The 121,896-nt window shown below is 39.1% G+C and overlaps 9 protein-coding genes across 15 annotated transcripts; 7 read left to right on the top strand and 2 right to left on the bottom strand.

Moving 5' to 3' along the window:
* Positions 1 to 21,477: 21,477 nt before the first annotated feature.
* On the top strand, positions 21,478 to 28,436 carry cabp5b (calcium binding protein 5b). Its single transcript, XM_033644434.2, has 6 exons — positions 21,478 to 21,642; positions 22,826 to 22,856; positions 22,964 to 23,107; positions 24,639 to 24,748; positions 24,915 to 25,062; positions 26,283 to 28,436. Exons 1-6 carry the CDS (start codon positions 21,592 to 21,594, stop codon positions 26,309 to 26,311), a joined length of 513 nt encoding a protein of 170 aa, XP_033500325.1. The 5' UTR covers positions 21,478 to 21,591; the 3' UTR covers positions 26,312 to 28,436.
* A 2,527-nt stretch (positions 28,437 to 30,963) lies between these two features.
* Positions 30,964 to 37,859, bottom strand: asphd1 (aspartate beta-hydroxylase domain containing 1). 2 transcript variants are annotated; one of them, XM_033644432.2, is made up of 6 exons: positions 37,733 to 37,859; positions 34,772 to 35,250; positions 34,352 to 34,558; positions 32,793 to 33,000; positions 32,366 to 32,479; positions 30,964 to 32,127 (listed from the first exon to the last, which is right to left on the bottom strand). In XM_033644432.2, the coding sequence occupies exons 2-6, from the start codon at positions 35,222 to 35,224 to the stop codon at positions 32,018 to 32,020; spliced, it is 1,092 nt and encodes a 363-aa protein (XP_033500323.1). In that variant the 5' UTR covers positions 35,225 to 35,250; positions 37,733 to 37,859; the 3' UTR covers positions 30,964 to 32,017. The 2 variants fall into 2 exon arrangements, with proteins under 2 accessions (XP_033500323.1, XP_033500324.1); XM_033644433.2 differs by having other exon boundaries at positions 37,695 to 37,821.
* Positions 37,860 to 37,869: 10 nt separating this feature from the next.
* Positions 37,870 to 61,050, top strand: sez6l2 (seizure related 6 homolog (mouse)-like 2). The gene is made up of 19 exons (XM_033644431.2): positions 37,870 to 38,040; positions 38,783 to 38,863; positions 39,061 to 39,189; positions 39,302 to 39,517; positions 47,503 to 47,639; positions 48,030 to 48,222; positions 49,740 to 49,925; positions 50,021 to 50,204; positions 50,739 to 50,902; positions 52,131 to 52,325; positions 54,107 to 54,245; positions 55,845 to 56,041; positions 57,250 to 57,444; positions 57,622 to 57,816; positions 57,928 to 58,119; positions 58,384 to 58,422; positions 59,240 to 59,357; positions 59,505 to 59,616; positions 59,731 to 61,050. The coding sequence occupies exons 2-19, from the start codon at positions 38,806 to 38,808 to the stop codon at positions 59,758 to 59,760; spliced, it is 2,679 nt and encodes an 892-aa protein (XP_033500322.1). The 5' UTR covers positions 37,870 to 38,040; positions 38,783 to 38,805; the 3' UTR covers positions 59,761 to 61,050.
* A 1,670-nt stretch (positions 61,051 to 62,720) lies between these two features.
* kctd13 (potassium channel tetramerization domain containing 13) lies at positions 62,721 to 71,002 on the top strand. 2 transcript variants are annotated; one of them, XM_033643749.2, is made up of 7 exons: positions 62,721 to 63,111; positions 64,907 to 65,167; positions 65,900 to 66,069; positions 67,358 to 67,447; positions 67,720 to 67,772; positions 67,887 to 68,082; positions 69,556 to 71,002. In XM_033643749.2, the coding sequence occupies exons 2-7, from the start codon at positions 64,930 to 64,932 to the stop codon at positions 69,793 to 69,795; spliced, it is 987 nt and encodes a 328-aa protein (XP_033499640.1). In that variant the 5' UTR covers positions 62,721 to 63,111; positions 64,907 to 64,929; the 3' UTR covers positions 69,796 to 71,002. The 2 variants fall into 2 exon arrangements, with proteins under 2 accessions (XP_033499640.1, XP_078017609.1); XM_078161483.1 differs by having other exon boundaries at positions 62,980 to 63,111; positions 64,911 to 65,167.
* A 1,558-nt stretch (positions 71,003 to 72,560) lies between these two features.
* On the top strand, positions 72,561 to 79,340 carry hirip3 (HIRA interacting protein 3). The gene is made up of 8 exons (XM_033645822.2): positions 72,561 to 72,691; positions 74,362 to 74,482; positions 74,596 to 74,746; positions 75,646 to 76,041; positions 76,145 to 76,302; positions 77,528 to 77,675; positions 78,318 to 78,416; positions 78,936 to 79,340. Exons 1-8 carry the CDS (start codon positions 72,618 to 72,620, stop codon positions 79,121 to 79,123), a joined length of 1,335 nt encoding a protein of 444 aa, XP_033501713.2. The 5' UTR covers positions 72,561 to 72,617; the 3' UTR covers positions 79,124 to 79,340.
* A 911-nt stretch (positions 79,341 to 80,251) lies between these two features.
* On the top strand, positions 80,252 to 83,877 carry antkmt (adenine nucleotide translocase lysine methyltransferase). 2 transcript variants are annotated; one of them, XM_033645823.2, is made up of 6 exons: positions 80,252 to 80,328; positions 81,060 to 81,223; positions 81,313 to 81,417; positions 81,502 to 81,642; positions 81,980 to 82,030; positions 82,826 to 83,877. In XM_033645823.2, exons 2-6 carry the CDS (start codon positions 81,062 to 81,064, stop codon positions 83,060 to 83,062), a joined length of 696 nt encoding a protein of 231 aa, XP_033501714.2. In that variant the 5' UTR covers positions 80,252 to 80,328; positions 81,060 to 81,061; the 3' UTR covers positions 83,063 to 83,877. The 2 variants fall into 2 exon arrangements, with proteins under 2 accessions (XP_033501714.2, XP_078017526.1); XM_078161400.1 differs by lacking the exon at positions 80,252 to 80,328 and adding an exon at positions 80,371 to 80,567.
* Positions 83,878 to 85,254: 1,377 nt separating this feature from the next.
* On the top strand, positions 85,255 to 102,565 carry xpo6 (exportin 6). The gene is made up of 24 exons (XM_033643766.2): positions 85,255 to 86,041; positions 87,447 to 87,537; positions 87,848 to 87,960; positions 88,377 to 88,574; positions 89,653 to 89,812; positions 90,527 to 90,604; positions 90,728 to 91,259; positions 92,238 to 92,364; positions 92,469 to 92,578; positions 92,703 to 92,811; positions 93,023 to 93,115; positions 94,846 to 94,915; positions 95,011 to 95,170; positions 95,466 to 95,558; positions 97,104 to 97,248; positions 97,882 to 98,031; positions 98,208 to 98,397; positions 98,500 to 98,655; positions 99,208 to 99,322; positions 99,508 to 99,679; positions 99,910 to 100,071; positions 100,250 to 100,348; positions 101,165 to 101,395; positions 101,923 to 102,565. The coding sequence occupies exons 1-24, from the start codon at positions 86,039 to 86,041 to the stop codon at positions 102,022 to 102,024; spliced, it is 3,459 nt and encodes a 1,152-aa protein (XP_033499657.1). The 5' UTR covers positions 85,255 to 86,038; the 3' UTR covers positions 102,025 to 102,565.
* A 1,523-nt stretch (positions 102,566 to 104,088) lies between these two features.
* Positions 104,089 to 109,820, top strand: nme4 (NME/NM23 nucleoside diphosphate kinase 4). 2 transcript variants are annotated; one of them, XM_078161733.1, is made up of 6 exons: positions 104,145 to 104,284; positions 106,036 to 106,184; positions 106,283 to 106,413; positions 106,496 to 106,597; positions 106,816 to 106,928; positions 107,021 to 109,820. In XM_078161733.1, the coding sequence occupies exons 3-6, from the start codon at positions 106,405 to 106,407 to the stop codon at positions 107,139 to 107,141; spliced, it is 345 nt and encodes a 114-aa protein (XP_078017859.1). In that variant the 5' UTR covers positions 104,145 to 104,284; positions 106,036 to 106,184; positions 106,283 to 106,404; the 3' UTR covers positions 107,142 to 109,820. The 2 variants fall into 2 exon arrangements, with proteins under 2 accessions (XP_033499660.1, XP_078017859.1); XM_033643769.2 differs by lacking the exon at positions 106,036 to 106,184 and having other exon boundaries at positions 104,089 to 104,284.
* Positions 109,555 to 121,546, bottom strand: eps8l1a (EPS8 signaling adaptor L1a). Of its 3 annotated transcripts, none has more exons than XM_033643768.2 (14): positions 121,457 to 121,546; positions 119,754 to 119,871; positions 119,549 to 119,607; positions 118,013 to 118,148; positions 116,185 to 116,273; positions 116,020 to 116,094; positions 115,796 to 115,944; positions 115,497 to 115,706; positions 114,383 to 114,491; positions 114,142 to 114,282; positions 113,839 to 113,980; positions 112,528 to 112,690; positions 111,910 to 112,042; positions 109,555 to 111,104 (listed from the first exon to the last, which is right to left on the bottom strand). In XM_033643768.2, the coding sequence occupies exons 2-14, from the start codon at positions 119,869 to 119,871 to the stop codon at positions 111,018 to 111,020; spliced, it is 1,611 nt and encodes a 536-aa protein (XP_033499659.2). In that variant the 5' UTR covers positions 121,457 to 121,546; the 3' UTR covers positions 109,555 to 111,017. The 3 variants fall into 3 exon arrangements, 2 of the variants coding, with proteins under 2 accessions (XP_033499659.2, XP_033499658.2); XM_033643767.2 differs by having other exon boundaries at positions 113,839 to 113,983; XR_013488077.1 differs by lacking the exon at positions 109,555 to 111,104 and having other exon boundaries at positions 111,928 to 112,042; positions 112,164 to 112,690; positions 113,839 to 113,983.
* Positions 121,547 to 121,896: the final 350 nt, after the last annotated feature.

Below are 121,896 nucleotides of genomic sequence, written 5' to 3' on the forward strand. Positions count from 1 at the left end.
TGAACCTGTTTCATATTTCAGCAACTTGAATCTTCTCTCATCATCAATTATACTGCCCTCTCCCTGTTTCAGTTATATCTCACCATACATCCACATGACTGGAGTAATCTTGCACACTGACTTCTCCGTCAAACACCATGCCTATCTCATCACCAAAACTGCATTTCTCAAGTTCTAAAACAAAATTTATCTTCACACATCTCTGTCTTTCTGCTGCTGAATCGCCTGATCGATGACTTCATCACATCCAGACTTGACTGCTGTAATAGAAGTCTTTATTGTACACCCTACAAACTCCTGAGACTCTTGTACATCCAGAACAAAGCTACTCACTCAGTCCTGCAACCACATCACTCTTGTCCTACAGACACAATTTAAGTTCTCCTCTACACTGAACAAGTTCTCCATGACCAGACACCCTCCTTACCTCACCAGCATCACCAACCTCCTCCACTCCCACACTCTTTCCCACAACTGACTGATTCTAATAATAATTGTGTTTTGTTTTATTGTTTGTTTTCCAGTATTGATGTTCTGGAAGTGAAACTGACTTAATAAAGATTTTCTTTTTTTAGATGATGAACCTTTAAATCATTTTTTTTAATACGTAAATTTTTAAAATAAAATATGTGAAAGCACAATTATTATATAAATGTGGGATACAATACATAAATGTAATACTTCTCTCTGTACTGTAACAGTGAGCTGGTGTTGCAATCATTAGTGGTCTGAGGGCTCCTCCTCTGGTGGCTTCATGTTACAAGTGTTTAGGCACTGAGGGGTTTTTCTTCAGGTCTACTGATGCTTTGTGTCACTGTGGCTCTCTGGCACAGTAATACACAGCAGTGTCTTCAGGCTGCACATTCTGTCCGTTTAGAGTTGCTGTGTTGCTGGAAGAGTCTAAGCTGATACTGAACTTGTTCTTGAGTGAATCTATTATGAACTGGGTGCATCCAACACAGTCAAATCCAATCCACTCCAGTCCTTTCCCTGCAGGCTGTCTGATCCAAGCTGTGGGATAGCTGCTCACAGAATAAGAGACCTGACAGGTGATGGTCAGACGTTGGCCTGGCTGCACAGTCACAGAGGCTTGCTGTGTCAACTGATCACACTTCACACCTGTGGAGGAAAACATGTTGAATATTGAATGAGTGTAATAAGAGTGAACAGTCAGTGTGCTGTGATCATACCGTCAGTGTCTCTGCCTCAGTGAGACTCACAGGATCCAGCAGCCAGCAGCAGCAGCAGCAGAGCTACAGAGAACATGGTTGGTATTGAAGGTGATCTGATGGGAGCTTCTCTTCTTCTGCTGCAGCTGACAGCATGATATCAAGTCTTTATAGCAGACTGTGAGGAAGTTCACTTTGCATAGACAAGGACACTGAAAGAGTATTAGAAAAAAGGACTGTCCTGTCACATGTAGTCAGAACTTGGAATCGTCTTATGTAAAATGTATTTTGATACACATGAAAGAAAACATATTCATGATTTAAAACAATAACTATGAATTGTTTTCCCTTTTTTTCCACAAAGCTGCTTTGTCAGATTAGTCAAATTAAAGTATTTAGATTTATACACAGATCAACAGACTATTTAATGTCTGCAATAATAACATATATGGGAGAGCTTCAATTACACTTGTCTGAATTAAGCACTTGGATATTTATGCATGCGTGTTAATGATGCTGGGCTAAATTTATTTCTGTGAATCTGAAATGCAGGGTTGTGACTTGTTTTACATGCTGTGTTTTTGTACAGTGTTGCTGCTTCATGTGTCACTGTGGCTCTCGAGCACAATAATAAACAGCAGAATCTTCAGTCTTCAGACTGTTCATCTGCAGATACACCTGCTGTCTGCTGTTGTCTCTGAAGATGGTAAACCGGCCTTGAACTGACTGAGAGTAGTATTGGCTGCTACCACCAGCATCAGCTGCAACCCACTCCAGTCCTTTTCCAGGAGCCTGTCTGATCCAGGCCATCCAGTAGCTACTAGATGAAAATCCAGACATTGCACAGGTCAGTCTGTGAGATTCTCCAGGCCTTTTAATCACTGGTTCAGATTCTGTAAGATTCTGACCATCAACATCTGTCAAGACATTTTCAAAAGAGTCACATGAATTTAGCTGGTGCACTGTTAAGAACTATGTCAGCTCAAGATCAGGTAAAATCTTCACCTGCCCAGCACATAGTTAAAAGCAGCAGTCCTGTCCTATAGTCCATCATGTTAAACTGTGTGTCCACTGTTCTCTGTCCTCCTCTCTGCAGTCAGATAAGTAGAGGTGGAAGATATCTGAGTTTTGCATTGACTCCTCCTCACAGGGAGGAAACAACTAGATTCGGATTGTCATTCAGTTTTTGTTTGATGAAAATGACAAAGAGCTCTATTATTGGGCTCCAGAACCCCCACTACCCTCAAGAATAAGAATGGCTGAGGGATAGTATGAATGTTAACTATAAATCATTCTAAGCTGGTACATTTAAGGCTTCTATGACATTTTTCCAATTTAATGTTTCTAAGTTATCTGAAATTTTTAGGACCTCAGCAACGTTTTTTTCAGAACAGCAGAAATCATGCTTGCAGTCTCATCACTCCTTTTTAATATTTCAACACCTTGAGTCTTCTCTAAAGTCATACCTTATGATACATCCACATGTTTGGAGTAATCTTACACACTGACTTCTCCTCCAAACACCATGCCTGTCTCATCACCGAAACTGAAATTTTCCAGTTGTAAAACATAACTTATCTCCACTCATCTCTCTCTTTCTGCTGCTGAATCACCTGATCGATGCCTTCTTCACATCCAGCCTTGACTACTGCACTAGTAGTCTTTATGATACACCCTCCAAAGTCCTTGAACCCCAGTACATCATGACCCCATGCTGTTCACTTACTTCTGCACCACATCACTCTTGTCCAACAGGTGAAGTTAAAATTCCCTCTCTATACTCACAAAGTCCTCCACGACCAGACCCCCTCTTACCTCACCAACCTCACCAAACTCCTCCACCTCAACACTGATTCTGATAATAGCTGTGTTTTATTTTATTTTTTGTTTTTCCCAGGAATGATGTTCTGGAAGTGAAACTGACAAAAAAGGTTCAATTCTCGTTAGACAATGAGCATTGAAGCAACTGGTTGTTTTTGTTTTTTTTTAAATAATATGTACCAATTTAAGAAAGCACAGTTTCTTTAATGAATGTATGAAAAAAAATACATTAATGTATCTGCAATTATAACAATCAAATTTTAAACTGAGAACCATGTTTAAAAGTCTCTGTTTCTCTATAAAGGTTTCTTTCTGTACTGTAACAGTGAGCTGGTGTTGAAATCATTAGTGGTCTGAGGGCTCCTCCTCTGGTGGCTTCATGTTACAAGTGTTCAGGCACTGAGGGGTTTTTGTTCAGGTCTACTGATGCTTTGTGTCACTGTGGCTCTCTGGCACAGTAATACACAGCAGTGTCTTCAGGCTGCACATTCTGTCTGTTTAGAGTTGCTGTCTTGCTGGAAGAGTCGAAGCTGATACTGAACTTGTTCTTCAGTGAGTCTTTGTAGTATGTGCTCCAACCTTCACCTGCTCTTCCAATCCACTCTAGTCCCTTCCCTGCAGGCTGTCTGATCCAAGCTGTGGGATAACTGCTGAGACTATAAGACACTTGACAGATGATGGTCAGACGTTGACCTGGCTGCACAGTCACAGAGGCTGGCTGTGTCAACTGTTCACACTTCACACCTGTGGAGGAAAACATGTTGAATATTGAATGAGTGTAATAAGAGTGAACAGTCAGTGTGCTGTGATCATACTGTCAGTGTCTCTGCCTCAGTGAGACTCACAGGATCCAGCAGCCAGCAGCAGCAGCAGCAGAGCTACAGAGAACATGGTTGGTATTGAAGGTGATCTGATGGGAGCTTCTCTTCTTCTGCTGCAGCTGACAGCATGATATCAAGTCTTTATAGCAGACAGTGAGGAAGTTCACTTTGCATAGACAAGGACACTGACAGGCTATAAAATCACAGGACTGTCCTTTGACAAAGCTTGGAATTATATAGGTTGTTTTTTTACTCATTTCTCTTTTTTTTTGAAACATTAATTCAAAGCCTCTATGACAAAATCACAGAGCTGGCAGGTAACATTTGGAGTCTGAACTTGATGGACTGTCAGAGATGTTTGTTAGCTCAGCTCATTATATTTCACACGTGTAATAAGAAAACATGTCAATGTATGAACCCACCTGGTAGTGAAATTATTCTTGCATCAGCTGTTCCTGTAACAGCTATTTGTTCAGATTATACTGATCAGGGATGAAATGGACTTGGCCTCTCTAAATAACACCTGCCCTAAAAGCACACATTGAGTCTGTACACAGGTACAGTTTGTTTTCTCCCTGCTGGATAAGGCCTAATGCTTATGTCTTAGTTTTGTCCTTAACACCTTTTTCATTCATTATCTGTTCGATTGGGGTAATTTTGATCATTATATAACTATTATTATTATTTCTTTCTTCAATGGATGAAATATAACAGAAAATGCCTCACACCTGCCTTACAAAATAACAGATGGGAATATTATTAAGCAGCACATTGTTAAAGAAAAGCACATGTTGGTAGAAACCATAAAAAAAGAGGAAGTCACAAACCACAGCCTCTGCTGCTGCTTTCACAGTGTTTTATTTATTTATTTTTATTTGTTTTTTGCTGTATGTGGAGGTATGATGTTGGCTTGTCATATTTTAAATAATCGCTTGCTGCCCCCTGCTGTTGATTGTAAACATCAGACGTTTTAAGTTTTTGTAAAGCCTCTCTGCTTACATTTATCAGTGTGTGTCTGGCACAGTAATACGCAGCAGAGTCCTCAGGCTTTAGGCTGGACAGTCTCAGATACACCATGCTGTTGCTATTATCTTTGGTGATTTCTATACGTCCTTGCACACTGCTTGCATAAATTGTTTTACTTGCATCATGCCAAATAACCCCCATCCATTCCAGTGCTTTCCCTGCAGGTTGTCTGATCCAGTGCATTCCATACTGACTGAAAGTAAATCCAGTTCCCCTGCAGGAGAGACTGAGGGCTTCTCCAGGTTTTTTCAACACTGAAGTGGAGGGAATGGACTCCAGAGCCTGGCCATTCAAACCTGCCAAAGAAACAGATGTGAAAAACGACAAGTGAAAATGAGAGAGCACAGAACATTAAATGTTTGCAATAGTTTTCTTGGTATTGTAGCATAAAGTAACTTACAGGGCAGACAGAGCGCTGTCAGCAGAACAGACAGTTTGTCCATCATCTTGAGACTGAAGATGTGAACTGCTACACACTAACCAAGAAGCCAGTGGGAGGACAGAAGTATACCTTCTGAAAACTCTGGATTTGCATTGGGATTTCTAAAAGGAGGAGCTAATATATTTGGCTCAGATATTGTTCAAATACAAGAGAAGAGGATGTTACATGGGTGTTTTTACAGCACTGTTTTCACTGACAAATGGATTCACTTGCTACAATACTTTGTGCTTTTGATTCATTAAAACAACTATATTATTGAAGCAAAGTTTGACAAAAACAGCCCTTGTTGCAATTATTATCATTTATTGAATTAGTAACCATGTCAACTGGGTTGTTCCTGTTTCAATGAGCTCATCAGGAGTGTCTGAAAAAGGATTTGTATCAGGAAGGAGACAGGTGGTGGACAAAAACTACAGGAACACTGAATGAACCTGTTTCATATTTCAGCAACTTGAATCTTCTCTCATCATCACCTGTACTGCCCTCTCCCTGTTACAGTCATATCTCACCATACATCCACAATGCTTGGAGTAATCTTACACTGACTTACACAACATGCCTATCTCATCACCAGAACTGCATTTTTCAAGTTGTAAAACAAAACTTATCTCCACTCATCTCTGTCTTTCTGCTGCTGAATCACCTGATCGATGACTTCAACACATCCAGACTTGACTGCTGTAATAGCAGTCTTTATTGTACACCCTCCAAAGTCCTGAGACTCCAGTACATTCAGAACAAAGCTACTCACTCACTCCTGCAACCACATCACTCTTGTCCTACAGACACACTTTAAATTCTCCCTCTACATTGAACAAGTCCTCCATGACCAGGCCCCTCCTTACATCACCACCCTCCTCCACCTCACAACTGACTGATTCTAATAATAACTGTGTTTTGTTTTATTGTTTGTTTCCCAGAAATGATGTCCTGGAAGTTAAACAGACTTAATAAAGATTCAGTTATTTTAAGTTGATAACCTTTTAAAGCTTTTTTTATTACTTGACTTTTTTACATACTATGTTGAAATATGTGAAAGCACAGTTATTTTATGAATGTGGGATACAATACATTAATGTTATATTTCTCTCTGTACTGTAACAGTGAGCTGGTGTTGAAATCATTAGTGGTCTGAGGGCTCCTCCTCTGGTGGCTTCATGTTACAAGTGTTCAGGCACTGAGGGGTTTTTGTTCAGGTCTACTGATGCTTTGTGTCACTGTGGGCGTCTTTGGCACAGTAATACACAGCAGTGTCTTCAGGCTGCACATTCTGTCCATTTAGAGTCACTGTGTTGCTGGAAGAGTCTAAGCTGATACTGAACTTGTTCTTGAGTGAATCTATTATGAACTGGGTGCATCCAACACAGTCAAATCCAATCCACTCCAGTCCTTTCCCTGCAGGCTGTCTGATCCAAGCTGTGGGATAGCTGCTGAGACTATAAGACACTTGACAGATGATGGTCAGACGTTGACCTGGCTGCACAGTCACAGAGGCTGGCTGTGTCAACTGTTGACACTTCACACCTGTGGAGGAAAACATGTTGAATATTGAATGAGTGTAATAAGAGTGAACAGTCAGTGTGCTGTGATCATACTGTCAGTGTCTCTGCCTCAGTGAGACTCACAGGATCCAGCAGCCAGCAGCAGCAGCAGCAGAGCTACAGAGAACATGGCTGGTATTGAAGGTGATCTGATGGGAGCTTCTCTTCTTCTGCTGCAGCTGACAGCATGATATCAAGTCTATATAGCAGACTGTGAGGAAGTTCACTTTGCATAGAGAAGGACACTGACAGGCTATAAAATTACAGGATGGTTCTTTGTCAAAGCTTGTAATTATGTAGGTTGTTCTTTTACTCAATTTTCCTTTTTTTGAAACATTAATTCAAAGCCTCTATGACAAAATCACAGAGCTGGCAGGTAACATTTGGAGTCTGAACTTGATGGACTGTCAGAGATGTTTGTTAGCTCAGCTCATTATATTTCACACCTGTAATAAGAAACCAAGTATATGTAGAAATCCACCTGTTAAAGAAATTATTCTTGCATCAGCCATAACAGCTATTGGTTAAGTTGAAATGGATCAGGGATGAAATGGACTTGGCCTCTCTAAATAACACCTGCCCTGAAAGCACACATTGAGTCTGTACACAGGTAGAGTTTGTTTTCTCCCTGCTGGATAAGGCCTAATGCTTATGTCTTAGTTTTGTCCTTAACACCTTTTTCATTCATTATGTGTTTAATTTGGGTATTTTTGATCATTATATAACTATTATGATTTCTTTCTTCAATAGATGAAATATAACAGAAAATGCTTCACACCTGCCTTACAAAATAACAGATGGGAATATTATTAACCAGTACATTGTTATAGAAAAGCACATGTTGGTGAAAAACATAAAAAAGAGGAAGTCACAAACCACAGTCTCTGCTGGTGCTTTCAAATTGTATCTTTTCTTCTGTATGTGTAGGTATGATGTTGGTTTGACATAATATTTTAGATAATCTCTTGCTGCCCCCTGCTGGTAATTGTAAACATCAGACGTTTTAGGTTTTTGTAAAGCCTCTCTGCTTACATTCATCAGTGTGTGTATCGGGCACAGTAATACACAGCAGAGTCCTCAGGCTTTAGGCTGGACAGTCTCAGATACACCATGCTGTTGCTATTATCTCTGGTGATTTCTATACGTCCTTGCACACTGCTTGCATAAACTGTTTTACTTGCATCATGCCAAATAACCCCCAACCATTCCAGTGCTTTCCCTGCAGGTTGTCTGATCCAGTGCATTCCATGCTGACTAAAAGTAAATCCAGTTCCCCTGCAGGAGAGACTGAGGGCTTCTCCAGGTTTTTTCAACACTGAAGTGGAGGGAATGGACTCCAGAGCCTGGCCATTCAAACCTGCCAAAGAAACAGATGTGAAAAACGACAAGTGAAAATGAGAGAGCACAGAACATTAAATGTTTGCAATAGTTTTCTTGGTATTGCAGCATAAAGTAACTTACAGGGCAGACAGAGCGCTGTCAGCAGAACAGACAGTTTGTCCATCATCTTGAGACTGAAGATGTGAACTGCTACACACTAACCAAGAAGCCAGTGGGAGGACAGAAGTATACCTTCTGAAAACTCTGGATTTGCATTGGGATTTCTAAAAGGAGGAGCTAATATATTTGGCTCAGATATTGTTCAAATACAAGAGAAGAGGATGTTACATGGGTGTTTTTACAGCACTGTTTTCACTGACAAATGGATTCACTTGCTACAATACTTTGTGCTTTTGATTCATTAAAACAACTATATTATTGAAGCAAAGTTTGACAAAAACAGCCCTTGTTGCAATTATTATCATTTATTGAATTAGTAACCATGTCAACTGGGTTGTTCCTGTTTCAATGAGCTCATCAGGAGTGTCTGAAAAAGGATTTGTATCAGGAAGGAGACAGGTGGTGGACAAAAACTACAGGAACACTGAATGAACCTGTTTCATATTTCAGCAACTTGAATCTTCTCTCATCATCACCTGTACTGCCCTCTCCCTGCTTCAGTTATATCTCACCATACATCCACAATGCTTGGAGTAATCTTACACTGACTTACACAACATGCCTATCTCGTCACCAGAACTGCATTTTTCAAGTTGTAAAACAAAACTTACCTCCACTCATCTCTGTCTTTCTGCTGCTGAATCACCCGATCGATGACTTCAACACATCCAGACTTGACTGCTGTAATAGCAGTCTTTATTGTACACCCTCCAAAGTCCTGAGACTCCAGTACATTCAGAACAAAGCTACTCACTCACTCCTGCAACCACATCACTCTTGTCCAACAGACACACTTTAAATTCTCCCTCTACATTGAACAAGTCCTCCATGACCAGGCCCCTCCTTACATCACCAACCTCCTCCACACCACAACTGACTGATTCTAATAATAATAATTGTGTTTTGTTTTATTGTTTGTTTCCCAGAAATGATGTCCTGGAAGTTAAACAGACTTAATAAAGATTCAGTTATTTTAAGTTGATAACCTTTTAAAGCTTTTTTTTTTTTATTACTTGACTTTTTTACATACTATGTTGAAATATGTGAAAGCACAGTTATTTTATGAATGTGGGATACAATACATTAATGTTATATTTCTCTCTGTACTGTAACAGTGAGCTAGTGTTGAAATCATTAGTGGTCTGAGGGCTCCTCCTCTGGTGGCTTCATGTTACAAGTGTTCAGGCACTGAGGGGTTTTTCTTCAGGTCTACTGATGCTTTGTGTCACTGTGGGCGTCTTTGGCACAGTAATACACAGCAGTGTCTTCAGGCTGCACATTCTGTCCATTTAGAGTCACTGTGTTGCTGGAAGAGTCTAAGCTGATACTGAACTTGTTCTTCAGTGAATCCTTTATGAACTGGGTGCATCCAACACAGTCAAATCCAATCCACTCCAGTCCTTTCCCTGCAGGCTGTCTGATCCAAGCTGTGGGATAGCTGCTGAGACTATAAGACACTTGACAGATGATGGTCAGACGTTGACCTGGCTGCACAGCCACAGAGGCTGGCTGTGTCAACTGTTGACACTTCACACCTGTGGAGGAAAACATGTTGAATATTGAATGAGTGTAATAAGAGTGAACAGTCAGTGTGCTGTGATCATACTGTCAGTGTCTCTGCCTCAGTGAGACTCACAGGATCCAGCAGCCAGCAGCAGCAGCAGCAGAGCTACAGAGAACATGGTCGGTATTGAAGGTGATCTGATGGGAGCTTCTCTTCTTCTGCTGCAGCTGACAGCATGATATCAAGTCTTTATAGCAGACTGTGAGGAAGTTCACTTTGCATAGAGAAGGACACTGACAGGCTATAAAAGAAGGATGAACTGTCCTGTCACATGTAGTCAGAGCTTGGAATTGTGTTATGAAAATATATTTTGATACATGTGAAAGAAAATGTATTTATGGTTTAAAACAACAACTTATTATTTTTCTTTGTTTTTCACAAAACTACCATGTCAGATGAGTCAGATTAAAACATTTACACCCAGATCAACAGACTATTTAATGTCTGCAAAAAGAACATATTGTGGCGTTTTAATAAAACTTATCTGCATGAAGCACTTCCATGCTTATGTATGTGTGTTAATGATCATAATAAACAGCAGAATCTTCAGTCTTCAGACTGTTCATCTGCAGATACACCTGCTGTCCGCTGTTGTCTCTGGAGATGGTAAACTGGCCTTGAACTGATTGAGAGTAGTATTGGCTGCTACCACCAGCATCAGCTGCAACCCACTCCAGTCCTTTTCCAGGAGCCTGTCTGATCCAGGCCATCCAGTAGCTACTAAGTGAAAATCCAGACATTGCACAGGTCAGTCTGTGAGATTCTCCAGGCCTTTTAATCACTGGTCCAGATTCTGTAAGATTCTGAACATCAACACCTGTCAAGACATTTTCAAAAAAGTCACATGAATTTAGCTGGTGCACAATTAAGAACGATGTCAAGTCAAGATCAGGTAAAATCTTCACCTGCCCAGCACATAGTTAAAAGCAGCAGTCCTGTCCTATAGTCCATCATGTTAAACTGTGTGTCCACTGTTCTCTGTCCTCCTCTCTGCAGTCAGATAAGTAGAGGTGGAAGATATCTGAGTTTTGCATTGACTCCTCCTCACAGGAAGGAAATACCTAGATTCGGATTGTCATTCAGTTTTTGTTTGATGAAAATGACAAAGAGCTCTATTATTGGGCTCCAGAACCCCCACTACCCTCAAGAATAAGAATGGCTGAGGGATAGTATGAATGTTAACTTTATATCATTCTAAGTTGGCACATTTAAGGCTTCTATGACATTTTTCCAATTTAATGTTTCTAAGTTATCTGAAATTTTTAGGACCTCAGCAACATTTTTTTCAGAGATGCAGAAATCATGCTTGCAGTCTCATCACTCCTTAATATTTCAACACCTTGAGTCTTCTCTAAAGTCATACCTTACATCCACATGTTTGGAGTAATCTTACACACTGACTTCTCCTCCAAACACCATGCCTGTCTCATCACCAAAACTGAATTTTTCCAGTTGTAAAACATAACTTATCTCCACTCATCTCTCTCTTTCTGCTGCTGAATCACCTGATTGATGCCTTCTTCACATTCAGCCTTGACTACTGCACTAGTAGTCTTTATGATACACCCTCCAAAGTCCTTGAACCCCAGTACATCATGACCCCATGCTGTTCACTTACTTCTGCACCACATCACTCTTGTCCAACAGGTGAAGTTCAAATTCCCTCTCTATACTCACAAAGTCCTCCACGACCAGACCCCCTCTTACCTCACCAACCTCACCAAACTCCTCCACCCCAACACTGATTCTGATAATAGCTGTGTTTTATTTTATTGTTTGTTTTTCCCAGGAATGATGTTCTGGAAGTGAAACTGACAAAAAAGGTTCAATTCTCGTTAGACAATGAGCATTGAAGCAACTGATTGTTTTTTTCATTGCTTCAATTTTTTTAATTAATATGTACCAATTTAAGAAAGCACAGGTCCTTTAATAAATGTAGGATAACGTACATTAATGTATCTGCGATTATAATGATCAAATTTTAAACTGAGAACCATGTTTAAAAGTCTCTCTGTTTCTCTATAAAGGTTTCTTTCTGTATTGTAACAGTGAGCTAGTGTTGAAATCATTAGTGGTCTGAGGGCTCCTCCTCTGGTGGCTTCATGTTACAAGTGTTCAGGCACTGAGGGGTTTTTGTTCAGGTCTACTGATGCTTTGTGTCACTGTGAGTCTCTCCTGGCACAGTAATACACAGCAGTGTCTTCAGGCTGCATATTCTGTCCGTTTAGAGTTGCTGTCTTGCTGGAAGAGTCTATGCTGATACTGAACTTGTTCTTCAGTGAATCTTTTAATAATTGGGTACATCCAACACAGTTTTCTCCAATCCACTCCAGTCCTTTCCCTGCAGGCTGTCTGATCCAATCTGCACCATAGCTGCTAAGAGAAAAAGACACTTGACAGGTGATGGTCAGACGTTGACCTGGCTGCACAGTCACAGAGGCTGGCTGTGTCAACTGATCACACTTCACACCTGTGGAGGAAAACATGTTGAATATTGAATGAGTGTAATAAGAATGAACAGTCAGTGTGCTGTGATCATACTGTCAGTGTCTCTGCCTCAGTGAGACTCACAGGATCCAACAGCCAGCAGCAGCAGCAGAGCTACAGAGAACATGGTTGGTATTGAAGGTGATCTGATGGGAGCTTCTCTTCTTCTGCTGCAGCTGACAGCATGATATCAAGTCTTTATAGCAGACTGTGAGGAAGTTCACTTTGCATAGAGAAGGACACTGACAGGCTATAAAATCACAGGACTGTCCTTTGACAAAGCTTGGAATTATATAGGTTGTTTTTTTACTCATTTCTCTTTTTTTTGAAACATTAATTCAAAGCCTCTATGACAAAATCACAGAGCTGGCAGGTAACATTTGGAGTCTGAACTTGATGGACTGTCAGAGATGTTTGTTAGCTCAGCTCATTATATTTCACACGTGTAATAAGAAAACATGTCAATGTATGAACCCACCTGGTAGTGAAATTATTCTTGCATCAGCTGTTCCTGTAACAGCTATTTGTTCAGATTATACTGATTAGGGATGAAATGGACTTGGCCTCTCTAAATAACACCTGCCCTGAAAGCACACATTGAGTCTGTACACAGGTAGAGTTTGTTTTCTCCCTGCTGGATAAGGCCTAATGCTTATGTCTTAGTTTTGTCCTTAACACCCTTTTCATTCATTATTTGTTCAATTTGGGTATTTTTGATCATTATATAACTATTATGATTTCTTTCTTCAATAGATGAAATATAACAGAAAATGCTTCACACCTGCCTTACAAAATAACAGATGGGAATATTATTAACCAGTACATTGTTATAGAAAAGCACATGTTGGTGAAAAACATAAAAAAAGAAGAAGTCACAAACCACAGCCTCTGCTGGTGCTTTCACAGTTTTTTTATTTATGTATTTTTATTTTTTTCTGTATGTGTAGGTATGATGTTGGCTTGACGTAATATTTTAGATAATCTCTTGCTGCCCCCTGCTGGTGATTGTAAACATCAGCTGTTTTAGGTTTTTGTAAAGCCTCTCTGCTTACATGTATCAGTGTGTGTGTCTGGTACAGTAATACACAGCAGAGTCCTCAGGCTTTAGGTTGGACAGTCTCAGATACGCCATGCTGTTGCTATTATCTCTGGTGATTTCTATACGTCCTTGCACACTGCTTGCATAAACAGTTTTACTTGCATCATACCAAATAACCCCCATCCATTCCAGTGCTTTCCCTGCAGGTTGTCTAATCCAGTGCATTCCATACTGACTGAAAGTAAATCCAGTTCCCCTGCAGGAGAGACTGAGGGCTTCTCCAGGTTTTTTTTACCACTGATGTGGAGGGAATGGACTCCAGAGCCTGGCCATTCAAACCTGCCAAAGAAACAGATGTAAAAAAACGACAAGTGAGAATGAGAGAGCACAGAACATTAAATGTTTGCAATAGTTTTCTTGGTATTGCAGCATAAAGTAACTTACAGGGCAGACAGAGCGCTGTCAGCAGAACAGACAGTTTGTCCATCATCTTGAGACTGAAGATGTGAACTGCTACACACTAACCAAGAAGCCAGTGGGAGGACAGAAGTATACCTTCTGAAAACTCTGGATTTGCACTGGGATTTCTAAAAGGAGGAGCTAATATATTTGGCTCAGATATTGTTCAAATACAAGAGAAGAGGATGTTACATGGGTGCTTTTACAGCACTGATTTCACTGACAAATAGACTCACTTGCTACAGTACTTTGTGCTTTTGATTCATTAAAACAACTATATTATTGAATCAAAGTTCAACAAAGTCAGCCCTCCTTGCAATTATTATTATTTATTCATTTATTCACAATGTTGCCTCAATTGTTCCTGTTTCAATGAGCTCATCAGGAGTGTCTGAAAAAGGATTTGTATCAGGAAGGAGACAGGTGGTGGACAAAAACTACAGGAACACTGAATGAACCTGTTTCATATTTCAGCAACTTGAATCTTCTCTCATCATCACCTGTACTGCCCTCTCCCAGCTTCAGTCATATCTCACCATACATCCACATGCTTGGAGTAATCTTACACACTGACTTCTCTGTCAAACAACATGCCTATGTCCACCAAAACTGCATTTTTCCAGTTGTAAAACAACTTATCCCTGGTCATCTCTCTCTTTCTGCTGCTGAATCACCTAATTGATGACTTCATCACATCTCGACTTTACTACTGCACTAGTAGTGTTAATGGCTCACCCTCCAAAGTCCATAGACTCCAGTTCATCATGATCCAAACTGCTCGCCTACTCCTGCATCCACATAAGTCTTGCCCAACAGATACAATTCAAATTCCCTCTCTATACTCACAAAGTCCTCTATGACCAGGCCCCCTCTTACCTCACCAACCTACTCCACCCCAACACTCCTTCCCACAACTTATTGATTCTGATAATAGCTGTGTTTTATTTTATTGTTTGTTTTTCCCAGGAATGATGATCTGGAAGTGAAACTGACAAAAAAAAGGTTCATTTCAGGTTCGACAATGAGCATTTAAGCAACTCATTTTTTTTTTCATTGCTTCAATTTTTTAAAATAATATGTACCAATTTAAGAAAGCACAGTTCCTTTAATAAATGTATGAAAAAAAACTACATTAATGTATCTGCAATTATAACGATCAAATTTTAAACTGAGAACCATGTTTAAAAGTCTCGCTGTTTCTCTATAAAGGTTCCTCTCTGTACTGTAACAGTGAGCTGGTGTTGAAATCATTAGTGGTCTGAGGGCTCCTCCTCTGGTGGCTTCATGTTACAAGTGTTCAGGCACTGAGGGGTTTTTGTTCAGGTCTACTGATGCTTTGTGTCACTGTGGCTCTCTGGCACAGTAATACACAGCAGTGTCTTCAGGCTGCACATTCTGTCCGTTTAGAGTCACTGTGTTTCTGGAAGAGTCTAAGCTGATACTGAACTTGTTCTTCAGTGAATCCTTTATGAATTGGGTGCATCCAACACAGTTTTCTCCAATCCACTCCAGTCCTTTCCCTGCAGGCTGTCTGATCCAATCTGCACCATAGCTGCCCACAGAATAAGAGACCTGACAGGTGATGGTCAGACGTTGACCTGGCTGCACAGTCACAGAGGCTGGCTGTGTCAACTGTTGACACTTCACACCTGTGGAGGAAAACATGTTGAATATTGAATGAGTGTAATAAGAGTGAACAGTCAGTGTGCTGTGATCATACTGTCAGTGTCTCTGCCTCAGTGAGACTCACAGGATCCAGCAGCCAGCAGCAGCAGCAGCAGAGCTACAGAGAACATGGTTGGTATTGAAGGTGATCTGATGGGAGCTTCTCTTCTTCTGCTGCAGCTGACAGCATGATATCAAGTCTTTATAGCAGACTGTGAGAAAGTTCACTTTGCATAGTAAAGGACACTGACAGAGTATTAAAAAAATGACTGTCCTGTCACATGTAGTCAGAGCTTGGAATCGTCTTATGTAAAATATATTTTGATACACATGAAAGAAAACATATTCATGATATAAAACAATAACTATGAATTGTTTGCCCTTTTTTTCCACAAAGCTGCTTCGTCAGATGAGTCAAATTAAAACATTTACATTTACACCCAGATCAACAGACTATTTAATGTCTGCAATAATAACATATGGGAGAGCTTCAATTACACTTGTCTGAATTAAGCATTTGGATATTTATGTGTGTGTGTTAATGATGCTGGGCTAAATTTATTTCTGTGAATCTGAAATGCAGGGTTGTGACTTGTTTTACATGCTGAGTTTTTGTACAGTGTTGCCGCTTCATGTGTCACTGTGGCTCTCGAGCACAATAATAAACAGCAGAATCTTCAGTCTTCAGACTGTTCATCTGCAGATACACCTGCTGTCTGCTGTTGTCTCTGGAGATGGTAAACCGGCCTTGAACTGATTGAGAGTAGTATTTGGTGCTACCACCAGCATCAGCTGCAACCCACTCCAGTCCTTTTCCAGGAGCCTGTCTGATCCAGGCCATCCAGTAGCTACTAAGTGAAAATCCAGACATTGTACATGTCAAGGTCAAAGTCACATCAACTTAGGTGGTGCACAAGTAAGAACTATGTAAACTCAAGATTAGTGAATCATCTTCACCTGCCCAGCAGATAGTTAAAAGCAGCAGTCCTGTCCTATAGTCCATCATGTTAAACTGTGTGTCCACTGTTCTCTGTCCTCCTCTCTGCAGTCAGATAAGTAGCGGCGGAAGATATCTGAGTTTTGCATTGACTCCTCCTCACAGCGAGGATACAACTAGATTAGGATTGTTATTCAGTTTTTGTTTGATGAAAATGTAATGTCAGTGAGTTCTGTGATTGACCTCCTCAAGAATAAGACTGGCTGGTGGATGGAATTATTGTTAACTTTGTATTATTATAAGTTGTTACTTTCAAGGCTTCTATGACAAGTTTTAACTCAGTGTTTCAAGAGGCCTTACATTATTAAGATCTCAGCCATAATTCTTTCAGAGAAGCCAAAATTATGTTTGAGATCAGTTCACTTCTTGTTAATATTTCAGCAACTTGAATCTTCTCTCATCATCACCTGTACTGCCCTCTCCCTGCTTCAGTCATATCTCACCATACATCCACAATGCTTGGAGTTATCTTATACTCCGTTCTCCTTCAAACACCATACCTGTCTCATCACCAAAACTGCATTTTTCAAGTTGTAAAACATAACTTATCTCTGCTCATCTTTCTCTTCTGCTGCTGAATCACCTGATCAATGCCTTCACCACATCCAGGCCTCACTACAATATTAGGCTTCATGCTACACCCTCCAAAGTGCTTAGACTTCAGAGCATCCAGAACTCATCTGCCTACCTACACACTCATTCCTTATCTTACAACCACATCACTCATGTTCAACAGATACAGTTTGAATTTCTTCACACTTACAAAGTCCTCCAAGACCAGACCCTCTTCTGCCTCACCAACCTAACCAATCTCCTCCACCCACAAATGACTGATTCTGGTAATAATTGTGCCTTTTTTTTTTTGGTCTTTCCAGTGATGGAAGTGACACCTACTTTATAAAGAATAATAAGTGTTAAATGATGATCATTTAAAGCAACAGATTTTTTTTTCATTACTTCAAATCTTTGGCCAATATGTAATAAATCTGAAATTGCAGTTCCTTTGATAAATGTAGGATACAAATTTCAAACTGTGAACCATTTCTACAATCTGAAGTCTTTTTCTCTCTTTACTGTAACAGTGTTGAAATCATTAGTGGTCTGAGGGCTCCTCCTCTGGTGGCTTCATGTTACAAGTGTTCATGCACTGAGGGGTTTTTGTTCAGGTCTACTGATGCTTTGTGTCACTGTGGCTCTCTGGCACAGTAATACACAGCAGTGTCTTCAGGCTGCACATTCTGTCCGGTTAGAGTCGCTGTGTTGCTGGAAGAGTCAAAGCTGATACTGAACTTGTTCTTCAATGAGTCTTTGTAGTATGTGCTGTATCCAACACCTCCTCTTACAATCCACTCCAGTCCTTTCCCTGCAGGCTGTCTGATCCAAGCTGTTGGATAGCTGCCCACAGAATAAGAGACCTGACAGGTGATGGTCAGACGTTGACCTGGCTGCACAGTCACAGAGGCTGGCTGTGTCAACTGTTGACACTTCACACCTGTGGAGGAAAACATGTTGAATATTGAATGAGTGTAATAAGAGTGAACAGTCAGTGTGCTGTGATCATACTGTCAGTGTCTCTGCCTCAGTGAGACTCACAGGATCCAGCAGCCAGCAGCAGCAGCAGCAGAGCTACAGAGAACATGGTTGGTATTGAAGGTGATCTGATGGGAGCTTCTCTTCTTCTGCTGCAGCTGACAGCATGATATCAAGTCTTTATAGCAGACTGTGAGGAAGTTCACTTTGCATAGTGAAGGACACTGACAGGCTATAAAATCACAGGACTGTCCTTTGTCAAAGCTTGAAATTATATAGGTTGTTTTTTTACTCATGTCTCTTTTTTTGAAACATTAACTCAAAGCCTCTATAATAAAAACACAGAGCTGACAGGTAACATTTGGAGTCTGAACTTGATGGACTGTCAGAGATGTTTGGTGACGCAGCTCATTATATTTCACACCTGTAACAAGAAAACAAGTATGTATGAACCCACCTGGTAGTGAAATTATTCTTGCATCAGCCATTCCTCTAACAGCTATTTGTTCAGATTAAACTGATCAGGGATGAAATGGACTTGGCCTCTCTAAATAACACCTGCCCTAAAAGCACACATTGAGTCTGTACACAGGTAGAGTTTGTTTTCTCCCTGCTGGATAAGGCCTAATGCTTATGTCTTAGTTTTGTCCTTAACACCTTTTTCATTCATTATTTGTTCAATTTGGGTATTTTTGATCATTATATAACTATTATGATTTCTTTCTTCAATAGATGAATTATAACAGAAAATGCCTCACACCTGCCTTACAAAATAACAGATGGGAATATTATTAACCAGTACATTGTTATAGAAAAGGACATGTTGGTGAAAAACATAAAAAAGAGGAAGTCACAAACCACAGCCTCTGCTGGTGCTTTCACAGTGTTTTATTTATTTATTTTCATTTGTTTTTTCTGTATGTGTAGGTATGATGTTGGTTTGACATGATATTTTAGATAATCTCTTGCTGCCCCCTGCTGGTGATTGAAAACATCAGCGGATTTAGGTTTTTGTAAAGCCTCTCTGCTTACATTTGATTTATCACATAGACTGTATTTATGTAGACTGGGCACAGTAATACACAGCAGAGTCCTCAGGCTTTAGGTTGGACAGTCTCAGATACACCATGCTGTTGCTATTATCTCTGGTGATTGTACGTCCTTGCACACTGCTTGCATAAATTGTTTTACTTGCATCATTCCAAATAACCTCCATCCATTCCAGTGCTTTCCCTGCAGGTTGTCTGATCCAGTTCATTCCATACTGACTGAAAGTAAATCCAGTTCCCCTGCAGGAGAGACTGAGGGCTTCTCCAGGTTTTTTTACCACTGATGTGGAGGGAATGGACTCCAGAGCCTGGCCATTCAAACCTGCCAAAGAAACAGATGTAAAAAAACGACAAGTGAGAATGAGAGAGCACAGAACATTAAATGTTTGCAATAGTTTTCTTGGTATTGCAGCATAAAGTAACTTACAGGGCAGACAGAGCGCTGTCAGCAGAACAGACAGTTTGTCCATCATCTTGAGACTGAAGATGTGAACTGCTACACACTAACCAAGAAGCCAGTGGGAGGACAGAAGTATACCTTCTGAAAACTCTGGATTTGCACTGGGACTTTCAAAGGGAGGGGCTAATATATTTAGCTAGCATGTTGTTCAAATAGAGTGGGGGAAGAGAGAGGGGATGACATGCAGCACAAAAGGCATGCACAATCCATTTGACACCTACAGGAGACACCTGGGACCCCAGGAACGCTGCTCACTGGCCAAAAAAAAAAAAATTTCCTTGTAGCCCAAAAAGCATTTTTTCTCAAAAGGCCACTATTATAAAAGAAATGTCTGTAAAACAATTGACAGAACACCTCAAACTGCAAAGTGCAAGGGTGGCATGGTGGTGCAGTGGTTAGCATCATCTCCTCACAGCAGGAGGGCTCCTGGTTCCAACCTGGGGTGGGGGAGGCCTTCTGAGCGGAGTTTGCATGTTTTTCCCGTGTCAGCGTGGGTTTTCTCCGAGTACTCCAGCTTCCTCCCACCTTCCACAGACGTGCAGGTTAGGTTAATTAGTCACTTTAAATTTGCCATAGGTGTGAATGGTTGTCTGTCTCTATATGTCACCCCTGCGAAAGTCTGGAGATCTGTCCAGGGTGTACCTCGCCTTTCGCCCAGTGTCAGCTGGAATAGGCTCCAGCCCCCTCCTACAACCCTCAACAAGATAAGCAGTTACAGAAAATTAATTAAATGAATCATGCTACCGTGTCACACATGAGATTCTTTGCATGGACAAAGCCTATCCTGCACTTCAGTCTCTGAATATATACCAAGCATAATGATGATATAACCGAGCGAAATGCCACTTTCATTAACAAATCTATTACCAAAGCGGTCTATAGGTCTATAAAACAGGATCAATGCAGTTATGTAAAAAGATATGATAAGTAGTTTCATAGTATTATCTGGCACCCTGCTCATGATGTCATATAATACTGATCCTATTTCTATAGAGTGCATACAGATAAATAAGTTGTGTGATTAAATTGCTCATGTGCTCATTTATTTCATTCATGGGCCTCTCATGCAACCCATCAAACAATGCAGCTCCAGATGTGATCGTTGCGTGTAGATTGAGAATATCTTCTTAAATTGCACAGAACCTTTAATTTTACCAGTACATATTGTGGTTATGTAACAGGCTGATGATACCTGTTTTAAAATGCAAAGATAGTGTACAAGTACTCTAAGCACTGCATTCATTTATTTATAATAAGATAATTTGTATGCTGAGATTTATAAGCACTGCAAAAATCAATTGCATCTATATCAACATAAAATCTACTTAATTCAATTTCATGACAACTTCTGGGTACAACGGTTTTATTTTTTTTTTCTCAGACAATTAAAGAAATTACAAATGCATATTTGTAGTGGCATATGATTCACAATCCTTTTGATACTAGATTTGCTCCCTCCTCACTTTCCCATCTGTTGTATCCTGTTTTATGTCATTTCGTGATAACGGATAGAAAGCTTCAGACAATCATTTGCTCAACTAGCACCACATGAAAGCATGGAAGGAGTCAACAAACTGCGAACAATAAGCAAATACAGATATGTCTTATCCATGTTTTTTCTCCAAACAAATAAGGATTTAAATCCAAAGATGGGGTGACATAGATTTTTTTTTTTATCATTAGCAAACAGTGTCAAATACAAAAAAATCTTGTTTATGACATTTAGATTGCATTTAATTCTTTCTTTTTTAAAAAAAAAAAAGCTTTTAAAAACAACCGTAGTGTCTGACTTAGTGTATGAAATTGTGTATATGCACAGCATTAAGCCTATCTTTCTTTTCTAGACCAAAGCTGCAGAGATAATCCATATGAGACATCATCCCTCTTCTCCCGCATACGCAGCTCACTGCTGATCACAGTTTACACGCAGACACATGCTCACACAGAAGAGAGACACTGAATGATACAGGCCAGCAACATATATATTTTTAACAGGAATTCACAAATACAAGGCTGTCATCATGAGTATTAAACAAGCTTGCATCTTTCTCAGGGGAGGAACAAGGAGACCTGTAAGTCAAAATGGTTTCTTGGTTTTATTGTACTGTTTATGACTGAGTGGTAGTTTCATGCTATTACTATATACCTATCTTTTACTAAAGAGTTTTCTAAATCTCAAAGAAATTAAGTGTATATGATTGTCTTTTTCATTGGTCAACCAAGGATGTAAGTCTTACTATCATATGTTGATTATTTATCAAATAACTATGGTATTGCTATTGCTATGATGGTTATTCATATATGGCGTTATTTTAGGTCAATGGTAAAAGCTGCTTAAAGGAATTTAAGTGTGGAGGAGACATAGGTGGGCAAACTTTTTAGCTGGTGCATTAAGCGGATGCATTGGCACGCAGTTTCTGTGCTTTGTCCCTAATTGTCATAACATACATTTATACAAAACCGTAATATTTTATGTAAAAAACTGAATCATAGCTACACAGGTTGCATTCTGCACTCCTCACATACATTCATGTTTTTTTCTTTTTACCAGTCATTGAACTTTATAGGCAACCTGTGCTGATGTTGTGATCCCAAAATTAATATACTCTACATATGATCTGGGATCAATCAAACAAGATCCTGTTAGATTATTATTACCAAGAAATAATGTTCCCCAGTCCAAATGCATTTGAAATACAAGTTCAAATTAATTTATTTCAGAACAGAATAAAAGTATAGAAGTGTTATATACTTCAATGAAATACTGTTAACTTCATATGGACAACTATATTGAAGCCTTATGCAAAATAATAAATGACATATTATACAATTAAAATGATGAATGTTCATCAGAGAACATAATGTGGATGGCGCTGGTGCATATCATGATGTCATTAAGAGCACTTTTATGTGACATATTAAACAAAGGTACGACATACATGAATGTGTACTTTAAATGTGTGATCTAATGGTAAAAACATAGTCCCCACATATAATGAGTGACAGTTACTCACACCTTTCTTAAATTAATGTTTTGTCCTAAAAATAGTCTAGAACGCTCATATTTTGGATAAATAAATGGGTATTTCAAATGTATGTGGACACATCAACAATTTCAAGTGTTTCATAGATATAAAATAAGGGTTACTGTGGATACATCAGTAGTGATACATTTTGTGGAAAAGTGTATAAAAGGGTGTATAAAACATACTAACAGAATTTCCTATTTTTATCTGTGCCTTTATTCTTTCGCAGACGAGAGCTCTTACAAATGATGAGATTGACGGTAACTGCTGCTTTGTGTGTTCAAATATACTGTTACATAATGATTTTTTATCTTTAAGTTTCTGTCAAGGTATGCCATCTCAATTTATTTGTCTGTATGCTCTCTAGAGTTGCGTGAAGCTTTTGTTGAGTTTGATAAAGACAAAGATGGTTTCATAACCTGTAAGGACCTGGGGAACCTGATGAGGACCATGGGTTACATGCCCACTGAAATGGAGCTCATAGAACTGAGTCAGAACATCAACATGAACTGTGAGTAATGTTCTCTAATTTATGAGGTAAAAGCAAAAATAAATGTCAAATGTCAAACTCCATTAATGTTTTATTACTGCCAATCGGCTGATGAAAATATAATCTGTTAATTTATTTTGGATATCTTACGGAGACCCTAAAGTCCCAAAAGGTGATATTATTGGTCTGGTTAGTTAACTTGTGGAAACAAGTGAGCCTCTCATTTTGTGTACACAATATAATAACTTAATCCCACACTAATAATACCTTGCTCCCACAAGGTAAGAACATGTTCCCACAATATAATTACTTGTTCCCATGAGATGATAATTTGTTCCCACAATATAATAACTTAATCTCACAGGACAGGAACTTGCTCCCACTGGATAAGAACATGTTACCACAAGATAATTACTTGTTCCCACGATATAATAACTTAATCCTACACTGATAATACCTTGCTCCCACAAGATAATAACTTGTTCCCATGAGATAAAAATTTGTTCCCACAAGATAATTACAGTAACTTGTGCACACATGATAAGAACTTGGTCCCACAATATAAGAAGAAAGATGTTCCTATGAGATAACTTGTTTCTATAAGATAACTTGTTCCCACAATATAATAACTTGTTCCCATGACATAATAACTTTTTCCCACAATATAATAACTTAATTCCACACTGATAATATCTTGCTCCCACAAGATAAGAACTTGTTCCCATGAGATGATTTGTTCCCACAATATGATAACTTAATCCCGCAAGATAATTTACTTATGCACACAAGATAAGAACTTGTTCTCACAGATGTTCCTATGAAATAACTTGTTTCTATAAGATAACTTGTTCCCACAATATAATAACTTAATCCCATGAGATAATAACTTGTTCCCACAGTTTTATCTCTCTTGTTGGTTTTCAAATGTGTGCTTTTTTAAAAATTTTTGCTGAACGTGTTTAAAAAACTAATGCAAAACATACTAAAAATATTTTCAGGAAATGTGTCTTTCACGCTCTCCTTCACAATGGTCTCTTGAGACACAGAGCACATTTGCATTTTTCTATTTCTAAAGAAGCCAGCAAAGTGTTGGTGGGAACAATTAAATATATCGTCTGCTGGTTTATCATATGTCAGTGGCTCACATAAATGGTATGGAAGAGCACAGATATTATCTTAGATATACTACCATATATTTTTACAATCCATCGGACAGTTGAATGCAAACCATCCTCTTCACATTTATAAAGTGTTTACCTCCACTGAGATTTTGAGTTAAGTCAATAATTTAAAACCAGGAAGATAAACGACCAGAGGAAGTGGCATAAGTGCTTGTCTCGAAATTGTTTTCCACAATGACAAGCACAGCAGAGTGAAATGTAATGTATGAAATAGAGCAACACTAATTGCCAAAGATAAATCTCTCCAACAGCAGGCTAAAAGCTAGACAAGTACTTTTTTCACAATGGTGTTAGAGGACTCAAACATAGCTTAAGCTGTGTTCTCTGTGTACTGCCTCCTAACTTTAGTTACATCATTTGTCTCATCACAGTGGGGGGACGGGTGGACTTTGACGATTTCGTGGAACTAATGACCCCCAAGCTTTTGGCTGAAACTGCAGGGATGATTGGGCTGAAGGAACTTAAAGATGCATTTCGAGAGGTGAGCCCAACATACCTACTTTGTCTTTTTGGTCTTTGGCACCCCGTGGTGGATATTAAATGAACATACTGTAAAAACAGATATCTGGCATGTCGTGATTGCAATATGAGTCAGAAATGCCCTAGAGTTTTGCAATGTTTTGCTTTCCTCTTCCACTTTAATACAGTTTGATATTGATGGAGATGGCTCTATTACATCTGATGAGCTGAGACATGCCATGATAAAGTTACTAGGAGAACAGACCAGCAGAAATGAAATCGAAGCAGTGGTCAGAGAAGCTGACAACAATGGAGATGGGACAGTTGACTTTGAGGGTGAGATACATGTACACACATGCACACACAAATATTAAGTCTTTTTCTGTAGCCTTATATTAACCTCCGCTGTCTAGATGTTGAGCTGGTTGAGTTGTTCTGTGAAACACAGCAGATGAAGTAACTCAAATTGAATCAACAATCTTTGATTCAAATAGATAGCCTCAATTTTAAAAGTGTTGTTAATGGTTCTGTTATGGCAATAACATAGCAGCAAACCACTATTTGTTCTGTACATATATGGTGGAGTGATGGCATCTTGAGCAGAGAGTCATGCTCCCTCTGTGTATTGCAGTCTTAGCTTCTCTGTGGTTTGTTGTGGTAGCACTAGAGGCGGGGCCCCTTTCACTCCTATTAAGGTTGCTCAGTGGCGCAGGAAGCCAAAAAAGTTTAACTGCCTCATTTAAAAAAAATCTGGATGATCAGCACTGCTTCCACACCATGTGACCCATAGAGCAGGTGCACTAGAGTCTTCCATTGGCTGAGGAAGCTACTTCCAGTTCTCTAACTTGAGAATAAAATGATACGAATGTGTGGCTTTTCTTGACTTTCCAAATGTTTTTGGACCAAATGGATCAAATCCCAATAGTGAAATATATCGTTTTGCAGAGGTGGTGATGGTCAAAAACATTTATCCGCTGATTTACAAGCGTCTCCTTGGCCATGTAAGTCAATACCAAAAAGTCTTTTGGGCCACAGGGCATCATGTGACGGTGTAAATACACTGTTTGGCCACCACAAAAATTGGCTTCAAAGTCTGGCACACTTCTCGGGGGCCTGTGCTAGGCACCAATTCAGCCACCTTCATGTTGAGAAACATGTCCAAACAATTCAGAGGCTCTGAATTTTGCATAAAGCCCTTTTAAATAACTACATCAGAAAACATCTGAAAAAGTATTAGAGCTCTGGTATTATTTTGGTCACTGGCACACTCACAGGTGTATGAGCCAAGATTCATGTTATCAGTTTCATTTATCAGCTTTTGCTGCCATGACAACTCACAATGTAACAATGTCTGCAAAAAAATTTACTGTTAAAATAATTTGTTAAATCAAATTTCATTTAAATGTTGGTCACACATAAAGTAATCTCATTCTGTGTCTTTTTATGTGTCAGCTAGTTACTTTAGTTATCATTTACACTCAGTGCCAAAGCAAAAAGTTTTCGATAAATCTACCAAAGAATTTGGCTAACCAATACTTTGTCTATTCTCTTTACAGAGTTTGTGAAAATGATGTCGCAGAAATGAAGACAACAGAATGAATGGATGACTGTGAAAGGAGAGGATGCATTTTTTATTAAATTTTATGTTGATGATAGCCTAATTCTTACGAGTAATTGTATTCTATTTTTTAGATGATAAAACTTTAGGGCCAGTGTCCACACAGCGTTTTTCTTTGGCAGAAAAGCGGTGGCATGGGGGGAGACTTCATCACAGCATTTCATGAAAAAAGGGCTTCCAGTGTCTTCAGTGTCCACATTCAGTGGATCTGCTCCAACAAATGAGCTTTTCTGTCTCTATTATGATGTCATATGGCTCGGATAAAGTCCTACCCTATATGATTGGTTGCCTGAAAGAGGCAATGGCGCTTCTCAAAAAGTTCAGAGCTGTAAAAAATACAGCTTTTCTGGAGGCAACACACACTCTCTCCTCAGTGGGAACAACTCAGAAAGAAAAAAAAACGCCATGTGGACACACAGCCCGAGATAGCCACACCCTATAGTTTAGGGATATGTTAGCTCAGCAATTTGAAAAGTTCGTTGTCACCTAGTTTGCCCTGAATCCTGCAGAGCTGTCAAACAGAGCAGCAGGTGCGAACATCATTATCAGCTGTTTAAAAATGGAAGAACCAATACATATGTGAAATTAGAGGTGTCTGCCATGTCCAGCTAAACAAGTCAGCAGAGGCAAAAGTACAGTGAGCAAGTTTCTGTGTTGGGGAGATGCTGTGGGTGAGCTGTGCCGTGGGCTGGTCTTGGGAACTAAACTAAAATCAAATGGTGAAATAATATATTTTACAGTTTTTGTTACTCAAAGGCAGCTTTCGTGAAATTAGTTGGCATTGCTGTGTCTCAGCTACAGTTACAACTCCGTTGTTGACATCTACACTGTCTACAAGTTGTAAACTCATAAATACAATAATTGCAGTGTTACATGAATGCAGCATTAGCCCACAGGAGTCAGTAAAATAACAAGACTCTGCAAGGACAAAACTCTCATGAACAGTCTGCTTCTGTCACCCCCACCTTTTCTCTATAGGTTACATTTGGGCAAACCCCACCCACTCTTATTCACATTAAAAGGGGTATAATATGGAGGATGAGCCCATAGCATTTTATGATACCTAGTAGATAATGGTGTGTGGGTGGCATGGAAGGGGATGAGCTATGTGCATGCTTCTTCCCAATGACTCCTAAGGCTTTATTAGTTGTGGACAATGACAACAGCTCTTTAATGCAGCTCCTTGCCTGCTGTAGGGAGTGTCTGCAGTGAATTTAATCTGATCCAGAGGACATTATCAGTCAGCTGAGAGTGTTCAGCACTGACCTCCTAAAAGTAATGATTGACTCTGCCTTTAATGTGGCTGCAGCCTCGACCCGGGCATAAAACCATCTGTCCCTCCGGTGACACCTGGAGAACATGATCTCAGCAGGACCAACTGTCCTCTACTGCCACTTCTTCACCTCCCATGCTTCTGCCTCACCAGGGCATAAAGGCAGCCCACCATCTGTCTGAAGTTTCTTTTATAAGGGTATCAGTGATGGAATGTAGAAAAGTACACTTACTCAAGTACTGTACATAAGTATAATTTTGAGGTACTTATACTTTACTTAAGTATTTGCATTTTTATGCTACTTGATTCCTTGACTCCACAACATTCTGAAAGCCCACATAGAACTTTTACTCCACTACATTTGTTAGACAATACTAGTTACTTGTTACCCTGTAGATTCAGATTATTCACACAGAAAATAAATTAACATACAAATGCCAGAGTGTTAAATTAAGCCCAGCAGTTTGTTAAGTTAAGCCCAGCAGTCTGGTCAGTTGGAAATGATCCCCACATTTACTAGTGGCAACATTAGTGCTGCTTACACATCAGTGCATTACTAATTGTAATCCAGTTATCCATAATATATATAATTATCTAAAATTGGCTGCATGGAGTGCTATTTGCCAATACTAAAATATTTATTGCTACTTTTACTTAAGTAAAAGATCTGAGTAGTACTTCCATCACTGAATGGTATTCACAAATGTGTTTTGTTAAAGTGTACCTCTGAGTGCGACTTTTTGCATACAAGTATACCTTTATCTTAAAGACAAATTGGACATTTTGTGAAAATTAAATAAAAATGCAAGGCATTTCTCAGATGTTTGTGATTTGTCCTTTTTTTCTTTGCAAATTTCCCCTGTTGCAGCAGGGCTGACACACAGGTCTGATGAGAAAGTGTTCCATTGTGAGACATAGTGATCAGCAGCCCAGTCGCCAGAAGGCAATGTTGGCTTTGTGCGGTTAGGCAGATATGTTACATTTGCATGTTGCATGTATATCATAATAACATTTCTAAAGTGACATAGTATATGAGCTGCTTTGTCATAGGGAGGTGGAAATGATGGTGGATGGCATGTCACCCACCTGCCAAGCTGTTGCAGACGTTTGCTCGAGACCAATAAATAACAAAACCAGTTGTATTTTAGTGAGTCTTTGCTGTATTTCCAGTGGCTTTTTAGGCACAAAACATGGGTGTTTTGTAGCAACCTGTCACTGTGTTTCCAGCTGGGACAGTGGCACGAAAAGCAGTTGTTTTTTACAGCGACAATGCTGCGTTTCCAATGGGGATTATGCGCCCAAAACCAGGTCATTTAAACCAAAATGTGATCTTTTCCAAAATCTAAACCACATGTTAACCACAGCAATGTTGAAACATAAAGTGTTAACAAATCTGCCACACAATAACATGCAAATGTAACGTATCCCTGGTTTTCAGAAATGAACATTGCCAACATTTGTTATGGCAATTGGGTTTTCAAGTGTATCACTAGTTTTCAGTTACAAACATTTTTACATTTTTGTTATTGAACTACAGTATGTAAATGTTAGGTAATTTATCAGAATGTTAGATTACAAATGTGATTAACTAATGCTGACTAGTACCAACATACTGTATATTCCCAAATGCCTGTCTTTTACAGACACCGTGGAGTTCCCTGATCTCATGTCAAAGAATGTGTGTTTATGATAAATATATTCTCAGTAATAAGGCTTTGACAAATAGAAAATATGCTTTTGAAAATTGCATGCTGAGTCATTTCAGTCATCTGTCAGTCTCTTTATCTATCCAACGCTTCGTTTCAGAGTAAAATACTGGACACCTTTCCAGATTGGAAGGCTTTTCAGTTTGTTTTGATTATCCCTAATGATCATATCTAGCACCTCGGTCAAGCCAAAATTTGATCAACAGTTTGGTCAAGTCTGCTGTGTGGGCTTCAATGGCACGATCACACTGACTAAGAGCGTGTGTCTGTAAAGAACGTTCCAAATAAAACTTCATAATCAATGTGTGTCTGGAGACTTAATGTGAGTAATGTTAGTACGATTGTGGAGTACTGATCTGCTCTTTCATGGAATGTATCATACAATATTCAATGCCGTACAATACAAGCAAGCAGATTCATGCACATTTCAACAAGTGAGACTGAAAGTATTTCTAAATGGCAGGTTGCCAAAGATAATAATAATAATAACAATAATAATAATAATAATAACAGATTTATTTTCTGACCACTTTGTTCATTTTGCTTCTTTCACTGAAAATAATCCCTCTAAAGTTGCTAATGCTGTTGCATAACAAAAGGCCAGCATGAACATTGTTGAGTGTGACAACAGTTATTTTTGTCTGTTAAATAAATGTCCTGGTCATAATCTTTTAAGGCTGTGACCTTATGTCAAGATTGTCAGTGAAGAACACTGATGTGTGTTATAGAATCACAATTGCTGGTAAAGAAATGGCAGACACCTCTGGTTGCTTTATGGACCTACGTGGTGCATGATAATGCAGATTTAAAGAAATTTAAAACATGGTGTTACAGATTTGCATATGCCAATGCTGGCATGAAAACATCGCAGTGAGCCTCACCTTGTAATGATCTGGTGGATGGCTTAGCAAAATTATGATGAGAGTTTGATTATAAGACCGTCATCCCTTCATACTGACCTTTGACAGCAAGACTCAATATTTGAGTCGTTATATTATTTGCTTGTGAATTTGACAATGATGTTTAGCTTTCTATCAAATCTCTCACAGCTCATAGAATAAATGCCCATTGTTGGGTGAGTCACACACCATAAAAACAACATACATACCACTACATATAAACAATCTCAGAATAATCTGTCTCTCTGGGCTGGATTAGTTCAGCCTCTGTAATCCTCATCATGGTACCCTCAGATGAACAGATGGCAGATAAGACAAAATCACCTCTAATTCTCATCTGCTGACTGAAAAAAGTAACCAAAAAAAAGATATAGGAGCTTAATGAATCAAGAGTGTTTTAAAAAATACTATTCTAATGTGTTTGAATTAAAAGACATATTCACTAGACTCAATGTATTTCCCCAAACAGTAATACTGGCCATTTTGGAGTTTCTTAGATAATAAATACATCTGCAATATTATTTAGAAACACAAAAGTTACTCAGTGGATATTTTTTCTTTAATAAATGTAATATATTTTTATACTAATTATTAGATTAAGATCTGTTCTCCTGCACAAGTATATGGTATAGTTTCAAAGACCAAACAAAACAATTAGCTCTGATCCATGCATACTGTATCAACAAAAGTGTGCATTCACATGTACTCAGTTAAACTATGCACTCAATATAACACAGTCAATACTGATTCATTGGTTATTTATTTGTTATTTGGATTCAAAGAAAAATACATTTGACCAAGAACCTGATATATGCATGTCACACAATATGTAAACCACTAACATACCATCAACTATATTAATAAACAAAGAAAAATATATTAATATATTTATACATAGAAACATACAAGCATCTGTAGAGGTAATACGGAGAGAAATAATAACCACAGTATGCAAAGTAGGATTTAGGAGCATCTATTTGCAGACATGGTGTATAATATCATATATTATACTATATTAGTTTATCATCAACTGAAAAAAAGCAGATCCTCTGCAGTGGCCCAGAATGGCCATGTCAAAAACTAGCTTAAGATAAGGCCATTTGCATTTTCACATTTTCATGTTGGCCAGCATACTGTAGTCCCCCCCCCCCCCCACACACACACAGGAGAAGTTTCAGTTCTGCAACCTCACCACTAGATGCCACTAAATCCTACACACTAGACCTTTAATATATGTTTGGCAATAATTTTGTAGAACAAAAATAAATTGTAATTTACATTTATACGATTATCAGGTTTTCACAGTTTTTTGGTTGAGCCATAGGTAATCTACCTACATTTCAAAATGAAGCATCCCAGGCTGACTCATGCACTCGTGCATATGCATGAGCAGCTGAAAAGCGAGGTCCAGTAAACAGGACAAATAGGTTTTGCATGCAAATAGCATTCACGAGCATAGTATATGATGTCAAGATTAGATTTACAATAGTTAACACCTGATCTGCTCTTCTTAGGTTAGATTTCATTCTGCTTTCAAGTGATGTCTGCTTGTATTCAAATTGACTAACATTTAGCATTTTCTGACATCATCCATAATAATGCACTCCTGTGGCACTTCCTGGTGTAGACCATACATCAGACATCACTTGAAAGCGTGGCTAATGGCTTGTGTAATTCTTAGGGCAGATTCACACAGTGATTCATCGACTGGAATGAGATGTATGACCCACAACAAACACGGCTAAGGTAAGGCACCCCTGCATGTTGTGTATTGGTAATATTGGCAGGTGCAAAGTCAGAGGTCAGGGCTGAACATGAAGTCCAAAGCTTGTCTCTCTGCTGCAGCCACATTTGGATGCCAGAGGTCCACACTCAAAATGACTCTGGGTCCAGCATCTGGAGGCCCTTTAGAAATAGACACAGATGCAAGATGAAGTAAAAATGTTGCAGAAATTTAGGGCTAAACTCATTAAATGGAGCAAAGAAACCCCAAAACTTGCTGCTTGTTTTGTACATAGAGCTTGTGTATTGCATTCCATTTTTATTTTTGTTCATGCACTAAATAATGAAAATACAATCAAGAGTAAAAATTAGAGTAAAATGAATGTCACATGTTCTTTGAAATTGTACTTGATTCACTGACCCTTGTGGGAGACAGTGTGGAGGAACGAGTCATCAACCAGGAGGCAGTGTCCTTCTGACCAGCACTGAGGCTCCCCTCCCACCACCAGCTCACATAGGGGTGGAGTCTGCAGACCTACAAAAGTGATGTCTGTTTTTAAAGTTTGAAAACGAAATATGGTTTCCCTCAGCTAAGAAGGCCATGCACTCCAGCCCTGGCTGTGTTTAAAACTGAGAGGATTATAGCCAGACGGATAACAGTACAAAATAGGCTAAGGAGGAAATGAACCCCGACCCACAAAGTACAACATAATGCAATGGTTTAGTATTTTATCAGGTCATTTATCTTTCTCTCCTTTTTTTAGTGTTGTCAGTGAAAGATTTTTCAGATTTGTCGAAGATGCAGATAAATGCAGATAAACCATGATGAGTGCATTTCTTTCACTCACCAAGATGACAACGTAGGCGTGTATTCGTGGGTCCGTATGAGCTCCCCAGTGTAGCTCCGGGCACCAACAGCCAAAATCCAGCAGATCCCAATGAGTTGCTGCTTATGAACGTACGTAGAGAGAGAAGTGTCCGATAGGTGCGGGGACAGGAGCGACAGTTTCCTGCCACAGAGACACCTGCACTGTACAAAGGAAACACTGCCTGGCCCTGAAAGAGACAATGACCTGCAATAAACACATGACCCCAGTGAGACACATACACTCACCAACCACTTTATTAGGTACACCTTGCTAGTACCAGGTTGGACCCCTTTTGCCGTCAGAACTGCCTTAATTCTTGGTGTCATAGATTCAACAAGGTGCTGGAAACATCCCTCAGAGATTTTGGCCCATATTGACATGATGACATCACACAGTTGCTGCAGATTTGTTGGCTGCACATCCATGATGAGAATTCCAAAGGTGCTTTATTGGATTGAAATCTGGTGACTATGGAGACCATTGGAGTACAGTGACATCATTGTCATGCATTATCCTGCTGGAAGTACCCAGTACACTTTAGTCGTAAAGGGATGGACAGGGTCAGCAACAATACTCAGGCAGGCTGTGGCACTGAAACGAAGCCCATCTGCTTCAAGGTTCGACGTGTTGTTCATTCAGAGATGATCTTCTGCATACCTTGATTGTAATGAGTGATTATTTGAGTTACTGTTGCCTTTCTGTCATCTTGAACCAATCTGGCTATTCTCCTGTGACCTCCGGCATCAACAAGGTATTTTCGCCCTGAGAACTGCCACTTACTTGATATTTGACCCTTCTCTGAAAACCCTAGAGACAGTTGTGTGTGAAAATCCCACTAGATCAGCAGTTTCTGAAATACTCAGACCAGCCTGTCTAACACCAACAACCTTGCCTCGTCGTCTTGACCATGTCCACATGCCTAAATGCATTGAGTTGGTGCCACGTGATTGACTGATTAGCTATTTGCGTTAACAAGCAGTTGAACAGGTGTACCTAATAAAGTGGCCAGTGAGTGTTCATCAGAATTAAACAGGATAAATCAATTCATATTACTCTTACATATGGTTCAGGTCAAATTTGGCTCAGTGACCCAAAATGCACAAAAATAGAAATTTATGAATGAAAATTATTTGACCCGTATCTAATTAAATGGAGTCTGTATGGGTTACATCTAAAAAAAATAGAGGTTTTAGGGAATCTTGAAACTGTATATGTCTGTGTAATTTCTTTTTATGGGACAGTAGTGACAGAGTTCAAAGGGGACGCAGACATTGCCACGAGAACTGCATGTGTTCCCACCACATTTGCCCATATTTTCCACATTTGGAAATCTCGAAAAAGTGAAAGATTAAAACAGCAAAGGCATTATGATAGTGCACATAATGAACAGAGGTCATAGGGTGACTTAACACTGTTGCAAGATCTACACCTGCAAGCACAAGCACCTGTAACATTACAAGATAACCTGGGGTTGGAGGGGTTCGTAAGACTATAAAGGTATCTGAACAAGACATTTCAGCAACTAAAGGACTGCATACCTTTGGTCCCAGACAGGTCCAGCCTAGTTTGGAGTCGATACCCCTCTGGTATACAGTCTTGAACTCAGCCAAAATTACAGAGTAGTTGGCTTCCAACACTTCAATGTCATGTCGATGAGCATCTCGTGGGAAGAAAGGAACACTTGGGACATCTGGTAAGAAGAATAGATGAGGCTTCTGTATAGCAGAGTGATCATTCAGTCTGACCTAAAGTGAGAACAATGAGAAATCAATTACTCATTCTTGATGATGTTTCTTTCCTCTGCTGTTTACCCTTGACGTGTATGGATTATTCTTTTACACATGATTATGTACATGCTATGAAAACAAACCTCTGGATCCACAATCCGCAATGGATTTTGGAGTGATAAATGTGATAAACAAGTACTAGCTTATGGCCTGCATGGAATAGACTTGTACCTGCTCACGGAGGCCTTTATGAATGCGGCCCATGCCCACCCAACTGTAGCGCTTGGCATACTCTTGCAGTGCTGCGTAGAGTTTCTTGGCTTCTGCAGATGCCTGGGCTGGGAACAAGGCATGACTCAGCACTGGGGTGAGGTAGCCCTGTCCCTGTTCCTCATCCTCCTCTGTTTCCATGGAAATAAAGGGAGTAATTTGATCACTTCTCGACAGCTTGGACCGTGCATTACACTTTGTTCCAGCACAGCTACCACCACGGGACATCATGGACCGCCTTGAGCCTGACTTGAGCTTTCCAGCGTGTGCGTGGCCTGGGATTGGCAGGTCGGAGCCCATCCGATAACAGTGCCACAGAAAGAGTAGCAGAAGAGTCCACAGAAGGCCACTCAGTGAGTGGACACCCAGCTCAACATATGGAGGCAAGGGCAGTGTGTTCATTGACCAGTGCATCCTTTGATTTGTGAGACACTAAGATACTGAAATAGAAGCAGATTGAGAGATTATGGCAAAGCATATATATGTGTAATATGACAAGTACGAGAAGTACTATAAAATTAAAAAAAATGAAAATAAAGATGTTTTTATTGGCCTAGAACTTATTCCTTAAGTAACCCCAGACTTTCTACACCCCGAACTATGAGTCTTTATGGTGATGCTTTTATTTCTTTTTTAATCTACATAATAAAAACAACAATAATACGATGTTTTCCTACAATCCAAAGATGTTATTTTTGCTTGTCAAAGTCTTACGGATCATCGTATAAAGGGATGAGAGGCCCTGTTTGCCAACAAGCACAGCCTAAAGGGAATGATGGATTGTCCTGGATTCAAACAGCCCTCTCATTCATTTATTTTCTTAATCCCCTTCAGGGTCACAGGGAGCTGAGGCCTATCCCAGCATGCATTTGGAAGAAATTAGTGAAACAGGTTGCCGGTCCATCGTGAAGCCACTGACCCTTTGGTTAAGTTGCCTCTGACACTGACTTCATGGGGTTATGTAAGCCCTGATCTTGGACCTCTCTGAGCAAACTCACTGTGGATGTAGCTTAAGATTTCACTGCAGGCAATATTCTCAAGTCATACCAGGGCTTTCATCCACAGTCATAAAACTAGGCTGTCTTTGCAGTAGAAAGACATAAATTCATTTGAACTTGGTACTACGTGATCAGAGAAAACAGAGGAAAAGGATTTGCTTTTGCTCAAGAGGTAGAAAGCCTACAACAGTGATGTTTTTCTGTGGGCCAACAAGGAAATTAGCATCGCCCTGGTTCCCTCGTCAAAAAACTTATAGGAGTTTTCCATTGGATTTTGGATTATTGTAAAAAAAAATCTGTGTCAAACTTTTATGATACTAACATATTTTGTCTAGCAAGATCATCTCTACAAATGTACAACTTTTCTGATTTTTGAGTTGTAAATGCAATCACCAAGAGTAAAAAGCTGACGTTGGGCTATGAACAAACTACATCACGGTTGCATGACCCATGTCCCTACCACAACAAGGCTGTGAATTCATGTTCAGTGTGATGACGTTCTGTAGTCTCATTTAGCCACTTGTTAGCAAGTGCCTTTTTTAAGACACATAAAACCCTAAAATTAGCAAGAGGGGTATTCACTGATGTATTTTATGTTGTAGAACAAACTTGAAAGCCTCCTAAGCATGTGCTAACCATAGACCTTATTTCAGGCATCTAACCAAAAACTCATTGACTTTGAGATGAGGGAGAGTCATTACTGGAGCACTCTACACTCTTTGTGTCCATGGTGGTGGGAATATGAAAATCAAGTAGTTTACTTGACAAAAATGCAGAAGCACAATCTGTTCTTTGCCCAACAGCCCTACAGGTAGCTAAAATTTGGGCTGAGAGATAAGCAGAGAGATCTGGGCACTACCCACTTTGTTATAATACAAAGCTGGTTAAAAATCAGCAAAGTATCCTTTTTATTCAAATTAAATTGGGTTTTCCTTTGCAACAGTCGGGTCTATAAAGTAAACAGACAACAGTTAACTTATGACAAGTCAGTCCTGTTGCCACTTTAACTTTCCAACAGTATTTTCCATCAGCCTCAACTTTTATCTAATAACATTTCATGCATTATAAACAAAGGAGTGGTTATAAACTGTACAGCGCTCTCTTTCCTATTAGTTGCAAAATATGTCTCCCTTCATTTGCTTACAGGTGTTGTTGCTGACATAAATAACGTTGGAACTCACAATAGTGACATTTGGGGGGATTTGTGTAATTTAAGATGAAGGTATTGTTAAAATTCATTTATATAACAAATATTGACATTACATCGGTAGTGAGCGTTGCTATTGTGTATCTATCCAAATGTAAAATGTACTCAAAAATTGCAGAGCACCCATGACATGGACACTTATTTGACCTTGACACCAGTGCAAAGCAGACCAGATGTTGCAGTCGGGCTGTGTGTAAGTCATATTTTCAGAGCATCAGACAGACTTAAGAGTTAGATTTCTTTCCTCTTTTTTTTTTACTGTGAACAAGAAAACATGAGTGCATGCACAATTGTGCGTGCATGCGTGCGCGCGTGTGTTTTAGGTGGGTGGGCTCTTTCCTAATAGGCTTATTCCAACGGATTCGTTCTGTAGTTGCATCAATTACATGCTATGTGATGATACTGCCCACTGGAAACACCTATAGGCTACAGCACGGTTAGCATCATGGAGGTGTTCCATGAATTGTGGACTTGGGTCTCTCTTTTTTGCAGTCGCTTCAGCATTCATTTTGTTTTTGCTCTGCACCAGCCCCCACAGCTCAGCTGGCTCATGTTTAATGTCCGCATTCCATGTTAGCGCAAACATCCACCCATTACAGAAAACCACGGCACAAAATGTTCGCCATGCATACCGTATGGCACATGCAGGCCTTTACATGAGCAAACAAACACGATTTACCCACTGCGTGCCGCATCTCACATCTCATGTCTGATTACCTTGATATACCGTGCAGCAGCGCTGTGTCGGACACACTTCAGCACCGTGCTGGTGGACAGCTCCTCCAGCGCTCACAGACAAAATGTGGGTATCTTCCCGCGCGCCGCTGCAGTTACCGAGTGCGACCGCTAGGGCGCACCTGGAGCTTCAACACAAATGCCCTCACATCATAGCCGAATGCGTCAACCACACGGTAACCAGCTAGGGGCATCTCACCAGCACAAACCCCGCCGTGTTCTCGGGGCCTAAAGCAACAGGATACTGTCCAAGTAGAAGAACACAGGAGGACGCAGCCTGGAAGACAAAGGTAAGCGGCAGGCACCTTTCAATGTTGCTGAGATGGTTGTCGGTCTCACAGTGGTGATGACTGATGCCAAAAATCGTCCTCCGCACAAAGAGGGCCGGGGGAGGTGTGAGTGATGCTGCCTCGTTTAGCCCCATCATTTTGTCACACACCAGGCTGGCATTTTCACCGAGGAAACGCCTCGAATTACAGCGGAGGTGCTTTTAGACACATTACCATTAACAGGTTGATAATAGAATAAGGCTTAGAGGCTACCTGCGGCGAGGGTAGGCTCCGTTGGTGAAATTTGGAATAGCGCATTTTCGGGCATGTTATTGCAGATTTGGGTGAGAAAATGCAGGGGGAAGCCTGAATACTTAACCTACCGTGTGCGGTGTGTACCTGGCCTTTTTCCTTAGACCTGCAGAATTACTTTTATTACATTGTCTTTTACGCTTCTGTATCGTATGAACTGATATATTCCAAATTGATGGTGCTGAGCTTTTACAACGGTCTAATCCGAGTCATTGTGGCCTGTGTGATGTAAACATATGCGCTGTACCTGGATTGGGAGAGTGTTTTAGATAATGTGACTAATAATGTGATATTCATTAGCACTCCAGTGAACATGGATTATTTCTATGCCTCCTGCAGTAACTGTAAGCCTCTAATAGGCAATTACATTACAGTACAAGATACAGTAATTGTTCTATTTATATTATGTCATTATAGTTTGCTAATCAATTGCTCACTTTAACCTTCCCAGGTCATTCAGTTTCATTCAAAGCCATGGGGTTCACACGCCTTGCTGTGATGCTTTCTGTCACCATGATCCACCTAGTTTCAGGTAACTAACTGTATGTGTGTATGTGTTCTCTGAGCATGCACCCTTGTTGTTCCACCACAAACATGTACTAATGCATACTTTGCTTGTCTCAAATGTAGGGGAAAAAATATTCTTCTATGCATTTGCTTTCCATGTCCCGCCATTTAGATTTATGCTTTTGCAAATACCAAAGCAATAATAAGTTATGGCTATTTCAGGTATGAGCTTTATGACTCCTGAGCCTGATACACCACCAACATCAACCCCAGATTCTTACCCTCTGGGTGACCTGATCCATGCTGCCCTGCAGAGTAAGGAATACTTAGGAGAGGCTTCTGCAAGCACAGGTACATTAACACAGGTCTTTATGGCTTTTTAAGCATAATGAAGCTGAAGCACAATATGGGTGAATGATCATTGGAAATGACACATATTAAGTTGAACCTTTGGACTCTGCAGGTACTACCACTAACCCGACACAGGCTGTGCCTGGACTTGGGCAGACCGAGTCAACAGCGACAGTCATATCACCAGGGCTGCTCACCACAGCTTTAAGCTCCTCTTCTGCTGCTGGCCAGACAGGGTCAAGGAATACCATGTCCTCGCTGCCCATAGAGGAGGAGACAACCACCACTCTGATCACCACAACCACCATAACCACGATGCACATGCCAGGTACCTGCATGCCAACACTTTGTGTCCTCTGAGTCTGTGTTTATTGATGCCAGTTGATATGATTCTGCAAAAGCAATGTGAAAGAAATGTTTGAGCAAATGATTCAGCTCTCCTAGAGCTGCTCAGATTTCGGTGGCCCCGGCAGTGACGACAAATTCCAACTGAAACACTATGGTGCCCATCGTGACTTTAGTCATTTCTCTTCTCTGCCTCTCTTTGAAGAAAGAGTAACAAGAGGATCTTGACAGACAAGGTAACATGAAACACTCATAAAATATTAATGACTAAACATCAACAGGTTACCTTACAATTTCAGTTATGGGTAAAGGAAAAGTTGTACATGTACTTTACATATATTTTTTAGAAAATTGTAAAACAGCTACATAACCAGTCTTTAGTAATTTAATGCTCATTTTTAAGATAGCTATGGAGTCAACATAGCTATCTGCTAATAATATGAAGTGACATGTCGTAGCATACTCAGTTTTCAGTATTGATTTTAGATTCTTCCCTCACTAAAGACTAACTAACTTTGGAGCATTTATGTTCGGTAAAAGTAAGTTGAGAACATATAAAGTACAGACATGTTTGTCGATGTTTCTGGTCTTACTACTGCAGGATAATGTGATTCTTGTTCTTTCAGGATCCATGCTTTAAATGTTCAGAGGAACACAAAGAAATGAGAGTGTACACTAAATGCTGATGAAGATGAAGTCAGGGAACCCACTTCTTCTTCCCCATTGCTCCTCCATAACCTAAAGCCAGAAAGCAGATTGGTTTACCAGCTTGAACTGCTGTGAGATGACCGCAGCCAGATGTGCAGTATCAGTTATATGTCTTTCATAGACATGTGCATCTTTGACTTAGTTGATGGTGGGGATAGCTGGCACGGAAAATAGTTGCACATATGGCGTGTCCAGAAAATACAGCACAGGCCAGTGGAGGTGTCTGGGTTAGGTAAACAGGATGATCATCCTTTTCCTGTTAAATCTGGAGAGAGCAGGGTCTGTATATGGTAGCTTGAGTGACTAACTTTGCTACCTACAATGTGCACTTTTCCCCATAATGCTTTCTGTGAAGTGATTTTAATCCAAGTCACAGACTACAAGATATATAGAGATAAAGAAAAGCACATGACTTACAAAAAGATTTTGATGCTTTGAAACCAGTGAGATATGAAGCGTAAAAGGGGAACTTGTATCTTTATATCTTGGGATTGGTCTATCGTCACAAGACTCATTCGTTATTAGTGTCCTCTTAGTCGACACTGTCACATGAAAAGTTCTGTATCAATAAGAATCTTAACAATAAAGTCTAAAAATCCTCTTTGTCTGTTAGTTATTATTACAACAAACAACAAATTAAATGTAATCAGTGAGCATGAAAACAACTTCTTGACTGAATAAAGAGCAACCAGGTGAGGCCATAAATACTAATATCAGCCCTGTTATTGTCCTAATATCATAAGAAGAGAAGCATTAATTTGACAAATCAGTCAGTCAACAATGCCATCATGACCAGAATACTAATCAGGAGTGGTGGAGAACAGAGTAGCATCCTTGTCAGAAATAGACTTAAGTGAAACAGTATTACGGCATCTCCTCTGGCTGGGGTGCCTGTGCAGCTCTCACTGCAGGTGGATGAGAGCTGTTACTCATTCTGGTCATGAAATAAAAGACACCATTACAGCAACGGCTACAAATGAGAGAAGCACGTAGGAGGTGGGTCAGCTGATTTAGAGAGAAATGTCATGCGAGATGAATGATCAGTGAGGTGTGTGTGTATATGTGTATCAGTGTCAGTGTCAGTGTATTTGTCACCTACTTACTCAGTTTTACCATTGTTTTTTATTGTGTTTCTACTGGGAACTTAAATTTCAGCCCCTATTAACACTCTCTAAATAGCGAGGAATATATATCAAACATGTTTACCAGTCATTGACAAAACAATCGCACCCTAAAGGAATAGTCTGGTATTTAGGGAATTACTGTTAGGCATTGCTAAGACTGCCAGCCCTAAATGGGTTTTTGGCATCTCGAGATTGTTTCCAGATACGTTTTACAAAGTCTGGACACACATTTGAAAGTTGATTGAAATGCACTTCCAATTGGAGTCTTCAGATGTGTCTCAGTCCAGATGCTCTGGCCACGCAAATCGGATTTCAGAGTGTCTTTTGTGTTACATTACTGTATCGCTGAAGCAGAGTTTTTCCAGCTGAGCTGCTTGCACAAGCCTGTCTCACCCTATGGTCTCACCACCAGCAGGACTAATGAGAAAAATCTGACACAATGGACACTATAGACGTTAACTCTGGGGTCAGTGATGTCACATACAATATAACATTACAAACGTTGATGATCTCTGGAACGCTGCATGAGAGAGAATTATTCAGTTTTGCCCAGAAGCTAACATTAACTTCTAAGCAGCTCCAGTGAGGAATCTGGTGCAATCGTATCGCTCTCAGAAGCAGTTAATAATCCAACCTTGAATTGTGGTGTCTATTTTGGCGTCTTTGTAAAATGAATCCATTATGATAAATCTGTGACTTGATGTTTTCTGAGATTATTTATTCATTTTCTCAATTATTCATTCTGTGTTCAAAACAGTAATTGTTGTTGTTAGCTGTCATTTCTCATGTTTCTGTGCTGGAGCTCTGTGGTTACTGATGTCAAGTCATTACCACAGCAATCAGGCTGGTGCTGTCTGTACACACAAATCCAAGTGTGGACAGTATGTCTTGAATATCTGATTTGAGAAACAAATCTGATTTGCTAACAGTTTGGAAGTAGACTTATTCTCTTACTTGCCAAGGGTGTGATGGGATATTGATACACTGATATTGCTCTCATGTATGTACGGAAATACGAAGCTGCAGCCTGTTAGCTCAGCTTAGCAAAGTGACCGGAAACAGGGAAACTGTTAGCATGGGTCTGTCCAAGGATAACAGAATCCAGTCAGCAGCACCTCTAAATCTCACTCATTTACTTACTGTGCCTTGTTTTTTGTTCTGCATGTAATCGAAGTTGAAAAACAAAAAAGAAACTGCAGGTTATCTGCTGGACTACTTCTTGACAAGTTGTCCAGTCACTGGGCAACCACTGGAGACTCCAGGAAGTTACTGTTCCCCGCCATGTGATAAGCTGCATCCGCAATCGGGTACTATGCACTACATACACAATATGTGTACTATTGTTCAACATACCTGTGTGTACAAAAACAATAGTATGCATCTCTTTGGATGCACTGAGCTGTAATCCCTGCGTCACTTCCTGAGAGCCACCTTGTAACCATGGTAACCTGTGCCAAACTTAGCTCTACCGCTAATTTAAAAATAATTTTTAAACTTTAACATGCATAGCAAAGTTAAATCATACACTTCTTACATACCTTCACTTAAAAGGAAGTGTAATTGACATTACAGCGGTGTCTCGGTCGCTGTCTATTAAGAATGTTGTCCTCTACCGCATTGCACTGTGGGATATATAATGTTTTCATACTAAGGTTTCAGACCTACTAAAAATCGTGCATACTGTTTTAACCTACTAAATAGCAGGTTAGAATATCACATAACCCTCGTCATACACTTAGGTTTTGGTACAAAGTATTAAATAAACATGATAATCTGTTAGTTAGAGGTCCTGGTGGTCAGATTCTTTTTTTATCTGTGGACACTGTCATTTACAGTACAAGCTAATGCTGACTGGCAGCTGGGTCCAGCTGAAAATTTACAGCACAGAAATTAGAATAGTGTAAATCGTCAGATCTGACTCTCAGCAAGAAAGCAAATAAGCTTTGTTTCCCAAAAATGTCAAACTATGCCTTTAACTTTTCTGAAAAGAACTTTTAAATGCCATTACGTGTTGGGGACACAATTAATTATATATTATCTGCCATGAAAGAATTATGTGATACTGCAGTACAAAAGCACATCTGCTAAACTCAAATCTGTGTTTGATAATTATAGAGAGCTGCTGCATCTGAGCAGCCAGAATTTTCATTGTCACCTACCTGTGTCCATGCTCAGTCAACACCGTCAGCTGAATTACTTCACTTATTAAAATCTGCCATATAAGTGAAAAGTGATAAGTTTTTTTTGTTTTTTTTTTGTTTCTGTTGATTGTCAGCGAAATGGACTGTGAAACCCTTTGCTCTCCAGATGCCATTTGTATTACAATGGCTGGTCAATAATTTGATTCTACCGAAGCATAGCAGCAGTTTCAGTCATGCGGCCAATAAAATAATTTAATGCAGGGCAATCCGATACACTACAGCTTCACCCAAGGCGATGCTTCAACTCAGCCAGTACTCACTGGTAGGAGCTACTTTTCATTTTTACCCAGTTTAATTGGTGTACTGTTACTAACAACTACCGCTTAGTGATGATAAACCAGATTGTTATTATCAGGATCAGATTATGTTTTCTTTGTCCCACAAGCCAAAGATGAGGCAGGAATGTGCTGCTTCTTCCCCCTATAGATAAAAAGATTAGGCTATACTATGGCTGGTAGTTATTGTGACAGAAAATATACTATAAATTAGCCTCACACAAATAATATGTGGATATTTTGGACAATATGTAGACTTGCAGTAGACACTGGCTTAGAGCTTCACTCTGCAATATTCAGTATTAGAGACTGATTTTATTATGCTGTTGTAGTATATAGGCTAGTTGAAAACTATGTCAATATGAGGGTTAAAGCTATAGTCGATAACTTAAATGGAAATAACTTTTCCATATTGTCACTATATTCACACTGCACTAAATTAGACGGATAATTTGTGAAAAAATATACTCCTGTGCTGACTTTATAGCCTTGTAGTATGTCTAATCAGTCCCTTCAGGATTTCGCAGGCTGTTTCTGTGAGTGTTGCAGCCTGACATGCCTGATTTTACGGCAATTTTTCTAATTGCAGTGAGCATTGTGATGTTTATGGGCATTCTTTGGCAATTAAATTGTGGGGGCAAGTGAAAACTACAAAAATAGTTGTGATGCCATCTCAGATTCTGAGCATATAATTATGAGCATTCAGTGTTTCCAACAGAATCAGAATCTATTTGTGGTGGTAGCGGGGTTGTAGGGTCAACAACCCATCAGCTGTTGGTGCGATTCGACGCAGCATTGAAGGACCGTCCCTGTGAGAGGCTCTCCTCCTGCTCTCTCTGCCCAGATAGCATGAGCTAATCCAGCACATCACTGCTCATTACATTTTGTCACTTAGGCAGAAGCCCCGCAGCAGCAGTTAACATCCAACACCGAGCTGTTAATCTTACGCCAACACCGAAATGGCACAACTCTGTCAGTAACTGTTGGGTAACATTTGCCACGTGATGCTAGCAGTTAACGATGTCTAAGATGAAATTAGATTTTACCCTTTTTAAATAGTCAAATTTGCAATAATATTGCAGTGACTGGACAAAATTGCAAGGTCACACAGAATTCACAGGGATGGCTGAATTTGCATTCAATCGTGGAGATATCTAATGGCCTTACTGCATGTGAATGAAGACAACCAATCGGAGCCAAGTAGTCTTTAATGCAGCTGTCAATCTTGTTAAACTGTCAAACTAGGCAGTGCCGATCGACAAAGAATCAAGATTCTGTTACCGCATTTCTTGCCTCACATGTTTTCAGAAACACATTTTAGCGTACTGTTTTGCTATAAAATGAGAAAGTTGCCACCATGTTGGATACCATTAAACTGGAGTACCAAGCACCACCCACCAGCCAGACCAGCTTCCTCATTGTATAGCAAAACATTATGGTCAGATATGTTTATGAAAAAATATTTGAACATATTTCGGAATGTAGTGACGGTTTCAGCAAATATGACAACTTGTTTTCATAGAAGTTACCAACCGTACCTTTAAAGAATTGCATATTGATATACTTTGGTTTCCCATTTTACATTTAATGTTAATTATCTGATGTGCATAGACTAATCTGTATGTATCCATATATAAATGTGTGAAGTTATCCATTGTTCTTCAGATAAGGTAGTTGTAATATTCCTTAAAAGGACAAGTATACACTTTTAATGTGATAGAGTACATTGATTATAACAAAACATTTCCTAGAAACAAGACTTCTCAATTTTAAAGACACCACACAGAGGCTTCTAATAATTTTTGATTATTTTCATGAAGGAGGGCAGTGATTGTATGAGAGTGGCCGTGGCACTCACATGGATAGACTGTAGTGGCCAGGGGGGACCAGTCTAGGGTGGGTGTGGTGCAGCCAACTCACTTTGGCATTTGGCATCAAAATGGCCTCAGCATTCAGACATGTTTGCTATTTCTCTCAACAGAGAAATGTGTCTGTGTCATTATAATAGACATTGCTGGTTATCTAAACACCAATAAACCCAAGAAAAGCATGTCTTATCAACAATGCATATATTTAGTTGCTAGATTACAGTACTGGCAACATTTTCTCTTCCCATTCAAGCCCCAACCGAAACTACAATAATGATGCAATCATCATTTGCTGCCACATTCATGAAATTTGAAAAGGTTTAAAGCAGATAACAGAAATATTGTCTTCATTGTAGCTTTATGTACGTATTTTCAGCATATGCTTGCCACAAAGGCTTCAAGATTCACTGCACTGGGAGATTTTTGTGGAGCTCAGTGATGTTTCCCTTTATCCTTTTGGTACTTTGATGATTTGCACAGTGGGGATGGGTGTCACTGGCTATCCAGCAGTGCACAGCTATTTTGGTGTCAAGGATGACTATGATTTGCATCTCTCAACACTGACCTACTTGAAAGAGTTTACTAGCACGGGTTGTGTTTTTTGTTTTTTGTCGTTAACATTGAAGGATTCAAACCCAAGAAGACCTGTCAAAAATCAGCTTTAAAAAACTCATACAATCTGTTTTATACATTCCTCAGCCAGTGAGCACATTTGTTCGCACACCAGAAATACAGTTTTAATTCCAGTCAGCCAGGCAGAGTCTGACCTGTATGGTTATAATTCTTGTCAGCATCAGCCAGACACAATTGCTTGCAGGATCAAGGTCTTCCTTTCAGTTTACTAAATCACGACAGCATTGCTACACATCTGACAGCAGCAAGAGAGGTATTTCCCACCTACACCCTCTAATTTGAGTAATCATTTAATCCCAGCACATGTACACACGCCTCAATTAATGCAGAACCTTGAATAAATTGTGAGCAACCAGCACCAGGTACTGCTTTCCCTTTGTGCTGCTGCATATGCAACATTTACTCGGTAACTAGAAATTTTAATAATTTCTCAGTTTGTGCAGTGTAGATGATCAGGAGTGTAGGAGGCATCTTCGAGAATCAGTGGACACAGTTCACACAGTTCAGTAAAAGACATTGTAACTTCTCTCTCATCTTCACATCACTGAATACTCACAGCAGCAATTGCTCCCACCAATCCTCATCCAAAAAACATAAGGTTACTGGGATGCAACAGCAAAATGCCTCATCTGCTTCTGTCTGTGTCATTAAATTGCCTGCAGAGATGTTTTTTAAGTGGCAAAAGATAAACTGTAGAAGCAGAAATTTGTGTTATGAAATGTAGCCAAATAAAAGTTAATACAATTTTAATAATTGCAACCAACAAAAGAGATTATTAATAGTATAGCATAGCCTATTGGAGAAGTTGTGAACCTGTCAGTATGCTGTAGTGGGGAGGACACAGCTTTTAAAGGGATGAGAAGAGCTGGTTTAATGTCTCCCATGTGCACTGGGCTACATGCATGTTGACTTGCCTTTGCACAGTGCAACTTTCACTGGCTGTGAAAGTATCAGCTGATAAAAACAGCTATTTATCTCTCTTTGCTCAGAAACTGCAGAGAAGCAAACTTCTTAAACTACACTAGGTGAAACTATTTAAGTCATGTTGTTGCTATAAAAACCCATACGTAACTTGCGGAAGCTTTCCTGTATGAAGTGAATTTCAAAAGCATTAGATGTATTTCCCAACTTGCATTTTTACTTTTCCATCTCTTCACAGTACAATGCAATGCGACTTTGTCAGCAATGGAGGATGTTGTCGAGTCACCAGATCCTGCGTCATCATCCTCATCATTTTCCCCTCTGGAATGCACCTACAGCATTACTGTGTATGCAGGTTATGGTGTGGAAATTCAGGTAATGAGCCTTATCTCTGATGAATCCACAAACATTCATCTTGTCAAATATTAAATTTTTTCAAAGACATTTTTCCACTGTAAAATAGTTTGTTTTAATTGTGTCTTTGAACTGAATATGTAGACTTAATGTAACCAAAAAACAAATGCAGTGCCTCTCATTATTAAATTAAATTAAGACCATTCACAAAGCGCATCTTCTAATGTTTTTCATTTGTTCATCCCAAAGATGCAATATGACAGGTATATTAGGTATGTCATGAGTTGGGTAAGGCTCGGGATCAGTGTCAGTGACTTAGTGATTACTTCACTTGTTACTGGACAAGTTTATTTATAAAAGACAGCTGCCAGCACCAGTTGCATGACATTACTTCCTCCTTTTTCCCTCTAGGTGAGAAAGGTTAACCTTTCCAAGAAAGAGTCTCTGACGATCATGGGCTATGGAGGTTTGGGACCAGAGCTGTTAGCCAACGAGACCCTGATGAGAGAGGGTCAGGTGATTCGCAGTACAACCAATCAGGTGTACATACACTATCGCAGTCTGCGACAGAGCAACCATGGTGTGTTCAGCCTCCACTATCAAGGTAAATTAAACCTTTGGGTTTCAATTTTTATAACTTTAGATATATTTTCTTCTTCAACAGTAAGATAATTTAACTGATTTTCATTTTCCTGTATGCATGAAGAAGTTTTAATGTGGAATTAAAACTTGCATGCCTGCATATTTCCAAGCATACAGGCATGGTAGATGTGGGAGCAATAGTGAAGAATCAGACCACCTCAGCACTTTTCATTACATGTTTCAACTCTTTCATTTTAAAAGTTTCTTGGTGAGAATTCTGAGCTGCACAGTCTTCAGTGTGTTCTCTGAGCCCTCTTTTGTTTAGCCAAGCAGCGCTGAGCTCCACACTGCGGGTTAAGTTCAATGGAGAGAAAAAGATTAAAAATTTATAACATTTATTAGGAATTAAGAAAGCAGCAGGGAGAGGTTTTGCTGATTGGACTCATGAAACAAGAACCCATGATTGGGCCTGTCATGATAGGACAGCAAAAAATTTTGAGGTTACGTCCATGTAATGTGGCATGGTGGAGTGGTTGGCACTGTCACCTCACAGAATGAGGGTTCCGGGTTCAAATCTACCGGCCGGCTGGGGCCCTTCTGTGTGGGTGTCATTGTGGGTTTTCTCTGGATTCTCTGGCTTCCTCCCACAATCCAAATACACGCAGGTTAGGTCACTCTAAATTGCCCGTAGGTGTGAAAGTGAGTGTGAATGGTTGTTTGTCTCTATGTGTCAGCCCTGTGATAGTCTGGCGGCCTGTCCAGGGTGTACCCTGCCTCTTGCCCACTGTCAGCTGGGATAGGCTCCAGCCCCCTCTATGACCCTGCACTATGATAAGCAGTTACAGAAAATAAATGAATGCATGTTCATATAACATACAGTATTACCCTTGTGTTTACACACGTTTGCTCAAGTAAGAATGTCACCAAACATTTAGCCAACATGATGCCAGAATAAATAGCACAATTTTCCCTACCATTATAAAACTTGGATGCAGCCCCAAAGCAATTTCACAGTGCTTAATTTGAATGAGCAGAGAAAAATGCTGAGACAGTTATTTTATTTATTTTTTTATTTATTTAGGATATTTTTTTCACATTACAGTTTCAATGTGTGAATATTCTCAAGAATTAAAAGTTTGTTGCTCTTTGAAAGGGTGTATCAGTGGAATGAAATGGCCTTAAAATGACAATTGTATAGATTATATCGTTTATCGCAATTATTTCTGGGGCAATGTAGTATCCACCAAAATTAGTTATCGTGACAGGCGTACCCATGATGATACTGGTGAAGAGACAGAAAGACTGTTCACCTGGGACTACCATGGTAGTGTGGGAGGTGGAGGGAACTTTTTAAACATTTTTTTTAATCTTCTACTTCTACTAAAAAAAAAACACCACTCACGAGCTATAACACTATCAATATTACTGAAAAAGCATCCACACACTTAGATCTATGTAAAAATCTTGCTTTTTTCATTTATTCATCTTCCTGTTTACAAAATAGATTTAATTTCCTTCCTGATTTATCAACATCCACAGCCTTTCTGCTGTCCTGCCCATTCCCTCAGTCTCCTGAGGGTGGCGGAGTCACAGTGACAGACATCCATCCTGGAGGTCAAGCACACTTCCACTGTGATCCAGGTTTCCAGGTTCGCGGCCATGAGGTGGCCACTTGTGTCAACACAACACAACCACACTGGAGCACTCCTGAGCCACAATGTGTCGGTCAGTAAACTCATGCTGTCTAGTCTTTGGTTACAGCATGATTGCTAAGGTGGGTGATTTTGGAATATAATAAGTGGGATATCATCTTTCCTCAGCTGTGTCTTGTGGAGGGTGGATTCGTAATGCAACAGTGGGACGGATACTGTCTCCACCTCCTCCATCTGTCAGCAACCACAGTAATGGAAATAACTTGAGCTGCCACTGGTTGATTGAAGCCAAAGAGGGACACAGACTCCACCTACACTTTGAGAGAATTGCTCTGGATGAAGATGATGATAAGTAAGTTTGTTTCCACTAATTTGTGTATCACAGAATCAACAAAAATAGGTTTATAAATTTTGTTCTAGTATCTCTCCACATATCTGTGTTCTTCTTAAAGTAAGATCAGTGCAGCCATAATGCAAATTGTTAGTGTTTTTTAGCCTAGACCCTCTCCGAGTAAGCTAGGTAGACTGCCACTCTGTGTTTTTTTGTACTTCTCACACAACACCACTCAGCAATTTCTTTCATCATTTAAATATAAGAAAACATTATAGGTTCTGTTATCATAAATAATGCAAAAAGAAAACTGTTCATCTCATATCTAAAAAAGAAAAATGGAAAAAACAAACCTCTTCAACTTCTAACTGAATGAAAACAACATTTTCGAGGTTTGGTTTTTATTGTTCAACATTTATTGTTCTACATGTCACATGTGACACCAGACTTGTTGATGTTGATAACCTTCAATCTGCTATCCATGCACATTCAGACACTGATCTGAACAAGTTTCTCTCTTCTCAAGCTTAGATCTTTGTGGTTTATTCCTCTCAGGTTAATTGTGCGCAGTGGAAACAGTTCCCTGTCTCCACCGCTCTTTGACTCAGACCTGGATGATGTCCCAGAGCGTGGGTTGTTGAGTGAGAGCTCCACACTGTACCTGGAGCTCACAGCTGATTCTTCCTCCATCCCTCTGCTGCTGGCACTGCGATACGAGGGTGAGCCGAGAGACTTTGGATGCTCAGCTTTACACGAGGTCTTTTCCACATTCAGCAAAACGCAAAGGCAATGTGTCACTGCACATCCCTCTGAACTCATTATTGTGTAATATTTAAAGGGATAGTTTGGATTTTTTTTGAAGTGGGGTTGTATGAGATACTCATCCATAGACAGTATATTACATACAGTAGATGTTAGTCGACATGCTTCCAGTTTGGAGAAGCAGGCTGGAGTCTGACATGGAAGCTAAGCAATGTACTGCTGTGGAGGGGTCAGCAATATAACGTATATTAGCCAAGTGTACACCATATGAAGAATATTTTCGCTGCTTTGCCTTAATGTCAGATAGTGATTTTCAACTGGAAAATGGAGTCATCATATCACTCTCGTCAAAGCCAGGCTCCACTGAGAAAAATAGTGATTTAACATTGTTGAACGCAGGAGTATTTGGTATACCACTACCTTGAGCACATTTTGTTTGTGTTATTGTGTGACTTGGTGTTTAAAAGGGTTAGTTCTGACTCACCAAAGTCACAAAATAACACAACCTAATGAAGCAACAGGAGACCGACAGCTCCCCTTTTCATCAAGCTTACATTGTTGTTTGTGTCAATGGAGTCTGGTGGCTTTGGCAAGAGCATAAATGGGGACTTTAGGGCCTTAACGGCTTTCCTTTCGGAAATCACTGTCTGATGGAATGGTAAAGCAGTGAAAGAAAAACTCAGTAGAACTCAGTACATTGCTTTGCTTCCATGTCGGAATCCAACCTGTTCAAAAAACTCTTGAAAGCTTGACCTTTCTAACCTTGATAAGTTATAAATAATTTCGATGGATAATTAATAGTTTTCATGTTATATTTGAAGTGGGAATTGGGTTTTAATGGGCTGTCTAGAAAAACCAAGGCTTTCTTCTCATTAATTTGTTGTTGTGTTTAAGAGGGCCATCATGAGCCACATAAGTGCTTACAGTCTGCCCACGCTTCAGTGGGATTTATTTAAGGCTTCGGAGATACTCACTGCTTAAGCTTTTAGTGCCTTACACCTGGGCTCTTTCTAGCCAAGAGGGTTTGAGATTCTGGGTCATCCCAAGTGAAAAGTGACACTGCTCCCTCCTCAATTAAAATGGGTATGGTTGCTTAATTTCGTCAAGACTAGAATACAAAAAAAAGGAAATAGGGAAATACTTTTTTCTGATCAGTACACTTCTTTTTGGCCTTTTAATTTTTAGCTTTCGATGATGAACACTGCTGGGAGCCCTACATGCCTCATGGAAATTTCAGCAGCAGCGACATCACATATCAGCTGGGCACCACTGTTGCATTCACCTGCTCTCCAGGCTTTGTCATGGAGCAAGGTTCAGGGACGATTGAGTGTGTCGACCCCAGCAATCCCCACTGGAATGACAGTGAGCCTGTGTGCAGAGGTAGGATTATGGATTGGGCTTTGGTTGTATTTCAAAAAGTGAATCCACTGTGTCAGCCAATGGTGTAGGTTTCATTTTAATGTCTGAAGGAGTACAAGGGGTGAACCTATGAAATGAGGGAATTGGCGGCCTTCTGCTGGAAAATTTTGAGTGTGAAACACTTGCTTTCCTGCAATATGGTGATTTTTTTCTGCACCAAGAGTCCTCTGTAAGTTTCTATACAACGAAGGAGATGTGTCCCCTGCTTCATTGCCAAAATTAACGCTTATGATGTCAATCCTCATGCCAGCAGTTTGGGAAATCAAATTGTTTTTTATTTTTCCAATCATAATTACAACCTGCATTATTCCTTATCCTTCCTTCTGTTGTTTCTGGGCTTCATTTTCTTAATTTAACCGAACCCTTTGATATCCAAACTTAGTAGTACTAATTTCCAAAACACATGGAATTTTGTAAGTTTTTGCATGAAGTGAGAAAGTCATTTGATTCATTAATATTCAAACTGTATTGTGCTGAGATGGGTGCCTGAAGCCTCAAGATGTTGTAGCTTGAAGGCTACAGCCACGCTGACTGTGTCATCTGCTGATCTGCTGGCATGCTGTGAAAAGTGAGAGCAACAGAGAGACTGTGACAGATTTAAAACTGGCAGAGACGTTGCACCGGGTCAGGGACTGGCTGAAAACACAGGTGCTATAGTTTCAGCCAAGCGAAAGATATTCTGAAAGCCATATGCTGTGTAGTATTTTTGCTTGTAGATTCATAGACAGTGAAGTGCAGGAAGGTGGATGGTGGGATATTGGTTACTTTAGTGCTATGCATAGTGAAAAAGTCAGAGTTTTCGTCATTGTCCTGAGCATCCATGTATGGCAGAGGACTGTCGTTCTCAGAATGGAAACTGCTTCAAAAAATTAGGGCTCAGCTGGTGGTGGGGAGCGCTTGTGTTTATTCTGCTCATATTTGCCTGGTATGCTCTCACAGAAATACATTTTGATAAATGTTGTTGTTAAAATGTTCCCAAGCAAGTGCATGTATAATGCACTGTTTTATTCCATCACATGTGGCTTTGAAGAATCATGGATTTACTCTACATCCGATGCCCATATGTGTTTGTGTGCTTCACAGTTGCATGCCTCAGTTTTAATAGGGGGTGCTTCATATGAGAGCAAGTCCCGGCATTGTATGTGAAGTCAGAAGCATCCTCCAAACACAATCAATCTGAATGTGTTCTCACAGGCTAAAGGGTTTGCATGGAAATAGAAGTGCTGCATTTGGCTCCTATCACTGCAGTTGTCATCTCCCTACTGACACACTTTCCTAGCTGTTTGTACTGTATCCCTACGAGGACAGGTTGCTGTGGTTAATGTGAGGTAATGAGTGTCAAAATGAGTGTCATAGACTTTTATGTTCATATTCTGTGATTGAAATATAGCTGCAGAATAATATTCAACAAGCAGGCTGCAGATAAGGTAACTGTTTTTAATGATGCCATGGAAACAGCACAGATGGGTAACTAATGAAAGTTTTAAGTAAGCTGCTGCTTATGATGCCATATTCTACTCAGCTCGTCTTTCTTTTTTATGTGCCCTCTGAAATCTTTATCATCTCTCCTTGATTGTTTTACTGTCTTTATTTTCTCCCTCCATTTATAATTCATTTTTCTCCAGTTGCTTTTCTTTTTCCAGCCTCTGCTGTTATTTCATCATCCCTTTCATCGTTCTCTCTGTCTCCCAGTCCACGTCCTCACTTCACTTTGTCTTCTTTTCTCTCTTCCGCCCTGCAAGCTCTGTGTGGAGGGGAGCTGACCGAGCCGTCGGGCACCATCCTGTCTCCTGATTGGCCCCAGAGCTACTCCAAGGGGCTAGACTGCGTATGGCAGATCCATGGCAATGAGGAGAAACGTATTGAACTGGATGTCCAGATGTAAGTTATGCTGTTAAAAAGTAACCAGCCATGTTTGTGTGTGTGTGTGTGTGTGTGTGTGTGTGTTTTTGTATGTGTCAGCAAATTGAATAATTGCATACTGTCTTGCTTATGTCATAAAGAAATTAGCAAAAATGCAGTGCCCAAATATAGCAACATAATTCCTTCACTTCACGGACGTTGCTTCTAATTTTCTTATTTGCTGAGTTCATAGTTTCACCGAGCCCACGAGGTGCCATAGTGAGGAGGATGGTTATTACATGCATGTACTTTTTTAATGACCTAGATACCAACTTTGTATTTTACTCACCGAATCAAACCACTGGAGAGCTAAATCTAGGCTGGCAATCAGAGTGACTTTTTATTCACAGGAGAACATGGTTCAATACTACATTATGTAACATCTTGTATTATTTGTCACGCCATCCACAGTCAGACAAAATATCTCACAGATTTTGCACCCAAATTCTGCAAATTCTTAGTAAATGTTTGAGTGCGAGAGGCTGTAAGAGTTCAAAATGATAATGTATATCACATAACTTTGACCAAACTTCAGGGGTCATTCCCTGATTTGAACATCTTCCAGTTGGTAATTGTTGATTAATCAATTCAGTGTATCCTCAAGCAATGGTTTATATGATATCTAACAAATTAGCAACCCACAAATGATGTCACATACTTAACGTAAAGTTACATACTTAACATAAGGTATGTAGGTTAGGTTTAGGAAGAGAAACATGGTGACAGCATAACTTAAAATAGCTCGTAGTTTACTTACTTTTACATGGCTCAGAATGCCAGTGTCTTGGGGGAAGTCCTGTATTGTTTGACCTATCCACCACCCCAAGCTGCCTCCTTACACAGACTTTTGGTCTTTATGGTACTTCCTTCTTTCATCCCATCAGTGCATTGTCACATGATCACAGCCTTCCTAATTACATGGATTATACACAAATTACCAGCTTATAATTATGTGGGTTATATACGAATTGTTGTGCATTACTTTCGTAAGTATACGTATGAACAGTGTCATCCCCTCTTTTCCTACATTCACGCTTAAGCTGTCCTATCAAATTAAGGCAAAAAACCCAAACAATTATCATTAAAAAATGTTATTTAATACATGTAATGTATTAAATAATTATTATTAACTTTGTATTAATTAATCATGTATTAAATGTAATCAAAGTACATACAGTAATAGGATCAGCACTCATTTGATTGCCAAATGAATTGCAAAACTCAATTGAACCTGCATCCTGTTGTCAAATTCAACTTGTGTGCACCACATATACACAATTTCAGCTCATGATTTATTTTCCTCTAATAGCACATTTCTTTTGTGATGAATGTGTATTTACAGATTGTACATACTATACGAAACATCCTTTGTACACATGTAAATTGCACCTGAACGAGACAGAATAACATGTAGCAGCTTTATATAATTTGCCTCTCCTGTCTTTCCTTTCTGTACTGTGTACTGACTAATAAAATGCGTCAGGTGGGTGGACTGCTCGTCTTTAAAGAAAAAAAAACAGAATCTGTCTGAGGTGAATCCTCATTGCTCTTTTTTATTCTCATCTCTCCTTCTTAAAGTTTAAATATCCGCCACACTGACGTGCTGACCGTTTTCGACGGACGGGATCTCATGTCCCATGTGATCGGACAATACCTGGGATCCAAAGAGCGTTTCCAGGTTGTGTCTGGGGGGTCAGAAGTCACCATACAGTTTCAGAGCGATCCAGATGATTCCAGTTTCATCCTGAGTCAGGGATTCCTCATCCATTATCGTGGTAAGTACACTCCTTAAAGTGGCAGTCTCAAAGATTTCTGTTGTGGTTGATTTGGCGACATCCGTAGTTAGTGGTGGTAACAGCAAATGTGGTTTCATATTCAGGTCACAGAGTTCTGGGGGCAGCAAAACAAACTATTGTGATTTTAATGAAGAAGTCATACAACAATTAGCCCCTTCCCATTCTTCTGTGAGCAACCGTTATCTGATTGTATGCTGCACATGACATGAGTCTGCAGACAGCGGGGGACAGTGAAAGAAGTTTGTCACCTTGCTAGGTTAGAGGTGTGCTGTCTGTCGCCTGTAGTTTTTCATCTAACAGCTCATTGTGGCTGCTCCTTAATGTTCCACCACTCTCTGCAATACTGTGATCTGCTGTTAATGAAAGCCAAAAATGACTGTTGTCTTGTTTTATAGATGCACTTTTGATGAACGATGGTAGTAAGTGCTATGCTCACTGAAAAACACATTGCATTTCCTGTGATCCCTTTATAATAAAAGTCAACTTGTGTTTCACCAGTGAAAAGCTTTTAACTTTGCATTTGCGGTTACTTAATGCAGCATTTTCTCAGCACGTCACCCTCAACACCCAGCTCTTAATACTACAAATATATAAATACTGCAATGCTTTTATCAATGGGCTCAATCCTCTTTATGTTATCTTATTCAGCAGTAGATAATGACTTAACAGACATTTATTTGAATAAAAATCTTATTACTTTAAAGGTCCCGTGTGTAGGATTTAGGGGGATATTACATTCTACAGTAGCCCAATACGAACAAACCAAACACTTGCTCCAGATAGGGCTATTCACATTTCTGTGTTAGCCACTATTGTTAGAGGCCTATTGGCAATGAGCAGCATCAGAAAAACACTGATTTGTAACGTGGAACTGCTTTATTCAGTATTTTTGTCAGTTTAAATCACCATGTGCGTTTGTTTTGCAGAGGATAATTTGGCTCCCAGTAAAAACCTCCTGAACAATGAACACTGAGGGAATTATAGCCATGAGGAGTTTCAGCTGGTTGCAATCTGAAGTCCTCACCGCTAGACGCCGCTAAATCCCCCTAAATCTTACACGGCGAACCTTTAAGTAGCTGGTTTTATGGCTCAAAGCATAAAAGTCAGGACAAGTGTTGTGTGTCCCTGCGGAGAAAGACATCGTGAACAACCTCTTTTCATTTCTTTCATTGCTCTCTGTTACGCAGAGGTCGAGCCCAATGACACCTGCCCTACCCTCCCTCAAATTGCCTTTGGGTGGATCAGCTCGTCCCACTCCTCCCCTGTGAGAGGCAGTGTGCTGACCTATCAGTGCCAACCGGGATATGACATCAGCGGCTCCGACATCATCACCTGCCAGTGGGACCTGTCCTGGAGCAGCAGTCCACCTACATGTGTCAAAGGTCAGACAAGTGGTGGGACATATTTAAAAGATCCAGATTTGTAACTTTTGTCAAAAACATTAAATGCAGTCATCACCTGTGCTGCTATTGCACCTCTGTTCTTTGTATTGAACAGTTTTTGATGAAGTCAGAATCAAGTTAAATGCTAATATATGTGTTCCACTGTGTCCCCCACAGTCCAGCAGTGTCCTGACCCAGGAGAGGTTGTAAACGGAGCGCGCTCTGTGCGCCCCGAAGCAGGTTTTGCAGTTGGAACAGTCGTACGTTTCTCTTGTAACCAGGGTTATCAGCTGGAAGGTCCCAGCCAAATCTCATGCCACGGACGAGACACCGGCACTCCCAAATGGAGCGACCGCAGCCCGAAGTGTGTCTGTAAGTCTGTTTCCTGCACTCTACTGATTTATTCTGTGTGCATATGATGCTTATTACTGAAAATTTAGACATTAACTGCAAATACGTTGCTGTGTTTTGTGCTCTGAACAGTAAAATATGACCCATGCCCAAACCCTGGGGTCCCTGACAATGGTTACCAAACCTTGTACAAGCACAGCTACCAGGCAGGAGAAACTCTGCGTTTCTTCTGTTATGAAGGGTACGAACTTATCGGTGAGGTCATCATCAGTTGTGTTCCTGGCCATCCCTCCCAGTGGAACAGCCCGCCACCCTTTTGCAAAGGTAAAGGTTATCACAGTCTCTGGACTATCTTATAGGCCTACCACTGTTTTCTATCAGGGAACAGAAAAGGACAATGGCCCGAAACATTCACTGTGTTCAGATTTGAATTAAGGAGGTTAAGTTTTTAAGATAAGCTCTCTTTAACAATGTTTTAGACCTGCATAAAAAAATAGTAATGAGATCCTGAAGGTGCATTTAAGACTTCAGGTGTAATTTTCTAATATTTTTTTTCTCTTCTGTGTCTCTTTTCTTCATTTGACACAGTGGCATATGAGGAGCTTTTGGATGATCATAAATTAGAAGGTGATTTATTCTCTCTTCTCCCATTTGTGATGTGCATAAAGTCAAATAGGTCATTTTAGACATTTAAAGCCACATGTAAGATTTGAAAATCTCACATTGGCACCATCTAGTGGTGGTATCATGAACAACACTGTGATCAACACTGCTACAAAAGTCAAGTTGTATTGTTGTACACTGGCACCATGGGGGATACAACAGCTTTTACAAACACTGTTTCAATGTACTTCACTAAATATATCGTGCAATTTATGCACTGATGATTGTGTTGCTAGGCCTGCACTTACATGTAGTTTACTGCATACTGACTTGTGCAGTGTGAGAAGTTGGACAGGGTAGTTTCGTCTCAAATCATCCACAGCAGTATATTGTTTAGCTTCCATCCAGGTAGATTTAGTTTATCAAATATGATAACAAAACAACAAAGTGCATAAAACAAACACATCAGAAACGCCAAACAGGTTGGACCACCGTGTTTGACTACATCTCTTTAAACGCTACAATTACGGCTGAAAATGGCGACTGAAATCAATTTTGCCAGTTTCACATATCTCCACAATTGTAATCAATTGCCATTTTTCTAACCACAAATTACTGTTGTTGGCATGACGTCATATATGTCTAACATATAGGCGATGTTAGACAATTTAGCTCTAGCAAATGAAATGTAAGTGCTAATTTGTGTATTAAAAAGGTAAAGGTTTTCCAGATTTAGCATCTTATGTTAATGTGTTTGATATTATTTTAGATTAATAATCAAATCAGCACAAAAACATCTTCATCAGCTTCTTTTTATGACAACTCTGTGACTGTTTCACAGTGTCTCAATCATTCGAGCCGTCTCATCAGATCCTCAGTGAGAACATCGCTTTGGCAATAATCCTGCCAATCATCTTGGTCATCCTCCTGATCGGAGGAATCTACATGTACTATACAAAGTGAGTAATGCAAGTAGCTAAAGTGACTTTTAATCCTTGACTGATTCATAACACTGCTTTTACATTTCTTCACCTCAGTTCACAATAATGTTTAAATTTTAGCCTTTATTTGAGTGGTCATGTGTCATTTTATTTTCTTGCTCACAGCATCTGCAGACTAGAATGGAAGCCGCTCTTCTGGAAGTCTCTCTCTCACACACACTCCTACAGTCCCATTACAGTTGAGTCCGATTTCAACAACCCTCTTTATGAGGCAGGGGTGAGTATTCGGCTGTTTTTATTACTAAACTTTAGAGTATTTTATGTATGTATCTTTATATCTAAACTTAAGTTTTTTAAACTATTTTTTACTGGTTGATTTCTTTGCCCTCAGGATACACGGGAGTATGAAGTGTCCATTTAAAGGAGAAAATCTTTTGGTGAGAATTTAAAAAACGCAGAAAGATTCAAAATGTTTTGGAAGAAAAATTCCTTAGTATTATAAGGCCTCACTCCCCTTTTATCATTCATTTCAGATTATATTTATGTTTTGCCATCACAGTATCTCTGGTTTATCAATTTGTGGAAGCGCTTCATTTTTGATTTGTTGCACTGATACGGTGGTATGCCAAACGTGGGTCCTACTTCACGGTCCAACTTTCTGTATCATTAGGACTGGTGCCTTATGAAGGTTAAGAAATTGATAACTAACAAAGAAATAACAGTGATGGAGGCAAAAGAACAGGAGAGGTAAAAAGGGCAAAGGTAAATTGGTTTATTTATTAAGTTAAAATTATTACGAGGCCAAAACATTAGAGGTTGGCAATACTTCATTTGTAACTGCTAAAAGTTGCAGTCATGAGCATAGAGTACACACTGAATGTTTTTCTTTCATTTTTAGAGTGCATTTTACAAAGTGTTACAGTAAAAGGGAAGAATACTTTAATTTTGATCATGAGAAGAAGTTTGAGATCAACACAGTCATTTTTCTCTCTTCCTCACTTTGTCTTTCTCTGTGTAACACACACATACACACACACAAATTGAATGTAAATATCTGACTTAATATTGATTGAGGTTGATATATATATAAAAAAAATTATATATATAAGCCTCATACTATATACACTTATACATGGTGGCGGGAGGTTATATATTTTCATTATATATGTAATGAAAATTCAGTGCCAAAATATAATGTTAAATAATTTAATGTCCCTAAGTGTTTCATCTGTTGTTGCAATACTGTTTACAAAGGCAGTGTTTATTTTATTCTTCGCTGTTTCTGGAGTGCATCGTCACCCAGTGTCACACGACATATAAGGAAAAGGTGAGGACATGAATGTCATTATGCTTAGAGCATGCACTGATTGTAAATTATATTGCTTCTGCTCAATCTTGCCATTATCATTATAGTTATTGACAGTTATCATTGTTATCAGATTTGATGTTGTATGCACTATGTTGATGAAAAACTACAAACTTGGCTGCTTGCTGTGATGCATTATGTATTTATTTACAACTGATTGTTTGAACAGTGAATGTGGTCTCATTCGCTGTGCCAAATGAAGGATCTTGGAGACTGTTGCTTTGTAGACTTAATTCTTCTCTTATCATCAGTAGCATTTCTTTGCTTCATATATGAATACACTCTTTTGAAGGCAGTAAATTATTTGCTGAACTGGAAATAAAGTCTCTGTTGAATGGTGTAAAACTTGTAGATGTGATCTTTTATTTTTCCAAATAAATTGGTGTATATACAAAACATGTATTAAAGGAGCAGCGTGTAAGATTTAGGGGGATTTAGTGGCATCTAGCTGAGGGGATTGTAGATTGCAACCAGTTGAAATTTCTCCTAGTTAGAATTCCTTCTATGTTTATTGTTCAGGAGGGTTTTTTTGTGAGCAGGATTATCCTGCAGAGGTCTCTTCCTCTCCAAAACAAAGACTATGTGATTAAAACCAGTAAAAACACTGAAAGCAGATTCATATTAAAAATCTGTTTGTTTTTTTTCCAACGATTAGTAGGTGCTCATCGCCTAGCACCTACTAATGTGTGCTCACCTTTTTTCTCTGCTAACTGAAGATCTAGACGCGTTTCTACCGGGAGCCAAATTATTCGCAGAGGTCTCATCCTTTCCAGAGAAAATGAAGCAAGTGATTGAAACTGGTAAAAACACTGAAAAAAACACTTTCATGTTACAAATCAGTGTGTTTCTGATGCTGCTCATTGTCGAGGGGCTGCTAACTACTGCAGCCGATGCAGTATGGATGGAGAAAACACAAAAGGGTTGAGGTCAAAAATGAAATTTATTCAATAATGTTATTTACAAAAGAAATCAATGGGATGTGAACAGTCAGTAACATCAGTGGTGTGTGAGTGCCAGCATGAGTAGAAAATGGTGTATGAAGATGTTGCATCCTGAAAGAAAACAGTGAGGCAGCCTGAACTGCCAAGCTTTGAAGGCTTGCTGGCTCATCAGCTCACGTGAGCAGGCTCCCTACTGACCTGCACTACCAGCTCACCTGCAAGGGGAGGAGAAAGCACAAGCATGCCAGGCAGAGCCGAGACACAGGAGGGGGTCATCACACCAGTAACTGGTTTGTTCATTCTGGACTTCTTTATAAACATGGCAGTGAAACAAGGTGGAAAACTCCACGGATGAAGACCCATTCCCTATGTGGGAGTAACAAAATATAGTGGCTCATATTTTTAGGTGATTAAAATCTAAAGAAAACATGCTTATTATATTTTATTCCATTTCTGCCTACATACCCCCCTAAATCCTACACACCGGACCGTAATAATATCTCACCCATCCAGTGGGGGAAATGTCACAATGGAAAAATAATGTTATATGTTTTAGAGATCATTTTGAGCTTTCATGGCTTTTTTTTCTCCATAGCTATAGAAGTGGAAAACAGGAATAATAACCTAATTTGGAGATTAACTGTATCTTTAAAGTAGTGATTATTGTTTTTATGTATTGTTTTTCTACCTTGATTATCACTTATTGATGGCTACTTTATTTTGGAAGTGTTTACCGGAAGCGCGACCGGTAAATTTATTGCAATTTATTATTGCAATTCCTCACTGTTACCACCAGATGGCTGTAAATACCCACTCTATTCATTATTCAGGTCACTTTCCTTGATGCTAAATGAACATTATTAGAAGGATAGACTGATCCTCACACCAGCAGACTGTTGATAAAATGTTACTGCAATAATCACACGAGTATAAGTTTCACATATGAATATTAAAAACTATTTTACTGATATTACTGTAGTAGTAACACACGTTTCCATTCCTAAGGGTGGCGCTAATCCACCTCACAAGCTGCCGTTTCACAAAAAAAATAAAGTAGAAGAAGAAAGTAGCGGAAGAAGATGTGTGAGTTTCGTTTCCGAGTGACCTACTTAGCTTTTAGCATCAGTTATTAATCGTTATGTACAACAATGGAATTAGCCTTTCTAAGTTTAGCTGTGTTTTTTTCTGATTGTTAGTGTCTGATTTTTCACCCAAGAAGCGATACGACACAAAGGAGCGTTGCTAGCTTAAGGCGTAGCTAGATAGACGAGCCGTTGTTAGCATCTTTGATTTAGCTAGGCTCGCTGCGATTGAAATGAGTTGTCAAACATTAGCTGCGTTGTAAATTCTCTGTTAGTATTCGCTGGGTAGCTGATTTATCGATTGCTAGCTGCTTACGTGAACACATTTAGCTATCTTGGCTTAGCTAGGTTCACTCTTGCAACCCCCTTGGATGTTCAGTGTGGTAAGTAACAGTAGCGTTTCAATTTGTTATAAGCTAACTTAACCTTATTTGATTGTATTAGCCTAACAAGTTAGCCTCTATCATGGCAACAACTAGATATAAGATATTTCTAACTAACGGTACTTGTGGTTTTAGCCACCCGAGTTTTTGCTAACATTATTTCGATAAACACCTAACTTTGGTGATAACTGTGTTCAGCTTTAGGTGGTTGTAACATTGCTGTGGGCCAACAGACGCCCAGTCAGATGACAGGACAGTCTACGTGCATGCAGCTAATGTTGGATAACTTATTGCATTAAAGAGTAAGGGGTGAGACAGTGCCTCCTGTATGCCACTGAGATGAAGTGTGGAAAAAGCTTGGTAGCTAACTGATGCACTTTCCACAAAAGGAGCAAGTCATTAGTTCAAGTATAACTTGTTTTTCAGTTTGGAAATAAAATGGTCATTTGATGTATATTAAGAGTATTTTCACACCTTTTGTATTTTGTTCACTTGCTGGAGAACGAAATCATTTTTTAAAAATACAGGAAATACAATAGGTGTGGTTGAATAATTTGGGTTTTTTATGACGATTCATAGGAAGCTTACCTAACAGTTACTGTAACAACATTAGCATATCATAACTAAAACAGTATGGCATGATCACATTCATATCCCCTCACCCATCATGATTCACCAATTCTTGAGAATTGGGACAAATCTTGGCCTGCCAAAAAAAACCAAAACCTTAAAATTATACCTTATACCATATCAACACACTAATTCCGTTTCAGGGGTTAAACTTTACTTTAAAATGACTTATATATGTGAAAAAGATATGATTCGTTATACATTTTTGATCTATTTTAATTTTTTTTAACTTCTAAACTCTCCCTGTGTTAGAAAACACCCTGGTCCCAGACAAGAATTGACAACTTCAAACCTTTAAAAACATATTAAAAGCCTTCAAAATCTAAAACGCTGACAGTACGTGCTGATATTATTGGTGTAAAAATATACGGCTATAATTATCTTTGTTTTAAGATGTCTATTTTTGTGAATATGTTGGCCTTTTAGAGATGTGTCCCAGATTTTTGTCAGCTCTGTCAGATTTCTACAAAAGCATAATTTAATCAGGCATAAAAGGGGTTTGTGATATCCTACATACTCCTGTCTTATTTTCTGATTTCTGAAAAGGTGGTAATGCTTCACAATTACTTGTAAGCTTTCTTTTTTTTGATAAATGCATTAAATAATATTGCTATCGGGTGTGTTTCAACCACAGCACGTCAACTCCGTAGCCCTCCTAAATCAGTATTTTGACAAGCATTCAGAGAACCCTTAGTAACTTTGAAAAATAAAATGGCTACTCACTACAACTGCTGTGAAACTAAAATATAACTTTTTGTCAGCTCTGTCAGATCTTACCTCTGACATCCATGATGTATGCTATTCAAGACAAAAATAAATCATGGGAGGTTGGCCCATTACAAGGTGAAAAGCCAAGATATTATCTTTTAAAATATATTTTCCCAGACTAATTATTATTACTCCTTGCTTTTAGCAATGTAAATATTTCATGCTGGATATGGTACCACATTTGGTCTCTGTGCTGCTTTTGTGAACACAAATAATAATGTCCTCAGAATCTCAGATTCAACAACAGCCTGTTTTAGTGGTAAAGGCCATTGTAGATGGTTTATCCACAGAGTTGTGAAATAAGAGGCACCTGAAATAGTGAATATGCACATTCACTTTTACACGTGTTGTTGTTCAGACCTGCACTAACAGGCCATCATATCTCTCTTTCTTACAGTCAGGAAGTGACTCTTCAGCCCCATGTCTGCTGAGGCTTCAGTAGGCAGTCATGCTGCTGACCCGGCTGAATCTGCTGTTTCCCAGCCTGCCTTCCACAACACAGATGAGCTCAGAAATCGGGGTCTGCTGGGGAGCAAGTATGTCAAGTTAAATGTGGGTGGCTCGCTGCATTATACAACTGTCCAGACATTAAGCAAGGAAGACAGTCTGTTGCGGAGCATATGCAATGGAGGAACAGAGGTTTCCATAGACTCAGAAGGTGAGTGGATGTGTCTGTGTAGTAAGCACTAACATATGTGCAGGATCCACTTTGTTATCATGTAATGGATGAGGGCCGTGTTATTGATAGGAGCATGGAGTAGGACCTTTTTTATGTTAGCTTAATAACATAGTTATTTCAGGTGCTCTGTTTTAAATTAATATAAATTCTGTTTTACTAAATCAAATCACATTATTAGCCTTTAACTTTTATCATACAGTGTATTTCATTCTACAATGGAGGGCAGTTCTACAACTTTTGTGAACTCGGATAGCAAGTGACACACTTGTGATGTCATCAAGTTTTGTGCTGTAATAGATCAAATATCTAAACCACTGTAATGAGATTGGAGGCGAGGTGATTCACTATGACACAGCACAGGACTGTCTCCACTGTTTTAATACCACCACTATCTTGTGTGGTCATGGTGTGGCCTGTAAAATCATTTGTTTGAGAAAGGTGTGTCTATACTAGCTCTAAATGTTTCATAGTGTGTAGTGAATTTTAATACTCTAATGTGCAAGTGACAGAACTTTAATTGAGTGCGAGTTCTAAGAGTATTCTTAAATGACCATACTGTTTTTTTAAATGTTTTATAAAGAAAATGAGTATTGAGACCAGAAGTGAAATCTAAAAAATGTTTCATCCAAAGTTCCACTGGCCTTCCATAGAAAATAATAAAGATTACTGAAGAATGCAAATGACTCAAAATAACCTCCCCTGCTGTCCCAGGTTGGGTAGTTTTGGATAGAAGTGGCCGACATTTTGGACTGGTTCTGAACTTCCTGCGAGATGGCTCAGTACCACTTCCAGAGGATCACAGAGAGCTGGATGAGGTTCTTAAGGAGGCCCAATACTATCAGGTCCAGGGGCTTGTCCAGCACTGCCTCAGTGCCATGCAGGTAAATAGATGATACTTTTTCCCACAATTTCTGTTGGTTGTCGTCAGGGTTTGGTATCAGATTCAATATTCTGAAGGGTACCAACCAAATAAAGTTGATTCTGCTTCCAAGAACAGATTCACTTTAAATCAATTGTTGCCACGTATTGGTACCTGAGAGCTCATCTGGTTGAGAACACTGTGTTAAGACAGAAGGAGGAAGCAATGCAGAGTGTTGAGCCATAACTCACTGCACCAATGGTTTTGGCATTTTGTCTTTTTTTCCTCTTTTTTTTTAAATTCTAAAAATAGCCTAGTTGCACTGCTGTTTGTGATTGTGTTTTTAAATTGTGTACTTATTCCACATATTTGCATCCAGACACACTTAGACACACTTGTGTCTAAATAGAGAGTGAGAGAGATTTACAGACACCTATACACACACACACACACACACACACACACAAGCAGACAGACAGACAGAGTGCAGATACATTTCATACAATGGAAGCTCAATGTGCTTCAGTCACAACAAATATGAACAAAATGAAATAAGACATAAAGTCATATTTAGATATAAGTAAGAGATGTTTGGCAGAGCAAGAATACGTCACTCCTGCAGTTTGTTCAAAATTTCAATTTTTATTGTTACAGAGAGAGGAAAGTACCAAAAATAAATACCATAGTAGCAAAGTCCAGGTACTGGTATCAGTTCAAATGTGAACAGGACCCAACCATAGTTTTGGTTTTGTTTGTGTAAAAGAGTGTCTACAAACATACCCAAATTCATGACATACAGACTTTTCTTAGTTGTACGAATTCATGTTCATGAAATAGCGGATGCAGTCATAAAACTTGGCTATTTGTGAGGAAATATTTCTGTCAACACTCTTCCTGGTTAGTTAATCAGTGTATGAATCATAAAGTGTTGAAACAACACATTGATTCATTTTTGAGCTGATCAAAACAGTAAATCGATTCCAATGTTATTTATTAATTAAATGCTGACTTAGTCATTTATGATGTAAAAGCATGTACCATTTACACTTTCACAAATAAAACAGTTGCTTTTCTCCATTTGTTATCATATAACTTTAACGCCTCCGGGTTTTAGCTACTGGTCAGACTAAACAAGAAACTCAGTAACAATGCTTTGGACCCTTGTGTCTTACGATGGTGTTTCTCATTACTGTTTGACATTTAAAATACTGTTAATTTATTATTATTGATCTGTGTAGTTGAGTAATTGATACCTGCAAAAGGTGTTTGTTGCAGATGTGTTTCCATCGACTTTCCTTGTTTATCTTCAGAAACAAAAGGATGTCTTTGAAACTGTGTGTCGCATCCCTATGATCACCTCAGCCAAAGAAGAACAGAAGATGATTGCTACGTGTAGAAAGGTACATTGCATTTTGTTTTGGTCAAATAGACCACTGAAAAAATAATAGATGGTTTCAAGAGATGTCAAATTGTGAGCTGTGGAAATTGTAGTCTGCTGTTGTTTTTTGTCTTGAGGAAATGTTTATTGGTATTTTTAAATTATTAACAACGTAAAAATTAATTTATTTCTCAAGGTGTAACTCTTATATAATTTTGAAGTTAGTTCTTTTTGTATGTACGCATAATTTGTTTTAGAAAATACTTTATTTATTCCTGTCTTTTGTCTCTTCAGCCAGTAGTAAAATTGCAGAACAACAGAGGAAACAACAAATACTCTTACACCAGGTAAAAAAAAAAGGCTTACTGTGCATGTATCCTACAATAAGTATGAAAAACTACTTGACAAGCCAGATTCTGCTACATCACACTTTGTTCTTTGTCTCTCTCTCCTTTGACCAGCAACTCTGATGACAACCTGCTGAAGAACATTGAACTGTTTGACAAACTTGTGCTGCGATTTAACGGCCGCGTCCTGTTTGTCAAAGATGTGCTTGGGGACGAGATCTGCTGTTGGTCTTTCTATGGTGAAGGCCGCAAGATTGCTGAAGTATGCTGCACTTCTATTGTCTACGCCACAGAGAAGAAGCAGACAAAAGTAAGAATGAAATAATGTGGACAACAAGCCCTTAAAGAAACAGTTTGACATTTTTGCGCAAAGATAGGCTGGACCTCTAAAGATAACTAATGAACACATGCTGTGTATGAGAAAGAGCAAGGCTAGCTGTTCCCTTCAGTTTCCAGTCTAAATGCTAAGCTAGCCTAACCTGGTGCAATCTTGGACAAATGGGGGATCCAGCGTAGCCAGCGGATGTCTGAGCTATGACTTCCTCTTTCATGTGCAACTCATTGTTTACAGTTAAGTTAGCAACTTGAGACAGGCATATGTGAATGCAGATAAATCGGTAAAAGCTAAATCACCATAAGACGATAGCTGATAGGTCCTTGGATTGCATTTTGGCTAATGCGTTCCACCTCTTTTGCTCTCCACACAGACTGTTTACCTGCATGCAGCCAAAGCATACTCAAATGCATGTGGTCAATTGCACTTTGGCTACAAACAGAAACCAGAACGCCTCTGATACCAAAACCTTGTACCATTGCCCACATATCATGCATAAATATACAGATATCTGTTAACAGAGATTAAACTATTGTAGCTTTATATTTAAAGGTCCAGACACACCAAATCAACATCAAACATCTAGTGACGATAAAGGTCGACTGTTGCACCGCCTGTGTCTCAGCCAAAAAGTTGCACTTGAACACACCCCAAATTATACAGCCAATGGCCATCTAGCGCATACGTTCTGCGCCTGCATGAGAGGAAGACACTCCACTCCACACCAGCAGGTAGCAGTAGTCTGTATTCATCATTCAAAAAGGGAAACCAGAAGACCAACAAGACGGATTCAAGACACTAGTTAGTCAGTTAGCACATTATCGACACAACCTGATGTTGAAAGAACAAAGGATATGTACCATGCACTGGCGAACAAAAACACAATTATGAACCGTTTCTGCTGAAGAGCTCAGTGGCCAAAATAAAAAATAAAAAAATCTTACCTTACATAACAAGTGGGTTTTGATCTCACACCCGCTTCACTTTAGCCATTTTCTCTTGCGCTGAGCTGAACTGCCAATTTAGAGTGATTTCATTTATCGAAGGGCTCAGCCATCTCTCTCACCGATTTAACATGCTGAATCAGCAGACAAAGGTGGACACTCCATAAAAACTAGAGCGACAGATGCTCACTGATGACCAGACATTGACCACAGCCAACCATCAGCTTGGTGTGTCAGGGCCCTAACGAACAGATATATGAGTAGTATCGATTTTTTTTCATCAAACTCTTCACCATAAAGCAAATGAGTGTATTTTACAATATGTGGAGCTATTAATTTTAGCTGTTAACGGCATTATAGTATGAGTTGAAGTATGTCTTTGTTATGGCTAATCAATTTGCTTTAGATATTACGGTAAAAGTGACCAGGGTGGGTAACTTATGTTACAGCACACCAAAAACTACCAAGTCTGAAACTGAATTGATTTTTTTCCTCTTCTTTTTAGGTTGAGTTTCCTGAGGCTCGAATCTTTGAAGAAACCCTCAACATCCTCATTTATGAGAATGGCAGAGGATCTGGTCCGGGAGGCTTACACCTTTTAGACTCAAGAGGCTCAGGTTCATCACTGGGAGCTGAGGAAGAGGGTGCTGCAGGAGGTGACAGGCGAGTAAGACGGATCCACGTAAGGAGGCATATAATGCATGATGAAAGAGGGCACGGTCAGCAAACTGTGTATAAGGACTAATAATGTGAAAACGTAAGGCGTGGGAGAGTGAGTTTATGTGTGGTCATTTTTTTGTTTGGATAATAGCAGAATGAAAGATGTCCTTGATCATAGCAATAGCTCGGTAAGTAGTTATTTCATTAAATGTCTTCAGATGTCACTGCACAGAAACGTAGGAGTTGATGACTGATCTGTAACTGAAGTAAGAGTCGTGAAAAATGCTTCTGTTTACAAGAAAACCAATTGTGTACATTATTTAAATAGGAAATGTGTAAAAATGGCCTGGGACATGAAACTGGCATAAATATAACTTTGCTAATGTTAAAGAACTTCCTGCAAGTTACTGAATGGGCCTAAAAGCCCACTGCACCTGTTGATGTGGGTGTTAATGATATGCACTGGCACTCTCCTCTTTGTTTGACTTATAGGAAACACTGTCAGTCTGTTTATTCAGGTTGTAAAACATCTGTTGCCTTTTCATAAGTTGGACTGATATGCTGCCCGACAGCGACGAACAGAGGATGGTCAAGTTTAGCCTAGATATGTTAACACTGGAATAAAACTGAGTAGCCATTTTTAGGGAGGTTGTCTTTGAATGAGATTGTTGAGCAGCTCCATTTTCTTTATTTAAATTATTACTGCTGTTGCTTCAAGATGTTTTTATTAATTTATGAACCTAATTTATTGTTTGGTATTTAACTTTTGTATTGTATGCAATCTTTGTGTTAATTAGTGCTCAAGTGAGTTTTAATTTTTGGAATGATATGATGCACTCTATAGCACACACACCAGATTTTGACTTTGCTCCTGTAAATGACTAAATAGTGAACTTACATTTCTGTTTAATGTTTCAAGAGGAACCATGACCATTTCTTTGATATAATTGTCTTCTTTTCTGAGCCATGATCTTTCACTTTCGCTTAATGTCTTATACCAAACCACTTAAATTTGCTCAGTTTAATTGGCCTTACAGTGATGATGAAGGTAATAATACTGGTTTGTATTTTTATTTCCCTCAGGGAGAGCATAAGCATTTTCTTTCTGAGGTTCACCAGTGTTTTGTGTAAACCTAATCACTCTGAAGACTGAACAAAACATTGAATGAGAGCAATATGTATCTCAGACCCTTTATAAAATCACCTTGGAATACCTTAAAATATGCACTAATATGACTTCCGTCCAACAGTGGTCATGGGAATGTTCTGAATAAATTACTTATGAAATTCAACTCTAGCTTCTCAGCCTTATTTTTTCTTTCTTTTCTTAAGTATAAAAAGAAATTGACTGGTGGATGTTTCTGTACAAACATGTAGATTTTTAGGTGGGGCAGTTGGGGGGGGGGGGGACACATATCCCTGTCAGTATTTACAACATGGGCATTTGTCCCACCAGGTAAAAACATGAAGTAGCAGAGGACTTTTATTTTGACAAAATTAAAGACATTTACACCTTAAATTGATGCAGAAAAGGCACAAATTGGTGCATAAAAAATTACCAGAATGAAGGAAAATAGGTGTTTGATCCTCAAAATTTCCTGGCAGTGGACTTCCGAACCACCTGTTTCACGTGTACCCCCCCAGTGTTGATACCTATGTTTTTGTTTCAATACATTCAAACTGCTGATCATTGGAAAGCGATCTTAACACATGTTCTTCTTACAATGACATGATTCAACATTATAGTACCTTATTATATAAAGGACAGGCTGCACCATAAATCACTGCACATTCTGTACTCATCACTTGTACTACCATATTTGAATTACTGTGTGGAAGTTTGGTGCAACTTACATCCATTATACATCCTTCAAGAGAGCAATCGGTACAGTACATAATGTGGGTACAGGGAACACACCAACACACTTTTTAAAGTCACAAGCATTGAAATGCATACGAAATTGTTTCTGGTCAAATTTAAAACTGCACAAGAAATACTTAACTTCCGGGCAACATTCAAAAATGTTTTGTGACGGAGAGGGGTTATAATTCAAGAAGATAATTTAATTTAAAAAAACAATGTGTTCGTACAGTCTGTGTGTTTCAGTGTGTGGGGTGGACTTGTGGAATGGGCTGTGTGATGAGTTGAAACAAAGCACTATAAATCGATTTTTAAAAGCTATCCAAAAAATATTTTTGGCAGATATATAGATGAGGAACGGTTGTGTTAGGGGAGTGCATATTTATTTTTGAAACACTGGGTGGTACTTGGACTGTCAATAAACTGGGTTTATAACTTAATTAATTGGGTGGTAAATAGACTGGGGACAGTTGTATTTTAGTTGTAAATGAATTAGGGAATTTGTTGAAATAATATCAGTTAAAAGAAGAAATATAAGAAAGGGATAGGGACATAAAACGTCTACCTACTACTTTTCAGACACTGATATATTTGCCTAGTTTGCTTTATGAATGAGTTAATGACTTTATTTCTAACCAAAATAAATAAAAAAAAAAACAAATAAAAAACAAAGATTTAGAATTGGATTCAAGATTTTAACTATTTATCATTGCACTGTGATACATTACATAACTCCAATTGAATAAAGGCAGATTGAATTCTAATCTCTTCAGAAAATATTGTATTTAACTGTGAATGCTCTTTTGTTTCTATGAAATTTTAGAATTTTGAAATGTTGAATAATAAAGGAAAAGAGTAAAAATGGGTAATCCTTTAGAAAAACTTTAATGAATTAAAAAAAACTTTTATTTATAGATAGAAGTTAAAAAGCTCAAGCTGTCTGATCAGGTTTTGTATTTTGAAAGGATGCGTCTCTGCGTGACGTCACTTCCTGTAACTTCCGGGGGTCCCTCGCCGCCAAAAAGAAACCACCACAAACAGAAAAGATGGTGTCAGAGGAAGAGGTGGCAGGTATCCGCAGGTTTGTGTGTGGCCAACTTCGTGATGAGCCAGACCTCAGGTACTGTTGAAGCATCTAGGAATTTGATCAAGTCCTGTTTTTACATTAGATAAGTTCATAGGTCTGTGCGCCTTGATTTTTTTATGTGTCGAGAGTTACTTGTTGCTAACTTTAGTCGGGCAGCTGACAGTCACACACATACACAGTGGCATACTCCTGTCTAAACACTGATAGTCAGTGGCCATTTAACTACTCAGACCAGCTGCATGTTGCGCATTTAACACCAGTACTGCAGTTGTGCCATTTACAATAAGATAATTCAGCGCACACGTGACGCAATTCATCAGTGTTAAGGTTTCTCATGGCAACACGACGCTGATTTGATATCAATAGGCTAATATCAGTGATATTCATAACTTTGGCTGCGCTAGTTGCTAAATGTAACTTCAGGAAGCCGAGCTAGCTTTGTTAAAAGTTGTTGAAAGTAATAGTGTCGGTGGTAGAAGCAGATCCAATATTTCTGGTAGAAGCCATTAAATTGAAGCGACACCTGCTGGTTGGAGGTGGTATCTTTCAGTGGAACCAGGGTTAACAATTTGGGTGAGAGGTATTGTGCTGAAAGTCTATCTAATATTGTATATTGTTATACCACATATAATCTTCTACAGAGTGTCTGCATGCCCTTAAAAAATCTGAAAATGTCTTAAATTTAATTTCATAAATATTAGCAGTGGTGTAGTGGAGAGAGTACACAGATATACAGGGTATACCCACTTCTTTTTCTAGTTGTTTACAGTATGCCCACCTATCAGCCATAAAGCAATTGGTGTATATATACGAGTATATACTCACTTCCCTCTTGGTAACCTACCAAGCAACCTAGTGGTACACCCACCTCGTCAGCTACCACTACACCACTGAATATTAGGCCATAAACATCATTGAATTTGTGAGGTCGTAATTGTCACACACTTTAAATCGTATTTCATTTATCCATCTTTTAATATCTTTTTGTCAAAATGGGATGAACACAATACTACCATTTTACTTACACGTGGCTGGCAAAATGTAGAAAAACATAACTCGCTCATAAAACCATATTCCTACATAAAACCCACCTCTGCATGGGACTACACATAAACTACTTACCCCTGTACCTACCTGCAGTCTTCAAAGAAGAACGGGATGATTTGTCCAAAAATCAGTCTTAGATTCGGTTAAAAATGATCTTGAAATTAGTCTTAAAAAATATTAAATTTAAGTGTCTGATACTTGTCGACACCCTGGTCTACCATTATGAAACTACATGACAGATATTTTCCTATAAATAAAAACTTCAACTTTGATAGTAGTTTGTATCCACTAGTGTGTTACAAACACTCAATTTCCTGCACAAAACAATGTGTTGTTTCTCCATTGTTGTCATTTTTTGGCCAGATTCATAGAATACTTTTTGTTAATAAAATCCGTCACACTATCCCTATAGCAATTGTAATATCCAACAAACTAAATTCCTTTTATTGTTACCTCTAAACTTTGCATTTGGCAATCTGTTTGATGTATATAGTCCTCATCTGGTTAAAGTCATACATGTGGGTATGTTAATGTTTTTTCAGATTTATTTATCAGTCTATTCAAAAACACAAAGGTTCCAATTAATTATGTCTGTTACTGTATATGCCCTCCTCCCTCACACACCATGATGTCACCTTTCTAATGTCTTATTCCAGCACCCTGACCTTAGGCATTTTAAAAAAGCGGTACCTGGCACATGTGCAAAGTCAATCACTAAGTCCAGAGGCCAAAAATATCATGAAACAGGTGGTTGCAGAGGAACTGATGAAAATGCAGGTATGTGAATTCTTCTTTCAGAGCTTGTACATTTTTCTTCAAGTGTTTTAGAATTTTGCAGGGGTTGATTTTTAGTGCTGTAGCTATTAGTGTCATCATTTTTTTCTTACTAGGACAAGGATGAAAGTGGAAGTGATTTGGAGACCACGAAGCCCCAAAAGAAAAGGAAGAGAGAAGAGGAAAATGACGAGGTGGTTAGTGGGAGAGAAGATGAAGATGAATCCACAGCAAAGAAATCTCGTCGTCAGTCAAGCTCATCATCAGGTAGGTTATGATCATTTTTAAATCCATTTAGATACCTGTAGCTTAAATGATCTAGAGAATGTTCCACTTTGCAGTTACTCAATGTAAAATGATCTGGACCATCACAGAGAAGCTTTTGCTTAATAGGTAGAGTGGGTTGTCCACTGATGATAGGGTTGGCAGTTTGATACCCAGCTCCCCCAGTCCACACATCTAAGATTCCTTTGGCAAGACACTGAACCACAGATGGTTAGTCAGGAATTTGTATGATAGCTTTGCTAAAAAAGTAAAGTGCTTTTATCATAAGTGCCAAATAAAAATGCAGTCCATCAAGAACAGTCGCACTAGAGCTGCATGTAGTGATTATTTTTACTATCGAGTAATCTGCAGATCATTTACTCCATTCATTGTTTGGTCTGAAAAGGGCATATCTGTCCTCGATGTTGTCATCAGAGCTCTTCTTTTGTCCGACCAACTGTCCAGAACAAACCAATATTTAGTTTACAGTGATATGAAATAGAGAAATGTTGAAAATCAAAACATTTTAGAAACCGGAACGAACAAATCTTTGGCATTTATGCTTTTGAAAGGAAAACATTGCATTAGTTATTAAAATGGTTTCCATTTAAATTTCTGGCAAACGACTAATCAATTAATCAGCTGATGCTTGTGATTCTAAGTAGGACACATGCATTCACAGTACTGGTATATAGCTGATCTCAGATCAGCTGTTGTACATAAAACCACTTTTTTTGTTGGCATGCCACCTTGAGGGGAGTTTCCATTTCAGATAGTCTCACTCACTTAGTACCTACGTAAACCGTACCTTGACTGTGTTATGCTACAGTGATTTTTTTGTTGTTGTTGTTGCTCTGTTGTAAACCATGAAACATTGTCTCTTCTTGTGTGGTTAACGACAGAGGCAGAGGACAAAGACGACTGCAAAACAGGAAGTGAGGAGAGTGAGGAGGAAGAGCAAAACAAATCTGAATCTGAGGATGCAGAGCAAGAGGGGAAAAAATCACAAACAAAGACAAATGGAAAAAGTAAACAGCAGATAAGCAGTGAAGACTCAGCAGATGAGGAAATTAATAAATCAGAAGTGAAAGAGAAAGAGAGCGACTGTCAAGACAGCCCAGAGGAAAAGTTGATAAGGAAAGCAAATGCTACAAAGAATGGAAAGGCAAAAAGCAGCAAAACAAGTCGAGGAAAGAAAACACCACAGAGTGATGGAGAGAATGACACTGACTCGGATAGCAAGTCAGAAAAGAGTGACCGCATCAACAACAGTGACTCCTCAGATGACAGTGGAAAAGGTGACCATGCAAACTTTATACTTGCATATTCCATACTTGAATGTTTATTCACGTTGCATGTTTTTTAATATGACTGGATATGACTCCTTGTTGTGTTAAACAGAAGAAAAGGTCTCAGTGGAAAAGAAGAAAAATGACTCAGACTCAGATTCATCATCACTACCCTCACTGGAGGATGAACAGGAGAGTAAAAAAGAAAAACCACAAGATGATGAAAAGAAGAAAACCGTGAAAAAAGAGAAAGCCACCAGAGATCAAAAGGTGAGCACATGATTGATGTTATCAGTTAGAATCAGAATCAATCAAAGTGGAAATATACAAGTTTTTTGCTTTAATTTATCATCGTGAAGTACGTATTGATTACACAGTGTAATGGCTGTAGAATAATGACATCTTTGGCATTTAAACTGGTTCTCTATAAGCCTCACTTTCACTATGCAATTCTGTCTGAAACCAGGTAAGATTTCCCAGGAAAATGAAGGCTCTATTTACAGTTCAAAGGAAGTGCATCAACCATTGTGCAAGCAAAAGAGGAAGAGCATAGCAATTTTGTTTTCCTCTGTAGCTATCAGTATGTATCCCTAGTTACCAAAGAGTATCAATGTAAGTTTGTTGCAGTTACTGTCCTCAGCAGTGGAAATGGTAGATGGTGAAAGAACCAAAGTAACTTTGGAAACTGTGGTAGCTGCTAGGCTCTGAAGAAAACACACAGGGTTACCGTGGATCCTTTAAAAGCCTTAAAAAAGGCATTGAATTCATTAATCTAGAAATAAGGCCTTAATCTGTATTAAAATGTCTTAAATCAATGGGAATGGGAAGTGTTTCAGACCGGAAGACTCAGAACAGAGGATCCACTGTCTGTTAGCTAGCTGTAACTGTACCCCGGATTGGGGGACATGGGGGAATTGCAAAATCAAGGAAACTTGGCTTTTAAGCAAGTCGCGTCCTGGCTGAAACTGCTGCAAGACTATGCATACAAGGCTCTGTGTATTTTCTGCAAAAAGTTTTTCAAAACTTGGCACGATGGGAATCAAGGCAGTGGATATTCACATGCAGAGTGAGAAACTCAAGATAATCAAGAAAACCCAGCAACAAACCCCAGTTCGGTTATACCCTTGTCTCTACCATGCCTCCACCCCAAGCTACAGTCTATGAGTCAGATACACTCCTCGCTCCTCCACAGCTCCACCCTCTCGTCTAAATACGGTCACTTCTAGCATCAGAAAAACACGGTGATGGCCGAAATGCCAAAAGGCTTCAAAACAGCAGTCCACAAACCAGTGGGTGGCTTCACAGTAACTAAGTAGACTAGTAACTAGTTTCCACTTGAAACCAAGTGTCCAACCCTTTGTATGACTCTCCATTGATCCCCTCAGTGCTTAGAGTTGAATCAAGAGACAAAGTGCAAGATTAGTGGTAGAAATGCAAAGATGGGGTTCTGAAAAGGGGTCATCACAACCTGTTTGTTCTCTGATTCATCCCACAGGACGACAACAAAGCAGTCGTGAGGCTCAAGCGCTACATTTCTCTGTGTGGTCTGAGGCCGAAATACAAGAAGCTCCTCGATGGCTGTCGCTCTGTTCGCTCCCAAGTGGCTGCTCTAAAGAAGAAGCTTGAAGATCTCGGTGTCGATGGTCAGTGGAAGTGCTGTCACCTTTACATTTCCCTATTGTATGTAAGGTATCTGGAACTAGGGGTGGGAATCTCAAGGCACCTCGCTTTACAATTCCACTTCACAGGGCTACGATGCAATTATAAAACATTTATGGATATATTTTGTTACAAGGAATGTAAGGAACATACAACTTGGTCTTCCAAGTTGAATTTCCAATTATTGGCTTTTTTGTATTGAGACAATCTTTCGATAGAGAATTGTGACGCATTTTAAGGATTAATTCCCACTGCCACCCCAATCTTGAAAGCATTTGGGGCCTCCAGAAAACAAATTGTCATGTACTGTAGTTTCACCAGAAGGCCAACTTCACACACAACATACACAAAACATATCAAAATCTAAATGCCATGCTGTCAAGACATTTACCAAGTACCTACATCTGTAGTGGGGTCTTGCTTTCCCCCTTTTCTACTTTTGTGGAATGACTACACAGTGAGATAGTTTTGGTTTGTTGTGCTTATATAGATGAGCCCAAACCAGCTGTAACATTTCTCATTTGTAAACTGTGTAATAAGTTATTAACTTCATTATTGACATCATTTGATAAACTCGGGGAACCATGGGTTAATGTGATGATGTGTGTATGTGTTTTTCAACACAGGTCAGCCATCGGTTAAGAAATGCAAACAAGTCAGAATGATGAGAGAGCAAGCTAAGGAACTAGCTGAGCTTGATGTCAGCAACATCATTTCCACACAAGGTAATTATTTGTCTCTTTTTTTTCTCCGAATACACCATGTTGTTGCACAGTAGCCTAGAACCAAAGAATCAAACACTGGCTCTAGACAGGGCTATTCATGTTTTCGCATCAGCCACTGTAGTTTTCCTACACACTTGGCACATGGGAGCAGTTGCAGTTTTAAAACCTCACCACTAGATGCCACTAAATCCTACACAATTTACCTTTAAGGGTTTGTGTCATTCTACTGTACTTGGGTCAAATGAACAAGTTTAGAAATTGACTGATTTCTTAAATGGGAAACTGTCCACCATCTAATGCAATATCAAGCTTATTGCATACACCACATACAGTAAAATAGGTGTGATTTATAACCTGGTTGGATCCAGAAGTGCACAGTTTACCTACAACATTGTTGTTGTTGTTGTTGCAACAATGTCTATAGTTTAGAGGTGATTTACTCACTACTATTGTTTATTATATTATAGCACATGAAAAATATTGATTAATGAGACCTGCTAATGTGGCTACTTCTCTAAGGTCGACCTAAACGCAGAGGAGCCTCAGCATGGCAGAAAGAACCTGACCCTCCGTCCTCCACATATCTGCGTACACTGAACTCTGGCTCTGATAGTGACGAGGAAAATGATACACACAGAGGGCGCAGAAGAACAACAGACTGGGCCAACCTGCAGGGGATCATCAGTGATGATGCAGACAGCGACTGACAGGGGCACTTCCTCGTGCAAGTGTTCAGAGATTTAGATTTAGATATGGACATTCCTTTTTTTGTACAAGTTGGGTTTTGTCTAAACAAATTATTTTGATACTAAGTATTTCTTAACCCTTTTGCAAAAAATGAGAAAACTGATAGATGAGGTAAATGTTTCTTTAATATAAAATGTACATCTATGTTATATTTCAAATAAAATGATTTTGCTCTTATGGAACAACTATTTTATTTTAATCGGGGCATTAAAACTTGTGCACTGAGCTATTGTTTTGTGGGCATAAGATAACTAACATGCACACAAGGTGTCCTTGCTATTGCAAGGACCAGACAGCATAGCTATAAACTAGGGCCTATAAAAGTGGGAGTGAAAGGCAGCAATAGTGTTTTATCCAAAAGGCTGACTTGAGCTAGAATACTTAAACTTGTAACCCAAATAGGAATTTCAGTTGTGTTGCCATTGCATAAATGTATAATCATACTTTGTCACATTCTTTATTATGATGTCAGTCTTCTAGTTTCTGTGACAGTAGAAGGTCCCCATTTTATTTGAGCTATTGGTTTCTGTGAACTGGGAGGGAATTTTCAGCAACACTGCTTCTGCAAATGTTTCTATCATTCTTAGCGGCATTTACTTTGATAGCTGTTACCAAATATGGTGTTAATATTGTATTTAGGGATGGACTTTGTGAGAGTCTGTGACACTAGAAGATAAATTAAATAAAATAAAATATTGTCAAATGAGTGCAAAAAGGGGAAGCATGTCAAATACTTTTTTGAAGCACTAGGGGGGTTTGTTTTTTTGGCTTTTAGGGAGGGGAATACAACTTTAAATGGATGTATTTGGTATTTATTTTACCACAGATTTTCAAAGAAACGGGTTTGGAAGGCATGCTTTCTTAAAAAAAAAAAAAAAGATTTTTAAAGAAAACAAATTATCGTTGGATTTTTAAAATTTGCGATGGTGCTTTAACACCTGGGCTCAGGGCTTCCGGCAGAAAAAAAACAACCAAATCAAAGTTTAAAGTAATGATATTTCCTCAAAATTACTTTATTCTACATGTCTCATTTAAGTTTTTTATGTTTACCCTGAAAATGTCTGCGTCACATTCCCGGAACTAATGTTAGTAAGCTCTCGGATAGACGGAATGTTTCGTAGACGGACCGGTCCTACAGGGTAGTGGTCCGCACGCACTCCGTCAGGTCAATGAGATATTTCTTGTTAATTACTTAAACACCAGCACAATTGTTGCGGTCTGTGTCTGTGTGTTGCAGCATTATGTTATTATGTTACGCTGTTGCTAATGAATGTGTCATTACGTATTCTCAGTCACACAATGTCCGGATACAAACTAACTGCATGCATGTGACCCTCAACCTGCTGCACACAGTCCGTCTGTCACAGATATCTCTAGGCTAGATCGAAATAGCTTCAGCCAAAGGTTAATGATTTTTAAAAATGCATTCAGAATTTATATATATTTAATCTCTTAAGGTAAAAAAAATCCTGACCGCTAAATGTTACTTATGTGGGGCAAAATGTAGAATATCGGTACACAAGGCTGTGTCTAAAACATCAATTACAAACTGGTGTATATACTGTGTGCGCAGAGTGAGATATATTTCTTTAAAGGGGAACTTAACCCATTTTCAAAGTCCATACATTTTATTCCTATGGCTTAAGACTGCTAAAAAAAAATATTAGTAGAAATAAACAACTCTCTCCCAAATCCAAAAGCTAGAATACTAAAACTCAAACCTGTGATAGACAGTGAATTGGAAAAGATGTTACAGAGGACACTGAGAGTACCCAGGGGAATGTTCTGATATGGATACATTTTCATTTTCAATATTTTACAACCCTTTCCCTGTGCCTTATAGTATATTTTATAATTTTAGATTAATTTTGACCCTACCCTACACATTTCGTGCAGGAATGGATGATGATGCACCAGATGAGGTCTTTGCCGAGCTCAAGACCAGGCCTCTCGGAGGATGGGGTATTGCACAGATCGCTGCTGGCACTGGGCTTGCTGTATACGCAATGTGGGTGGGAGTCCTCCAGCCAGGCTTCAGAAAAGTCCCTTTGAGGTTACAGGTCTGGAATAACTTTTGATGCAACTTGTCTTGCACCATTTGTACTGTACAATATTCTTTTTATCAGAACCTCTTTAAAATATCTTCCAGGTGCCGTATATCCCTGCCAGCAAAGCTCAAGTGGATAATGTAATGACATTGCTGAGAGGTCGAAAGGGAGGCCTTGTGGATTTGGGATCTGGTGATGGCCGCATTGTAAGTACAAGCAAGATATGTAGGCTCCTTTTTCTAGAACTGGTGAGAAATAGGTTTTGATTGTGGTCATTTTTAACTCTTAAGGTCTTGGAAGCCCATCGACAGGGTTTCACTCCCGCTGTCGGCTATGAGCTCAACCCCTGGCTTGTTCACCTGTCTCGCTTTCATGCCTGGAGAGCAGGCCATCATGAGAAGGTGTCGTATCGGCGAGAAGATCTCTGGAAGGTTTGACATTTATCACTCGTACTGTGGCATTAGTAACACTTCTGTTTAAATTTCAATAGAAATGTTGTCACTCCAAGAAGGAAAAAATAGCCAAAATGAAACAGTTCGACTCCCTCCCTCTAAATTGCTGAAAACAGAATTTGTTATTAGCACATGTGAACCTACTAACATCTTTATGAATAATACACAAATGTTTTTCATAGTTGGCTAGGTAACCTTGTGGTTTACTTTATTTTTGCCATTTTGAATACAAAAAAAAACATTTTTTTTACATGTGTTATGCAAAGCTGAAATGTTAATAAAGTGGCCTTTTTCCCCCACCTGCCTTGTTTCGCAGGTCAACTTGACAGAATGCAAGAATGTCACAGTGTTTTTGGCTCCTAGCGTGGTGAGTAATATAATGAACAGAGGCTTATAAACCATGAAGTAAAGACCATCTCATTGTGGTGTACAGATAAGCAAATAATTAAATATTAACTTTTAAAAACAATGAAGGTGAGCCCATTTCCTATCTGCTGACATAACAGAAACCCTTGTCTCTGTCACGAAACAGGAAGCCCTTTTATTGTTTTAATAACATTTGAGTCACATCACACTGATTGAGCATTATTCGAAGAAGATACTTTACTATATAAAGGTTCTTCCTCTCAGTGAATTTTTACAAATGGAAAAGCAACCTCGCTGATAACTTGTTTGTCATACTGTTTCAGGAAGTAGTTGCAACTTGTTAAAAAAATCTGTGTACCTTTACCATACTACATTTTTTAGAGCATATTCTAAAAAAAAATTGAAAAGGTAGTACATCCCAAATTTCCAAGTCAAGTAAGGACAAAATACTCAAATTACGCTTCTTTATTTTACTCACATTACAATGGAAGTACAGCTACGCATTTCTGCAGCATCTCTGTTGAAAAGAGATGCTTTTCACATTTGTGATGATTGGATTTTGTATTTCACACTCCTGTAAGAATCCCATTTTTGAAGCGCAACCTCCTTTTAATAATATATACATTTTTCTGGATTCTACATAAATCCTAGTAAGAACTATGTGGTTATGTGGCACATGGTTAAAGTTGCAGTTGAATTCAGATTCATCATCATGGGTACATTTCAGTAAATTTCTATCAAAATATAATAATATATAATAACAACATAATATAATAATATAATCTTGTGTCACCAGCTTTCATTATTGCAGCAGAAGTTGCAGACTGAGCTTCCTGATGACGCCTTAGTGGTAGCCGGTCGTTTTCCCTTACCTGACTGGACACCCTGCAGGATTGAGGGACATGGTGTGGACAGAGCCTGGGCGTATCGCATGCAAGCACAAAGACAGAACACCTTCAAGAAAAATGACGACCTCATAGTCACAAATAGCGACCCCAGTAGTGGACTGAACAAGGACAAAGGATCTACTTGAAGCTTTTCATTAGCTAAAAATACCCATTACTGGAATATTGAGGACATTTAACCTGACTGTCTGTCTTTACATTTTGACTACATCTACAAACGGATGTTTCTGGCAAACTTGCTCCTTAGCAGAGTGCAGCAATCAGGGAATGTACATTTTTGCACAAACTCTTCTCAACTATCTTCATGGATGGACTCTGTCTTTGTTATAAGCAAAGTTTGAACCAGAAATTCCTGAACAAGGGTTTCTGTTACCTTTGAGGAAAAACCACACCTTTGCCTCCAGAATGCTGAAGATTTTTTCGGGATTACTGCCCCTGGGAAGTAGTCTTATAAATGTGTTTTTAAGTTATTTTATCATCTACATTGTTTTCTGTTGTGTTAATTTTATGCCACAGAATTTAAGATTATTTAATGTTTTACGTGCTCTTTTAGAAATAATTATTATGAAGTATTTGTTGTATAGGTTGTATGTAATTAGACAACTTCAGAGCAAAGTTTACATTCCACTGTGCGGCTTGTTTTTTAAAGGTACAATTAAGTAAAAATTTTAATGCTTTTTGTGCGAAGGTGAAAGGCCCTCACTGCTGTGAGGATGCCTTTGTGACAGCAAGTGTGGAATGTGACTTTTCATGATTTGGATGTTAAAGGTGGCTCGTGTTTTTTAACCCAATTTCACAAACAGATTGTAACACTGGTATAAACCCCATGGGGTCCACAGTGTATAAAGGGAACAGTGACAACAGTTTCCCTGTGTGTAGTCCATCCCTTAAATGTGTACATAGTATGTATACATGTGGGTTTGCAATTAAAGTGTTTTAATCTATGTATGGACTATGAATGGACCTTTCTCATGCACCATGTGCTGGAGACTTAATTTGTCACGCTACCTCGGGTGGTGTGTTTGTTTGTGGGTGAAATTCCACTGTCATTCAACATTGATTTACAGTGACAAGAGCATGTCATTGTTGCAGGCAGACACATATTGTCAAACAATATGCTACATTAACTGCACCCAGTGAACAGCAACCAGGATTTCAATGTTTAAGATAAGAGATAAGATAAGCTAAAAGTGATCCCACACCAGGGAAATTCACGTTACAGCAGCTCAAATAGCACACATAGAAAAGCAAGTTGAATGACAATAGAATACTTATAGAATAAAGATAAAATACAAAAACATATATCAGAATTAGAAAATATAAAGTACTAAATTTAGAAACAACTATACACTCAATACTATTTAGATTATATACACCTTTCACTAATGCACATATGGAAACGGATATGTATGTATGAATATATGTATGGGTATATATTGACAGCTGTACAGTATAATTGCACATTGGATGTAATACACAAATGGTGTGTAGCATTAAAATTTAAAACAAGGTAAGAACAATTTAAACAGTGTTGGGGAATAAATAAATATTGCACGGAATTCACAGTGTAGATATACTGTATTGCACAAGGTAAGGAAATTGAATAAGTAATGTGACATAACAGTGCTGCATTAAGTTAATTATAGTTGAAAACAGGGTGATATTCAGTCTGAATGTCTAAGACCACTTTTCAACCAGCTAAAATTGAGTTACAGCATCAACATGTTAAAATTACAAACTTGTTTGATTATTTTTATAATTTGTTAAGTTGTAGGTTAAAGGAGAGACAATACTGATTAAGGATAGCCTTGAAGATAAACTGAATGATCTCTATACACAACTAACAGCATTAATCTGAATGTTACATATCAGAAAAGACCAGTGTGGAGTGGAGAGAAATCTAAATACCCCTAGTGTTGCAGACTTGATCAAATTGTGTACTGTTGCTTGGCAGGTCATTCAGATAATAAATCAGTGTTGAGGAACTACAAGTTTACTTTCTCCAGCAGAAATTCAGTATTAAATGAGCATTTTGCATGTGCCTGTAGAGCTTAGAGTATACAACATGTAATGACTTTTTGAGCAAGCAGATTTTCTTTCATGTATAACTCATTGTTGCTTACTTTTTAAATGCATTTTTGCACAGTGACAATTTGCACAATGACACAATGTTATTCAAAAACTCTCTTTAGCATTTGTTAAGAAAAATGCTGTTGTTCTTATAGATATAACCGGAGACCGTGCTTTTATTATTGTGACCGACTTGACACAAGCTGATTGGTTTGGTTGATTTTTGCAGCAAAAGAGGAAGTTGCGAAGTAAACCCTGTAACCAGCAAGCTAGCTGTATTCTTGAGCCGCCCTAAGCATTGAGAAGGGGAATAACAGGAACCAGCGCGCATAGTATTATATATTTAGTGTTGTTATAAATGTGTCAGATGTACAACTTAAGTGTGCATATTCACACGCTTTGAAATTACAAACGGTTAAGGCAAGTTGTCGTGACCAACAGCCAGAAGCATGTCTAGGTTTGACAGCTAGCTAACGAAAATTATGCCTTCATCCTTCTAGAAAAGCTAACGAGTTAGCCATCCGCTGCAGCGTTAGCACCTGGGAAACTTAGCTTCGAACCGCTACACATTGAAAGCTAATTAACGTTGCACATTTCTCCGGTGCCGGAGCCAGTGTTAGATGTTCCAAAAAACCAATATTGCTATATTTAGATTAACGGTAAACGGTAATAACGTTTCACGAAAATGCAGCTAACTGAGATAACGTTAGAGATGAGTTAGCTGATTCAATCTTAAGCCCATATGCATGGTAAGCAAAAACGCGTTTTATTCGAGCAAGGCAAACTCAGCTCAGTGTTTAACGTTGTTATTGTGAGCAGGTCAACGACGCCAACCTTTGCTAGCTAGTTTTGTGTGGAGTATCGACCTAAGCAGGCGAGCAGACCATGATGAGCCCCCTTTGCGGTTACGTTAGCCAGCAACACCTTAGCTAACGTTAGCTACAGAATTGGCTAGCCAGCGAGCTAATGTTGGTTTATTGCTGTAATTAATCCGAGAACAAGTAAACTGAAGAAAGCAACCGAGACAGCTAAACATGGTAAGTATAATTTAACGCGTATTAATCACCTAACATAAGTTATTCACCTTGTCTTCCTGGCTTATTTGCTAACGGCTAACGTGGGTGTACAAGGTTTTGGTTCGTATATTTAAACAGGAAGACCCATAGTTATGATAACATTGTACAGTACTTATATATCCTAAAATACAGGTAATCGTGCGTAATTGGGTGCATTACAGTTCTCTATGTCTGTTAATCCACATAACGGTTTCTGAGAGGCCAGGTATTTCACGGGATGTGACAGCTCGTTAAGCCATTTCACGGTACAAGACGCCCATCTTGCAAAACCGAATATTTGCTGTGAGTAGTGTTGAGCCTCGGCAAGTTGTGGCTTATTTGAGGAATTCAGACCTGCCTGCTACAGGAGCTGCTATATAAAGATCTCAATTTGCTATCTCGTTAATGCTAGGCAGGGCCCAACTTCCTCCACCTGCCAAAGCATGGTATTACAATTGATATAACGCAGTTGTTTAAATACAGCTTAATTTGGTTTGTTTGACCAAGACTGGAATTCTTGGGCAGTCTTCATGCTGAACTATGTGAGCAAATCAGACTGCAGTTATAGCCAGGAAGTACCAAGATGTGTGGATTATGTTTTTGTGAAACTATGCCAAAACGCACCCAAAAATCGGTGTGCAATACCAACTAGTTCTATGTGCAGGAATGGACATGAGAAGATAAGTTTCCAGCTCACTAAGTGACCTTTCTGAGCACGATGGTACATATGCCTGCAAGCATTAACATGCAAAAGGTTACCTCTTTAAATCAGCCTACAGGGCAACATGTTAAATTGCACATGGGCACTTTGTTAACAAATTAAAGAACTTATATAAACACTTCATGCATAATAAATATGAGATATGTCAAGATACATGAAGGGCGTTGCTCTCTTCACTGTGAGGATGGGTTTCTTGTACATGACTGGTCTTCAGTTGAGTATTCGCTACGCATGTATATTGCATGACGTATACCACTGTATTGCATCCGTCAGATAGATACTGGTCTAAAATAAGGCTCTGCAGTATGGAGAAATCAAATATGATGATATAGGTAGGGTTGAATATTGGTGCTTTTGCTACACATTTACACAATGAGATTTTTAATAAATAATCATAAGCAATGTGGATGTGATGCACAAGTGGGTAAAGGCAAATAATAGAAACAAGGGACTGACAACACTTACAATATTACACTATGCAAAATCTAAGATGATATTTAGTCACATATCACAATATCAGTATATTGCCAACTTGGTGTGATTTGTGTCATGCTAATGGATAGCTGATTATGAATACAGCATTCAGTGGTTTGGATTATGTCTATTCTAAAATATAATCTAAATGTGCGTTTTGTACTTAATGTGACCTTTTTTATTATCCACTAGGCTTCAGAGGAGGCATCACTGCGAGCACTGGAGAGCCTTATGACTGAGTTCTTTCACAGCTGCACAACCAATGAGCGAAAGAGAGAAATAGGTACATGTGGCCTTTAAAAACCTACCAGTACACATTAGAAGCAAGGACATGATACATATCCGCCTTAGCAAGTCTGGATCTCCAAATACAATGTTCTGTATACTGGAATATACTGTAGTGTAGATCTAGTTGTCACTGTAGAGTGTTTAATGTGATCTGAAGCTATTTGCTTTCTATTAAAAATGTTTTTTGTTGCTCTTTTATGCACTTCCTGTGTTGTGACGCATTACTTTCAGTCTGTCTGCAAGTGAACTACTTCATTGTCATGTACCTCTGTCAGAGATCATGCCTACTTCCTTTTTTTCTGCAGAGGAGCTGCTGAATAACTTTGCACAGCAGACCGGAGCATGGCGCCACTGCTTGTTCTTTCTCTCCAATACTCGGAATGAGTATGTAATGATGTACAGCCTCACAGTATTTGAAGTAAGTCCTGTAGGTGGGAGATGCATATTTTCAGTTCCTGGTACTGTCAGGGGCCTTCTTTACCTTTTGATGCTTTGGAAATAGGACAGTGCACAGAGAAAAGTATTGTTACAAGTTCTGAGAAGAGAATTTGTTTCATGCTCTTCCTGTTTCCTCATTTCTCTAATTCTGAAAAACAAGTTTGCCAAATGTGTAATACATTTCCTATGGAATAAAAGGCTGAACATCCTGTGACCCCTAATTACATACTTTCACCTTTTTCAACGCAAATCTAAGATACGTATGCTTAAATGTAGGTGTTTCATTTGCAGTATCATGATTGTAGTGGATGGTGTGCTAGTAAAAAGTCTTTCAATGGGCATCATATTGTCCTTCAAACACAGCTTTGACTGCTGATTATTTCCTCTTACATTCAGAACCTGGTGAACAAGTTGTGGATCGGTGTTGCTTCACAAGACAAGATGGAGATTCGCAGCTGTCTGCCAAAACTCCTCCTTGCTCAGCACAAATCGGTGCCCTATTTCATCCGTAACAAACTGTGCAAAGTCATTGTGGACATTGGTCGCCAGGACTGGCCAATGTTCTACCATGATTTCTTTACGAACACCCTTCAGGTAAGCTCTGCTGATGTTGTTTCTGCTATTAAAAAGGCTTTTGTCGATGTGTCTAATACTTAACAAAAGTTGACAACAACACACAAGTTACATTGAAACAACAAGTCTACAGAAACATAGCTTATGTTACACTGAACATGTGTTCTTTTATAAGGTGAAGATGCCCTAAAAATTGTTCCTCTCCCTTTTCCTTTTACATGTCTGTCAACTTTATTCAAACTGCATTTCAGGTTTACTTTCTTTTCTAATTTACCTCTGTACATTTGGAACATTGTGTTCATATTAGTTAGTGTTGCAGTCTACAAAAAAGAGTTTCTGTATGATATGAGGATGTGGCTGGATGTGAACAAGTGCAGAAGCTATGTCATGACCCACAAGAGAATTGCTACCAAAAACACTTTACTACTGCTTGAAGGACACGTTGTGAAATTGTTCATGAGCACAGTAATGAAAAAGAACTTTACTGTTTGCTGTCATTATAACATGAAAGAGGGACAGAGTCAATTTCCTTTCATTGCGAAATTAAAATGCGTTACATTAATTAGACTTAAATACAAAAGTCAAAAGTCTACAATGGAGGTCCCTCGTCTTCCAGAGCAAGTGGCTGGCCTAAGAGTAAATTAATCACAGCTGATAGGCGTGTTGTGTATACATAGATACAGTGTAACATGATTGTTCGACCTTGAGAGAAAATTATGACCATTTTTCTTTAATCTGCAAGTTGTTCCACACTTTGAATTTAAATGCATCTCCCCTTTCACTGTATGTCTCCAGATTATGAGCAGAAAATAAAGTAACAGATTATATGAACTTCAAAGTTTCCCACAGGAAATTATTCAGTCAAGGTGATAAACCACATACGATAGATCCTGCTGCATCTTGTCTCGTGATTAATTCAGTGAGAAGATGACAACCAAAACATGCACACTTATTATATATATGGCATTTGCTGTGAGAAGATTGTTTTATTTTATAAAAGTGTATTCGATGGCAGCAGTCATGGTCTTAGTGGGCAAAATTCGGTAATCTTTATCTTAATTAATAGAGCTATTGTTTGTCAATGTGTTGCAAACTACAGCTGATCCAGTCCCCAGCTCTGGCTCCGTTGGGGTTGGTGATGTTGAAAACCACATCAGAGGAACTTGCATGTCCTCGAGAAGACCTGAGTGTTGCCAGAAAAGAAGAGCTGCGTAAACTGCTGCTGGAGCAAGTACCGACAGTGCTTGGACTGTTGACAGGTGAGAATACTTTGTGTAATTTTGTTTGTTTGATCAGTGATTTCCTGATGTGAACAGATTTTAGGACATGGAGCCATATTCTAGCCAGCTAACAAATTTGTACCAACTTAAGTGAACACTATATTTAGAATATTATCATTGCTTTACCTCACCGTCAGACAGTGAATGGTGATCTGAACTAACCCTTTTAAACACCAAAGTCATACAACGACACAAACTAACCGAATGAGGCAGTAATAGATGAGCAACTCTTGTGTTAAGCAAGGTAAAATGACAGTTTTTGTTTAAAGAGAGCATAAATAACAGTTTCAGTTCCCATCGTAAAGGGCTGCCTGACAGTAAGGTAAAGCACTGAAAATATTGTATAGCATCCACTTAAAACTGCTATTGATTGTTTTATAAGTGGGCCTTTTTTGAGGTGGCTTTATTATATTTTGCCGCCCCCCATGCACAGCAGTATATTGCTTAACTTCCATGGTGGTACTCCTGCCTGCGTCTCCAAACTGGGGGCACGCCGACTGCCATCCATTGTAGGTCACACACTCACTATGACTAAGTACCTCATACAAACCCGCTTCAGAAAATCCAAACTATCCCTTTAAGCTAAAAATCCACCTGAAATTAGAGTCAGGCTGCCAGCAGTCGGAACAAATGTTTTGGTGGAAAACCTTCAGTATGTGTATAATTAAGTTCTTGTTACTTCTTGTTTTGTAGGTATCCTGGAGACCTACTGGGACAAGCACAGTATCATAGCTTCCACCCCTCCTCCCTCACCCACCTCAGGGGAAAGTGGTGAGTGAACTGTCCTTTAGTTACATAAGGTTTGCTAGTAATTTGGTGATAATCATGTAGTAGTTGTTGCTTGTTTTTATTTGTGTGTTAACCAGACTGTTTTTTGTCTCCTCAATCTATTAGTGGAGTTGCTGGGCAGTTTGTTTCAGGGCAGCCAGTACTCAAAGCTGCTTTGCCAGCCCATGGCGGCATTGGACAATGAGAGTCATCAGCTCTGTTGTCTCGTTTTGGAGTGTTTGGCTCACCTGTTCAGCTGGATCCCTCTGTCCACAAGCATCACTCCCACATTGCTGGCATCCATTTTTCATTTTGCACGTTTTGGTTGTGATCTGCGGACAAAGGCCAAGACAGGATCCTTTATCTCCTCAAACTCCTCCTCTTCTAATGGTCAGCTTAATCCTGGGACAGTGCCACCAACAACAAATGGAGGAGGGCGAAACGTACAGCAGAGTGAGAGCAGCAAGGTGGATCGTGCACGGCTTGGTGTACTCGCCATGACTTGTATCAATGAGCTTGTGTCAAAGAACTGTGTGCCCATGGATTTTGAGGAGTACCTGCTGCGCATGTTCCAGCAGACCTTCTTTCTCCTGCAGAGGCTGACACGAGAGAATAACGCTCACACAGTCAAGAGCCGCCTACAGGATCTTGATGAGAGGTATGGCTCAGTCCATTAGTTCACACTAATATTTGCACATATGTAAGTGTTTGCAGACGAGTGAGTGTATTCTATCATAACAGCTTCAGCGTGAGGTCTGCAACTGGTCATAGTTACTTTTTTTATACTCAAGGCAGTCAGAAGTTGCACTGTGGTATTTCTCAGAAGTCCAGCTCTCAAAAACGCCTTTGTTTTCATCACTGGCGCTCTTCACACTGGCTCCATACAACAATATAGCTCTGTCACATGTGTCTTAGTCTGATCTATTCTTTCTGCCTGTGTTTAAAATTGCAACTTAAAAACTTAAAAATACACTATTTGTTTTTTTGTTTTTGTTTTTCAATTGACTAGACAGTAGCAGAGAATGATCTCAAGTCTCTATGATACCATTAGATTTTATTTATACAGTATATATAAGGTGTATATTGGCCATCCCAGACATTAGTCACTGAACGTCATTTCATCACCTCCCCTCACCTCATCTGTGACATCCCAATCATTATCAAACCGGCTTGATATTTTCATGAGTGAACTTTCGGGCTGTTGTGGTCCAGGAATTTCCCCCTATGGTGATTAAGGGTGGCTCAACACAGTGATATGCGCTATTATGCTCATCATGCTGCTGGCATTTGTAGCATAGTGTAATTATGCAGTGTTTACATGAAAATATGTGAGCATTGGTTGTGGCAGTTGCTTGCTATCCCCTGCGGCTGGCTTATCAAAAGTGCAGTATTTGCAATTGCGGTTATAGCGACAGCGCAAGTGATCTTGTAGTATGTGTGGATACACAAGCCACATTGTCACTGGCCATTGCTAAGATAGAAATTAATGCTGGGTAATGTAATATTCTCTTACAATGTGGACACCCAGCCTTGGTTTAAGAAACTAGATTATTATCAATCCGCATTAACTATATGAAGTAACTTCTGAGTGCAATGTTTCTGTGGTAACTTTAATGTTTTCTTTTTCATTTTGCAGTTACTTGGAAAAGTTCACAGATTTTCTGCGCCTGTTTGTCAGTGTTCACTTGAGGCGGATTGAGTCCAGTCCTCAGTTTCCAATAGTAGAGTTTCTTGGCCTACTTTTCAAGTACACCTTCAACCAGGTAATGATAATTGTGTCAAGCAGTCATTTCCTTATGTAGTGTAGCACAGGTTTCCAGCAAAACATGACCTCTGACAGCAAACCCTCTTCTCATTGGTTTAACAGCCTACCCATGAAGGCTACTTTGCCTGTTTGGATATATGGAGTGTCTTTTTGGATTTTCTAACAACCAAAATCAAAAGCAGACTTGCTGACAGAGAAAGTGTTCTAAATAGGTAAGTCGACTAGAAAATCTGTTAAAGCTTTTTTTCAACTTCATCGCTCCTTAAAGTAAAAATGATCAGTGATCTCAAGTGTTTAAAATGTGCATGTTTAACATAGCTGTGTGTTGTTGGACAGGTACAAAGATGCCTTAGTTCTTCTATTAAGGGAAGTTCTGAATCGCATACAGTTCAGATACAACCAGGCCCAGTTAGAAGAGCTGGATGATGAGACTCTGGATGATGACGTAAGAGCAATTTACATATATTTCATAGTCAGTTGGTTGCACCCTTTTTCCTCACACTCTATGTCCTGTGTATCTCTTCAAGAACTAGAATTGTATGTATTATAGGTTGTTATATTATTAGCATATTAACCTCTTTAAGACAGGCCTACATTACACAGCCTTATATGTTTTCTTCAAAGTCTAAATGTTCTCCTTCGTTTGGTAACTATAGCAACAGACCGAGTGGCAGAGGTACCTGCGTCAGAGTCTGGAGGTGGTTGCCAAGGTGATGGAGCTGCTCCCATCTCATGCATTCTCTACTTTGGTAAGGGATCATTGTTGGTGTCACCTTGACATTTTGTAAGTTGTTTTGGCATCTTCAAGTGGAGTGTGTTACCATTTTAAAATTCCAAATTAGCTGCAGGAGTAGATTTTTTTCAAAACATAAAAGCAATACTGGCTCCTGAATATTATACTAGACCACTTGGCCTTAATTGGCTGCCAGATGTGGGTTAAAATTATGCATCAAGGTTACCTCAAGCATAGTCATGATGAACAGACTTCAACCACCTTTCCATATCATTGTGTAAAGTATGTTAGATTGCACTGGAAGTTTACACAACAATGTTGCTCAATAATTCATGCTGTGTCACTAGTTAACTCATTGGTGAAACTAATGGAACAGTATTGTAGATGTAATTGACTGTAAACACACAACAAGGTGTTTAAAGACTTGAAAATAATTTATAAGTTGGAGGTCAAGTTTCAGTTAAATGTTTTTTTTTTTTTACCAGTAGTAAAAGTCTTAACATTCCCTTTTACTCAGCTTCAGTGATTTCCTCCATTTGAATGTCACATTTGAGGCAGAATCAGGGTGATGACATCCATGTGTTGCGCAGTTTTACATAACTTCACTCGTGAGAAGTGTGAAGTGTAGAGTCATGTGTTTCACTTTGTTTTTACAATAGGCTGTCAGTTCAGATGACAAACAGGAGCGCAACAGTATATTTGCCCTAGCACAGCACTATTCACGTCATTTTGTAAGAATGTAACACAGACTCTTCTTTTTTCCCCTTTTTTTAAGTAACAGTTTGTGTTTTGGTATTAATGTTAGTTTTGGTTTAGTTTAGGTTCACTACAACATGTCAGACTAGAACACAAATCAGCAATGAGTTGCAGTGTTTAGTAAATGCACTATCTTGAGAAATAGCTATCATACTTTCATGTCATGTCATCCAATTCTGTACTGTGCATGTTACATCTTTTTATGTATATAGTGTATAGTAACAAGCGGGGTCTGAAATTCATTTTTTTAACTGCCTGCCAGTGTGGCTTGCAAGAATTTTTTTTGTCTGCCACTTCTGAAATTGAACACATTAGTGCAACAGTAGTTATAATACTTATGTACTTATACTTAATCACGATTTTGACTGTAGGATTTTTACTTGTTACAGACTATTTTTACATTTTGGCATTACTACTTTCACCTAAATGCTGTAATAACACTTGAAAACTGATTTCCTGTGCTCCAATCGCCAGCGTCTGTCTGCTCTGAACACATCCACCATCACCCTCTCTCTGTCTCCCTCTCAACCAGCAAACACTCATTATGAGTTATTCCTTCAAATGAAATTGATATGTGAGGCAGTGAAGTTGATGCAGTAATGAGTGGGCGAGTCTAGTGTGTGTGCACATCTTTTTATTGGTGGTTATTGGTTAGAATTGGGTGAACTTTGACTGACAATTAAAATGAATAAGCTTCTATCGTCACTAGCATTGCTTTCATATAACAGTTACAGAGTGTCCTTCTCTCTGTCCGCCAAATAGTAGAAGGTCTGATGATATTAAACACTGTTGCCAGCAGTTTACCTACATTTGGCAAGTAGTGGGTGCTAATTCCAGACCCTGCTATCAAATAGAAAAAGAAAAAAACACACAAAAGATACAGAATTATTTTCACATTTCTATGGATTCTGTTATTACATGTCAAGAAATGTATGATGATACATGCCAGCCTGTGGCAGCCTCCTCCTTATTCCTCTTTTCTCTCTCAAGTTTCCAGTTCTTCAAGATAATGTGGCTGTATACCTGGGTTTGCAGCAGTTTATCGTCACCACTGGCACAAGTAAGAATGAGTTTTTTTAGGTACATTCACACTGGGTGGTGCTAATTGAATATATTTCACTATTGCATTGACTCATCACGATGTCCTTCTTTTAGGTCGGAGGCTAAATATCACCGCAGAGAATGATTGCCGTCGACTTCACTGTTCTCTCAGGGACCTCAGCTCCCTACTTCAAGCTGTCGGACGCTTGGCTGAGCATTTCATTGGGGAGGTCTTTGCTGCACGTTTCACTGACGCCCTGGCAGTGGTGGAGAGGTCAGTGCTGTAATACTCTTCCAAAATATTAAAAAGTAATTTATGTTTTAACATCTTTTTCAATGCTACACATGCCACAGTCAGTACTACTGAATCTCAGCTTATTCTGAAGTTGGTTGGTTTCTGTTTTGGTGTTCTATTAAAATTGTTTAGTGTTAAAATGTATTCAGTGTTTTTCATACCATACTAAGTGGTGTGCATTTATAATAATAAGTGGTGGTGGATTATGTTTTGTTGATTGTTGCTCTATTTAGAGACCAAATGATCACCACAAACCATGTGTTTCCTTTTTAAGGTTGGTTGAAGTGACTTGCTACGGCTCGCAGACCAGCCTTTACGACCTGGAGACCGCCGTGCCTTCTGTCCTCAAGCCAGACCTCATTGACGTGTGAGTTATCGCATGTTTAAGGCAAAACCTAACACAGATGTAACACTATTTGTGCATGTAAATACTTGTTTGTAAAAGTTTCAGTCACAGAAAACAAGACTACACTGTTGTGTAATCAAATGCTCTTTCACTGACAAATTAATAGGGGAACTGAATGTGTGAACAGTTTGTGTTTGTGTGAATTCAGATACTTAACAGCCGTATTTCCGAGCAAACTTACCTCCCGTTCACAGCTGTCAGAGCTGCTGTTTTGCATAATGACACTACAGAGCAGTTTTATTTCTGGGACTGACTTGACCTGACTGACTCTTGGCCAGTCTTATTTAATGTAAATGTTGGGCTTCAGTGCTACTGAGACGTGCACTACAAATCTACAAATATTAAAACAAAATAGCTATTTTGAATACTGAGTGTAGCTGTTAGAAAAGCAATTACAAATAAATGGCTTCACTCAGACACCTCATCTGTAGAGAACTGGTATGATATCACTTTTGAAATGGTTGTAATGAAAAATATTACCTTCTCCATGAGGCTCCAGAAAATTAAATTTATGAATGTACAAAATGTGTATTTCCCCCCAAAATGCCCTTATTTTGTTTAAGACATTTTTATGCCTCCATGTCGTCAATAGCTGTGGCCGGAGACATTATGTTTTGAGGTTGTCCGTCTGTATGTCCATCTGCCCCATTCTCATGAACACAATATCTCAACAACGTCTTGAGGGATTTTTTTCAAATTCGACACAAATGTTCAACACTGAAGCAACTAGATTTTAGTGGTCAAAGGTCAAGGTCACTGTCACTTTGCATCTGTCTCTCTCTGGTGAACACGATATCTCCAGAACACCTGAAGGGAATTTCTTCAAATTTGATCCAAAGGTCTATTTGGACTAAAGAAACTGTGAGAATTTGGACAGGTCAGTGTGACCTAGCAAAACATGTTTTTGGCCACAACTCAAGAATTCATACACTAATTATGACAAGTGATGACATTTTATATCCAAAAGGTCAAAGGTCAACTTCACTGTGACATAATATTCTGCATAAAACACACTTTTGGCTATTACTCAGCGTCATAACTCAGAAACAGAGGGGGAGACATTTGGTCAGATACTGAATTGGTGACACTAATGTTGGTAGATGTTGGAAGGTGTGCCCACCTTGAAACTGTGCTGATTGTATAGATCTTCTGTACTGCTGAGGGGAAGATGTGTGTGAAGCATCCATGTTTTCACAGACGTGTATGTAAATTATAAGAGAAACATGACTGGTGTGCAGAGGCAGTATTTCTAGTTTCCTTTAATTTTTATTTATGTTAAATGAAAAACACCCCATGTTCTATTGTCGTGTCATATAAGTACATTGTAAAAAAAATACGGCTCACTCTGTAAAAGTACCTAATTTATTACAGATAACTGTGAGATGCCCCTGCTAAAAAAAAATAAGCTAAAAAAAGTTAATCTGTGTAAAGAAGAAGCAAGTATGTTTTACTGAGTTCATCATGTCTTCATTGTTTTAAGTTTGTGTGTTGGATTGTTTATTACAGACATGCACAGGCCCTTGCTGCTTTGCAAGCCTACTCCCACTGGCTTGCACAGTTCTACAGTGAGGTCCACAGTCAAAACCAGAGCCAGTTTGTGACCCTCATCACATCCACAATAAATGCCAGTAGCCCACTCATCACAGCAAAGGTAGCTTGCATCATACTAAGACTTTGATATCTCATTTCTTGGTGTGTGAAATGATAAGGTAGTCTTAGATTAATATTTATTGTATTAATTATTAAATGTCAACAGGTCAAATATAACTAAGTGCAGTTCATGGATACTTGATCTAAAAAGAATTGTTGATTTCATATTGAAAGAGTGGTTAATTAAAGAGGAAGTGTAATTTTACCCAAAACTTAAAACCTTTAGGCCAGTTTCACAGGAGCTTCCTTTTGTCTTTATTTTCTGCTTTATTTATCTGGTCCTTTTTGGTTAATATTTCCCATGGTGCAGAGCATATTCAGATAGCTGTAACATACACAACAAGCTACATCCAGTCAGTAGAAGGAGGAGATTTTGGGAAACTCTAAAAGATGTCCTCAAAACACGCATAAAAGAGCAAATTTAAGTATAGCTCTTATTCACTATTAAGGTAATTTTGCGCCCATTTAAAGTTCCTTTCCACCTACTGCGTGACATTAAAAAAATGCAAGCATATAGTTTTGAAAACTGGGGGAGGAAAATGTTCAGGGTTGAGATAGTAAAAAGAGAAATGGTGTGGAGAGTGTTATTACCAAATGGTTCCTCTTTCAACACTTATATTGTCTTTATCTACAGGTACCTGACAAGTTGCTGCTCTCAGCGTGCCATCTGATGGTTTCCATAACCTCAACAGTGCGGCCCGTGTTCTTGGTCACTTTGCCAGCTGTTCAGAACATCTTCAACCTCATTACTACAGAGAATCAGAGCCGCAGACTTCCCCAAGAGGTAAGTGTTTGTTGCTTTTGTTTTGCATGTGAAATGACTTGATGAATGAATTATTTAATGGATTTATTCAATGATTTAAGAATTTGGATCTTTTTCTTAAAGTTTGAAGTCCTTAAAATGTCCTCAATACATGAGGTAATTACTCTGTGTATGTTTGTGTGTGCTTGCTCTTACAGGCTCACATGTTGGTGTGTAGGGCTTTGTCCAACATGCTGCTGCTCCCATGGCCAAACTTACCAGAGAGTGAGCAGCAGTGGCAAACACGCTCCAGCAACCATGCCAGTCTGATGGCAGCACTCACTCGAGAATACAAGGGAATAAGAGGGACGGTGAACATCACTCCACGACAACCCGATCTGGCTAACAGTCAGTATTTCTTCCTCGTTTTTTCATGCCTTTTTCCCTTTTTCACATCCCATCACTTTTTTTTGTATTGCCCTAATTGTCTTTTCTTTTTTTCTACTCTAGTGAAAGCAGTGATACAGCAGGCCCTGCCTGTGCTCAGAGACATAGTGGACAGCATCTCTGGGGAATCCACCAAATCACGTCAGATCTGTTACCAGAGCCTTCAGGAGTCTGTCCAAGTGTCCCTCAGCCTTTTCCCAGTGTTTATTCAGCAGCCAGGTCAGTGTCTCTCTATAGTTTGGCCGTCTATCTGAAGTATGTGTTAAATATTTGATCACTGTATAAAGATGATCTAATCCAATTCGCTTTTCTATAACTACTTGTCCTGTCACAGCGCACTGAGGCCTGTCCCAGTCGGCACTTCTTAGGACAAACGTGCTCAGATGTTTTTCAGCCTCTTACTAGTACATGCATGATGATATCATCATCATGTAACAAAAGATCAGATTTACACCATTATACACTTTAAACATTTTTGACTCGACTTAAGTGAAAGTGCCATAATCTCTGCTGTAGCAATTGTATAGATGCAGCTAACTTGTGTCAAATAGTATAACAGAAAGAAAACAAGGTATATTTAAAGAATAGGAACCTGAATTTGAGTAAACAGTCACTGTTTGTCTCTTTATTACCTTACTACAGACCCAGCTAGGGCTGTTGCAAAACTGCACTATTGACCACAGGAGGTCGCAAGCAACCACTAAGTTCATGTTTTCTTTTCAGGGGTTGTCCGACTTAGCAGCTTTGTTAATTTTTGCTTCTCTTTCCCAGATGTGACAGACGAGATGTTGGCCTTCTTCTTGACACTGTTCCAGGCATTGCGAGTCCAGATGGGTGTTGCCTTCACAGGACAGATCATCCACACTTTTCTCAGCATGTTCACCAGGTTAAAAACCCCATTAACATCACCACATTTTTTTTTTACAAACATAACTACTTAAATTAGTTGTAATCCCAGTAGTATTACACCCCGTCTAGACAGATAAAGGGTTAAATGGTATGGGGTGTGCACTGACAATGCTGGTATCACTAAATAGTAATGAATGTAATCTCCACTCCCATGTGCCCCAGGGAACAGCTGGCAGCCAGTATTTTGCAAGAGGGCAGTGCAGGGTGTCGAGTGGTACAGAAGTTCCTGAAAATCCTGCAGGTGGTGGTGCAAGAGCCTGGTCAAGCTTTCAAGCCCTTCCTACCTAACATCCTCTCTCTGTGCATGGAGCAGGTTTATCCGGTTGTGGCGGAGGTCAGCTGGAGTTCACCTGTCTTGCATTAACATTCATTGTGGAGTTTGATTTTGATTACCCTGGTAGAACCATTAAATAAGCGCATGATGTCATATCTCCCTTTGGAAATCATACAAAAATGCACCTACAGTCAAAAAATGTTCTTATAAATAATTGGTCAGATACTTAACAGTGATAGAATTTCTCATGTTTTTTTGTTTTGTTTTGTTGTTTTTTTTGTCTTTGCTAGCGATCTTCCCCAGACGTCAAGTCAGAGATGTTTGAGTTGCTATACCAAATACTTCACCAAAACTGGAGGTACTTCTTTAAAACATCTGTCTTAACAAGCGTCCAAAGAGGAGCTGCTGAAGACACCATGGAAAATGAGGCCCAGTTCACAGCTGCCATGCAGGTGTGTGTAAACATGTGGCTTAAGTTGTTAACACCATCATACCTTTTTTAGAAGAACAAAAAAATCTAGTCTGTGACTAGTGTTTGAGTTTATGTTTTATTTTCAGGAGAACAGTTGTTCATATCCAGTTCTAAAATCATCTTATTGTAACACATATTGTCAAATCTGTCTTTTCCAGGCTTTTGGACAGTCTTTCCTGCAGCCGGACATCCACATCTTCAAGCAGAATCTCTCCTATTTGGAGTCACTCAACAGCAAGCACAAGTTGTATCACAGAGTAAGTGTCTTTATTTTTAGAGGTGACCATTTCACGGAGTTGAGCTGTTCACTCACTTTTAACTTCTGAATTTCACCCATTCTCCATTAGCAGTCTGCAAATTGTCCTTAAGGGGAAACCTTTCAGTCATTATCAGACCATTTCTACCCTTGTTGTTTTATACCTTTTTTATGACGTTTTTCATTTACCCTGCATTTTTTAGCAGTTCGTTTTGTAAACTTGTTAGATGTAAAAGTTGTCAGAGGGTGACCACGGGTCCTTAAAATGTCTTAAATACACATTTACTCATAAAAGGCATTAAAAAGTATTGACTTAATCCAGAATGGATGGGTCTAGATTCTACTGGGCGAATGTAATGCCGTGTTCTGGTGGAAAATTTTGTTTAGTTATGTTACAATGTCTTAAATTTAGCCTATTTGTACCATTAGAAACCTTGTGTCAATTTAATTAGATTTTATTGTGGCCTTCGCATCTCTTTTTGAACAAGAGAACACTTAGTGGCACTCTGATCAGTGTTACTGTTGTACCCTTGCCTCTTCCCATCGCTGTAGAAGGAAGTACATTATGATAAGATTTAATCTAGAAGATATTTCAAATACAAACACAATAAACATAAAAAAAGGAACACAAAAAAGAAAATTGGCCCCTAGTAATTAAAGCAACAGTAAGTGGGCTCCTAGCCATCTGTCTGTCCTCCACAAAATCTCAGACCCCACTGACAGATTGAAACCAAACTCCGGTTTGGTTTTACGCACACACACTGTGTAACCCATGTATAGACTCCATTGTCATTACTTTGTTTTTATTGTGCTTTAGAAACTTTTCCGGACCTCGATGCTCTTCCACTTCATCAACGTGCTGCTGCAGGTCCTTCTCCACAAAAGTCATGACCTTCTGCAAGAGGAAATCACCCTTGCTATTTACAACATGGCCTCTGTTGACTTCGATGCCTTCTACTCGGCCTTCATGCCAGAGTTCCTCAATGGCTGCCAGGGTGTGGACACCAGCCAACGAGCTGTTCTTGCACGCAACTTCAAGCTTGAACGGGTAAGAATGAAATATTGTTTTTCAGTTCTCTACCTAATGAGTAACAATGGCGATGTATTTTGCAGCCTGTTGGCACATACAGTATGTTGCATTAGGAGGAGACAGAGTTAACCAACTGTTTCATGTATGATGTGGCAAGAAAGATTTCTCCACAACATGTTTAACGGAAATAAAACATAAGTCGAGTCTGTCAATGTGGGACACAGAGAGAACAGAAACGCCATAGCGAGTCTCATGCCAGTGGTTTAAAAAAATGACGTGACAGTTTATACTCGATGTTCACAATATAGTCATTTCATATTTACCCCACAGAACAAGCCACGATACATGCATATATTGCCTACGCCTAATTAAATCATGTATAATTGTTTTAAAAACTGATTCTAAACATTTCCAGTATCGCCCATGACACCAATACTGTTCTATTTGCCCGTTGTGTTAAATGTTGTTTTCTTTCTCTGCACTCAAAACACTGTCAACCCTTCTGTAAAATGATTTGACTTTTAACTTTCCTCTTCTTTCTCCAGGACTTGCCATCTTTCACTCAAAGTGTGCAGCGGCTGGTGAATGACCTACGCTACTACAGACTGTGTAACAGTAGCCTGCCCACTGGCACCATAAAGCTATAGCACAATGACTGCTTGAATCACTCCACACATCAACGATGATCTTCAAGGACTGCCTGTGCTGACCACTTTGCCCAACACTCCTTCTCCAATCCAGCTTGGCTCCACCTATTCGATGTAATAGGAAGGGACGACACACATTGTATTGTTGAGTAATAGGAGGTTGAGGATGCTGCTGATGATTTCTCTTTGATCTCTACTGTAGAAGGTTGGCGCATGATTATTATTTTTTTAAGCAGCGCCCTCCTAATGTATTGCCAATGATAATTTGGCAGGAAATGTAAACCTGGTCTGCAGTTGGCTTTTGCCCAGACCTGGAGCAGTCTGAGCCAGGCCTTCTTTCCCACGCCTCCGCAACGAAGCTGGGCTGGGACTGAGCACTTTCAACTCATTTTGAGTTTTTAAAATGTCTGCTTTTATTCATTTTGCCTTCAATTTTTTTCATCTCCAAAGGAGACGGACTCTCAACTTAAGATCTTTCATATCATTCCATTCTGAAAAAGAGAAAACCTGCTTGATTAATAAAGTGCTTTTTTTAGTAAAACTCAGGTATTCATTAATTAATTTGTGATTTTGTTGGTCTTTGTGCCCAGCTCTTGCAGTATTGTTTGTAAGAATAACGGTAGTATTAAGAGATTCAAAACTTTTCTGTATGTTTACACTGTTTTGCTTTACATTCATCAATGGCATCATTTCAAATCCCCCTTTAAAATTCATCTATTTCAACTGCTGAATAATTTTTTTTTTGGCCTGTGTGGCATGTGACATATCACATGTGACAAATGCTGTTTGAGGACGCAGCATGCGAAAGATGGGAAGTATCAGCACATGAAGGATAATTCACAGCAATGACAGGGTGATAACTTCACACACAACACAACATGTTGCATTATCTTTTCTGTAGGTTCAACTTGCGGCATAGCTTTAATGTTAGACATAAAGATGTTTAAGGGAAGACACTACAGGCGAAAACAGTATTTACATTAATTAAGAGATTCTGGGCTGCTTTGCTTAGATAATGCATCATTTACAAATTTAAACAAAATTTCAGCGAACCTGTAATATATAAACGATTTTCTTAAAGTTAATCAGCTGGAGATGGTTCATGATGATATCTATAAAAAGATTTATCCTGTTCACCCATAGTGTCTCCCTTATGGTGCACCAAAGATTTTCTCGACTGTTGTCTACTAAAGGCAAATGCTTTTTCATGTATGAGGTGGGCTGAACATGCACGTTAAACCTATGTAATTGTTGGATATCAGAAAACAAGCTGCAGGTTCATGTGACTCAGAAAAACCTACAGGTGAAAAGAAGTAAAGGATTTGATTGCCGGACTAACTAACTCAATTTGATTAGAGCTGGCTTTTGGTTCAAACTCACATCTGGGTGCTAAATATGTACTAGTTACCACTTTAATGTAAAATACATGGGCTTCTGTTGTTCTGATTAAAGTCTGACAGACTCACTGCATCAAAAATGAACCTAAAATGTCTTGCAATCCATAAGTTTTTCATACTTATGTAGTTTCAAGATCACTTTATTCATTATTATTGGATACTTAAAAGCCTCTAAGGACAGTTGTGTCCTCTGTGGTTGTCAAGTCTGAGTCAATAACCATAGCTTGCTTTACAACTTGTGTGAAGCTTGGAGAAGACACTATTGAGTTGCATTGTGGGAAATGTAGGAGCCATCAGTTTTGGAGCTTAAAAACAGGTCCAAAATGGTTCTGCTAAGTCATTTTTTTTCTTGCAAGTCCACCAGCTTGATGGAAAGGCGGTTAACATTCAGCTTAGAGTTGGATATGCTGTAAAACTTAAGTTCTCAAAGCTCTAACTGTAGAGACTGAAATGCAGTGTCAGTGTGTTTGTTGGTAAATCCAATTATGGAATCAGACATCCGTAAATGTGAAGAATTTCTGAATTCTTGGTCAATGCTGAGATATGCTTTTGCAGAAATAAGAGAAACGGACACACGCCTGGCATCACTGGAGTTAAACATGTTCTAGTTACATCGTCAATCGATCAGGGCGGGCAGATGGGGGGATGACTCGTGAGTTTTGATTGAGGAGGGTTGACTTCTCTCTCCAGAGGCTGACAGGACGCACGTCAAACCATGGTCATGTTGCGGAGGTGCATTTTTAACAGGATTTACCAACAGTTTTATTCATGCAATCAATTAAGCTCTAAAAGTCTTCTATCAGCTGGGGTTCCTTCTGCAGTGTTGGGTGGACACAGAGCCGCTTGGCACAGGAGCAATTCAAGTAAGTAACTGATTTTATATCGATTTTACTTTTCTTTTTTTATGATTCCTTGCCTTGTTATTTTTCTGGTCTTTTGCAGCCTTCAATCGTGGGACTTTTACTTTTCACAAAGGGCTTAACGACACTGTTTTGAATCTGTGGTGACAAAAATATATATTTCTTTAGGTTTAAATAAATGCTATTATTTTTGGCACCGAGTCAAAGAGACTTTACCTCCGGGGCGCAGGTTCACTTGTTCCAAACGTAACGGGACTGTCTGCGAAAACAAATGTGCTCGCCAGACTCATGGGGGTCATGAACTGCGAATAGGTTAGAGATAGAAGATAGTGACGATGATGTGATGCTGGAGACACAGTGACTTGCGGTGTGCGTAATGGTGCCAAAAACTTACGCACTCTGCGTAATAGTCAAAGCACGGTATCATGTACGACACCCGAACCCTGAATTGCCCTGATGGGAACTTCCGTCCAGCTCGTGAAACATTTGCTGTGCTTGACTTACACAGACGGTCTGAGAGTTAAATGCCAGTAGGATTTCTCCCGTGGCGGGTCACGTGTCTCTGTAATTGACCGCATGCAGCCATTCATTACCTCTGCCATGGTGTTAGTTGAAGCTGCTTTTCTGTGTCTGTGCATCTAAATACGTAAAATGCGCCTCCTTCATTTAGCTACTTAATCTGTATACAAACTCTTCCGTGTGTGTGGGTGTGGGTGTGGGTGCGTGTGGATGTGCGTGGTGGATGTCTGTTTCCCTGCATGTGGTAGACATTGGGTAAATATTTGTCCTTTCCCCTGTAGGTGACAAATATTGACAGTATGTACGGGTCAGTGGTGGAATCTAACTAAGTGCATTTACTCAAGTACTGTACTTAAGTACAAATTTAAGGTACTTGTATGTTGGTATTTCCATTTAATGTTACTTTATGGCCTAGGTCTATTTATACTCCTCTCAGTGGCATAAGGTAGTTTCCAAGGGCCCCAGTGCACACTATTGTGACAGGCCCCAGTGTATGTTAGTTACTAGTTATAAGGCGCACACACACCACTGGCAACTGTTTACAAAAAAGCCAACGGAATTTAATTTAGGGAGCTTTGCTACATTTTCCTCTTGTGCCTTTCTCTCTTAGACTTTCTTACTGCCACTTTTTTTTTTTTATCATTCTATTTTTTATTTCATTTATTTTTTTTATTATTTTTTTTCTTTTTTATTCACTGGGCGTACAACTGTGCTCAGCTTGTCAGTCCTGATAGATTTTGGGCCTAAAGTAGCTACTGTATGGTGTCGTTAGGCAACATCAACACCATCAACATACATGTTACCCAACAATCATCACTGCATACCTGTACAGGTATATATAACCATTTATGGGTTTTTTTTAGTTCATGTAGAAAAAGCATATAATTTTGTTATGGATTGCTACTGACTATTTTACCAAAAATAGTCCTGTTATTATGTATCTATACAGTATATGTTAGGAATTCATTGTTCTTCAAGGCTGGTTTTCCTTTTCTTCAACAAGATAAATACAGCTTTAATTTGAAGGAGTAACAAAACATTTAAAGGGAAAGTAGTCAGTATGTTATGGATTGCTACTGACTTTGTTGCAAAAAGAAAATCATGACAGAGATGGGATTTACACCCCTGACTCCACTGCACTACATTTATTTTTTAGCTTTAGTTACTTTGTAGATTGTTGAAAAACATTGAAAGAACAATTAATTAATACATCATGATATATTGTTTCGGCCTAGATTACGGTATCCAGCTGTAAGGGAGGCTGTAGCTCAGGAGGAAGAGCAGGTCATCCTCAAATCATTACATACATTCCTCACCGCTAGCTGCCACTAAATCCCCCTAAATCTTTCACACTGTTCCTTCAAGTGTCTTTTGCCACCAATACGTATGTAATTTTACTTAAGTAAGATTTTAAATGCAGGACTTTTACTTGTAACAGAATATTTTTACACTGAGGTGTTACTGCTTTATCTGTCCCACCAGCTATTCCGGATCTAAGGGAGCGGACTCTCATTGCTGTAAAGCCAGATGGAGTTCAGCGTCGTCTCATAGGACAAGTCATCCAGCGATTTGAGCAGCGGGGCTTCAAGCTGGTTGGCCTGAAAATGCTGCAGGTACAGATGTCTGAAATCAATGTCATTCATGATGTTCTGCACAGGTATTTCTGTTTAATCTCTAACCGTCTCTGCTGTGAAGGTGTCTGAGGATCTCCTGTCTCAGCACTACACTCATCTGAGGACTAAGCCCTTCTATCCCAGGCTGGTGGAGTACATGACCTCAGGGCCTGTGGTTGTCATGGTGAGGGCTCCTGTTTTTGAATCGTTGTGGGGTTTTCTTGTATTTTACAGTAGCTCTGCCTTTTTTTTTTAAAATTATCTCTACTTTTGCTTTAATTGCTTTATGATCTCTAGCAAATAGACCACTGTATTTCATGTGTTAAGATGTTCTAAATCTCTGCAAATTCTGAATATGTTGTTTTTCTGTGTTTATGTGTGATGTTTTATTTTTTGTTTTAGGTGTGGGAAGGGCACAAAGTAGTCCAGGCAACCCGTACAATGGTGGGACATACTAACCCAGCTGAGGCCCAGGCAGGCACAGTCAGAGGAGATTTCAGCTTTCATGTCAGCAGGTATTTGATCCCATTATGTGCCACCATGCAGATATTATGTATTCTTTTTAGGTCTTGGAGGTAAAATAATGATGTGTGTTGGTCATTTAAAGGAATGTGGTTCATGCAAGTGATTCACTGGAGACGGCACAGAGGGAGATTGGGTTGTGGTTTCAGAAAAAGGAGCTCCTGAACTGGGACTGCATTGACAAGACCATCACCTGTGAGGTGTGAAGATGCTGAGAGTCAGACGCAGTGAGAATCAGAAATACTACCTCTTCTCCTGCTGCTCAAAGGTCCTTTGTGACAGTGTGATGACACCACAGTGATTGCAACAGATGAGTCAAATTCAGTGTTCCTACCAAATAATTTACCTCAGTGTAAGTGCACTTAGAGTCACAAAGATTTTTGTTGAAACAAATGTGACTGACTTTTTTTTTTTTAATCAAGCTACATTAGCAGCAATGCACATACAAATATAGCTGTTACATCTTTAATTTAAGAGCAATAATAGGAGCAGTTGTGACTCAGGGTGAGATGTGTGTAGTAATCATTTGTCATTCTGGACCCTGCAACAGATAAATATAGTATTGTGAATATGTGCAAAACACTGAGCTGCAGTTTGGAGCCATAGTGGATTAACTTAAAGGAATTCTTCACCTACAAAATGATCATTTAGATATCAGTTACTTCCCTTTTCATGTGAGAGACTAAATTCGTGAAGAAAACTTAGCTTTTCTCACATGCCTCCACGGTGAACAAAGAATCCAAATAACAGAGAGTTCTTGGATTGAGATAAAATGGGTTTGTGTATCAAAACTATGTCAAAACATCTGTGGTCAAACTCTCACACAACTCGTACAGTATAATCCAAGTCACATTTATCCAGTCGCATGCTCAGTACTTCTCAGTTTTAGATTCTTTGTTCACCATGGAGCCATGTGAGAAAAAAAAAAAATCATTACGAATTCCAGGGAACACAGGGTGAGTAATTCAGGCTTCCCACAGTCATTAAATTCCTGGAAAAGTAATGAGATTAGAAAAACTGTTTTCCAGGCCTGGAAATGGATTAGAAAAAAATAATATACATTGTTTGGGCTGTTTAAAGTCTGTTCATAAAAAAAAAAATCTAACATCACATGAAATATGTTCCTAGTATGACTAATTTAAAATCTAGTGCCGTCTTGCGTGACCATTGAAATGTCTCAAGTATCATGTGACATACATAGACCAGACTGGCATTGCATCATCACATTATTGCCAAGAGAGTGCCCCTTTTTGGTCACCTATCTGCTTGATTGGGGGAAGACTGACAGGACATGACAACAGTCAACCTTGATTTATTGAGCTATCTCAAACACTTAGAATTATAATCCAAACATATCTCAAATCACACTGACATATACAGGATCTTTGGTTTTCTATCCCCCCAAAAAGGGGCAGGGCCTTGACGTTTTGTTAAGTACCCGTATGTGCCAGTCATGTGCAGCTAGTTGGCAGCGGGAATATGTAACGAGCGAGTAAAGTTAGCAAGAGCTAGCAGTTTTCTTATCCACATATACCTGGAAATGCATGTGTAATAATGAATGGCTATATCAGGCTACACATTTTAAACTACCTAAATAAATTCATGGAAATGGGCTAAAATATTATGATCATTTTGTGGGTGTAGTATTCCCTTAATTAAACCTGACTGACAGAAGCAGATATTGTCAGTGGCTCAGCACCTGATTTACAGCTGAAGTGTATTGTATGTGGCGCAAAGTAGGTCAAACGTCAACAATAAATCTGGATAGCTATTGGTCTGGATAGTCTAAAGTGCTGTAAAGTTACAAGTTACTTTATGTCAAAAATTGAAGTATTACCAAGCAATAAAGAAAAAGTAAGATCTAATTTGTAATTTGTAGGAGTTGACTTTCTACTGTTTGATAATCATGCACAGCTCCAGCAGGCTAATAGATTGATAATAAAAATATCACAAATTTTTCCTTAATGTGAGGTAATAATAACTAATACAATAAATATTATACAGAAGTGTTGTTTTGGGAGCAGTCTATGAAGTGCACTAAAAAACGTTTTTAGAGGCGTCTACTGACAAGTGCAGTATGTCCTCAACTACTAGTGTAATTATCCTACTTTAAAACTGTAATCTTGTAAATTTTTGGAACCAAAATTGTTAAATGATATGCCTACTTCTTCTTTTAAACAGAGGTAGGCATATCATTTAACAATTTTGGTTCCAAAATTAAATAAGAGGGTGAATGGTTTCAAGCGCACAATTTTGTCAGGGATTGTCTGAAATTGGACTAGCCGATCGTAGTTTAATATTATGTAAAATGTGTTAGTGCTATGAGTGTATAAATGTGCTTCAGCAATATAATGGTGATTTATCTCCGCCTGTTTTGATTGAGCATTGAATGATGCGGATTTTATGTATGTCGACATTTGAGTGTCACTAAAAAAAATGACTTCAGTCTTGTGTTGCACTCATTATGTATAATTAAATTACTAATCTAGATTCTTTAATCTTATGAAAAATGGTATGTTTTGATCTTATAACTTGTCGATCTCATAATAAGGAAAAAAGGGTTGCGGTAAACTCATACAAATGACACAAAAATACACTTAACTTAAATTTTATTCAAGCCACTGTATTAACAACAATGTATCCCCTTTGTTGCTGTGTTGTTGAGCATTATGTCATGATACGCTCCACAGCCGAAGTCTCAAAAACACAGAATCAGAAATCATTTTAGTCTCCATAGAAAATCATAGAATGAGTCAGGACTGAAACTGTGTATTCATCATGTATCAGTTGAATGTATATTTGGTCCAAAAGAGCATCTGGCTGCAACAAGTGACACTGTATTAACACAGATTGATGTGCAAGCAATAAAAACTCAATCAATTAAACATCTGTAGAGTCATCGATATTCTTGATAGAATGTACCTTTTTTTATATACCACTAAAAAGACATTTCAGTCCATTGTTGTTAGCACATCAAACTAATCATCAGCATGTGATTTGGTTTATTGCACAGTATTTTTAGATATTGCCTGAACAACTTATGACAGAAATATTTAAATTGTAAAACATACTATGAACACCAAACGGTCAGAATAGCTTGAAGGAGCTGTATACAATATTCAGAGCATATCTATGATTCACAGTCTGATACAGATTGTCTGCACACGGTTCTCAACATAGGGGCGGCACCATGGTGTGGGGGTTAGCACTGTTGCCTCACAGCAAGAGGGTTCCTGGCTTGATCCCGGGTATGGGAGCCCTTCTGTGCGGAGTTTGCATGTTCTCCCCATGTCAGCGTGGGTTTTCTCGGGGTACTCCGGCTTCCTCCCACAGTCCAAAGTCATACAGGTTGGGGATAGGTTAATTGGTGACTCTAAATTGTCCGTAGGTGTGAATGTGCCTCTCGCCCAATGTCAGCTGGGATAGACTCCAAACTTGCCGTCAAACTTTTTACTAAGGAAGAATGTATCATCAATCATTCATCAATCTGTCAGCTAATTAATTTTTATGCAAATTTCCTGTAGAACAGTGCATTCAGTCCAAAGGTTTAGCAAACCCATTGGCGATCACAGAGGTTCTCACAGGAATGAATGGACTTTCAGCTGACATGCTAATGTACACAGAGCTATGCGGGAACGAGGCGTTAAATGCAATAAATGTACATATGACAGGACCGGCTACCAAAGCAGCAAACAAAGAGGCTCGGATAACAACACACACAGAGGTAGTCTGACTTCATTCTCTGCTCAGGATGCCATTACTCCAAATATTGGTTCTCTGCTATATTAATGCTCTGAACAATGTATACAGAACCTTGAAGTAAAACTCTGGCAAGAAGTTGAAGTTTTAAAGCCCCTCTTTCTTAAATACATGTAAAAATCCAAAATAGTCCCATCATCAATCAGAGTGTTAGTGAGTGAGCTTTACTTTTAACGCAGCTTACTTTTGTTGATGAATTTGTAGCATGTAGATATACAGCATGTACGATTAAAAGAATACAATTCAGCTGCAGCATCACTGTATATGCTTAACCACATTGATCTCCATTGATCTTTGTTGCCATGTCTGTTAGTGGATGTCCGTCACACTATATCACTCTCCAAGTTCATGTCGATCTTCAGCTTTTGTTTCTCCATTGCCGTCTCTAGTTCTGTTGCTTTGCGCACATCCTGAGGAGGACACAAGAAAATGTAATTTAGCAGGGAAATATCAAGGAAAATTTGGGTTTTCTGGGGGGGCAAACTTTGAAAGAAGCTTCCCAACTGTTTTAGTCCATTCATTTAAAAACTGTCATTGGAAAATATGCTTAAATTTAACTCCTATTTGATCACATTAAAATCCAATGTCTGCACAGTGAAGGTCAAATTAAAACACACTGCTGAAGACACCCATTATTAATTTCTTTTAGTACCAGACCAAGCACAAGAAGGCTCTCTAGCTCTGACCTTTGAGGTCTGTTGGACCTGATGTGCATTTCGTGTTTTGTAAATTGAAAGGTAAATAATCTTTAGTCAATGTAGGTCAGTGACATTGTGTTAAACAACGTAGGCTACAGTACGTCTGTTCATAAGTCAAGGCTGAGCAAACAACTAGCTCAGAACACACAGACACACACAAACACACAAGAACATACGGTACAGCCAGAAAACTGCACAATATTGTACAACTCTCTCTTATGTAATTCTTTCCAATTCTACTCATTAAATTGAGCACACTTGTAGTATGGTGCACACATTTGTACACATTTCTTATATTTCTTGAACAACATATCCCTTCTCATATTTGTATATTTTCTTATATTTGATATTTATATGTACTCACTGTGTTACATATATGTTCTTTTTTTCATTTCTATTTTCTTAGTATTTCTTTATACCTATATACAGTAAAGGAGCAACTGTAACATGAAACAGTTTCTCCCTGTTTCCCTGGGGATCAATAAATTCTGAATCTGAAAAATAACACTGGACTAACCTCAAGAAGGGCCTTCTGCACCATAATTTGGCTGTAGACTCTCTGGCCTTCTTCCGGTGACACGGTGCAGAGTTCACCTTTATCCAGGGAAAAAAGCTGCGCTCCATTTAAAATTCCCAGACTCTGTACTGTCCTAACAGAGGAGGAAGGAGCAACAGAATCAGTCTTCAGAGAGTTTTCATTGTCATTAGTTCACCTATAACCTGGATATAAGAATCCAGGTGTTTGAACTGTAAAACAAAATCTAGGCTTACCTTCTTTTATCATTCACTTCTTTATTTTCCTGTTGTAATAATTCCTCTAAATGTCATTGTAGCTTACTGTTTATGTTCAACTCCAGCTCCCCTCAGTCCACAGTTAAGTTTCAAAACATAAACATTGTCAGGGAGGACAGTTTAACATTTGGGGGCGCTATTGTGCACTAAAAATCTGGGAGTGTGCCTTTGCAAGCTGCATGTATAATGCATATAAACGGTATTAAACATGTTGGACATGATATTCCTTTAATATCACTTGATATTCCTCGTGGATCTTGAGAACAAGCTGTAGCTTCAAATAAACTAATAGGTACTACAAACTAGCTTTGTGCTGGAGTTCTCTCTAAAAATGCTCACTCACTGTTGGCTGAAGCCCTTGGTGTTGAGCCAGGCCTCCACCTCGACAGCTGGTGAGTGGTAGTTCAGGGGAGTAGAAGTGTCAGCTGTGCGGGGGACCACCAGCGGACGGGCTGAGTCTCTTCTCCCAGCTAGCCGCTGAAGGAGCTCATCATTTATTATCAGGACTGCAAATGCAAAACACACAAAACTTAATTTGTAAGTTGGTGCTCAACCTCTAGGGTTATTTGATATGATAAATGTTCATAGATGGTACTGACAAAATTTCTAACGACTTTTAGACACACATAGACAGAGGTCTGTTTATGGATAGCTATGTCTGTACTTACTGTCAACATCATCTCGGTGTTTTGTAGGACTGAGATTTTAAAGGCTGCACCTGCTGTAAAGTGCACCTAGTAACAACAAAAGAGCTGATGCAATTTACTGGACAGTTTTAACCAAAAGATTATTGTGTCAAAGACATCAGTTTCCATGTGGCATGATGCATCATGGAGCTACAGCATACAGGGAACTTGGCAGTGGAAGCACGGCACTCAGCATGGATGCGACAATACACTGGAGGTGGGCATCTTAATAAATGCTAGCTGTCTGCTGGAGGCAGGACTTGTGTGCGCTTAAAGGTCCAGTGAGTAGGATTTAGGGGGAAATATTGGAAAAGTGAAATAAAATATAGTAAGTATATTTTCCTTAGTGTATAATCACATGGAAATAAGAATCATTGTGTTTGTTACCTTAGAATGAGTTGTGTATATCTACAGGAACAGGTCCTTTTTCATGGAGATCGCCATGTTTACTGCCATGTTTCTACAATAACCCAGAAAGTACAAACCAAACACTGGCTCCAGATAGGGCCATTCACATTTTTGTATCGGCCACTGTAGTTAACAGCCCTTCTGCAGCAAGCAATGTTAGAAAAACACTGATTTGTAACATGAAACTGCTTTATTAGGTGATGTTTTCTTTACTGTTTATATCACAGGGTCTTTTCGTTTTAAAGAGGAAGAGTGATCTCCACAGATGATTTGGCTCCCAGTAAAAACCTCCTAAACCATTAACAACAACGGAATTCTAGCTGGGATAAATTTCAGCATGTTGCAACCTGCAATCCTCACTAGTAGGTGCCACCAAATCTCCCTAAATCTTACACTGAACCTTTGAGTGACAGATGAGATCAGTACTGACTGCTAGTGCTGTAAGATGCTGAAATGTTCCAAGAAGTTGAACATAAGAAGCTTCTGGGATCCAATATGTTTGTGAACTTGATATCACACGATTTACCATTGCCGATATCAAACATGTATGGGCATGTTACCTGGGTCACTGTCTTCTCCTTGCATCATTTGCGATGGTAAAATCATGCTCTGTGGTCGCATCGGACTTGTAGCAGCAGGACTAGTCCTAACTGGGCTTGGAGGAGCATATGAGAAGTACTTTGTCCGAGGGGAAAGGGGCGTCTGCTGTGGAAAAGCAACAATTCCATGGGAATGTTGTGGAAAAGCAGGAATAGATAATTAAATTGCAAGATGAGATGAGTCAAAAAGCCGCTGTGTGTGTAATATTTGAGGTACTGAAACAAAAAACAGCAAATCTCTGTATGTTGTGTGTGTATTTGTACCTTTGAATCTCTAAGTACCACGGGGCTGCTTCCCCCAGTGTTATTCAACGCAGACAGAGGCTCCAGGATATTAAAGGGGACAAATCCTATCTGGTCAAAGCGATTCCGACACTTCCACCACCGCTTCGACGACTCGATGACCTAAAGAAAGATCAGTGGAGTTTTGTGATACATTCCAGGAATACATCTACATTGGCGGGTGGGTCACCACTACCCAGTAATTCTATTTATGGATGTGTACCTCTAATGTTTCTCCTTGTAGCACAGAGAGCTCACTGCTGTTTCTGGCCACAAAGTCGTAACTGCAGCAGAAAAGTCTCTCACCCTCTGGTGGAAGCCCATTTCCTTCTCTGAAATGTAATTTAAAAGATATAAAACATGAGGAAAAAATTAAACCGATTTAACAAAGTGGAGTCAGATATCAGTAATTTTAATCTCTGATGACACTGGATTTCATGCAGGAAGTAATATATGATATTTTTGTTCATTTCCACAGTTTGTTCTGTATTTTGTTATCAGCCATTGATTTCTGGGATTCACCAATGGTTTCTCATTTTTGCTCTTTTCTTAGATGAAAGAAAATTTTACATGTGGTCAAGAGCGCTCTAAAAAACATCCCATTTTCATAGTCAACAAATTGACTGATTGAAAGGAAACACGAGTTTTAAATTTGAGTAACATAAAAAAAAGGTATGAATATCATGTACTCAAATTCAGATTATTATATGTCTTATATTTATTATAATGATTTGATTGTTGAATTTTGCTTCTATTTTTGTGTCAAACAATTTTCTATTAATTGTCGTTACTCTGCATCTCTACTGACACAGCATCACAAATGTTTTGTCACTATTGGCTTTTTGATTGTCTTGTAATACCTGACATTCTGGAAATCTGTTTTACTTTGTTTTAGTTTATTAAACAGTATGTCAATTATGCACGAGGTCTCCCTCTTACCGCCTTTTTTGTTGGCACCTCTACAATTCTTGGGCATGTGCCAGAGTTTTTACACACAGTACGTCCGTCATATAAAGTATTTAGACAGTGTTACCCATGCTGACAGGTCAGATGGGATCAGCACACCTAAAAGCACATTTGGATAATTAAGAATGTTTGGTGCATCTGGAGTTGACTCTCTTATTATTTTTTCTTTTAACAGAAGAAGTTTATGAGAATGTTGCTGCATGAGGCCCATTGACATGAGTTATTCTCAGACTTTATAACCTCCAGACTGATTTTATGAGGCAGTACTGTTATACTGTTAATTTAGGAACTTAGCTGGCATTGTAACTCCTGCTATAAAAACATAATTGCACCTTGTTCTGTAACCCTTTTTTTAATGTCTACAGACTTACACTTCATCAGTGCCTTCACCCGGGCTTTGTGCTATCTGTCGAGCTTGTGCCTGTAGATTTCGCGCCCCCCTACTTTCTATGAGAGCATCTTGTTTGTGCTGCGACTGGATCGGATCTTCGCAAAGCTGGCCAGTTGAGTCATAAGCCTGAGGCTGCCACCCATCCAGGAAGACAGGTGAGTATGGAGGGACAGACACACTGAGTTGCGAACTGAGAAAGAAAGCAAGAGATTCTTGTTAAAGCAACATGACACACTCTCAAACCAATTTATACACACACACATACATAAGCCAACAGACCAGGGTGAAATCCAGTTGGGCCCTAATGAAGTCCAGAGCTCCTTTTCATCTTTGGTCAGATGCTCCTGAAGCAGTGAAACAGCACCACTGGTCATAGCAGGACTGAGCACCGACGCTCCTAACGCTGGCCCTCCAGTGGTCTTCACCATCTGTGTAAGAGAGCGTCAGTCAGTCAGTATCATAGAGAAGGAGAAACCTCTTAATGAAACTTAAGAAAGACTCACCAGTCTAAGAGGTACAAAGATGGAATGCAGCAGCTCTGGTGCGTCAGGCTGTTTGATGGATGACTTGAGACGATCCTAAATAAACCAGCAAATGGAGTCAGTGGTTTTATCTAAATTTACGTGTAAATTTGTGAAGTTACTCAGTGCTTGATTATGACATCTCACCAGCAGACTGAGGGAGTACTTGATTTTTTGAAAGATGTCTACAAATTCTTCCTCAGATGGAGGGAGAGCTTTCAGGGTCAACAAATCATCTGCAGAGAAGAGCACAATGACAGCTACAACTTAACAGGATAGACATGAAACAGACACATAACTGTGTCACAGTTACTGTTGTTATTATGTTCATGCATTGATTTTTCAAATTTGATATTGATATCAGTATCATTTAAGCTGCAAGCTGTCAAATGCAAGTTATAGTATGCTTTTAACAAAATGAAAAAAAAAACAGAAAATTGAAATAATAGGAGAAAAACAGAAACACAACAGTATAATGAAGTGTAAGTAAAGGTGTGGAATGCTTGTTCTGGCTTGTTCCAACAAGTACACCCACAAAACAAAGTTGGTGGTTATTTCATTATTAATGCATTCATACATTTATTACATTCAGTCTTATCTAGAGTCACACCTAACCAAGCATACACTAGCCAGAAACCTGGGAAATACCCTGGTCATGCTGCGATTACAAAAGGCAAAGATTGATAGGTGCTTAAGCTTCCATCCACACCTAATGGCAATCTATAGTATCTAATCAAGAGTGAAACCAAACCAAACCCCTAAAAATGTGGTCATGTATTCTCAGAATGAAAACTGATTATTGATTTTCATTCCACTGGATAATGGCAATTTAAAGAGACAGTTCAACCCCAAATCAAAAATGCATATTTGTCCTCTTACCTATAGTGCCATTATTCAATCTAGACTGTTTTAGTGTGATTTGCCAAAGGTTGGAGATATCAGCAGTAGAGATGTCTGCCTTCTCTCTGCTGTAATGGAACTAGGTGGCACTCAGCTTGTGCTCAACTGCACCTACCTCTTACATCACTGCACAGAAGGAATCGTGTATCTACTCATGAATGAGATGCCTGTGCTTGTGATAGCGCAAGATGTAAACATTAATGCCGTCCTCTTTGGCTGAGCTGTGACATTAGCTAACTCAGTGATGCTAGGTGAGCTAAGAGTAGATGCATGCTTCCTTCTGCACGGTGATATGGTTGGCGAATATGTCCACCAGGTGTGTGGGTGAAAAATAGTACATTAAACTGCACAAAAAAGGGTCTCTCGATTATCTTGAGTGACCGGGTCATGATGTCTGGACAGAGACATTGATGTTTTTGGCACTTTGAGCATGACAAGCTGAGTACCATGTAGTTACATTATACTTGAGAAAAGGCAGACATCTCTACGGCTGTTATCTCCGACACTTGGCAACTCACACCAAACAATCTAGACTGACAAATAGCACTGCAGGTAAAAGGGAAAATATGTATTTTTGATTTTGGGGTGAACTGTCCCTTTAATGCCAGATGCTTTGCCAACCCAACACAAAAAAAGATGAATTAAGCTGACTGGAAATCAATTAAAAAATTTAAAGATGTTGTTGTCTCTATAGACTGATTTGGCCCAGGTTCAGTATTGTCTTTGTCATTCTTGCCTTTGGCACCCTGCCTGTTGACCTGCTTCCAGCGTGTAAAATGGTGTGCCAATGTTAAGCCTTTGTCTCCAGTTTCCTGCCTCCATTCTTATTCTGCAGCCGTACCTGAGGCCAGCATTCATAAATTTCCTGCAGTCATCAAGTACCTTCAACTTTATCTTTCGTCCTCTGCCACCAACTGATCTACACTTCTTCGAACTCCAAACCTACCTCAAATATATCATCAGACTACTGTACATGTTGTTATTTGGGTCTCATTCTGAAGACTCTGTGAGGCTGGAGTGTCTACATACAAACAGCTTTCTTTGATTTTGACTTCTTTGATTGGACAACTCTCACCATCATGATCCTCCTTCTTCTTGCTCTTTCTGCTTCTCTTTTTCCTCCTTTGGTTGAGAATAGTCTGGGCCTCAGCTGTCTGCTGCAAGCGTGCCATGAATCGCTCCACATCGTCAAAGCAGTGATTCATAATCTCCTGAAGAAAGATACTGTATGTTTTAGTCAGAGTGACTTATAGAAAGTGTTTTAATGGTTTAACAGTTCATATCACAGGTGATTTGATAAGTTCTTAGTGAGTCAAACAGCATACAAAAAGGCACAACTAAAAAGCTGACGTATTTTTCTGCATTCAATGTAAGGTATCCAAACACATATGTACCCCATCCAATACAACAGCCCTGCGAAAGATATATTTGTAATACTTATACTGCCAAGTATTTAAGAGTGTATGAAAGAGGCGTTGATTTATGTGCAATCCTCTACAGTGTTCCTTTTATTGGGTCCACCTAGTGGAACACCAACAGCCATAGGAATCTCTTATCAAATGCAATCAAACACAACAGCATCACCACAAACTATAGCCTTGAATGTCATCAATGTTTTAAACTTAGGACTGAATTAAATGCTGTCCTTCATATCTGTGATAACCAAGTGGCAACCTTCAGGATCCTTGAATGACCACTTGAGGCTGATTCCAGAAGAGGAGCAGTGAAGACCGAGAGGAGAAGAACTCCAACCTCTTGTGCAAATATGGTCACTCCTGGCTCCAAAAAACAAGATGACAATGGCCAACATTCCAAACAGGCTTCAAAATGGGAGTCCACAAACCAGTTGGTGATGTCACGGTGGCTACGTCCATTACTTTAAACAGTATGTGGTGACAACTCTCTTCAATAGGCTCTCGTTCCAGTGTCATTTCCCTGAATTTGGCAGTACATCTATAGTGTGAGGCAGCCCAGGACCTCCCCATCCAGCTTCTTTGCCTGCAAGATGGTCTGAGACCAGCCACTGAGATGAGCGTCCCTGAGACGCTGCTTCTTACCATTTGTACAGAAATTATTGTATGTGTAAACTGTTGTATCAGTCAGGTCTTAGCTTATGACAGTGAAATGAACATTAAATCCACAGCAATAGCTCTGGTGGACAAAACTTAGGACATCCAAGGCGACATTGTGCTGTGTGATAAAACTGCGTATTTTAGAGTGGCCTTAATCATGACCAGTCCAAGGCACACCTATGGAGTAATCATGCTGTTTAATCAGCATCTTGATATGCCACACCTGTCAGGTGGATGGATTATGTAATATGTTGCCAAAGTGCTTACCAACATGGATTTAAACAAATTTTTGAACAAAATTTGAGAGAACTAAGCCTTGTGTGCACGTAGAAAAAAAATTATTAGATCTTTAATTGGAGCCAAAACAAATGTGTTGCATTTATATTTCAACTTAAAGTCTAAAATAACTAACATCCTGTACATTTCTTTTTATATTATGAACATCATATGCATGACATATTTTATATAAACCTTTTGATGTCCTTTATTTATTAAAAATTGTTATTGATTTCTTGTAAATTATTCATGTGGATACATACCACTTCTCTCTCTGCATTCAGTAGAGATGTATGATTTGACTCCCCACTGGCACCATTCTCTGGGAAGAGGAAGAACAAAGTCATTCAAGCAAACTTGGACATAATATGTAACGTGGGTTGCAAGCAGCAGGATAATACATCTTTGTGGCAGCAGCACATGTTCATGCATATATATATACACATTAGGCAAATGAATATGCAGTACCTTTGTCAAAACCTGTGCAGGTGGGCAGACCAGCAGGAGCGGGCTGCTGTCCTGGAATTATCATGACTCTGACACCTGAATGCTTTCTGGGGACCACCGGAGGCGGTGATTTAGACATCTGTTGTGTGTGGATGCAGACAGTGAAAGTAAAATTAGGCATATACAGACAACAGGGATAATGGTCAGGTAAGTTTTTTTCTAGGTACATGTTTACTGTTATTTATGTTTCCAACACCTCATTTCCTGTTTCTTGGGAAAAGTAATATCCATCTATACATTGTCTCATGATTACTGAGTGTGATACATGTGTCAGTTGTTCATGGCTGGTGGTGTTTGTGTATTGTGTGTGTATTGATATGTTGTTCAGTGTTTGGTGGTGTTTGTGCATGGTGTTTGTTGGTGGTGTTTTTCTGTACCCAAATGTTGTTGTGACAGTTTGTGAAAACAAATTTTCCCATGGGACAATAAAAGGCTATCTATCTATTACTTAAAGGTCCAGTGTGTAGGATTTAGGGGGATATATTGCAGGAATGGAACATAATACAATAAGTAAATTTCCATTTGTGTATAATCACCTGAAAATAAGAATCATTGTGTTTTTGTTACCTGAAAATGAGCTGTTTATATCTACATAGGGAGAAGGTCCTTGTCCATGGAGTCCGCCATGTTTTTACAGTAGCTCAGAACAGATAAACAAAAGACTGGCTCTAGAAAGGGCCATTTGCGTTTTTGGCATTTTCACATCAGCCACCGTAGTTGGAGGCCCGTCTGCGACAAGCAGTGTCCAAAATGTGCAATGTAATACTGCTTTATTAAATTTTTTCCCCGGTTTAAATCACCTGTACATTTGTTTTGGAAAGAAGAGACCTCTGCAGATAATTCAGCTCCCGGTTAAAACCTCCTGAACAATGAACACTGAAGGAATTCTAACCGGGAGAAGTTTCCGCTGTTTATACTGTGCAATTCTCATTGCTATGTGCCACTAAATCCCCATCAGTCTTGCACACTGGACCTTTAATGTGAGTCACCCTGCAACTTAAATGATCATATATATGTTTTTACTTTTCTAACTAGACTAGTCTACATATGTAATGTGAAAGTTTTTGATAAATTTTGAGCAAAACAAACTCATCTTGACCTAATCTGGACATTGTCAAAAAATGATAAATGAGAGTTCAATATTGCAGCATTCCCCAAGATGATTGTAAGAATGCCAAGTATCCACCAGACTCTTACGGTTGCATGCAGTGACAGTGACGGATGCACACGACAGGAAAAACCACTGTCATCAGGTGCATGGTATGCAGATGACACAACCTCTAAAACACAATTAAAAAAAAAAGAAACGCTAGCAGCTGAGTATAAAACTTTGTGCTGTGCAATCACATTGCAGCTTAGTTCTTTTTTTAGTTTAACATATAATTTCCTCCTCTTCCAACACATTGATGCAGCAGTGGCTACTGCATGAACTATTGTCATAAAATGCATATTGCACAGACAAAGCTTTTCTTGCAGTTAGAAATCACGAAATACTCAAATGTATCAAGATGAAGTGAAGCTGCATCAAGCATCTCCTAAGCAACATATTACTGACACAAACTGTCCTTCCTACGACAGGTGCACCTGTCTCTCTAACCCTCCCAATCACACAAATACACACACACTGTTTACAAAAAGTTAAAACATAGAATACATCACTTTACCTTTTATTGTGGTTTGAGTCTTTAAAAAAAAGGCACAGAGACCAGTCCTGGTGCTGAGCTGTTTGAGCACTGAGCTTAGCTGTTTACATGAGGACGTCCCACCTTCTCGAGATATGCAGAAACAGGAAAAACAAGTCTGGCTTTCCTTTCGTAGTTAATCTGTGTTGCTTTCACTCTCCTCTGATCCGCTGATACAGACACACACACGCATGCTCCCTCCCTCCCATTCCTCTCTCTGCATCTTTGTGAGCTTCTCCTTCCTTATGACAGGCATTTCTTTCAACAACTGGCCTGTGGCTTGTGCCAAAGGGCCTAATGTGATCTGCAACACATGCCATTCCAGAAATGTAATGCAGTCTTCCTCGTACTCCCCACCTCCACAAATTCATTGACATCAAGTTTCATTAGAGACTAGGCCAGGGTGAGTCTCAGAGGTGACA

Source organism: Epinephelus lanceolatus, chromosome 18 (genome assembly GCF_041903045.1).
Source record: "Epinephelus lanceolatus isolate andai-2023 chromosome 18, ASM4190304v1, whole genome shotgun sequence".
In the NCBI taxonomy this organism is placed as follows: Eukaryota; Metazoa; Chordata; class Actinopteri; order Perciformes; family Serranidae; genus Epinephelus; species Epinephelus lanceolatus.

Excerpts from the sequence above, each read along its gene's own strand:
- cabp5b (XM_033644434.2), top strand. The coding sequence starts at position 21,592 with ATGAGTATTAAACAAGCTTGCATCTTTCTCAGGGGAGGAACAAGGAGA. Across the intron at positions 23,108-24,638 it reads TCAGAACATCAACATGAACT|TGGGGGGACGGGTGGACTTT; the intron begins GTGAGTAATGTT and ends GTCTCATCACAG. Across the intron at positions 24,749-24,914 it reads TTAAAGATGCATTTCGAGAG|TTTGATATTGATGGAGATGG; the intron begins GTGAGCCCAACA and ends ACTTTAATACAG.
- asphd1 (XM_033644432.2), bottom strand. The coding sequence starts at position 35,224 with ATGCACTGGTCAATGAACACACTGCCCTTGCCTCCATATGTTGAGCTG. Across the intron at positions 34,559-34,771 it reads ATAAAGGCCTCCGTGAGCAG|GTCAGACTGAATGATCACTC; the intron begins GTACAAGTCTAT and ends TTCTCACTTTAG. Across the intron at positions 32,480-32,792 it reads ACGCCTACGTTGTCATCTTG|GTCTGCAGACTCCACCCCTA; the intron begins GTGAGTGAAAGA and ends TCACTTTTGTAG.
- sez6l2 (XM_033644431.2), top strand. The coding sequence starts at position 38,806 with ATGGGGTTCACACGCCTTGCTGTGATGCTTTCTGTCACCATGATCCAC. Across the intron at positions 50,205-50,738 it reads CTGGATGAAGATGATGATAA|GTTAATTGTGCGCAGTGGAA; the intron begins GTAAGTTTGTTT and ends TATTCCTCTCAG. Across the intron at positions 54,246-55,844 it reads ATTGAACTGGATGTCCAGAT|TTTAAATATCCGCCACACTG; the intron begins GTAAGTTATGCT and ends TCCTTCTTAAAG.
- kctd13 (XM_033643749.2), top strand. The coding sequence starts at position 64,930 with ATGTCTGCTGAGGCTTCAGTAGGCAGTCATGCTGCTGACCCGGCTGAA. Across the intron at positions 67,448-67,719 it reads TGATTGCTACGTGTAGAAAG|CCAGTAGTAAAATTGCAGAA; the intron begins GTACATTGCATT and ends TTGTCTCTTCAG. Across the intron at positions 67,773-67,886 it reads AACAAATACTCTTACACCAG|CAACTCTGATGACAACCTGC; the intron begins GTAAAAAAAAAA and ends TCCTTTGACCAG.
- hirip3 (XM_033645822.2), top strand. The coding sequence starts at position 72,618 with ATGGTGTCAGAGGAAGAGGTGGCAGGTATCCGCAGGTTTGTGTGTGGC. Across the intron at positions 74,747-75,645 it reads TCAGTCAAGCTCATCATCAG|AGGCAGAGGACAAAGACGAC; the intron begins GTAGGTTATGAT and ends GGTTAACGACAG. Across the intron at positions 78,417-78,935 it reads CAACATCATTTCCACACAAG|GTCGACCTAAACGCAGAGGA; the intron begins GTAATTATTTGT and ends TACTTCTCTAAG.
- antkmt (XM_033645823.2), top strand. The coding sequence starts at position 81,062 with ATGGATGATGATGCACCAGATGAGGTCTTTGCCGAGCTCAAGACCAGG. Across the intron at positions 81,224-81,312 it reads AAGTCCCTTTGAGGTTACAG|GTGCCGTATATCCCTGCCAG; the intron begins GTCTGGAATAAC and ends AATATCTTCCAG. Across the intron at positions 81,418-81,501 it reads GATCTGGTGATGGCCGCATT|GTCTTGGAAGCCCATCGACA; the intron begins GTAAGTACAAGC and ends TTAACTCTTAAG.
- xpo6 (XM_033643766.2), top strand. Across the intron at positions 94,916-95,010 it reads TATCGTCACCACTGGCACAA|GTCGGAGGCTAAATATCACC; the intron begins GTAAGAATGAGT and ends TCCTTCTTTTAG. Across the intron at positions 100,072-100,249 it reads AGTTCACAGCTGCCATGCAG|GCTTTTGGACAGTCTTTCCT; the intron begins GTGTGTGTAAAC and ends TGTCTTTTCCAG.
- nme4 (XM_033643769.2), top strand. The coding sequence starts at position 104,137 with ATGGTCATGTTGCGGAGGTGCATTTTTAACAGGATTTACCAACAGTTT. Across the intron at positions 104,285-106,282 it reads TTGGCACAGGAGCAATTCAA|CTATTCCGGATCTAAGGGAG; the intron begins GTAAGTAACTGA and ends CTGTCCCACCAG. Across the intron at positions 106,598-106,815 it reads CAGGGCCTGTGGTTGTCATG|GTGTGGGAAGGGCACAAAGT; the intron begins GTGAGGGCTCCT and ends TTTTTGTTTTAG.
- eps8l1a (XM_033643767.2), bottom strand. The coding sequence starts at position 119,871 with ATGTCTAAATCACCGCCTCCGGTGGTCCCCAGAAAGCATTCAGGTGTC. Across the intron at positions 118,149-119,548 it reads TGAATGCAGAGAGAGAAGTG|GAGATTATGAATCACTGCTT; the intron begins GTATGTATCCAC and ends ATCTTTCTTCAG. Across the intron at positions 111,105-111,909 it reads TGCAGAAGGCCCTTCTTGAG|GATGTGCGCAAAGCAACAGA; the intron begins GTTAGTCCAGTG and ends TGTCCTCCTCAG.